The sequence below is a fragment of the Ovis aries genome, chromosome 24 (genome assembly GCF_016772045.2).
Source record: "Ovis aries strain OAR_USU_Benz2616 breed Rambouillet chromosome 24, ARS-UI_Ramb_v3.0, whole genome shotgun sequence".
Taxonomy (NCBI): domain Eukaryota; kingdom Metazoa; phylum Chordata; class Mammalia; order Artiodactyla; family Bovidae; genus Ovis; species Ovis aries.
The window spans coordinates 21,028,081-21,172,259 of record NC_056077.1 but is presented as its reverse complement, the minus strand read 5'-3'; the positions used below and the strand labels follow the sequence as shown (position 1 = coordinate 21,172,259).

General features: G+C 44.4%; 1 protein-coding gene across 1 annotated transcript; it reads right to left on the bottom strand.

The window, feature by feature from the left end:
* Positions 1 to 29,760: 29,760 nt before the first annotated feature.
* HS3ST2 (heparan sulfate-glucosamine 3-sulfotransferase 2) lies at positions 29,761 to 140,801 on the bottom strand. Its single transcript, XM_004021196.5, has 2 exons — positions 139,875 to 140,801; positions 29,761 to 31,144 (listed from the first exon to the last, which is right to left on the bottom strand). Exons 1-2 carry the CDS (start codon positions 140,357 to 140,359, stop codon positions 30,526 to 30,528), a joined length of 1,104 nt encoding a protein of 367 aa, XP_004021245.3. The 5' UTR covers positions 140,360 to 140,801; the 3' UTR covers positions 29,761 to 30,525.
* Between the last annotated feature and the right edge of the window lie 3,378 nt (positions 140,802 to 144,179).

Genomic DNA, 144,179 nt, shown 5'->3' with positions numbered 1-144,179 from the left:
GAGAGGCTGGAAGCAAGTGATGAGAGGATTTCTAATGAGGCCAGGAGTCCAGGGAATGTGTTAGAAGGGGACTGTGATTACCATCTGAATCTAACAATCTTCTTTAGAAATTACTAAGTGCACGGTGTCCTGGGAACACAGGGAGATGTGGAAACCAGCACAAGAGCAGGGTACATTGCCCTAGGAATGAGGATTGAGGTTTTGTTCCTTTTTTTCTCTCTCTCTTGGTGAAAGGAAGTGAACATAGGCTCTGAGCTTGGGAGAAGCTTGATTAATTGCCAAGTTGTGGGTAGTGAATAAAAGTTCAATTAGAATTGTGCTTGCTAATGAAATCCAAATGCTGAAGCAGGAAACTGGCAGAAGCAGCCTTGTTTTCTGAAAGTACAGACCAGGAAGCTGGAGAGGGTGGTGCTGGAGAGAGCGAACAGCTGTTCCCCGGGGCTGGAAGTGCTGTGGGCGAGAGTGCTTTCACTTTAGCCAGGGCAGAAACAAATTGCATTCAAGCCTGTGAGCTGTAAACCTTTTGGTACTTCCAAGACCTCATCTGCAAAACGAAGGTAAAACACCGTCTTCACAGAGTTATTATAAGAATGAAGTGGTATGACATAAACTTCGTTTGTTTTTCCTTTTTCTCAAGCTAATTCAACATGTCAAGCACTTGTAGAGAAAGTACCTGCAGAAGGCAGGGCATTACGTGGGTTCTGTAGGGAGCAGTAGACAGATTGTACAATATAGCACCATGTTCTTTACGTGTATAATCTCTTTTAACATCACCATGATCCCATGAGATGAACATCTTTATAATAACTTTGTTTTTAACTTTTCATTTGGAAACAATTTTAAATTCACAGAAAGTTGAAAAAAAAAAAGTGTAGAAAATTCCTATGTACCAGTTCACCTAACATTAGTTAACCAGTTCTTCATCCAGTTTCACCTAACATTAACATCCTACATAATCACAGTTTGAGTCTCAAAACCAGGAAATTAACATCAGTATGGTTCTGTCAAATTTCCCCTAATGTTAGTCAAAGTGAAAGTGAAAGTTACTCTGTCATGTCCAACTCTTTGCAACCCCATGGACTGAATTCTCCAGGACAGAATACTGGAGTGGGGTAGCCTTTCCCTTCTGCAGGGGATCTTCCCAACCCAGGGATCAAACCCAGGTCTCCCACATTGCAGGTGGATTTTTTTTACCAGCTGAGCCACAAGGGAAGCGCAGTGTTAGTCAATGTTTCTCCGAATGCCCTTTTCCTGTTTCAGAATCCAGTCCAGGAATTCCACATTGCGTGTAGTTGTTGTGTCTCTTAAATTTCTAAGTTACAGATATTCTGAGGGATTTTGGTTGTATCCATCTTGAGCAAGGAGTGAGGAAAGGTCATTTGATATGAGAAGGATCCACATAGCAAGTTTCATCTGAGATTAGATCAGTGTTGCTCAAAATGCTCCTCCTACCACTAGACATTAAGTTTACCTGTAGGGACCATGCAGATCCTAGAGGACCAGTTCAGACCTTCAAAATCAGCTTCTTTGGAGGTAGATTTCAGAAATCTGCACTGTAACTCGTTTCCCAGTGGTTTTATGCATGTTAAAATTTGTAACCTAAAAGGAGGAATGTATACGGAGGAGAGGAAGGAAATAGTGTTAACCATTTGCACGTTGGCATGCTCAGTCACTCAGCTGTGTCTGACTCTTTGAAACCCCATGGACTGCAGCCTGCCAGGCTCTTCCGTCCATGGGATTTCCCAGGCTAGAATACTGGAGTGGGTTGCCATTTCCTCCGCTAGAGGATCTTCCCAACGCAGGGATCGAACCCGTGTCTCCTGCTTGGCAGGCAGATTTCTTACCACTGAGCCACCTGAGAAACCCAGGTGGGATTCCCATTTACCTAAATCCAGTTTGTCTGAGCTCAGGGGTTATGTGCAACCTTCCCTGCAGGAGAGTTATACATGCCTGTTCTCTGAGTTCAGATAAAGCAGTATGTGCTTCTGGCAGTCAAATGTGAGCAGAAGTGACATCTGCCATTCCTCTTGATGTTAGGTACATGGTTTACCACATCTCAATAATATCCCAAGTAGAAGCTGTATTATCAGTCTGGGTCCTGGAATAAAGATAACTTGGAGCAGAGCTTCACTCAACCCAGGTTGAAAGTGTGGAGTGAGCAAGTGTGGAGTGTGCCCTTTGCTGTGTTAAGCCTCTGAGAACTGAGGGTTGTTACTGCAGCGGAACCTAACCCATTCTGATTGGTGGCAACTAATGTGAAACTAATTCACCTGGTTGCCTGTACATATAACTATCAGGAGATTTCCTTTGATTTGCCTAAGAGAATTTTTGACATAATTTTTAGTTTCTTTGAAATATTTTCTGAATGTGTATTAGTTTATTCTCATGAATATCTTTTTTCCTTCTGTCTGCTGAATAATCTTTCTTTAATGTGTATGTTTATCCCAATAAATATTTTCAGACTTGCATTATTTAATACAGGACTTACCAGATTCATCCCTTTTGATTATTTGTCTCCTTGATTTTTTTTTTTTTTTTTTTTGTGCTGTGCATGCCTGAGTGTACTCCAGGAGCTAAACCAAATTAATATGTAGCCTGCATTCTCTCCTGTTTAAGAAGGCACTGGCATTTTGACAGCAAGGATGAAGACACAAGATAGATGGGTTGAGAATTATATTGAATTCCACTCTATTTTATTTTTCAAAATACTTAATTCATAAAGGAATCCAGGGACTCTGAGACACAATGATACATATAACCTTACTACCAAATGTATGTATTACTAAATTATAAAATTTTGCAGAAAATATCATTAATGGCAAAAGTCATTAAAGGGTTTGAACATCTATTCATTTAACAAATATTTATCAAGTGCCTCAAACCTACCAGGGGGTACAGTAGGGAATGATGAGTGGCTGTCCCCATGGAGAGTTCATTAAACCTAGATGGTTAGAGGCAGGATTTGAGGCCAGTGGTATAACTGAGCCATTTATTTCACCCTCTCTTTCTAGAGCCTCAGATCTCCATTTGTGAGATAAGGCTGATCATAATTCACACGACTGTTAGAAATGGCTGAACTCATGCATGTAAAATGACACACAGCTGGCAGACAGCAAAATGCTTAAAGAGGGGTAGCCTTGTTGGCATTAGACACATTGGCTTAGAGTGAGGATACAGGGGCTTTGCACAGAGGTTACTTTTTGCGGAGAAGTGTAGCAGTGAAAAAGATGGTGGCACGGCCAAGGGTCCTTTGTTTAGCTCAGGGCACTGAATTATGCTTAGGGGCAGAGGGAGAATGAAAAAATATTGATGATTCAAGAGATGGGACCATCTGTGCAGCTAACTCTTAGAAAACCCAGGCTGGTGTGGAACCCAGGTTATAGGCAGACAAGTTAGATTCAGCCCAAGAGGAGGAGCTGCTTCTTCTAAGGACCAATCGATCTAGAACGAGAGCAGGAAGGGTTCCGCTAAGGATCACTAAGGGTCCTGAGCATCACTAAGGGTCCTGAGCGCCAGGCGGAATTTGAGGGCTCTCAGTCGAAGGGCCCCTTGGTCTCTCTGGTGGGATGACACCGATGTAGCAGCTCAAGGCGCCTGGGGAGAGGTTGGCTGAGTAAGGGCAGCCCTCCTCTGGCAGCGCTCCTTCGCTTCTCTCCCCTTTTCACTATCCGTCTGTCCTGCATAATTGCCTGTTTAAATGTCTGTCTCCCTGCTAGACTGTAAGTACCTGTGACCCGCGGCCTCCAGCCCAGTTCCGTGTTCCTGGCACAGAGCAAAAATCAATAAATGTCTGTGGAAAAACGCGCTGAATGAAAGTAAATTTCTTTTGGTGGCCCCAAAGAAACAGTGACCAACTCCACCTGCAGGTGGCGCTAGCTGAACAGGCAGAGGAGAGTGGGAAGGGCATTTAGGAGCCAACATACCTGAGAAACAGGAATAGCCTGAAATGCACTGGGGGCGGGGCTGGGGCTGGGGCTGGGGCTGGGGACGGGGTGATGTTAATGGCTCCCTACCTATAACCGAAGGTTCTTTCACTTCAGCTGCTGGTAAACCAAGTCGTCCTTATGCAGCTGGCTTTTGAGGCTGAAGTGATGGCTTTTATCACAGTGTGGGTAAGACAAAAGTCTTTAGGTGATTAAGACCATTGGCTTTGGAGGTGGACTATCCGAGTTTAAATCCAGGCTGTGAAATCCTGAGCAAGTCACTTAACTTCCTGGAGCCTCAGTTTTCCCTCTGAGAGGTGGGCATGATGATACTTGTACAGACTCCCTTCCAGAGAGGCTACAGAGGCGGAAGGGGGAGCAAGGGGCACTGGGCTGCATGGCACAGAGCAGGGCGCAGGCACCTAGCGGTGATCAGAGGGTTAGGGTCGGGCTTTGTGATCTGACTTACAAAGATCAGTGGGCATCCTGCTCTGGCCCTGCCCACTCGGGCGGCGTGCGGGGCGGTTCCCCTGGGGCCCGGCCTCGCAGCTCCTGCAGCCTCTTCCGAAGATGGGGGAGCGGGCAGAAAAGATTCTGGGGCTTTCCAGAACCTTCACACACAGACACACACACACACCCACCCCGCCCTGATTGCGGGCTCGAAAGGAGGCTTCAGGGCTTGTGGGTCCGCGGCTTCCGCTGCTTCGCTCCTCCTCCTCCGCGCTGTGGCTCACAAAGTGGCCCTTTAAATGGTTTTTATAGCAGCGTAAAAGCGCCTGTGGGCGGTTGGGCCCCTCCCGTGACCGCGTAGTTGGTGGTAAATTGCCTCTCTTGGCAGAGGCAGCTGCGGGGAGCGGGCCAGGATCAATAGCTGAGCCCTGGGTCTGGGGAGGGGAGCGCTGGCACGCTGGGCCACCAACTCCCTGACTGCTGGCGCTGCCATGATTGAGGAGGGTGGGAAGGGTAGAGGGGTACGGGGGAGTGAGCCAAGGCAAAGACATGCCCTGGACTGCTGGACTGGACTGGCAGGGCTGAAGCCAGGCATCCTCAAAGCCTGCTTGTCCTCCAGGAGGCTGGGACCCCTGTACCCAGGAGCACTGGGGTTGGCAGGAGTGTGTTGTGTTAGGGTTGGTAGGAATGGAACTTGGATCTTGGGTCTAAAGGCAGCAGTAATCCCCGTTATGCCCTGTTCCCTGAAGGCAGGCAGGGGCTGGTGTCAAGTTAGGAGACTGTCAGAATACCACAGTGGTTGCCAGCATGCGCCCTGGACTCAACAAGCTTAGGTGTAGGTGTATGATCCAAGCTTTGTCTCTCACTGCAGTTTTGGGTAAATGACTCATTTGGGTCTCAGGTTGCTCATCTGCAAAATGAAATTATTAGAGTAAGCTTCCTCAAGGTGATGTGCTCTTACAGGTTTGGCACATACAGTTCATTCCCAGTCTGCCCTGGTCTGCATACTGTGCCCCACCCCCCTCCCCACCAAATTCATTTGTTGAAACTGAATGCCCAACATGGTGATACTGGGAGATGAGACCTTGGGAAGGGTGATTAGGTCATGAGGAGGGAGCCCATGTGACTGGGATAAAAGAGATCCCAGAGAACTCTCTCATCCCTTCTGCCATGTGAGGACAGAGCGAGAAGAGGACTGGCTGTGAACTGAGAAGCTGGTCTTTAGCAGACACATAATGTGCTGGGTGCCTTGACCTTAAACTTCCCAGCCTCCAGAGCCATGAGGAATGAATTTCTATTGTTTATAAGTCACTCCGTTTATGGTATTTTTGTTATAGCAGCTAAAGGGACTAAGACAGTGACAGAGGAGCCTAGAGTCCGTTGGGTCACAAGAGTCGGAGGAGACTTAGTGACTAATCCAGCACCATAGCCATGCGGGCGTGATCACGGCAGTCTATTCTGCTAAACCTAGATAACCTCGACTATTTTTCCAAGTACCAGCTATTCAATCAAGGTTTGGTGCTCAGGATGAAACCTCCAGGCTGCCACTGACCTTGGGCCTTGCCAGAGCAAGTGCTTCAAGCTCCATCACAATTACACATTGCCTCACTTAAGAATGAATAACCCTGCAGTTATTGCAGATAAACATGTCCCAGGTTTCATTGCACTAGAGAAGTTTGCATCACCCAGCACGTTGATAAATAAACGTGCATGTCTTCTCAGCCATTATTTAGAGGAAGATAATACGTCTTGGAGACTTTTCATCTGTAGAATTTAGTAAATTAAACATTATCAGTGCGTGCTCATTCACTCAGTCATGTCCAGCTCCTTTCAACTCCGTGGACTGTAGCCCGCCAAGCTCCTCTGTCCATAGAATTCTCCAGGCAAGAATACTGGAGTCAGTTGTCATGACCTTCTCCAGGGGATCTTCCCAACCCAGGGACTGAAGCCGGGACTACTGCACTGCAGGCAGATGTGTTACCATCTGAGCCACCTGGGAAGCCCCAAACATCATCAGACATTTATTTAAATGGAAACTCTGGTGTATCATTTGCCTGTTAGTATCAATTGTGATAATGTGATAGCTCATCAGATCTTGAGAATCAGATGAGATAAACTACGGTAAGTACTTGGCACAGTACCTAGAACAATGGCATTTGCTCAGTAAAACTTAGCTCTCACTAAGCCTGCAGCACATGCACTGTGAAGGTGTATCGTCTGCCTACAGTTAGGTTGTGCTACATAAACAGAAACTACTCTGCCCGATGCCATGCCCACACTCAGACCCTTCCCTTCCCGGGCCCACATTCCTGCCTCCCACAGGGTGCTTCTGAGAGCGTCTCTGGTAAATGACTTTCATGTGAATCCTCGTTTCAAGGCCTGCTTCTAGGACACCCAGTCTAGGGCAACCACCATCACTGGCAAATCCTGGAACCAGTCAGACTCCAAGCCAATTCAGCCTTAGAACTCAGCAGTGCCCTGCTCCCTGCTGGGCACACTCTCATCAATAATAGCTACACTTGTGCCAGATACTATACCAGCTGCTTGATACATATTAAGTCAGTCCTCACAGTAACTCTATGAGGTACATACTCTTACTTGCATTTCCAGATGAAGAAACAGAGAACCAGAGAGGTCAAGCAACTTGTCCAAGGTCCCACATAGAGTAAATAGCAGAGTGAATTCAAACCTAGGCAGTTTGACCCTTGTGTGTGTGTGTGCTTAGTTGCTCGGTCATGTCTGACTCTTTGTGACCCCATGGACTGTAGCCTGCCAGGCTCCTCTGTCCATGGGGATTCACCAGGCAAGAGTGGGTTGCCATGCCCTCCTCCAGGGGATCTTCCCAACTCAGGGATCAAACTCAGATCTCCTGCATTGCAGGTGGAGAGTTTGGCTTTTAACGGTACGCTAGTAGCCTGTCACTACAAAGCACCTGGGAGAATTCAGTAACTAAAAGGCAGGAGTTATTTATTAAGCAACAAATCAGTTGGAAAGTGAATTATCCATGGCTTAGAAAATGATTTGTTTGGAGAGCAACCAAAATAGCCTTAAGAAATTTTGAATAAGATCAGGCAAAAAATAAAATACAATGAAACTTAGGGATTTTGAACAGTGAGTTTATGTATAATGTTTTTCTGGGGCCTTGCTGACCCTCGATTGGGGTCATCTCTGACCTCTGGATATCCTGGCTCTGGGATCCTGTAACCTAAATCAGAAATAATTCCTGTTAGGGCCTCCTGCCTAAAGATCCAGGTGACAGGTGGGAGGGCAAAGATGTGTATGTGTAACATCACCATCACACACACACACACACACACACACACACACACACACACACACCTGGGGGTGTCAGCTTTAGAAAACTAAAGGGGTCTGAGCTGTTTCCATGAGGCTCTGTTGTCTGCATTTCTCTTCACAGTGGCTGGGGTCATCTCATCTGGGTGATGGTCAAGAAGGATGGTGTTGTGGAGGTCACTCGGAGCTTGAGCTAAGGTGAGGTGGGCAGGCATAGAATGGGACTGGAATGTTCACGATGGCGTCTTCATTCACATGTTGATGCTAGGGTGGCTGACACATCTGGGTAGTGGGCAGCACCCCCCTCTCTGACTCTCTTTTTCCCATGTGACCTCTCTTCATGCCAGCTTTGGCTTCCTCACAGCATGGCAAATTCAGAATAATCTGACTTCTTATATGGTATCAGGCTTCCGCACAAGAGTACAAGCAGAGACTGTGCAGCCTCTTTAAAGGTTGCACTGTGAACTGGCATAGCATCACTTCTGCCAAGTTCCACTGGTCAAACGAGTCATAAGGGCCAGTTCAGATTTAAATTAAGGGGAAAATTCTCCAGCTTTCAACTGGAGGAGTGGCAAAGAATTTACCCTGCCACAATTATGTTGTAAAAAAGACATAAAGTTTTATCATTAAACTACTGGACTGTTGGGGTTGTTTGTTACAGCAGCAGGCTTATACTGACTGATACACTCTGTCATAAAGCAAGTGTAGGAGCTCACTGACATCTTTCCTCAAAAAGGAGTCCCTTCTCCAAAGATCATTTAGTAAATGAAGCAAAAATGAGAGAAAATGGAAGATACTGCACCAGGAATCATCTCTGATTCTTGTTAAGACATTTATTTTCTAAATTTCCAACTCTTTTTGCATTAAAGGAAAATACATTCAAGTGAGAGATATATAGACTCTTCTATTTGGTTTAAAGATAGTTTTCTTAGGGAAAAGTTAGTAGTCATAGTTGACTGTCCAAAGATAACCAAAATTGACTGTCTTAGAAGTAATAAATTTCTCATTACCTAGAGGGAACTGAGCAGAAGCTGGTATCACTGGGGTGCTGGGTGGGGAATCCAGTCAACACTTCCACCTCCGAGACTGGCTTTACTCAGATCCAGGGAGAATTTGGAGAGTTTGGTGGAATCTTTGCCCTCCCAAGAGACCTGTTAGAAACCTAAGCTCGAGCTCATCCTGAGAAGACAGCTAGGAAGTGTGGGCATTCATCTTTCTAGAAAGTTCCTACACCAGGCAATAGAAACTGGTGCTTGGCATTTGATAGAAATAATGCCAGTCTGCAGTGTGGTGGCTTTATTCTTTCAAGGAGTCTCTGAAATGCAAGAGAGAATGATGTGGGAAAGAAGCTGCAGGATGAGGTCAGCCCGTGAGGGTCCTGCCCAACTGTCTTGAGCTTCCAAAGAATCTACAATTTACCTCCTCCCTGGACCGCCTCACACTCCAGCACCGACAACCTGATCCAGCAGCGGGTGGGCGAGCGACCATCTTCAAGTCTTAGTTAAAACAAGCCATCAACCCTCAGAATGTCTAGGTGTGTTCCTGGAAGGAGAGACTGCCTGGGTGGATAGAACATGTAGACAGAGATTCTTAAATGGCTTTGGATGTCTTTGGATGGCTTCCCAAGAGGCAGTAGTGGTAAAGAACCTGCCTGCCAATGCAGGAGACATAAGAGACGTGGGTTTGATCCCTGGGTTGGGCGGATCCTCTGGAGGAGGGCATGACAAGCCATTCCAGTATATTTGCCTGGAGAATCCCACAGACGGGAGCCTGGCGGGCTATGGTCCAGAAAGTCGCAAAGAGTCAGACATGACTGAAGGGACTTCACACAGTGTTTGGATAATATTGTGGACAAGTATTTGCATTTTCTCCCTTTTCTTTCCTCCCAGGCAGGCAGGTAGCAAATTTGGCGTTTGGTTGCCTCTGGAGAGGAATGTGTCAGGGCTAAGGCCGAAGTATCCCCTGAGATTTCTGCCATTGTTCTGAAAACCTAAACAAGTTAAGGATGGGTTTGTGGAAGGAAGCAGAGCGGCTTGAGAGGCTCAGGAAAGACAGAGGGGGTTTTCCTCAGATTAAGAAAGAAAGATATCCCCCAGGCTGGAGTATGAGAGTGGCTAGCAGACCCGTGGAGCAGTGGGAAGACAGAATGACCCCGGGGAGAAATGGTTACATAATATGTCCAAGGAAATAAGACCAAAGGGACCTGGGCTCCCAGCATTGCCAGAGACCCCTGTGTCCTATGCCTGGGGAGAAAGCAGCAGGGCAAACTCCCTGCAGAAGGAACACACAGATGGAACAAGAGAGCTCTCGGAGGTGACTGATACCGGAAGATCCTGTGCCCCCAGCCTTGGCACTGTGTCCGACCCCAGATCCTTGACAGCATAGCCTGGGGTGAGCTGGGGGAGGGCTGAGAATCAGAGATGGAGGTCCCTTCCTGAACCATGAAGCTCAGAATGGGGAATACAGCTGAGCCTTATTAAGGGTTATTAAACCTTACTAAGGTTTTTTTAATAGGAGAAAATTAAACAAAAGTTTAATAACATGTATACATAGGAGAGATCCAGGAAAATGAATAACTCACCAACGTGGCTGAAACTCTCACCTTAAATTACTGTCTTCAGCTAAAGACAAAAGAGGATGTTGGGGGTAGTTGGGATTTTAAAGGGGAGGAAGGCAAGTCACATGAAGATGGAAAAGCAAATGTTTGGTAAACAAATGTTTCCTGGGATATGCAGAGACAGTGGAACACAGAGAACTTCTCTGTCTATCCCACCTGGTTCACACTATCGTTATCTTTGGTGACAGGATCCTTCCTGGACTAGCTCCTTCCTCTAAATTCTCTAAGGCAGTTAAGGAAAGGTCAAAGTTTCTTCCTGAGTCATCTTTTGGGCTAAAACAATCAAATGACCCACATGCCAAAGAGACTTTGGGGATGGCAAAGTTTGCTCCCCTTACAGCTTTTTCATACCCTCCTCATTAATGGATGTTAGTGAGCATGCAGCCTTCACACAAGAAGCAAACACTAGTTTCTACATTCAAGTGCTCTAAACTGTAAGAGATGTCTACTGCCCAGTTAGTGCAAAATGAAAATGCAGGATATCTTGTTAAAAAGCTATGAAGAAACATCCACAGCCACAGCAGAGTATTAAACCAACTTTCTTCTGAGCATTGGGCACTGTTGGGGCTGTACAGGTAACAGATTGATTACACTAGCCGTGCCAGTAAGGCTGGTTATTAAGAATAGAAAGGTGTGATCATTCTTGCAATCCTGACTTTTGATTCAGAGATTCGTATCAACTCTATATGTGTTATTGGTGAGTGGAGAACTTGGTGGTGGGGGTGATGATTAAGGGGGTGATGAGGGCATTTCCAGTTGACTCCGGGGCTACTGAGTCTGTGCCTGGCTTCCCTGGTGTCCTTGAGGACTTCTAGAGTGGTCGCCTCCCCCTGGGCTTCTGTATTCACAGTTAAGGAAGTAATCCATGCCTAATGATGCCATAAGCACCATCACACCTTCTTTTGTGTAAATAATGTCTGATAAAATGAGGTGTGAGCCTGCTGTTGCAAAGCACACTTAGCTGTTAAATGCTTTTCTTTCCACTCCATTGACTTTCCCTATTTATAGCTATTCCAGCAGAGCGTTTGTGTCATATTCGTTTCCTGCCAGCTGCTGGTTTCCTCATCTTAGTTCTGAAGGGAAGGACCTCCCTAGGACCACCCACTCCCCACGGCACTGACCTCTGCTTGGGTCAGAAGTCAAGAGAGAAAATGTTGGGTGAGGTCTCTTCTCTCTTCCCCTCTGGACCTGGCCCTGGAGCTTCTTTGCCAGCTGAGACAGAAACAGTTCCTTGACCTGGGTTTACCTGAAAGGAGAGTATTAAACAGCCTGGGGTGGGAGGAAGTTTTTGTCTTGCAGAGAAGACATAGGGTGAGGGGGTAACAACTGATGTAAAGATGGGTGGCTTCTAAGGAGGATGGTTACAGACTAATACTGACACTAATATTAACAGTTATAGTAACACTGGCCATTAATCTTTATTGAGTTGTTTGCTATGTACTGAGTACCATACTGAGCATCTAAATGCATTATCCATTTAACCCCAACCCCACGAGGCAGGTCTTGAGTAGGCAGTATTGATCAGAGGGGAATCTGCTTATAGGAGGAGATAAGATATTGTGGCTGTTGAGTAGAAGTAAAATGAATTATATTTTGTGCATTTGGAGTGCATTTGGGAGAAACCATAGAGGTCAGCTAAGTTCTGTCTGGATAAAGACAAAATCAAGAAATAAGACATGTGAAACTGGGATGTTTTTTGTTCTTTGACCTCAAGAGTGCTTTTTAATCAAGTGGAGAGTTTAGGTTTCAGTCAAGACTGAATCCACACTGGCAACACTTCTGGTTGCCCAGGTAATAAGACTCACGCATTAGGATATTAACATTATAATGGGGAAAGTGCAAAAGAAATAAGTAGTAATTAAGGAAGGAGCTGTATGTGGCCGAGTTAGGACCACCTTGAGGGGAAATAGACAGTAGTTGAGGGCAGCAGGGAAACATTTGTGGATGTACCAAAGTTACCTTGAGAAAACGAGACTTGGAGCATGCTTCTGGCTTCTCCCCCAGCCCTTGGTGAAAATGGACTGGATAGAAAATCATGCACTTGCTTGTCCACATTGACTTCCGTTTTGATTGTTGGGATAGCTTCCTGGAGAACCATTTTCTTGGGAAAGAGTGAAAGGCCACCTCCTGATGACCGTGGCTCTGGACACGGAGGCCATGGCTGACCTGGGATCTGAGGACAGCATAGAGTATCAGTCGTTGCCCTTGTAGGGCAGGCAGGCTCAGGGCCACCACCAGAAGTGATTTTGACAATCTGCTACTTAGAGTTTTCTTCCTGTTCTTAGTAACAGAGGGTTGGGGATGCCCCAAAGAATCAGGGGACTAGACTAAGGATCTGCAGTTCTTACTGTTGACATCACTGTGTAGATGAGGAAGCTGAGGTTCAGAAAGGCTAACACAGGAGGTAGAACCCAAATGTTTCTGACCCTAGTCCAAGCATATCATTCCTTCTAGTCTTTTATCCCCCTTCTCAAAAGCAAAGAGACTGAAGAAGGGCCAAAAGGTATAGTGGATTCATTACCAAAAGTGGTCACAGTCCTTCTCTTCTCTGGATTCTTTTCACTTGCAAGTTGGCTCTGAAGTTCCCCCTATCAAGAGGCAGAGTTTATGCCCCTGCTCTGGAAACTGGGCTGGCCTTGTTACTCACTATAGAAGTGGTCGTGTGTCAGGTCTGAGACCAGGCCTCAGGGGCTCCTGTGGGCTGCCATTCATTTCTTGCAAGCCTACCACTGCCATGTGAAGTAGCCCAGGCCAGCCTTCCAGAGGGTGAGACACCTCACAGAGTAGAACTGAGGGTCCCAGGGGACTGCAGACACGTCAGATCACGTGTTAGCTGATGACCCAGATGAACGGATGGGCTCAGCCAACCCAGGGACTCACGAGCAACAATAAATGCTTATTGCCGTACACCCCTGAAGTTTTGCGGTTGTTTGTTACGCAGCCCTGCTGTGGCATTAGATGTCTAATACAGGAAGCTATGGAGCCTCCACCCTGAAATGATGCACAGCAGAAAGCTGGGCAGCAGGATGGTGAAGCAGATTCGGTGAGTCACAAGGACTCTAGGAATCTGAAACCCTCTGAGGATTCTGCAGTCCGTGATGGATAGAACGGAAAGATATTGTCTAGTACTGGCCTCGGAGACATTGCCCCTGGAGAAAAAAAAGGAAACCGACATTCTATGCCAGGTGGTTTTTATAGTGTTGTTGTTTTTTTTTTTTTTTTCCATTTTTCCCTCACGTTATTTCACAGCAGAGTGAGGGCAAGGGACCTGCTCGCAGTCACACAGCTAAGATGTGGCAGAGTAGGCATTCTCATCCAGGTCTGATGGACTCAAAGATCACCTTCTTTTTAACTGACTCCATGTTCCATCTAGTCATTGAGCAAACATGTATTACACTGGGCCCTCTGCTGAAGTTGGGATTTCCTAGTTGAATGGTAGACAACCTCAGTCCCCAGAGAATTATGGTGTTGGGGAGCTATGAGACAAATCTATTCAGAGTACAATTCCCTTTCAGCAGAGAATTGCTAGGTCAGAGAGCTCTAGATTCAGGAATGTTTAATGGATGATGGTTTCCAGTAATGTGATGTCTTTGACTCCCCATCTTTTTCCTCATCCAGCCATGTACTTGGGATTTGGGCCCTGGTTATGGACTTCCAGCAAGACTGAATTCAGGGCTACTGTTCCAGAGGGTTTGGCAGTGCTCGAGAATGGACTATGGAGAGGGCTCTAGGGTTATCCTTGGATTAGACTTTGGTTGTGTCTGAATTGCCCTGGAAATTGTTGGGTCCTCACCTGGCTTGGATGTTGGCTAGCCTTGGAACTAAGTTTGTGCTCCGTTAGGCTCTGTACCTGGCTTTGAACACAGGGTTCTTGACTGAGCTGAATCTGAGATGGACAAGGCAGGGGGGCTCAGGGACACTCGCAGCTAGTGATATCCTGGCCCGCCCCTCCATGGTTGTCCTTTCCTTCTCTTGCTCAACCAGCCCCTAACATCTCATCTGTTGCATGGTCTTCCTCATGCTGACTAGAAGGCCATACTTCCTCCTCACCCAGGAGTAGATATAGAAAAGCCTGTTTTGAATGGTTCCTCAATCTATTTGCCACTTTCCCAAACAACTATACCACTTCCCTGACACTTGCTATTGGTGACTCCTGATTAATCTGTGTCCTCAAATCTGGAGCAGGAGAACTCTAAGGACAGATTCTGCTGGCAACATGCCAAGGTGGTCCATTCCAAGAGCCTGTGCCCTTGGGTTGAAGGAGCCAGGGACTACCCATGGTTTCCTTCTGGATGGCTAGAGCTGCCAGGCCAAGTACTGTGTGCAAAGCAAGATGAGCAAACCTGAGGACTTGGGATACTTTCTTAGATGGGTTTGTTTTATGGGGGAGGTTCCCAATCAGAAAAGTTGGCAGCTGCCCTGTTTCTGTAGGGTCCAGGCTTTCTACCCATGCTCAATATAAAGAGACAGATCCAGAAACAGGTTTAGCAGAAGGAGATGTCAAAACTGTAGGCTGGAGAAGACAGCACGAGTGAAGACAGGGCCACAGCTGGAAGCCACATTGAGAGAAGATAGAAGAGCAGGGAGATGGGAAATTTAATAATCACATTAAAAAATTAAACACCAGGCCCTAGTGGTTGTCGCTTTCCATCCACTGAGATTCACAACACTTGACATCCAATTATAATTGTGGGTTCCTATAAAACAGCCCATTAACTGCAACTATAAATTACTCTAGCTTGTGTGGAGTAGGCTGCTGGCTTAGTAGCTGATACTGAGGATTATGGAAATTATTAACAATCAACAGTGTCTCTTGGAGTCCTCCTGCTCTGGGGAAGATGTTCAAACCCTGGAGGAATGAAGACAGCTGCTGAGGAGTCTGAAATGACACATTCTGGCGCAAAGGACAGCTGCTGTTGTCTTTGATGGAGGGAGGGCGTCTCTCTCTACTGCTCAAGTTGCCATCTTATTCCCTCCTGAGGACCAGGGGTGCAAAGACAGGGATGTACACCCCCATACCCACATCCACATCCCCTCCCCACGCGCGCGCGCGCACACACACACACACACACACACACACACACATTGTGTAATTCCTGCCAACAACTCCTCCTGCTAAATGAAAAATCAACATACACTGTGGATCCAAAGAAGTACTTTAAAATTCTTCAAGAGCTTATTTCATTTCATTCTTTATTAGAGTGGGCATCCTCCCCTGCTGTCCACTCCTCCTTCTCCTCCAGGGCAGCACTACTTTCTATGACGGGCCGGCCAGCCAAGGCGCCTTGGGTGAGCTATCTGGCCTCGCCCACAAAGTGGACAGGATGTGCTCAGCCCTGGTGGAGTTCTCTGTCAGTCTGTCTGCATCCATTTACTATCTTGCAAGAACTCCCCAGAACTTCTTGCCTATTCTTTCTTTTCTAAGGTTACTACTATGATTCTGAATTTTCACCACTTCAGTGGAATTTGGGGAAGGAATAGAGAGATAAACATGTAGGTTAAATCCACCCTCTGGAAACTAGAAGTTGTTCATTGCATTTTAAAATTAGAAAAGTTGGGTTTTTTTAAAGAATATGTAATATGAGTGACTGTTTTGCCAAATGTTTGACATATATTAATCTTTGACATTAATCTTCCTGAGAATTCTGTGAGGTGAGGACTACCATTAACAGCCCTTTTTATAGATGAGGAAACTAAGTCTTTTGGCTAAAACCAATGTTTCTTTATTACCATTTTTAAAAAAATAAAATGTAATGCCTTTTACATACAACCTGGGAACGACTGAAGGCGGGAGGAGAATAGGACGACAGAGGATGAGATGTTTGGATGGCATCACCGACTCAATGGACATGAGCTCAAGTAAACTCTGGGAGTTAGTGATGGACAGGGAGGCCTGGTGTGCTGCAGTCCATGGGGTCACAAAGAGTCAGACGTGACTGAGCAGCTGATCTGAACTGAGTGAATGCCTTTTAAAATCACAAGAAAATATGAAATAAGAATAATTCTTTATTCTTGGCTTACGTCTCAGCACAATCTTGATTTAAATTCCCGAATCTTAGTTTTTTCCTTCCCCTCTGTAATTTTGTTCTCCTTTTGCATCTTTAGAGAGAGAGATCTTGTCCATTCCTGGATTTTAAACAGAATAGATTCTGGCAGTGAGCGCACAAGATCCTTGTTTGATCTATTTGTCTCAGGCAAACGGAAGATGGGGAAGCTTGTATTTTTGTAGTTTTCCTTTGCTAGTTGGGGCTTTGGTTGCCTGTGGTGAGTAGGAAGTGAATTTCTGGGAGTCAGCATTGGAGGAGAGAAGTTTCCTGCTGGGCAAAGCAGTTTCCTTTCTGAGTTTATTTTGGCAGCAGAAGTTAGTAGGGCACTGCCCTCTCCTCTAAGTGCCCTCATTAGGAGCTCAGTGCTGAAAGTGCCTCCAGTGGCTTGGCCTGCTGCCAGGAGACTCAGCTCCACAGGCCTGTGTCCTGCCCTGCCCCCATCACCCTGAGCTGGGGTTCTATGTGGACATCCCACATTATGTTTGTTGCTTGGCAAGATTCCTGTTTCCTGGGTCTGACCACCACCACCACCCACCCCAACCCACTTATTTTTATTTATTTGCCTGTGATCATTTCAGTTGAAATTTCTGAAGGAGTTAAAAGCATGTGCTTGACTAGTTATAATAAAAAATGCAAGTCTTACATTTCCTTTTGAACAAGAAAGGGAACCAAAAGGATAAACACCCAAATGTATATCTGGGCGGTGGAGTTTTGGATGATTTTTAGTTTTTCCCTTGGCAATTTTTCTGATCTCAGCTGGGAATCTATTATTTTCACTTAATAGATTTTTAATCTTTCAATTTCAAAATTTCAAACATATAAAAAAATAGCATAACAGACATTCATGCACCTGCCGTAGAAATTTAACAAATGTTAACATTTGCCCTATTTGCTGTAGATCTTTCTTTTTTACATTTCTTTATTTTATAGCCAAAGGTTTCACTTTAACACTCCGAGAAAGTTAACTCAGGCACTCTCTAAAGTTTTTCGGGAAATAACTTGTTTCTTGACAGTGGAGAGGTAGCAAACACTGTCAGTGGGAGGCCTGGTACCTGGCTGTCCAGGGACCTACATAAGATTCTGGGGTACTGCTGCTGTTGCCAGAGGCCCAAAGGGGGCAGTTGAGGGAGCAGACAGAACTTTGATGCCTGGAAAGTTTTCTTCCAGTTCCAGAGTCTAGTGGAACTAGTCTAGTCTCCATGCCTGCCTTACAGAGAGCCTCACCACTTCAGGTGGGTTCTGCAGACTAATATCCCCTCGCGGTGCTTTTGCTTTTGTTGCTGTTGTTTTGGGGAAGTGGAAAATCCTCAGTACTGTTTCTTTTTTTAAAATTGTTTTGTTGAGATATAACTGCATTTCAAAACCTGCATGTGTTTCATTTACACAATTTGATGAGTTTGGACATATGCACATACCAATCCCACCATCAAGGTGATAATCATATTCATCATCACCTCCAAAAGTTTCTTTGTGTCCCTTTGTGACCTACTATTATATTACTGTGGTATGAACACTCACCATGAGATTTATCCGTTTAACAAAAGTTGAAGTGCACAGTACCAGAGTGTTTACCAAATGCACTGCTATAGAGCACATCTCTAGACTTGTTCATCTTGCATAACTGAAACTTCATACCTGATGAGCAATAAGACCTTATTTCTCCCTTCCCCACTGGCAGATTTTTAGAAGTGAAGAAATGCACGGTACTTCTCATGTGTTCATGTACGTAGGAGTCACTTGAAGATCATGTTAACTGTGGATTCTGACCCAGCAGGTCTGAAGTGGGGCCTGAGAGTCTACATTTCTGAGAGTTCCCAGGGAATGTGATGGTTCCGGTCTGCAGAACTCACTCTGGGTAGCAGAGCCTCCAAGAAGTTGCTATAGCCCCCAGACTGAAGGAGGCCACCCTGGTTATACACAGCTGGAATCTGTTCTCCTTGGTCACAGCCAATGTTGTACAGGTCTTTTTAATCTTTTGACTATCACCCTGCTCCTGAAGAAAACATCTGACCACAAGAATACCTTAGGTTTTGCTCTCAGTTTTGAGTGCCCCAAGTATTACAAATGATTATCATTAACTCTTTGAATAGAATCTGTCAAGGTAAATGTAAAGTGTAATCTATTCTAGCTAGAAAACCAAGATTAATTTCTTTGTCTCAAATCATTGTCCATTATTAGCATATCCCAAAGTGAGACGAATGCCTCATTGTTGGTATGTGAGAGAATTGTAGGTATCACATTGATAATTTTTTTTAATTTAAAATATTTCTTAGGATTTGAGGGAGCCAATAAAGTACAACCCTACTCTTTCCCCCTGAATTCTTTTTCATTTTTCAGTTGAAGTATAGTTGGTTTATAATGATTTGTTAGTCTCAGGTATATAGCAAAGTGATTCAGTGTATATATGTATTCAAAGTGTATGTATGTATATATACACACATATATATTATTGTCCAGATTCTTTTCCCTTAGAGGTCATTATAAAATATTTAGTAGTTTCCTTCACTATACAGTAGGTCCTGGTTGGTTGTCTATTTTATATATTGTAATCTATGTATGTTAATCCCAAACTCCTAATTTATCCCTCCCCTTCTTTCCTCTCTGGTAACCATAAGTTTGTTTTCTATGTCTGTGGGTCTATTTCTGTCTTGTAAATAGGTTCATTTGCATCACTTTTATAGATTCCACATATAAGTGATATCCTATGATATTTGTCTTTCTCTGTCTGGCTTACTTCACTTAGTATAATAATGGATCCATCCGTTCACTTGAATTCTGAGCCAACTGAGAAAAAAAGATAAAGCACAAGGCAGATGAGAGATTACAATGACATTTTATTATGACAAAGGCTAAGCTGAAGCCTGGTTTTGTTAGCTTCAAGCATCCTTACTAATGCCCTCCCCACCTCGCTGGCATTGTGGGAAGCCCACCTCAGGGAATGTGAGTCTGAAGAGCAGACCCACCTACCCAGATCACTGCCTGACTCCTGTTTGGGTGGAGAGGGAAGGAGAAAGAGACAAAAACTAGGATTTCTGATAAATTAGCTCCACATACCCAATCAAGAAATGTGGACTGAACTCACCCACCAGGTAAATTCTCACCCCTCTGGGGAGAGGAGAAAGGATAGACAAGAATCTAGGAGTGTTTTGTAGAAATTCCTTCTCTTTGAAATCAGAGAATGGGGAAAAGAAAATTGCTGATAGTCATGATTGTGCTTTTGTATTTTAATTAGAATTAGTGGAGCTGATTCTCCATGTATGATAGAAATATAAGGTTTCCTTTGAAAATAAATTTAAGTGAACAAAAAGAAGATGATTAAAAGAGAAAGATTAAGATAATAATAGTACAGGTAATATGTGGCTATAGAAAAAAATGTATGGATGATGCTCAAATGTCTAAAGTTTGGGAAACAATTGGTCCAGTTGATATTCCCTGAAATCTCAGCGCCATTTCATCTTCAAAAACTGCAGATCAGGCTCTCCCATTCTAATGTTCTCCTAAGGCAGCTTTAACTTAGTTATTTGACCATTGATCACAGCTTGACTCTGTTTCACTCAATAGAGAGTGGTTAGAACAAATAAACTAAGACCCTTGATATATTATCGACTTTGATTTCATATATATAAATCATTTATGGGTCAAGTCATATGATCTTAATAGCATTGAGCCAAGGCTTTTAATTCTCTCTCCTCCTTCCTCCCTCCTTCTCTTCTCTCTCTTTCATTTTTTTTCCTAAATTCACTGTGAGATCGAATAGCAAATTCTTATTTTTTAATGGCATAAAATAAGACTGTGTCCTTCAATAATTTGATGCAGTTTCTATGTGAATTAGAAACATGGCCTATGGCCACAGGAAACAAGACCGGTCTACTTTCATCCCCCTGGATGTCCAGGTTAGTCACAAGTCCCAGGAGACAAGAGGAAGCAGTCAAACCTGTAGGCTAAATGGTAACAGGTAGAATGAGCTAAATGTGAATTATGCCAAAAAGAAAACCTGCATTTGGCAAAAAAAAAAAAAAAAAGAGAAAAATCTTGACACCCAAATGGGAAATATTAAATTATCCTACTCAAAAGGTTTATTCACTCAGTTACCTGGGAGCCATTCTGCTGCTGAATTTTCCCAAAAGATTAATTGCTATACGCTTGTACTCAAAATTGAAAGTAGTCTCCAAATATGTTTATATGAGGAGTGACAGCTCCTCCCACTAAAAAGTCTCTCTGAGAAGATGGGTCATCTTATATTTGAGTCCTTATTATGTATCCAATTTAAAGGACATTCTCTAAATTACTGTATTTTGAACCCTGAGGATACCTGAAGTGAGCTGATTCAATGCTAATTTAGGATATTGTATAGGCCATTGGATGGACTTGGTAACAGAAAAGACAAAGAAATTTAACACTGATTCAATCATTATTTCTTGAGAGGTGAACTCACAGAACAAGTGTTAGATGTAAACAAGATTATCTTAAATGAGAAGTTGAATGATCATGAGGACAGAATCATGACTCCATGTGTCCTGGGAATGGGCGCATGGGACTGGGAAACCACCATGGCAGAGAAGTGTTAGATTAATTCAAATGAGGTCTTGATGCCAACAATTAATGAGAAGAATTTAAATAATATCATTTCATGAAGATACCAGAAGGGGAACAAAGCAATATTTGGAATCCTTATAACTGTCCAGAAAATGTGATTTTAAATACATCTGAGGAAGTAAAATAATTGAGACATTACAAGTAGCTAGCTCACTATTTCCTCTAAATTTCTACAAATATCTGTTGGGAAAAACCATGTAAGACTGCCATTTTTGCAGGGGAATGTTGGCATTTTCACATGGTTCAACTTCACAAACTGAAGTTGGTAATACATATGAAAACATATTATTGGGAACATGATGGGCCACCCAAGCTGTGGGGTCACTTTATATGCAGATAAGTACCCTTCAAGGTGAAAGAGGGACTTTGGAATTTTTTTAGCTGTGAAATCTTTAAGGTTAGGGCCATGACAATATTTTGGAGATTTACTGAATTTTTAATTACTTGAGGACCATTTAGGAAGACAAATTGTTGGCTTTGTCAGTAGTTATTTCAACAACATTTCATTTTTTAGAATAATAAAAATTGTAGTTGTTTTCGTTATAAATGATCACTTTTGTCCACCATTTGCCCAATTTCTTTATTAGGAGTCTACTTTCACTTGAAGTCATAGAATACTTGTCTTGCGTAGGCTCACTAGTGACATCAGCGGTGCCTCATTTGCCTGCAGCCAATGCCAGAATCAGGCGACTGTGGCTCTAGGAAGAACGAAGTCATAATTTTTCCCTCTCAGGATTCGCAAGGCTTTATTCATCTATTCATTGAGACTAGCTATCATTTGCATCAATGGAACCTTGATCCCCCACAGAATCCTCTTAAAAGACTCATCATTCTTACTGTTTTGTGTTTATATCACTTTATGTAAGAAAGTGGCTTCCCTGGTGGCTCAGAGGGTAAAGAATATGCCTGCAATGTGGGAGACCTGGGTTCGATCCCTGGGTCAGGAAGATGCCTTGGAGAATGAAATGGCAATCCACTCCAATATTCTTGCCTGGACAGAGGAGCTTGGTGGACTACAGTCCACGGAGTCGCAAAGAGTCAGATATGACTGAGAGACTAACACATACTATTTAAGACAAATATGGGGATATTCCAGGAGTTACTGTAAAAGTGATTATCAAGAATATGTTTTATTGACCGCTAGCTCTCCCCTAGGAAATTGATTCTCTCTCCCTTGAGCTCACAGCATTAGGTCATATAAAGCACATAACCCATCCGTTGTTCTCTTTGCCTTGACTGTTCAGAAACTCAGAGCTATGTTTTAACTTAATCATCATGGAATATTTATCACAAACATTTCTTGGTATGATTCTATCTTTCTCTTGATAATTTAACGTCTGACCTGGAATTTTATGTTGATTCTTGCAGCAACTCGACTCTCCAAAGTTAGTTTAATTTTCAAGGGAAGGCTTGGGTCAAATCCCAAACCTTTGTTGCCAGAGACAAAACACTCAGGCTTTACGCTGATCTTATCTTCATTTCTCAGGTATTATTTTCCTGCACTTAAAGAATGTTAGCTAAAAGCCACTGCATGTCTTTTCTTCATTCCCAGGTCTAACAGCCTTTGTTGATGTCAAGTTCTTCCTAAAAGATGATTTAAATTTTCATACTGCAGCATAAGTCTCTTCCTCACAAAGAGGGAATTGGAGTGAGAATTGTACATTTGAGTCCTGGCTGTGAGACCCTAGACAACTAGCTTAAAAAAATCTTTGGGTGTCAATTTCTTCCCTCTGCAAAGCAGAAATACAAATCTTAGTTATTATAAAGAGAAAATTATGTAAAGTATATGAAAGGACTTTGTGCCCTTAAACAAGTTTATAAGTCAGGTTAATATCGTTCAAAGGCAGGAGAAAGATGAAGTCCTGTATAAATATCTTTTTTTCCCTGGATATTTTGCCTCTGCCATTTTATCTTCATGTCTCCATGTTACCTGGAGTTCTCTTGCTGGACCTTTGCCCAAGGGCTCTGAGTGGCTACAGCCTCTGGAAAGAGGCTTCAAGACTCTGAAGGTGGCATAAGGTGCCTTGAAAAGCCACTTGAGAAGCCTAGAATGGACCCCACTGGGACCGGTTTCATCTGTGAACCTGTAGTTCATCTGTAGTTTGTCTGAGTGAATTACAGGGCTCGTACTGGGCTCTGACAGAGCCAGATGTCCAGCGTGGAAGGACAGGCAGGCCAGGGGCTGAGGAGCTGTTGCAGCCAAGCTGCAAATGCATTCTTTGTTTCAGGCTTAGTGGGGAAAAGAGCCCCTCTCCAGAAGCCCAAGGGCAGGACTGCAGGCAAGATGCCAGCTCCACTGGAGGGCTGAGCCTGCGTTAATCAGACTGGTGCTCCTCAGACAAGCTGAGGTGTGCTGGATGGGCCATGCCCACAAAGCATGTGTCAGTCAGCCGTGATCCAATTAGCCATGTGTCATCAATCATGTTGTGGTTAGACGTGGATCAGCCTGACACGTGTCAGTCACACAGACTTGTCTCCCATCCTCCAAGGGACACAGGAGTGAAATAAGTGTCAGTCACACACATGCCCAGTGGGTGCGCTTCTGCCAAACCCTCTTCAGAGTGAGGGAGGGGCCCCAACCGTGTGGCCCCAGCAGGAGGAAGGCGGATGTAGGAATTAAATAACTGCTGGCAGCTCTCCCGTCCTGCCCTGCTTTTCTTTTGCCCCCTTTCACTCATGGTCTTGTCCCTTCTCAGGCAGCCTGTGTGTGTGTGTGTGTGTGTGTGTGTGTGTGTGTGTGTGCGCGCGCGCGCACGCGCGCACATATGCATACAAGCAGGGGTTGTATGCCAAGTGAGGAAGGCAAGTAAATGGAGTTGCCTCTTACTCAGAGAGTGGGTTCTAAAGCTAACAAAGGCAGGGAAGCCAAATTGCCTGCAGAATTTCCCCAGTCTAACACTACCACTTTTATCTTCCATCATTGCTATGAATCTGTTTATTTATCCACTTGGACAATTAAGACAGTAGTTGGCTTGTTTTTAGGGACCGTGGAGGGTGAGGAATAAATAATAATCTACATCAGCATCACAATCAGAGAGGCGAAATGCTCACACGTGGTGATGGGCGTGGAGGGGGATGGAGGGGACGGAAAATCCCAGCAGCCTCTCATGGTCTCTGTCATGGAGCAAGATGACAGATAGAATTGCTCACACTGTTTGAATCACCTCTCCTCTTCTCTCTCTGACAGAATATAATTGAATTTAGGTCAATTAAATACTTGCCTGACGTGTCTGCCTCGCATCATCAGATAAAGTGCAATCTGGCTTCTTTTAGAAGTGTTGAAAATATCACAGTCCGGTGTCCCCAGCTCAGGACTCATCCAGGCAGTGGTGCATAACAAGAATCCAGGGCTCCTCATTTTCTCGAGTGCTTCCTGGTTGGGTGGGCAGGGAATGAGAGGTTTTATGGTGGTGGTGTGCCAGAGCTAAGGAGGCAGCCTCTGGAGAGACGGTTCAGGACTGCATCGAATGATGTCACATCAGTAGCTTGTAATTGCCTCCAGTGGGTGCATTTACACCCAGGAAATTGGCAAATTCTACAAAGCAGATATTCCCCTCATTGCCCACCATGCTCCCTTCAGAGAACTGATCTACCAGCTGGAGATGCAGGCTGGGAGAAGTTGATTCTGGAGACATTTGCCTTGAGAGGTCAAGGGCAAGAGATAGGGAGACAAACAGAAGGTCTCAAAGTGGGTGGTACTGGAAGATGGTTGTGGGAGATTTTCAAGACTTGTTGGAATATATCAGTAATCTAAGAGACAGATTTTTCAAATTGTTGGAGGCTATTGTTACGAAGATTGTTAATTGCCTTCTCAGTATCCATTCTCTTATTTTTCCTTAGTGTCAAAATCCTGGGTTGTCAGGGAGGTAATATGTTTAGCTAACAGACTACATTTTTTTAGGCCATTTTTCAGCTAACAGTAGTCCATGATATGTAAGTATAAGTTACTGGGTAGAATATCTAGGAAATCTCCTCAGATGGGGTTGAATTGATTAGCAGGAGTGTTTTTCTAACTTTCTTTTTACCTTCTTTCTGACTGAAACAGAGATGTGGTGGCTGGAGCACCAGCATCCATTTTTGGACCATGAGGATGCAAGCCAATGGACTAAGGATGATGTACTAGACAGAAGGCATCTGAATCCCTGTTAACAGAGCTGCTGTACCAGCACTAGACTGTCCAACTCCAGACTTCTTTAATTTGAGAAAATAAATCCCTAACTTATTTAAGCTACCGTTGTCAATAAAAAGCAGTCAGGCATACAGTTCCTAAATGGTACAGTCATATTTCCGTTTCATTCTAAGCTGTTTTGCAGGCTGAGGTATATGTTTCCTTTCTTCCTTCCTCCTTTCCTCTCCCTTTCTTTCCTTCCTTCTTTTCTTGTTTCTCCCAAATTATAAAAGCAGTATGTTCTCCTTATTTATCAGGAAGCCAGTTTTATCAAGAACCAAATTCATTGTTCAAGTGTCAGAGGCCCCTTGAGGCATCTATTTATCCACCTGAAATGGTTCTTTGGCTCTCCAGGGCTGGGCAATGGGAGATGGAGTGAGAAATAGAGGACGTTTGTCTCCCTTAGAAGGCATCTAAGCAGACTAGTGGCTCATCTTATCCTGGAAAAAGAGTGGCTTTGCATTTCTGCCCTTAGTATTGGGTAGGCAGGTGTGGGGTCCACTCTGAATTCGTGGAAAAACTGAGACTAGCCCTTGAACTGGGATGTGGTGTGGATAGGCCTAGGGTCCAATCCAGTGACTGGAATTTAGCCCAGTGCCCTTAATCCTAGTTTTTGGTTGTCCTGACCTAGAAAATGTTCCTGCAACATTTCAGACTGGCATATAACATTCTTCTCCAAAGGAGGAATTCCTCAGCATTCTTTAAGACATGGCTCCACTGCCACTTCCTCCTCGAAAGTTCTCGTCCTCTTCCCTGTGTGCTCTTCACATAGTTGCAGCTTATTATGTTATAGAGCAATTGTTTATGTGACTCTCATCCTCATTAGTCTGGGAGCTCCTAGGAGGAAACAGGAACAAAAGTTCACACAATTGTGTATCCTCGGTGTCTGCCTAAATTGTTCAGTAAATATTTGCAGAACAAAAGAAATCCCATCGATTCCTACTTTTTCCGTATTTCATCTAGCAGGTTCTTTACCAGATTTGAGGACCAGACCCCATAATGTCCTTCTGGTTCCTGGGAGATGTAATGTCATTACAGCTGTGGTGTCTAATAAACGAGCTGAGATTTATTCAAGAGGTGGTGAGATTTTATAATTGGAGATGGAGCAGGAAGGGGATCCATGTTCTTTTTCATGAAGTCCTTGCTGACTGTGTTAATGCCACCTTCCTTTACGCCACCCTCCATCTTGCATTCTCTCCAATTACCACACTGGACTCACTTGCTCACCTATCTCTCTTGAGAGGAATGCCTGGGTTGACTCCTACTTCTGCTACTTGTGTGAACTTGACTTCTTCACTTGTTCAGCCTGTTTCCTCACCTCAAAGATAAGAATAATGTCAATATCAGTTACCACTTTTGAATGTGATTCTCAAACTTCACATGAATTGACATGTCTAATCCTCATAAAACCACTATGATTATTATTAGCACCTCTGTTTCACAGATGGGAAAACTGGCACAGTCAGCATCAAATAACTTGCCCAAGATCCCAGAGTAAGGGAGTAGTGAGTTCAAGTTAGAACTCAGACAGTCCCTGCTCTTAACCATCACGCCCATCTGTCCAGTATTTACTACACTTTGAAACAAGACTTGCTTTGTAGGGTTGATAAGACATGGAAGGCACTGCAATCACATGAGATGTTCCCTTCTAGTTAGCCTGCCTCCAGCTTCCCTGAACCAACAACCTCCAGGGCGCACCTGGAGCCTTCCCAACAAAGACTCCTTGCTACGGAAGTTTTAAAAAATATATATAACATTAAAAAAATTTTTTTTAATTGAAAGATAATTGCTTTACAGAATTTTGTGGTTTTCTGTCATATATCAATAAGAATCAGCCACTGGTGCACCCATGTCCCCTCCCTCCTGGACCTCCCTCCCAACTCCCTCCCCATCCCACCCTTCAGCCTGTCACAGAGCCCCTGTTTGAGTTCCCTCAGTCATACAGCAAATTCCCATTGGCTACCTATTTTACATATGGTATTGTAAATTTCTATGTTACTCTCTCCATACACTTCCCCTTCTCCCTCCTCCCCTCCCTCCATGTCCATAGGTCTGTTCTCTAGGTCTGTTTCTCCATTGCTGCCCTGAAAATAAATTCACTATGGTGGTTTTGTGGCAGGAGGCTCTCTGTGTGTTCTCTTTTGGGTGACCTCCAATGACTTCCACACTCCTGTCATGCTAGTGGAAGGAGCCATCGTGAATTGTGGGCTCTAGGGTGGAAGGAGCCTGATTCTCTGGTATTTTGGAATTACTGTGCACCCTGTACTGTTAGTGAGAGAGAAAAACATGCTTCAAACACACACACACACACACACACACACACACACACACACACACACACACAGAGGCCTGGAGGAGCCTTCTTTGTTTCAGATTTGAATAGCCAGACTTCATCTATTTAAACCACACTAATTTGAAGCTTGTGCAAGTTTGCCCTCAGGCAGCCTGGGTGAAAGGATATATTTGCACTGGATTAAAAATCAGAGTTTGCTGAACAGACCCATGTATACACCTGACTTCACTTGTTTAAACTAGGATTTTAAGGTACTTTCACATCTTTTATTTGCATATGATGATTGATACATTAATTACAATAGATCTTGACCTATTTATTAATACTTAGAGGCTGCTTGGTCTGGGAGGTCTGAGAATGCTTATAATGCAAAGAAATAAAGCTGCATTTGTGCATACATACAAAATTCATAAATTTCATCAATTCTAATTCCTGATCAGGATAAAAAAGCACATTTCACACTTTCTTGGGTATTTCCTCTGGGTCCCAGTGTCATTCTGTCTCCTTCTGGCTACAATCTTGGTCAGGATCACAGGACACCAAATACTTTTGCAGGGGAATGTACAAGGGCAATTCATCAATGTCCATATACAACTCGTTCTTCCTCTGGTCCCCAGAGGTTCAGTGCCCAGTTTCTGGGTGGTGGTAGCTCTCACTGGCCTCTGTCCCCCTTCTCCATGCCCATGGGGGATGCTTGGAACCATGGATTATTGGTACCATATTCTCAGTCATTTGATTTTCCTAAGTCATTTCCTAAGATGCTTGGGGTAGAAAAAGGTACTAAGACACAGAGCTAATATCTCAGGCTTTTGTAAATCTTATTAAGTCAGACTCTTATTTTCAGGAACCTTCCATGGTGCCTGACAGAGCAGACAAAGGGCAAAGGGGCCCCTGGAGGTTCGGCAATCCTTCCTGGCTACCCATGGGTCCTGTGGAGCTATCTGGCAAGTGTCCCAGGAGTCCAGTTCCATGGGACATTCCTGTCCATGTCACCAGGCTTCCAACATCCATTCATCCACTTACACATTCATCCCTCAAACATTTGCTGTGTGCCTACTAGATGCAGTCTTGACTCTCAGGGAGTTCAGGGTCTGTGGTCAAGACAGGCATTTATACAAGTAATGATAGTCTAATGTGATAAAAGCCAGAACTGAGATGTATACAAACTACCACGTGCAGAAGAGCAAGCAGATAACAGCTTGGTGGGGGACGGCTGCCCAAATATCAAGCCAGAGACACGAGTGAGGTCTTATGGGAGCAGGGGTTTCCATTAGCTGGAGATGCCTGGGGGCAGGCAAGGCATGGATACAGAAAATGTCAAGAAAAGGCACACAGTTCTGTAAGACTGGAGCAGAGGGTGAGGAGGGAGAAGAAGGTAATCCCAAAGCTGCCATTGGCATTGTCCCAAGCACCATGCTGGAGGATTCAGACTTTATTCTGAGGCCATGGTACGTACTCAAAGCAGGCCTGTGAACGCAAATGCCTTACAAGGGTCACTGTAAAGCATTACAGTGCCTTACATGATGATGAGGGGGTCCATTCGGGGTCTGAAAAATTGAGGCGTGCAGGTCCTATCTGAGGTGGCCGTCATGAAGCTGGCCAAGTCTCCATGTCACACTGAGTCAAGTAAGTTGGACAGAGAGAAGACAAATATCATTTGATATTGCTTATATGTGTAATCTAAAATATGGCGCAAATGAACTTATTTACACAACAGAAGTATAGTCATAGATATAGAAACGATCTTATGGTTACTGGGGGAAACGATAGGGGGAGGGATAAATTGTGAGATTGTGATTGACGTATATACACTGCTATACGTAAAATAAAGGACCTACTCTATAGTACAGGGAACTCTATTCAAATACTCCGTAATGACCTATATGGGGAAAAAAATCTAAAAAAAGAGTGGGCATGTATATACATATACACATATATATATATATGATTCATTTTGCTGTGGAGCAGGAATGAACACAACACTGTAAATCAACTATACTCCAATAAAAAAAAGATTTTAAGAAGCTGGAAATCCATATTTTATATGAACACTCCCAAGTTTGTAATGTGGGAAATTATTTCAAAATGTCAAGCTGGCCAAGCAAAAACGTGTCTGATGTCCTGTCAGCCTCTAGTTTGGCTTCATTGCAGATGTAAAGCTTACATGGACTCTATCAGACTATGTTTCAGGAAGAGGACGCCCTTACAGGTCTCCCCAGCCTTTGTCAGCAAGAACCTCTTCTCCTTCCCCTACCCCCTTGCTTCTCCTCTCAGTGCCCTCCCACACCATCCCCAGCACAGCCCCACCTTGCTGGGAGGAGCTGGAGGAATGGGCCATGCCCCAGGCCTGACTCACAGAGAAAGCCCAGCCATAAGGACACGAGAGAGCCATATTTATTTCACATGGACAAGCATGATTCCATTGCATGCTGAACATGAAAGCTCGCGTGAGGAAAGTACCCGTAACAGCAGAATTATGTGCTTTTGTCCACAGGGAGCAGGGAGAATCACAGGGTGGTTTTCAAAGACAGTTCCCTTTCAAGCAGAGTTGAAACCACAGGCTTTGAAATCACTGGTTTATTTCATCAGCAAAGGGTCTGTCTCCTAAGAGTGGCCAGGGGGAACACTTCCAGCTCCACAATCTCTGCAAGAGCTGCTAAGTTTAGGAGGACAAGGCTGGTCCCCCATCCATCACCCTGGGCAGCTCCAGAGAGTTAAGCTCAGAGGGGAGGTACATGCCACTTGGAATTAACAAGCCCACTCCAGGGTGGACAGTGACGGGACAGACTGCTGTGTTCATAGCAACAGAACCATCACCACTTACATGTATCAATAATCAGAAGATCTGTGCTTCCTAAAATATCTTCCCAAGGCCTCATATGGGCTGAAGGAAAACTATTAGGAACTGACCGGATGTGCCAGAAATAGATTTTGCCTGGACAGACTGGGGAGAGCTAGTGGCAGGCACCCACCCACCCTGGTCTCTTGGCCTTTAGCTGGGCTTCCCCATTCCAAGAGGATGGAACCCAAGAGGGAATAGGGGCTGGAGCCTGGATTCGCTGAGGGAAGAGGGTCAGAGGCTCTCAGGGCAAACCTCATGGAAGAGACTAGTGGAAGAGCCCTTGAATCTCAGTGGCTCATTCCCACCTGAAGTCCTGCCCAACAGTTTCATAAAATTTAATATTATATGGTCTATAAAATTCCCGGAGTTGGTCTATCACTTCAGGGTCGATCTGTACATGAGTTCTGCCTTTTGATTTGCCCAGGCATCGAGGCAGGAGGCTCGATTCTGTTTTTTTCAAGCAAGGGAATCCTTTGGTCTTGTTGAAGTAGAAGTGCTTGTCCGTGATGAGCCTCTTAATGCCCAGGAAGTCCTGGACGCGCCCCATCTCTCCGGCCGGGTCGGTGATGAGCCGCTCACCGCTGACGAAGTGGATCTGAGCCAGCGGAAAGTAACGCAGCCAGCTCTCCAGGTGCAGCGCATACATGCCGATGCGGATGGCGTTCCAGGACACGTCCACCAGGCCCAGCGTGCGGTTGCGGAACGAGAGGCCCTCGAACGTAGGGATGTCCGGCTTCTTGGAGAGCGTCTGGGTATAATCCGAGATGGCACGGGTCACGGGGTTCCGTACGACCACGATCAGCTTGGTGTCTCGGGACATGTTGAAGATCCGGCGAGGGGCCTCTTGAGTGACAAAATAGCTGGGGGTCTTTTCCAGTGTGATCTGACTCTCGAGGGTCCGAGGCATGAGGCTCCTGTGGGGCAGAAATGCACATGATCAGCCAGGGCTGTACTGGGGGCCTGCGGGAGATCACTTCCCTCCACCCAGCTTCCCAGGGGAGCCCACCCTTCTCCTCTGTGACATTTGAGCCTCGCCTGTTCTCATCTGATGAAGCACCTGTTTTAACTCTTGTTGACCCTTTTTTCAAAGTCTCCAACAGTTTAAGACAAGAACCAATCTAAATGTCCATCAGTATGGGTTAGATACATGATGGAATAGCCAATTAATACAGTTGGGTAGAGCTGTGTGTACTGTTATGGAATGATTTCCAAGATTTAGTGCTTAAATGAAAAAAGGCAAGACAGCTTGTTTATCTGGGGAAAGATACCAAGAAACCAATAAAAGTAATTGCTTCTGGGGAGGGGCCTTGAGTGGGAGCAGAGCAGGGAGGTCAGGGATAAATGAGAATTACTTTTTATTGTATAATCTTTTACGCTGCTTGAAATTTTTATTGTGTTTATTACATATTCAAAAAATACAAAGGAAGCCACTGAATATTGTTCTGGCACAAGATACCTCTCCAAATATATTAAGAAAGTCTTTTGGGGAGAGGAAAGGCATGTTTGGTAGGAATAGCATGTGTTTTTGAAATGAGTTCTGATGTCTTTTCTGGCTAAAATACATCTGAACTATATCCCCGGTAAAAGACTGAAGAAGCACAGAATATCAGGGGTGAGATGGGTCGGGGGAGGGGCTCAGTCGGAAGCCCAGTAATGCAACCTCTTGCTCTCCTCCTAATTTCCTAGTTCTGCTTGAGGTTTAAGGGAGGATGGTAGGACAAGCTGATGTCTCCTTCTCAGGTGTATCTCTTTCAGGTCCTCGTGAAGGGAAATACCTCTGGTTTCCAGTTGCTACTTCTTTCTGAAGGTTGTGTTTTACCCTTAATTAGTTTTTCTTATGTAGTGAAGGATAGAGGAGGCAGGCATGCTGCAGTTCATGCGGCTGCAAAGAGTCGGACATATGACTTAGTGACTGAACAATGATAGCAAAGTTTTTCTTAATCCTGGCTGCACATTAAATCACCCAAGAAAAAAATTTTTTAAAGGAAGATGGTTCTTTTGAGGTGCTAGCCTGCCATCTTCTCGATCAGTTGGCCCCCAAATAAAGTCTCTTTCTTACCCCTCATTTCTTAGATTCATTGGCTTGTCATGCAGCAAGCAGAGCAAGCTTGGACTCAGTATCAATTTGGCTTAGCCAGCCAGAAGACTTGCTGCTCATGGCTAGCTGATCCTGATCAAGGAATACTGGGGCAAGACCCTAGCAGCTGCTGGGACCATTTGTCCTGAGGTTCTTTCCTTCAAGATTCCCTGCAGTGGTCTGACTGCCCACAGCACTTGGCAGTTGAGAAAAGGTACAGGCAAACTTCTACTAGTTGACAGACTCGGATTTTGTTTGTAGAGATTCATTAACAACAAACCCAGCCCTGCTGAGATAGGTGTTTGTAATCTCTTCAGAAACTTGATAGCTTCCAACTCAGTTCAAAACTGAGTAAGCATCCAGGCGGAGAACAAGATGGCAGAGGGGTAGGTGGACATGGAGTACATCTGTCTCCACAGATACATCAGGAATACACCTTCGACACAGAAGTGCATGCAGAACACCAACTGAGAGCAGACAGGGGTACCTGGCCAGCAGAAAATAATAATATAGAGCCACACAAAGCTCAAGATCAAGCTCTGAGCCTTTGGAGTGGGAGCACTGACTCCAAGACCCCAGACTACAAGAGAACTAACCCTAGGGGGTATCAGATAGTGAGAACTCACGCAAAGGAAACCAGTGGAATACAAGACCCAGCATTGCCCAACCACCAGTAAGCACCCTGTGCAGGACGCTGCATCTAAACAACAAACAAAACAAAAATACAAACCCAATCATCAGCAGACCGGATTACCACCTCACTCAGCCGTGCCCATCAGAGGAAAAACAATGAAAAACTCAGCACAAATCTCACCCTATAGGAAGCTTACACAAATCATTGGACCAACCTTAGGAGGGCAGAAACCAAAAGGAAGAAAGAATTCAACCTTGAAACCTGGGAAAAGGAGACCTCAAACACAGTAAGTTACAAAAAATAATGAAAAAGTAGAGAAATGCTACACAAATGAAGGAACAAACTAGTCCAAATAAATGAAGAGGAAATAGGCAAACTACCTGAAAAAGAATTCAGAATAATGATAATAAAGATGATCAAAAACCTTACAACAAAATGGAGAAAATGCAAGAATCAATTAACAAAGACCTAGAAGAATTAAAAAATAAACATGCAGAGACAAACAACACAATTAAGGACATTAAAAATACTCTAGAAGGAATCAATAGCACAATATCTGAGGCAGAAGAACGAATCAGTGAGCTGGGAGATAAAATGGTGGAAATAACTTCTGAAGAGCAGAATAAAGTAAAAAGAATGAAAAGAACTGAGGATAGTCTCAGAGACCTCTGGGACAATATCAAATGCACCAACATTTGAATTATATGGGTCCCGGAAGAAGAAGAGAAAAAGAAAGGGTATGAGAAAAATTTTGAAGAGATTATAGTTGAAAATTTCCCCAACATGGAAAAGGAAATAGTCAATCAAGTCCAAGAGGCACAAAGAATCCCATACAGAGTAAACCCAAGGAAAAACATGCCAAGACACATACTAATCAAACTAACAAATACTGAACAGAAAGAAAGAATATTAAAGCAGCAAGGGAGAAGCAACAAGTAACATACAAGGGAAACTCCATATGCTTAACAGCTGACCTTTCAGCAGAATCTCTGCAGGCCAGAAGTGAATGGCAGGATATATTTAAAGTACTGAAAAGGAAGAATCTACAACCAAGATTACTATACCTAGCAAGGATCTTATACAAAATTGATGGAGAAATAAAAAGCTTTTTCAGACAAGCAAAAGTTAAGAGAATTCAGTACCATCAAACCAGCTTTACAACAAGCGTTAAGGAGACTTATATAGTCAAGAAATACAAGAGAAGAAAAAAGATCTACAAAATCAACCCCAAACAATTAAGAAAATGGCAATAGGAACATATGTATCAATAATTACTTTACATGTAAATGGACTAAATGTTCCAACCAAAAGACACAGACTGGCTGAATGGATATGAAAACAAGACCCAAATATATGCTGTCTACAAGAAACCCACTTCAGCTCTCAAGACACATATAGACTGAAAGTAAGAGGATTGAAAAATATATTCCATGCAAATGGGAAGCAAAGGAAAGCTGGAGTAGCAATCCTCATATCAGACAAAATAGACCTTAAAATAAAGACTATAAGAGATAAGGAAAGACATTACATAATGATCAAGGGGTCAATCCAAGAGGAAGACATAATAATTGTAAATATCTATGCACCCAACATAGGAGAACCTCAATACACAAGACACACACTAACAGACATAAAAGGAGAAATTGACAGTAACACAATAATAGTAGGAGGCTCTAACACCCCACTCACACCAACAGACAGATCATCAAATCAGAAAATTAATAAGGAAACACAAGTCTTAAATGATACATTAGATGAGATGGATCTCATTGATATCTTCAGGATATTCCATCCAATTGCAGAAGAATACTCCTTCTTCTCAAGTGTACATGGAACATTCTCCAGGATAGACCACATCTTGGGTCACAAATCAAACCTCAGTAAACTTAGGAAAATTGAAATCGTATCAAGCATCTTCTCTGACCACAACGCTATGAGACTAGATATCAATTATAAGAAAAAAACTGTAAAAAACACAAACACATGGAGATTAAACAGCACATTTCTAAATAACCAACAGGTTACTGAAGAAATCAAAAGGTAAATAAAAAAAATTTATGGAAACAAATGACAGTGAAAACATGACAACTCAAAACCCACGGGATGCAGCAAAAGCAGTCCTAAGAGGGAAGTTGATAGCAATACAATCCTATCTTAAGAAACAAGAAAAACATTGAACAGACAGCCTAACTTTACCCCTAAAACAACTGGAAAAAGAAGAACAAAACCCCCGAAAAATTAGTAGAAGGAAAGAAATCATAAAGATCTGAGCAGAAATAAATGAAAAGAAATGAAAGAAACAATAGTAAAGATTAATAAAACTAAAAGCTGGTTCTTTGAGAAGATAAAACTGACAAATCTTTAGCTAGATTCATCAAAAAAAAAAAAAAAAGAGAAGAATCAAACCAACAAAATTAGAAATGAAAAAGGAGAGGTTACAACAGACAAGGCAGAAATACAAAGGATTATAAGAGACTATTATGAACAATTGTATGGCAATAAAATGGATAACCTGAAAGAAATGGACAGACTCTTAGAAAAGTTCAATCTTTCAAGACAGAACCAGAAAGAAATAGAAATTATGAACAACCCAATTACAAGCACTGAAATTAAAGCTGTGGTCAAAAATCTCCCAAAAAACAAAAACCCAGGAACAGATGGCTTCACAGGAGAATTCTATCAAACATTTAGAGAAGAGCTAATGCCTATCCTTCTAAAACTCTTCCAAAAAATTGCAGAGGAAGGAACACTTCCAAACTCATTCTGCGAGGCCACTATCACCCTGATACCAAAACCAGACAAAGACAACACAAAAAAAGAAAACTACAGGCCAATGTCACTGATGAACATAGATGCAAAAATCCTCACAAAATTCTAGCAAACAGAATTGAGCAACACATCAAAAAGCTCATACACCATGATAAGTTGGGTTTATTTTAGGAATGCAAGGATTCTTCAACATATGCAAATCAATCAATGTGACACACTATATTAACAAATTAAAAGATAAAAACCATATGATAATCTCAATAGATGCAGAAAAAACTTTGACAAAATTCAGCACTCATTTATGATTAAAACTCTTCAAAAAATGAGCAAAGAAGGAACCTACCTCAACATAGTAAAGGCCATATATGATAAGTCTACAGCAAGCATTATTCTCAATGGCGAAAAACTTAAAGCATTCCCCCTAAGATCAGGAACAAGACAATCATGTCCACTTTCACCCCTATTATTCAACATAGCTCTGGAAGTCCTAGCTACAGCAATCAGAGAAGAAAAAGAAATAAAAGAAATCCAGATTGGGAAAGAAGAAGTAAAGCTCTCACTGTTTGCAGATGACATGATAACATACAAAGAAAACCCTAAAGATAGTATCAGAAAATTACTAGAGCTAATCAGTGAATTTAGCAAAGTTGCAGGAAACAAAATCAATACACAGAAATCACTTGCATTTCTATTTACTAACAATGAAAAAATCTGAAAGAGAAATTAAGGAATCAATCCCATTCACTATTGCAATGAAAAGAATTAAATATCTAGGAATAAACTTACCTAAGGAGACAAAAGAATTGTACACAGAAAATTATAAGACACTGATGAAAGAAATCAAAGATGACATAAACAGATGGAGAGATATTCCATGTTCCTGAGCAGAAAGAATCAATATTGTGAAAATGACTACACTACCAAATGCAATCTACAGATTCACTGCGATCCCTATCAAATTACCAATGGCATTTTCACAGAACTAGAACAAAAAATTTCACAGTTCATACGGAAATCCAGAAGACCCCAAATAGCGAAAGCAGTCTTGAGAAAGAAGAATAGAGCTGGAGGAATCAACCTTCCTGACTTCAGATTATACTACAAAGCTACAGTCATCAAGACAGTATGGTACAGGCACAAAAACGGAAATATAGACCAATGGAATAAGATAGAAAGCCCAGAAATAAACTCATGCACCTATCGGTTCCTTATTTTTGACAAAGGAGGCAAGAATATACAATGGGGCAAAGACAGCCTCTTCAATAAATGGTGCTGGGAAAACTGGACAGCTAAGTGTAAAAGAATGAAATTAGAACACCTCCTAACATCCTACACAAAGATAAACTCAAAACAGATTGAAGACCTAAATGTAAGACCAGAAACTATAAAACTCTTAGAGGAAAACATAGGCAGAATACTTAAAGACATAAATCAAAGCAAGATCCTCTATGACCCACCTCCTAGAGTAATGGAAATAAAAACCAGAATAAACAAGTGGGACCTGATTAAACTTAAAACCTTTTGCACAGCAAAGGAAACAATAAGCAAGGTGAAAACACAACCCTCAGATAGGGAGAAAATAATAGCAAATGAAACTGACAAAGGATTAATTTCCAAAATATGCAAGCAGCTCATACAACTCAATGCCAGAAAAACAAACAACCCAATCAAAAAGTGGGAAAAAGACCTAAACAGACATTTCTCCAAGGAAAACATACAGATGGCTAACAAACACATGAAAAGATGCTCAATGTTATTCATTATTAGAGAAATACAAATCAAAACCACAATGAGATATCATTTCACACCAGCTTGAATGGCCATCATCAAAAAGTCTGCAGACAATAAATGCTGGAGAGGGTGTAGAGAAAAGGGAATGTTTATGCACTGTTATTGGGAATGTAAACTGATACAGCCACTATGGAAGACTGTATGGAGATTCTTTAAAAAACTAGGAATAAAACCACCATATGACCCAGCAATCTCACCCCTAGGCATATACCCTGAGGAAACCAAAATTGAAAAAGACACATGTATCCCATTGTTTACTGCAGCACTATTTACAATAACTAGAACGTGGAATCAACCTAGATGTCCATTGACAGATGAATGGATAAAGAAGTTGTGGTACATATACACAGGGGAATATCATTCAGCCATAAAGAGGAACGCATTTGAGTCTGTTCTGATGAGGTGGATGAACCTAGAACCTGTTATACAGAGTGTAGTGAGTCAGAAAGAGAAAGATAAATATCATATTCTAATGCACATATTTGGAATCTAGAAAAATGGTACGGAAGACTTTATTTACAGGGCAGCAATAGAGAAACAGACATAGAGAACAGACTTATGGACATGGGGAGAGGGGAGGAGAGGGTGAGATGTATGGAAAGAGTAACATGGAAACTTGTATTACCATATGTCAAATAGGTAGCCAATGGGAATTTGCTGTATGGCTCAGGAAACTCAAACAGGGGCTCTGTATCAACCTAGAGGGGTGGGATGGAGAGGGAGATGGGAGGGAGGTTCAGAAGGGAGGAGATACATGTATACCTATGGCTGATTCATGTTGAGGTTTCACAGAAAACAACAAAATTCTGTAAAACAATTTTCCTTCCATAAAAAAATAAATTAAAAAAATACACAGATGTCTGAGCCCCATTCTAGACTAACCGATTAAAAATATTTGGGGGTGGATTCTTTTCTGAAGCTCCTCAGATGATTTCAATGTGAAAATAAAGGGGAGAACCACCAATACACAATCACCCTTCCCCCACTCCCTATTTATTTGTTAAAAAACTGTTAATTTTCTTTATTTATCTATTTTTGGTTGTGCTGCATGGCATGTGGGATCTTAGTTCCTTGATCAGGTATCAAACCCATGCCCCCGGCATTAGAAGTGCACAGCCTTAACCACTGGACCACCAGGGAAGTCCCACCCTTCACCTGTTCTTAACACTGTGGCTTCCCAGACCCCACAGCAGGCAGCTTCACAGTCCTATGAATAGACACCTGGTGTCTAGTCTTCTTTGTCCCAGCTGCATAGCCATCTCTTCAGTAACCTGGCCTCACAGGTCTTTGGCCGAATACCTTCATTTTCTCTTCCCTTTTAGCAAACTCTTCCTCATGGCCTTATGTTAGGTTTTGTCCTTGGAACTGCCCTAATTCTGAAAAGGTTCACCCTGAAATTCTACTCTACGGCTATGTCGTGGATTGAATGATGATCTTCCAAAAGATACGTTCACCCAGAACCTATGAATGGGACCTTATTGGAAAAAGAGTCTTTGCAGAAGGAAATAAATTAAGGCTCTTGATATGAGATCATCTTGGATTAGGGTTCCTTGTAAGGAATATCCTTAAAAGAGAAGAGAAGGAGAGAAGGGACACAGAGAGAAGAGGAGATGTGAGGACGAAGGCAGAGCATGCAGTGATACGTCTACAAGCCAAGAAATGACAAGCATTGTTGGCAGCCGGCAGAAGCCAGGAGAGAAGCATGGAATGGATTCTCCCTCAGAGCCTCCAGGATGAACCAACCCTGCTGACAATTTGGTTTTAAGGATTCTGGCTTCCAAACCTGAAAGAATAAATCTCCATTGTTTTAAGACACCTCCTTTCAGGGCATTCGTCATGGGGGCCACAGGAAATAAACACAGACCAAACCTTCTTTCTTTCTGTCTTTACCATAGTCTCAGATTCATTGTACCTGATCTTCAAATTCATCTGATTTCACTTTCTTTTTTATTTCACTTTCTTCTAAACCTTCTCTGGACCCAGGAAGCAATCATTTCCATAGCGTCATCTTGACATCACCACCACCATTAGCCTCAGAGGACAAGTTATGCAGGGGCTCACTTGCCCACATGTGCTCTCAGATCCCTCCCCCACACCCCCACCCCCAACTCCGCTGCCTTCCATACAAACCTCCCATTTTCCCCTTGAATCTTCAAGTTCTTTTTGCAACTGAGAAGCTGATGCAACTAATATTTTGCATCTAAGCCCAAAGTCTGTAACAGACCTTGATGGGTTGAAAATTTTAATAGTATTTATTAATACTGAGGATATCATTCTTAGCAAATAATCCCAGGTGCACTTGAATAGTTTTCTTTGGATTTTCTTAGAAATCTGCCTGTATTGTAATGAGGTGTTGGCCTTAATGACAGAGTAGATGAAATTACATATCAGTGACAGTGCATTTAAACTTAGGGACTTTCCAAGCCTTATGGGGGTATAAGGCCTTCAACACACAAAAAGTTGACCTGATAAGCCATTAAACATATCTCTTTGCAATATCCTTTAATACGCCAATGAATATCCAAGAGAGGAAAACAGGTTGCAGCATTTCCCAAGCTTATCTGGCTAAGAAGCTATGCACTTTTGCCAGGAGCGCCAATTAACACCTCTCTCTGCTACCAGTTTGGAAACTTCTGACCTATTCCAGTGATCTTCAGGGTGTCATGTCACTCCCCAAGCTGTGCCTTAAAGTGAAGTTCCACCCTTCCTAATTGGCATATCAGCTACAAAACCAAATTACAGTTACTAAGGAAGACACAAACACCACACTGTAAGCAATCTCATGCACAGATCATCACACCAGGAGCCAAACGTGCACTTCAAATTTTCTCTGTTCCATCAAAGGACACTTTATGTATTTCTTTCTCATTAGGTCACTGGAATAGAGGCCTATGTGATGGTAACACAGAAGGAGACCCTATGGATACACACCTCTTCGATCTGTGGTGGGGAGGGGGCATTAGTCTTTCCCTTAGGTTCATTTTTCCTTCTCATGCCATTGTTCAAATTTTGCTGATTTGTTTCCAGCTGCTAACAAACAGCTGAACTTCTCTCTCACCCGCAAAACCCTTTTAAGCTTCAGTCTTCTTTTGTTTCTGTATGGCTCTGCAAAAATGACAGAAAGTGGTCTAACACTCACCAATTGGACTTACCTCCCATCTGTTATTTGAACCTGCTCAGCAACAATTTCCACCACATCTGGTAGTAGCCCCCAGATTTCTTTCAAAGGAACCACTCCTACTTTGGATAAACTCTTAGCAGTCCAAGGAGAGGTTGTATGACTGACAAAAAATACATGATGAAGACAGAAAGTGGACTCAATCTTCCAGCCAGACACAGGAGCTTGGAGGAGCCCCCTCAGCAGTGTCTCTTACCAAATCCCTCAGCTGTCTTGGTTCTTGCCCTTTCCCAGACCTGGTTTGCCCACCTTCCTCTGTAGTTCTATAAGTTACTGCACATCCTTCTAAGAAATTTTTTTTACTGCTTGAAGTTAATCAGAGTCCATTTCTGTTGCTTGGAACCCAAGAATTCTAACATGCCTTATACAACCTGGTTTCCTCTCTGTGGAAGCTATGCTAAGCTAAGCACCCCCACTTGGTTATAACCTGCATGAGGCAGGGCAGGGGCGCCTTATTGGCATCTCCCTCAAAGGCTACCCTAGCCGTGGAACAAGCCAGGTCTCCATCAGTGTTTCTAGGGCTCACGTGAAGCCAACATTCTAATCCAGATATGCACTTCAGCCTTCACCCCCTTTCCACATTTTCAGCTCTCCCCAAATCACTGTGAACCTTCCCAGGAGTCTATCTCCCCTTTCTCTTATTCTACGTGATCTTCCTGGATGGCCCCATTCCTCCCTGGCCTTTAGCATCACCTGGGAGCTGTTACTCCTCACAGCTCTGTAGCTGCAGCTCCAAGTTTCCCACACTCTGGACTGGACTGGCCAACTGTCTATGGACTGGATACCTCATCTCGGTAACGATCTCGCCATTTTCCTCCCATGCTTACTTCTCTCTTTTGCCTGCTTCTGTAGATGGTATCACCACGAATCCACTCACAAAGCATGAAAACCTCACATCCTTCTTACGTCTAATGTCTGTCTTTAAGTTCTCAAGTCCACCCGCATCTCCTGGCCCCATTCACACACCTCAGGCTCGTGTCACTGTTCCTCTGACAACAGATTTCTCGCTGACCTCCATGCTTCTACTTTCTTCTCCCTTTCAATCCATTCTGCATTCTGTGTCCATCAAGGGAATCATACTAAAGCAAATCCACACTCTTGTGTAAATGTGACTAATGGGAACCTTCTGTATAGTTCAGGGAACCCTACTCACTGCTCTCTGGTGACCAAAAGGAGTAGAAAATCCAAAAAAAGAGGGGATATATGTATATGTAACAGCTGATTCACTTTGCTGTATAGTAGAAACTAACACAGCATTGTAAAGCAACTGTATTCCAATAAAAGTTTAAAAAATAAAGTGAATGAATGCAGTCACAGACAGTGATAAAATATTTAGATGAGTCAATACTGAGAGTTGTAAACATCTTTCTCCATAAGAAGATAGGCAAGCATCTGCCAAGAATGTTGGGCTCCACGTTTTTGGTGTTTGCATCTTTATTCATAAAATATCTACTGAGAATACAAAAAAAAAAAAAAAAAGCAAATCCAATCATCTCAACTATAAGCCATTCTTCTGAATAAAGCCCTTATTCCTTGACTTGGTACTCAAGGCTGCCGTCTACCTTTCCAGAATTAATCTCTTGCCGCCTCCTGGAAATCTGATGCTTATAACTATATTGAACACAAATTTCAGTCGCCAAACACATGCTGTCCTTTCATCTTTTTTTTTTTTTTTTTTTAAGACTCTGGACCATCTTTCTGGTCTCTTTAACCCTGACAAACATCTACTCACCTTTCCAAATCCAAAGGAAAAGTCACACCCTCTGTTAACACTTTTTAAAAAATAATTTCATGACACTTCCTGAATCCAGCTATTAAGACCTCATCCCATTGTGCAGTACTTACTAAGTACACATCCATTTATATCAAGAGATCATCAGCATTTGGGGCGTGTTTCTTATTCATTTTTGCCGTCTTAGCACAAACCTGGCACAACATAGGTGCTCAATAAATTGATCAAAGATCTAGTGTCAAAGGTAGGTGTCTATTGAGGGGTTACCTCGAATCATCAGAAGCTGGCAGAAATTATGAAGCCTGGCCTTTTCTTGGCATTCTGGACCTGGGCAGAGGAAGGTTTCAGCAGATAGTTCTGGGATGAAGGGATCACTGTGCCATTTAAAAAAGTTCATCATGGCCACACGTTTAGGTTCATGAGCTGAGGGGGGATTCAAGCTCTGCTTCAGCCCAAACTTCCCAATATTAGAAGGTAAAATGAGAATGAAAGGAACGGATCTTGTGCCATTTCTGTTTTGCCATCTACAGTGTCCTTGGCCCAGGTTCCCTCTGATGTTGAAAGAGGACAGGACTGTGGCCATCTGTAGTGGGGAAGTCAAACTAGATGCAATAAATACCCCCACACGTGCTGATGTGTGCCAAGTCACTTCAGTTGTGTCCAACTCTGTGCAATCCTATGGACTGTTGCCCGCCAACCTCTTTTGTCCATTGGATTCTCCAGGCAAGAATACGAGAGTGGGTTGCCATGCCCTCTTTCAGAGGATCTTCCTGATCCAGGGATCAAACCCTCATCTCTTACGTCTTCTGCATTGGTTCTGCATTGGCAGGTGAGTTCTTTACCACTAGTGCCACTTGGGAAGTCCCATACCACCGTATCAGAGTAATTAAGTAAGACTCTCTGGGGGCGTGCAGAGGCCTGGGCACCTGCAACTTTAAAGCTCCCCAGATGATCCCAGGGGGCCCCCAGGGCTGAGAACCATGGTTGAGGACCGCATGTTCCTTTAGCTGCATAGCCTTCAATACAGTAGCTCACAAGTGTTTTCTCCTTAGAGGAAAAGAGTCTCCGTATATTCAGCTTCAGTGGGTTTAGGGTGCAGCCTAGGAGCCTACAATTTTACCAAGCCGCCTCCTCCATGACTCATGATCAGAGAAGCTTGGAAGCATGGTCTTAATAAAATACATCCTCGTAAAGTAATGCGATCACACTCATTGTTATCTAAGACATTAAAATTTTATTTGAAGGATATCTCTGCCCTCCCCCAGCCCAACCATAGATAGGAAGTTCCAAGAGAAGAGCACTGGTGTCTGTCTTTTTCTCGGTTGTACTGGCACTTAGTAGGTGCATAGTCAATATTTGCTGAAGAGGAAAAAAAAAAAAAAAAAAAAAAGGCAAGGCTTTGGTCTGGTGGATATCTGTGCCCAAAGTCCATTTTATGTCTTCTACCCAAGGGAAAAAAATCACAGACTTCTGTGTCCCTTACCAAAAGAAGAAAGAAAAAAAAAAAATCCAAATACTGTCTTGTCAGCTTGAGACTCTCCGGAAATGGCATTTTCTGACCCACTCAGTAGAAAAGAGGCAGCTCTTGTTGCCCCACTGTCCACACAGGGACGTGGTGTTCGGGGCTGGCTTACCCCGATTATCATCGGAAGGGTTCACCAGAAGATTTCCTTTCCTGCTAAATCTGTGCACCCCATGAGTTTGCTCTAAAAGGCCTGGCTGCCTGGGGGACTTTGGTGATTTATTAGCTCCTGGCTGGGCAACCAGGCTCCTTGGGAAAAAAAAAAAAATTCATTGCTGTCTCCAGAGGGATAATTAGGAGCAGAAGAGGAGGGGAAAGTCTTTCCTGCAAGAAACGGGTTCTTCAAAAACTACACCTGCTAAACCCGCTCACCCTCCATGTGCTGGCCAGCGTAGGCACAGCACCATGAGCCCAGACCTGCAGCCCCTCCAGCATCTCAGAACCCCCTCCTTCCAAGACCTCAGCTCAAATCCTTACATTGATGTGACTTGGGAGGAAAACGGTGCGTCCACGCTGAGTCCCAGCTTGAACCCCCTCAGTAATTCTTCACTGCTCACAGAATAAAGGCCTTAACAGGATTTAGGTGGCTCTACTTGATTTAGCCCACGGCCATCTTGGGCTCTGGCCAGACTGGACTATTCAGAGTTCTCCCCCGAAACTGCATTTTTTCATGCCAAGCGACCTCTGATGTGTTGTGGCCTCTGGGGGAAGCCTCTGTAGCTGGTCAGGCAGAACTTCTTCATGCCTTAGCCCTTAGCTCATCATCACCTCCCCCAGAGAGCCTTCCCTGACTGTGCCTTTATTATCTCCCTCTTCCCAGAAGTTAGGTATTTGTTATCCCTGATTCCATGGGACTCACTACAGACATAACTCATTTTTTACACATTATCTGTCATCACCCTAGAGTGTTAGGTCACAAAGGCAGGGCTCACCACCATCAAGTCTCTGGCAACAGTGCCTATCCTGGGCCTGGTAAGCAGTCACATGCTCATTCATTAGACACACATTTATTGAGCACCTGCTGTATGCCAGGATACAAAGACAGGCATGATCCTCAAGGAGGTGACAGCCTTGTAAACCCGAGGGGTGAAGGGGGCTCTCCTTTTCCCAGTGTGAGGGGCTGATGGAACTTGGCCTCCCACTAGGGCTGGTGGCTTCCTCTTCTGCTAGGAGGGGCCAGGCCTGAACCCCATCTCTGACAGTCATCAAGGTCCCCATGGCCTGGGCAGTTGGCTTTCCCCACTAACTCATGTAAACAGCTGGCACCTCAGTCCAGCCTGTCTGGTGTCCTAGCAGTTTGGCTGTCTCCCAGCTGACAAGGCTGTTCTCACCTCTGCTCCATAAGAAGGGAAGCTGATGTAAGTGTCTGGGCACAGTCTCGTTCCTGGAGCATTAACCCCCAAGTGGTTCGGGCTCTGGCATGTTCCCCAAGGTGATGGCGAGAAGACAGTGTAACCCTGCCTGCCTCTTCTACTGCGTGATAGCTATTCTTTCACCTCTACTTTGTGAATTATTGAATTTGTCTTGAGTCCCACCAGGTGCCAGATGGAAACCAGATAGAATCCTCCTTGCCTCATACATCCACATGGAGATGTTTGGAGGGCAGTAGGCTACTCTGGCGGCTGGTTGTGAGTGTGGGATTTGAAATCAGAGAGCTGAGTGTGAGTTTTGCCACTTGTTTTTCCTGTGGTCATGTATGGATGTGAGAGTTGGACTGTGAAGAAAGCTGAGCACTGAAGAATTGATGCTTTTGAATTGTGGTGTTGGAGAAGACTCTTGAGTCCCTTGGACTGCAAGGAGATCTAACCAGTCCATTCTGAAGGAGATCAGCCCTGGGATTTCTTTAGAAGGAATGATGCTAAAGCTGAAGCTCCAGTACTTTGGCCACCTCATGTGAAGAGCTGACTCATTGGAAAAGACTCTGATGCTGGGAGGGATTGGGGGCAGGAGGAGAAGGGGACGACAGAGGATGAGATGGCTGGATGGCATCACGGACTCGATGGACGTGAGTCTGAATGAACTCCGGGAGTTGGTGATGGACAGGGAGGCCTGGCGTGCTGCAATTCATGGGGTTGCAAAGAGTCGGACACGACTGAGCGACCGAACTGAACTGAGCTGAACCAGAAGAAATGGGCATGTAGGTCACTTCACATAATATCCTACACGTTCACCCATGCCATCCCAAACGGCAGGTCTTCCTTCTGTTTTTATGATTGAGTAAAATAAACCAAGCACAGAAAGACAGATCCTATATGATTTCAATTACAGTTGCGATCTGTGTGTTGAACTCACAGAACCAGAGAGTAGCATGGTGGTTGCTGGGGGCTGGAGATGGGCAGAGGGAAATGGGGAGATAAAGGTCAAAGGGTACAAACTTTCAGTTGAAGATGAATAAGATCTGGGGATCTAATGAACAGCCTGGTGACAAGAGTTCACATTCTGGTGTTACATACTTGAAATCTGCTGAGAGAGCAGGTCTTAAGTGTTCTCACTACACACATACAAAAATGGTGACTCTGGGAGGTGATGAATATGTTCATTAACCCAATTGTGATAATCACTTCACAATCACTTAGCATGCATGTGTGCTAAGTTGCTTCAGTTGGTCTGACTCTTTGCAATCCTATAGACCATAGCCCACCAGTCTGCTCTGTCCATGGGACCTTCCAGGCAAGAATACTGGAGAGGGTTGCCATTTCCTCCACCAGAGGCTCTTCCTGACCCAGGGGTCAAACCCCCATCTCTTATGTCCTCTGCATTGGCAGGTGGGTTCTTTACCACCAGTACCCTCTGTGTCTACCATGATGATTTATACCAAAATCCTTATTATGTTGTACACCTTGAAAAAAAGGGCACCCAGCCTATATCAGCCAATACACACGGTCTGCTATGGACTGGATGCTTGTGTCCCCCGTCATCTTCATCTCAAATTTATATGTTGATGCCCTAACTCCCAATGTGATGGTATTTGGAGGCAGGGCTTATAGTAATTAGTTCACAAGAGAGGGGGCCTTAATGCTCTTATAAGAAGTGACAAGGACCTACTGTACAGCACAGGGAACTCTGCTCAATATTCTGTAACAACCTAATTGGGAAAAGAATAGATACATGTATACATATAAATTAATAACTTTGCTGTATATATGAAACTAACACAACATTGTTACTCAACTATGAAAGTGAAAGTTGCTCAGTCACATCCAACTCTTTATGACCCCATGGACTGTACAGTCCATGGAATTCTCCAGGCCAGAATACTGGAGTGGGTAGCCATTCCCTTTGCCAGGGGATCTTCCCAACCCAGGGATTGAACCCTGGTCTCCCGCATTGCAGGTGGATTCTTTACCAGTTGAGCCACAAGGGAAGCCCAAGAATACTGGAGTGGGTAGCCTATCCTTCTCCAGTGGATCTTCCTGACCCAAGAATCGAACTGGGGTCTCCTGCATTGTAGGCAGATTCTTTACCAGCTGAGCTACTCAACTATATTCCAATGCAAAATTAAAAGTTACATTAATTTTTTTTTAAAGGGAGAGATGATCTCTCCCTCTCTGCCATGTGAGGACACAGTAAGAAGATGTCTCTCTGTAAACCAGAAGGAGAGTCCTCACCAGGAACCAAATTGGCTGGCACGTTGATCTTGGACTTCCAGCCTCCAGGCTGTGAGAAATAGCTTTCTGTTATGGAAGCTTCCCAGCCTATGGCATTTTTGTGATAGTAGCCCAAGCTGAGAGAGATGGGGTCACTGATGCCCTGGAAATCATGAACAAGCTAATAGCTAAGATTTCTCATTCAGGGACCAGTGGTCAGATGCGCTGCTCTGTGTATGAGCCACCTCCCTTGGTCCTCACATTAACTCCACGAGCCCAGCACTCTCAGTATTCCTCTTTATGAGCTGAGGAAACTGGGACATGGAGAACTGAAGTCAGTCACCGAATCAACACAGCAAGTTGCAAAATCCGGATTCAAGCAAGTGTGACTCTAGCACTAGAAGAAAACGTGAGAATATAAAATTAATCTTGGCACGAGGACAGCCTTTCTAAGCACGAGACAAAACTCATGGAGGAAAAGCCTGCAAAGTTAGATACATAAAAAATGTAAGTCTCTGGGATAGAAAAATACCATAAATAAAATAATGGGAAAATGACTCACTGGAAAAACATTTGCATCATATGAGATAGGGAAACAAAGGATGATTTCATATATTTTTAATATCTATATATGCATTTATATTAGAGAAGGAAATGGCAACCCACTCCAGTATTCTTGCCTACAGAATCCTATGGACAGAGGAGCCTGGTGGGCTGCCATCCATAGGGTCGCACAGAGTCAGACACGACTGAAGTGACTTAGCAGCAGGAGCAGCATGCATTTATATATTTTATAAATTTTTCAAAGTCCTTGCAAATTAATAAGAAAAAGAACCAGCTGGTGGAGTAAAGGAACACAGGCTGTGAGAAGTTAATATCTAAAGAGTTACCGATGGGAAATAAAGTTAAGCAAAGATACTCCATCTCTGTTAAAATTAAAGACATGCAAATTAAAACTGAGATGAGATCATATTACTCACCTGTATGACTGAAAAATATACTTTTTAAAATTACAACAGTTGTTAAGACTTCCCTGGTGGTCCAGTGATTAAGAATATGCCTTCCAATAAAGAGGATGTGGGTTCGATCCTGGTCAGGGAACTAAGATCCCACGTGCTGTGGAGCAGCTCAGCCCACGTGCCACAGCTACTGTGCCACAATGAAAGATCCCGTGTGTCCCAGTGAAGACCTGACGCAGCCAAATAAATCAATAAATTATAACAAGTATTGCTGGCAAGAGTGTGTAGAACAAAGTTCTTGCCAATACTTTGAGGGAGTGTAAATCAATACATCTTTAGAAGGACAATTAGATATTATCTGTGCATGTGTGCATGCTAAGTCACTTCAGTCATGTCCAACTTTTTGCAGCCCCATGGACTATAGCCCGCAAGGCTCCTCTGTCTATGGGATTCTCCAGGCAAGAATACTGGAGTGTGTTGCTGTGAAGATCCCTCCAGGGGATCTTCCCAACCCACCTAATAAACCTGCGTCTCTCATGTCTCCTGCATTGGCAGGCGGTTTCTTTACTACTAGCACCACTTGGGAAGCCCTAGATATTATCTGCTGCTGCTGCTAAGTCGCTTCAGTCATGTCTGACTCTGTGCAGCCCCATAGACGGCAGCCCACCAGGCTCCCTCATCCCTGGGATTCTCCAGGCATGAACCCTGGGGTGGGTTGCCATTTCCTTCTCCAATGCATGAAAGTGAAAAGTGAAAGGGAAGTCACTCAGTCATGTCCAACTCCTAGCGACCCCATGGACATCAGCCTACCAGGCTCCTCCATCCATGGGATTTTCCAGGCAAGAGTACTGGAGTGGGGTGCCATTGCCTCTTCTCTAAGATATTATCTACCCAAAGGTAAAACACACATACCCTTTAACCCAGCAATTCGACTTCTGGAAATTTAACTTCACAAGTGTGTGAAGACCTGTGTGCAAGAATGTTTGTCGCAGTATGTGTGGCAGAGATGGGGAGGCATCCACCAAAGATCCCTGCCTCTCACTCCGTTGTATAGCGCTGTCTCTAGAGGGTGGTGGCCCAGCCGAGGACTACATCTCCCAGCACCCCCTGCAGTGGGGCCTTGTGGCTGGTTCTAACTCTGTGACCTCCAGGCCCAGGTGTTTACAAAGTAGGTGCGTCCTTTTCATTTTGTTTTACATCTACAAGCTAAATGCCAAGAACTCTGAAGCCTTGGAAGGTTTAAAAGGGAGAAGGGGCATGAAGTCCACCCCTTTGGACTATTGTGAGCAAGACACACACTTTTCTCTTGGGGTTTGTTTGTTACAGAAGCTGGCATTGACCTAATAGCTGACTGTAACAGGAAGAGACCAGAAACAATCTACATGTCCATTGGTAGCAAGCTGGTTAAATAAGCTCTGGTGAAGTCAGACAATAGCTTGTTTTATGGCTGTGAAAAAATAAAATGGATCTATAGCTATTGACACAGAAAGGAGTCCAAGATGTATTATTAAGTGAACAAGAAGCAAGACCCAGAACAGCGAGTTCAGTGTGTGCCTATTTACCTACAAAATGTACACGCAGATCCCACCATTGACATGCATACACCATCTCTAAAAAGATACACTGTCAGCTGCTAACCGTGATTACCTTGGGGGACCCGGATGGCCTGTGGTGTAGAACGGGCTTAATTTTCACCTTGATCTCTCTGTACTCATTGGATTTTTTTCCCGTTCGTAGTTTTAAAAAACTAGCTAATAAATGTTAAGTTAAAAAGTCTCCATTGATCTTATTTAGGGAGAAGATAGCCAGCACGGAAGCAGTTTTGAGAAGCGAGGGGGAAGAAACATGTCTGGAGAAGCCGTGTCTGGAGGAGCCTGGGTGTGGGTTGAAAACACGGATCTGTTAGGCTGGGAATGCACAGCTCTGCTCTCCAGAATCTGGGCTTGGAAAGGAGGAAGGATAACCGTGGGTGTTGAATGAATGGATTTTGCTGCTGCACCTACAGCTCCAATAAGTTTCCGGGCAACTGGCCTTCAATTTCTCAGGTGCCATCTGCGGGCTAGCCTGGCCTGACCATGGGGACACTATCAGGGCACCTGCTGGGGGTAACTCTGAGACTCTCACTTTCTCTCTCGGTCTGGGCTTAGCTCCTTCTCCACACCTAAGCCTACTTTCCCTTTGCCCTGGGAGTGGATCCCTAGTCAGCCCTTCCCACACTTGAATGTGCATTTGCGTTGCCTCAGATTCTGATTCTATAAGTCTAGGAGGGGGCCGAGATTCTGCATTTCTAAAATGCTCTGCAGTGAGGCTGATAGGCTGGTCCGTGACCCACAGTATGAGTAGCCAGGTGCTGGCCATCCTGGCACAAATTACATAGTTAGTGAATGTTTATGCATGAAATGGGACTGGCTAATAGATGTTGGGGGACTTCCCAGGTGGCTCCAGTGACAAAGAACCTGCCTGCCAATGCAGGAGACGTCAGAGGTGCAGGTTTGCTCCTGGGTTGGGAAGATCCCCTGGAGGAGGGCACGGCAACCCACTCCAGTATTCTTGCCTGGAGAATCCCATGGGCTGAGGAGCCTGCCAGACTATAGTCCATAGGGTTGCAAAAAGTCAGACACGACTGAAGCGACTTAGCACACAGGCAATGGATCGTGAACTGTAGATGACGTGAATTCAGAAAACCAGATTGGAGGCCCAGCTTTCCCATCTCCTGGCCTTGTGACTTTCATAGCCGTTTCCCCAGCTCAATGTACAGGTGATAATAAGGTGGACTTCCCCTGGCTGTTGTGAGGGCTAAGCTGGATGAACATGGAAGGGGCCCATGTAAACCACAAAGTGCTGTACCCGCCCATCAAAGGGCTCCTCTTTCTCTAATTTCTCCCCATTAGTTTAAGTCTCTTTTTTTTGTTCTTTTATTTATTTAGTTATTTTTAAAGTTGAGATATAATTGACATATAACAGTACATTAGTTCCAAGTGTGCAACATAATGATTCAACATATGAATGGATATTTTGTGAAATCACCATGATAAGTCTCGTGAACATCCCATTACCAACGCATAATTTTCTTTTCTTCTGATGAGAACGTGTGAGAGCTACTCTCTTGTGCTGTGTGAGTGCTCAGTTGCTCAGTCATGTCCAGCTCTTTGCGACCCCATGGACTGTAGTTCACCAGCTCCTCTGTCCATGGGATTCTCCAGGCAAGAATACTGGAGTGGGTTGCCATTTCCTCCTCCAGGGAATCTTTCTGACAACCACGTGGGATGGAACCCACATCTCCTGTGTTTCCTGCATTGGGCGGATTCTTTACCTCTGAGCCCCCTGGGAACTCTCTTAGCAACTTTCAAATATGCAATACAGTGTTATTAACTATAGCTACTGTGCTGTAAGAGTTGTCTTTCTGATTTTCAAAAAGCGAATCATCTGTTTCCTCATGAACTCCCAATACAGCCCTATAGGGCTCCTTTTCTTCCTCAAATTCTTGAGAGAAATCTCAACAGCTCTGCTTCCTCCCCTCGTATTCATCCCCAACTTGTCACATCTGCCTTCTGCCTCCTCACCCTCTGAAGCAGCTCTCTCTGAGCAGTCCCATTTTGTCCTGGCCTTGTTTTGCCCTCTGTGGTATCTGAGGCATTAGCCCAATCCCTACTTCTTGAGGAACATGTTCTTTCTTGGCTTTGAGAACACAATGCCTTGGTTTCCCCTTTACCCCGCTTTCCAGTCCTTCTCCTGACATTTCAGTTATTTTTCCTGTCCTTACCATTTATCTCTTTATGTCTCACTTAATGGCCCCAACAGCCACTAGTAACCCAGCAACACTCACATCTAATCTATGGTGGGGGTTTAGTTGCTCAGTCATGTCCGACTCTTGCGACCCCATGGACTGTAGCCTGGCAGGCTTCTCTGTCCATGAGATTCTCCAGGCAGGAATACCGGAGTAGGTTGTCATTTCCTTCTCCAGGGGACCTCCCTGATCCGGGAATTGAACCAGGGTCTCCTGCATTGCAGGCAGATTCTTTACCAACTGAGCTATCAGAGAAGCCCCATCTAATCTATAACTGAATCCAACTGGTAATCTCCCATTCAGTCTGTTCTGACATTGGTCCCTGCCAGCTTAGGGCCCATCACAGCTTCCTTTTTCATGGTCGGAGCTGCAAGGAGGAGCAGCTCAGCATCTTTCTTTCTGTAGACCCTGCTTGCCAGCATCCATTCTGAGCCAGTTTGCTCCACCAAGTGGCAGGGGTGGTGCCAAGGGGGTGGCTTAGGGGACCTTCATCCTCCTTGCAGCCTCTGGAAGTCAATCTAAGTGAACACAGATAGAGGGGAAGAAGGGAAAGTACTGCTGGAGAATGTTTGAAACCGGCAGGATGGCTCCATTACAAATACCTGATTCCTGACACTGGGGGCCTCAGCACAGCCAGCAATTCTGACATGTTCCTCTGGCCAACTCGCTCTCCCATTCTGCAAACAGCTTTTTCAGACCCTTTCCATACTCTGCCAGTGATCAAAGCCTGCCCTTTGCTGCCTCTCTCAGCAGATGAGTTTGCAACATACAGAATATAGAAACTGTTAGAATGAAACATCTTCACTATCCTGCTGCCAAAAACATAAGATTTTTCACACTGACCAGCCCCAGGTGGAGGATGGAGCTGGTCAACCCAGTGGCCTTCTGATGCCAACTTCACCGCCCTTCCCGCCCCCCAGCCTGTGCATCTTCACCTCCATCTTCACCTCCCAGTGCTCCCTGCCTGCAGTGTCCATGGAGGCCCCACCTTCCACCCGTGCCTGGATCCATGCTAAGGACCTGTCTGCTGTCCCCAGCAGGTCTGAATGCATTCCAGGCATCTATACATGTCCCAGCCAAAGGCTTCATGAGTCAGTGAGTTTATCTTCTTTTTTAACAGCAAGCCTTACAATCTCACTCCAGAGCCTTCATGGGGTACTAAAATTTTCAGGGTTGACAGCTGCAAGCCTGCCCCCACTTCCTGCAGCATAGCAGTGCCCCCTCGTGGGAGGTGATCCAACTGCAGCTGTTGGAAGCAACACCTCCTGCCTGGCCTCAGTTCCCTGTTGTCTCCCTGGGAGAAGTTAGCCACCATCAGGAGTCCTTTTCATTTTGTCTCCCAAAGAGACAGGTGTTTCAGAATACACGAATCCTAGGAGTTCCAAGGGTGAGCAGGGGCTGGCTTTCTGATCCTTCAGGGAGTAAGGAGAGCAATGTTGCTGTTGGCATTCAGTTATGTCCAACTCTTTTCGATCCCAAGGACTGCAGCATGCCAGACCTCCTTGTCCCTTACTATCCCCCAGAGTTTGCCCAAGTTCATGTCCACTGATGCTATACAACCATCTCATCCTCTGCTGACCTTTTCTCCCCCTGCCCTCAATCTTTTCCAGCATCAGGGTCTTTTCCAATGAGTCTGTTCTTTGTATCAAGTGGCCAAAGTATTGGCGCCTCAGCTTCAGCATCAGTCCTTCTAATGAGTATTCAGGGTTGATTTCCTTTAGGATTGACTGGTTTGATCTTCTTGTTCAAGGGACTCTCAAGAGTCTTCTCTAGCACCACAATTTGAAAGTATCAATTCTTCAGAGCTTAGCCTTTTTTATGGTCCACCTGAAAAAGGTCTTAATAACCTGGATAACCACAATGGTGTGGTCACTCACCTAGAGCCAGACATCCTGGAGTGTGACATCAAGTGGGCCTTAGAAAGCATCACTACCAACAAAGCTAGTGGAGGTGATGGAATTCCTTCTTTCTTCTTCTTCTATTCACCTAGTTGTGTCCGACCCTTTGCAACCCCATGGACTGTAGGGTTAGGAATTTCCTGGAATTCCCAAGGCCAGAATACTGGAGTGGGTAGCCTTTCCCTTCTCCAGGGGATCTTCCCAGCCCAGGGATTGAACCCAGGTCTCCCGCATTGCAGGTGGATTCTTTACCAGCTGAGCCACAAGGAAAGCCCAAGAAAACTGGAGTGGGTAGCCTATCCCTTCTCCAGAGGATCTTCCCAACCCAGGAATGAGTTGAGCTATTTAAAATCATGAAAGACGAAGCTGTTAAAGTGCTGCATTCAATATGGCAGCAAATTTGGAAAACCCAGCAGTGGCCACAGAACTGGAAAAGTCAGTTTTCATCCCAGTTCCAAAGAAGGAAAGCAATGCTCTTGGGCAAAAGCCCTGGGGACTTTTATATCCAATGCTTAGATATCATCCAGGTCAAAGATGCACTTGTATGGTTACTGAGTCAATAATACTTCTATAGGCCTCGCCCAAACTGTGCAAATCTGGGTTCGTGTGCAGGCAGTGGTGTAGAATGGTGTACATTTCAGTTCTGGAGGGTGTTCAGGACACCCCGCAGGATGAGCTAGCTGACATTCTCAAATCCATCAGCCCTACCCTCTCCTGCCTCCAGGCCTTTTCTGCCTAGCACAGTTTCCCCTGACTCGTCCATGGCTCAGTCCTTCTCATCCTCAGGTCTCTGTTCAAATGTCACCAGTCTCAAATGTCACTCTATAAACCCCATGGCTCATTTCCCTCATTGCACTGAGCATGATCTGTAATTCTCTCGCATATCTGTTTATCTATTGCCTTTCCTCCTAGTCAGTCTGCACACCCCATCAGGAAGGGATGCTGTTTCCTTGCTAAGTGTGGAGTCTCAGTCCTTGTCACTGGGACACACCACCACAGGCAGCCAAAAAGCATGTGACGCATGCTTGTCAAATGAATAACAGGAGAAGAAGCAAAGCCTAAAGCAAGAAGACCTGGGCACCGTGAAGAAATGGAGCAGCCCAAGCTCTTTAGAAAGCGTTTCCCAGTGTTCCATCACACATCATCTCTGGTGTGCAAGTGATTCGTGGATGAAAACTGTATTTTTAAAAACACTTTTGTGTTTGTTTTAATGCATTTTAGAAAATTAGAACTAGAACATCTAGAACATTTAAACATCTAGTTTAAACTAGAACTAAAACTTTAATTTTCTTACTTAGGATGAGGCTTAAATATGTAGTGAGCATAGAAAACGTGACTTGATCTGAAGACAAACACTAAGTAAATAATAGTACAAATGGTATACGACTATTGGGGGGAAAGGTGATACTAACAATGACAGAAGTTTGGGAACCTCTGGCTCAGACAATGTTATTTTGGCCAAAGGGAGTCCAAGCCAGAGTAATGTAGACAGACTCATTCAACAAATAATGATTAAGTACCCATATTTGCCAGCCATTGTGCCAGGCGCTGAGGCCATGGCTCTAAGTAAGATAGATATAGCCCTTGCCCTCATGGAGCCTCTGGTCTGGTGGAGGACATAAGGAACAAATGGGCAAATATACAATTACAATCCAGGGTGGGGGGAATAAACAGCACGCATAACAAGGGACTGAGAGGTCCAAGAAACCCCAGAGTGGACATTTGAGCAGAAGATCAACAGATGAGCCTTGGCTTGGAGAGAAAGACCATAGGATGGAATGAAAAGACAATAGGGTAAGACAGAAACAGGTATAGATGAGGTCAGATGGTACCGCGGATAAATCTAAAAATGCGTTAGCAAACCACACTGACAGCAGTCAAGAGGACGCCTAACAACGTAGAAAATAAAAAATCAGAACAAACTTGAGCCTGATCTTGGGCTTCTCAAGTTAAGATCCACAAGACTGAATGGATGAGAGAGGCGACGTGGAAGAGGAGAGGTGATAGAGTAGTCATTAGCAAAGAATAGTTTGGGATGTTATTGAAGAGGAAGCCAGAAACAAATTGAATAGAGCTACAGACAAAAGATTTCACTAAAGAGGCATTTCCAGAGGTAAAAGAATGGGCAACGTGGACATACCAAAAGGTCAGCTTAGTCCACACAAAATAAAACTTACATCCGTGAATCCATCCATCCATTCATCTATCCATCAATCTACCCTTCAGCTATCTGTACAAACATGCATCAGGGCAAACATTTAAAATTATATGGAAAATGCAGAAGTTCTATAAGTATTATTGATATCCAAGCTAGATAAAGCAAATGAAACAGCTTTTCTACAAATTTAAGCCAGAGAAGGACTTTAAAGCAGCATTAAATGCTAGAAAACACAGATCATCATCCATAGTTTTTAAGAATATTTATTCACTAATTTATTTATTTGACTGCACCAGGTCTTAGCTGTGGCATGTAGGGTTTTCTTTTTCAGTTGTGGCATGCAAGCTCTTAGTTGAGGCATGTTGGATCCAGCTCCCTAACAGGGACTGAACCCAGGCCTCCTGCATTGGGAGTGTGGAGTCTTAGTCACCGTACCACCAAGGCAGTCCCCTCTATAGAGTTTTGTGGAAAAAAATGTGACTCCAAATACTTAATATTTAGACAATTCACTTGTGAAGGCGAAAGAAAAGCATTATAAGTTTGAAAAGCATTCCACCTCATTCTCCAAAACGTTTTCTTAAAAGCAGTGATCTGAGAGATGGTGTGAAGAAACTGGGAACAGGGGAAGCTGTACATAAAAGGGCAGACTAGGATTGAACAGACTATGGGGTCCAAACAACTAATGCATTTAGCACTGTTTCTTTCTTTCTTTTTTGGCCATCCTATCGGCATGTGGGATCTTAGTTTCCCAACAAGCTATCAAACCTGTGCTCTCTGAAGTGGAAATGGGGACGCAACCAGTGAACCACCAGGGAAGTCCCTGTTATCTCTTAATAGCAATATTTTTCTTTAAAAATTAGATGTAAAAAGTAATAATCTATACCTCGATAGAGTTAAAATATTAATAAATAATTTGATCAATCAAATTCAAAATCCAGGGTTAAATCACCGCAGACTAAGAGATTGGCAACAGAGGAAGAGAGGGAGGGAAGGGGCAGAGAGTCTCCCCTACTCATTTGCTCTATTAGAGAAACATACAATGAAGAATTACAAACAGGACATGCATCTTTCAAGGCACTAGAAAATAAAAAAGCAAATTAAGTGCAGCTCATATTAAGAAAAGAGACAGGGAAGGAAAGCAAGGAGAAAACAGTCAAAATTGTACAGCAGATGACAGAAGTGCAGAAGTAGGACTGATTGTGTTAATATTAAAAATCACTGGAAATAGGCTAAACCCCATAATTTTACAAAATGACAAGAATTTCTCATTTCAACATAAAACCTAGTCAGTCAAATTTGTGTTTACAAGACCACCCCAGAACACAAGGATGGAAATATTTTGTATGAAAGTGGAGAGGTTCAGATACAACAGGAGAATGCCAGTCTAAAGAAAGCGAAGTCAGGTTATTAACATCAGAAAGAGTAGAATCCAAGGCAGAAGACTTTAAATGAGACAAGGGGCAGCATTTCATATTGAGAAAGGTTCCCATTCATGGTAGTACTTCCATAGTCATGGGAGCTCAAACACAGTGCTATCTCTCCTCCTCTGTCACTGCTAAATCGATCATGAAGAGATAGAATGCATAAGGTCAAAATATCGAGAGAATGGGTGAAGAGTTGGTGGCAGACAATGAAGAGAGGCTCGCTTGTGGAAGAAGGGAGGCTGACTGGCGAGGGGTGTTGGTTTTGGAAGAGAAAGCTGAAACTTCAGTGGCTGCAGGGAGAAGGGGCATCACTAATGACAAGAGAGTGGAATCTTCCCACAGCTCTGGAACTGGAGGCACCAGGGACCCAGGTGGGGTGATAGGTGTGGGCAGAAGCACAGTCAATGTTAGAACTCTCTAGAAACAGTAACTAGACTTGCGGAGCTCCTCTCCCCCAGCCCTACAGCCAGGTTGGAGCCACTTCTACAGCAGGGCAGAGATGGAGAGATGATCCTTCTTCTGAAACAGGCAGCCTCCAGACATTGTCAAGGTGAAGCGGGGGGGAGGGGGAGGGGGAGATACCTGCCAGAATGGTGACAGGCAGCTTATCTACCTCAAGCTGACAAGTGGAAGCTCCCCCTTAAGAGAAACTGACCAGTCAAGATTCCAAGTAATATTTACCAAAGCACAATTTATTAAGAGTAAAGCTGCCATATCCTGCTGAGATCCATATCATTACATGTAATACAGAATCATAACTCAGTATAGAAATAGGTCATAAGAAAAAAAAAAGATCCTCTCAACAGATTCTGAAAAGGCACTTAGTAAATTCAAGATCCATCACTAATTAAGAAAAAAATTACCTAAGAAACCAGGAAGGCTGTATCTTCAACAAGAGACAGAATATACATCTTAAACCCACAGGGACTTAAAGGATTAAATAGTATCAATAGCTAGCTTTTAAAAAGAAGTTTTATTGACATATAGTTGATTTACAATGTTGTGATTTCTGCTGAACAGCAAAGTGACTCAGTTATACATATACTCCTTTTCCATATTCTTTTTCCATTATGGTTTATCATAGGATATTGAATAGAGTTCCCTGTTCTATACGGTGTATGCCTGCTAAGTCGCTTCAGTCATGTCCAACTCTTTGCAGCCCTTTGAACTACAGTAGCCAGGTTCCTCTCTCCATGGGATTGTCCAGGCAAGAATACTGAAGTGGGTTGCCATGCCCTCCTCCAGGGGGATCTTCCTGACCCAGGGATTGAACCCCCGTCTCTTATATCTACCTACCCTGGCAGGTGGGTTCTTTACCACTAGCGCCAACCTGGGAAGCCCACTCATTCTATTCAGTAGGATCAGGACCTTGCTGTTTGTTCATCCTATATATAATAATTTGCATTTGGTGTTCAAACCCAATATTTCCCTGTCCTCCCCTTCTTCTTGGCAACCACAAATCTGTCCTCTTCAATAGCTAACTTTGATTGAGAGCCATGTGGCAGCCATAGTTCTAACTATTTTCGTATCTGTTATCTCATTTAAACCTCATCACAGTATCACTAGGTAGGTATTTGTATTAACCTTACAAGGAAAGGAAATTTGAGGAAATTTGGCACAAAAGAATAATCTGCCAAAGACCCAAAGCACTGATCAGTGAAGCCAGGATATAAACCCAAGTGTTTTGACTCTAGTGCCTGTGCTGGAACCTCCGGGCTATGAATCTCATTAAAGTCAGGCAAGACAAAGATGCCTGCTAACACAATTAATATTTAATATTGTTCCATAATTTATAGACAGTTCAATTAAAAGTTTAATAAATGGAGAGATGGGAAATCGTAATATTAGAAAGACATCCATACTTCTCAAATTAATCTATAAATCAAGTGTAATACCAATCCAAATCCCAAGAGGATTTTAAAAATTGAATTTGACATTACAATTATAAAGTTTCTTTTGGATGAATAAATTAAAAATAAGAGCCAATGCATTGTGTTAGAGGAAGAATCATGGGGAGGAAGCTACAGTGTCATACAATATATATTATAAAGCCGCAGTAATTAAAACGGTGTGGTTCTCAGAAATAGGCAAATGGATTTATAGAACAGAATACAAAATCAGAAATAAGCACAGCTATATAAGAAACGCATGATAAAGGTAGTATTTCAAGTCAGTTGGGAAATTATGCATTACTGGGACTTTGTTAGGACAGAGTCCCAACATAGCTGGAAACAAAGCTTAATTGATTAAGCCAGATTTCCTCATTTACATGTACACCAATATTAATTCAAGATAAATGAAACATTTCAATGTTGAAAAGAAAACAATGGAGTAAGAGATTAAAATTTCAGTAAGAATGTATATATTCTTGAGACTTGGAGAGACTATTACCATGATATCAAAGAAGAAAGCAGAAGTTAAAGTTCTGGGGAATTCCCTGGCGGTACTCAGTGATCTCACTGCTGGGGCACTGGGTTTGATCCTTGGTTGGGAAATCAAGATCCCACAAGCTTTGAGATGTGACCAAAAAAAAACTTAAAGTTTTAGAAGACAAAGAAGGTAACCACAAGGGGAAATAAAATGACAAAAAAAAAAAAAAGCAAATGGTATTCCAAATAGGATAGACAAATATTTAATATATTTAATAAATATAGTTTTATAAATCAGTAAGGAAGACATCCCAACAGAAAACTGAGAAAAAGACAACGGATTCTCGAAAGAAGGTATACAACTAGTAAAATATAAAATACTAGTGGTAAAGAAGCTTCCTACTAATGCAAGAGACAGAAGAGATGAGGGTTTGATCGCTGGGTCTGGAAGATCCCCTGGAGGAGGAAATGGCAACCCACTCCAGTATTCTTGCCTGGAGAATTCCATGGACAGAGGAGCCTGGCAGGCTACAATCTATGGGGTCACAGAGTTGGACATGACTGAAGCGACTCAGCAAGCAAAATAATAAAATTCATTAGATAGCAAAGAAACACAAATTCAATCTAAATAAGATAGCGTTTTGAAACTACCACAAAGTTAAGAATTATTTAAAGTTATCCATGGTGCATAGAAATATGCACCCTTATACAATTCTAGGGTTTCAAATAACTTTAAGTTTAATGGAAGACACTTGTTAGAACTCAGCCTGTTGAAATGTTAAGATATTTACTGAAAGATTTATATTATAAGCATACTCAACACATTCTTCTTTAGTTAAAGTGGTAAAATAATGGAAAGAACTTATATGCACACAATACAATATTGATTAAAAAGTGATGGTATATGCATTTTATGAAACGCTATGCTGCAATTATGAGCAAAGTTTCAGAAAATGTTTAAGATAATGGGAAAATGCTGGTGTTAAACTGGTAGGCAAAAAAAAGAAGTTAGAACTTATCATATTACACATGGTAAGTGGTCTTTGTGTGTGGGTGTGTGGATATCAAAAGGGAGGACATAGTTAGTTAGATACCCCTGGATAGTCTGTTGTTCTCTAAGTCTCCCAACTATGTATAAAAATATGATTTGCTGTTCTTAATGATTTTTCCTGAAAGATGTGTAGATAGAATAGCCTGCTCTTCATTTGATAGTCATACAAGTTAAGTTCAGTTACTTAGCCATGTCTGACTCTTTGCGACCCCATGGATCACAGCACACCTGGCTTCCCTGTCCACCACCACTCTTGGAGCCTGCTCAAACATGTCCATTGAGTTGGTGATGCCATCCAACCATCTCATCCTCTGCTGCCCGCTTCTCCTCTTGCCGGCAATCTTTCCCAGCATTAAGTTCTTTTCCTAGGAGTCAGTTCTTCACATCAAGTGGCCAATGTATTGGAGTTTCAGCTTCAGCATCAGTTTTGCTGCTGCTGCTGCTGCTGCTAAGTCGCCTCAGTCGTGTCTGACTCTGTGCAACACCATAGATGGCAGCCCACCAGGCTCCCCCGTCCCTGGGACTCTCCAGGCAAGAACACTGGAGTGGGTTGCCATTTCCTTCTCCAATGCATGAAAGTGAAAAGTGAAAGTGAAGTCGCCCAGCTGTGCCTGACTCTTAGTGACCCCATGGACTGCAGCCCACCAGGCTCCTCCATCCGCAGGATTTTCCAGGCAAGAGTACTGGAGTGGGGTGCCATTGCCTTCTCTGAGCATCAGTTCTTCCAGTGAATATTCAGGACTGATTTCCCTTAGGATTGACTGGTTTGATCTCCTTGGCTCTCAAGAGTCTTCTCCAACATCACAGTTCAAAAGCATCAATTCTTTGGCACTCAGCTTTCTTTATAATCTAGCTCTCACATCCATATGTGACTACTGGAAAAACCATAGCTTTGATTAGATGGACTTTTGTTAGTAAAGTAATATCTCTGCTTTTTAATATGCTGTCTAGGTTTGTCATACTTTTTCTTCCAAGGAGCAAGCGTCCTTTAATTTCATGGCTGCAGTCACCATCTGCAGTGATTTTGGAACCCAACAAAATCAAATCTGTTAGTGTTTCCATTGTTTCCCCATCTATTTGCCATGATGGGACCAGACACCATAATCTTCATTTTCTGAATGTTGAGTTTTAAGCCAACTTTTTCACTCTCCTCTTTCTTTTAAAAAAATTTCTTTTATTTTATTATAATTTTTTAAAGTTTTACTTTACAATACTGTATTGGTTTTGCCATACATCAACATGAATCCGCCGCAGGTGTACATGAGTTCCCAATCCTGAACCCCCCTCCCACCTCCCTCCCCATACCATCTCTCTCACTCTCCTCTTTCACTTTCATCAAGAGGCTCTTTAGTTCTTTGCTTTCTGCCATAAGGGTGGTGTCATCTGCATATCTGAGGTTATTGATATTTCTCTGGGCAATCTTGATTCCAGCTTGTGCTTCATCCAGTCTGGCATTTTGCATGATGTACTCTGCATGTAAGTTAAATAAGCAAGGTGACAATATACAGCCTTGATGTACTCCTTTCCCAATTTGAAACCAGTCTGTTGTTACATGTCTGGTTCTAACTGTTGCTTCTTGACCCAGATCTCTCAGGAGGCAGGTGAGGTGATCTGGTGATCCACAGAGTCAAAGGCTTTAGTGTAGTCAATGAAGCAGATGTTTTTCTGGAATTCTCTTGCTTTTCCTACGATCCAATGGATGTTGGTGATTTGATCTCTGGTTCCTCTGCCTTTTTAAAATCCCTCTTGAACATCTGGAAGTTATTGGTTCACATACTGTTGAAGCTTGGCTTGGAGAATGTTGGGCATTATTTTGCTAGTGTGTGAGATGAGTGCAATTGTGCGGTAGTTTGAACATTCTTTGGCATTGCTTTTCTTTGGGACTGGAATGAAAACTGACCTTTTCCAGTCCTATAGCCACTGCTGAGTTTCCCAAATTTGCTGGTATATTGAGTACAGTACTTTCACAGTATCATCTTTTAGGATTTGAAATAGCTCAGCTGGAATTCCATCATCTCCATAGGTTTGTTCATAGTGATGCTTCCTAAGGCCCACTTGACTTCACACTCCAGGATGTCTGGCTCTAAGTGAATGATCACACCATCATGGTTATCTGGGTCATTAAGCTCGTTATTTTGTATAGTCTTTCTGTGTATTCTTGCCACCTCTTTTTAATATCATCTGCTTCTGTTAGGTCCATACCATTTCTGTTCTTTATCGTGCCCATTTTTGCGTGAAATGTTTCATTGGTATTTAATTTTCTTGAAGAGATCTTTAGTCTTTCCCATTCTATTGTTTCCCTCTTTCTTTGCATTGCTCACTTAGGAAGGCTTTCTTATCTCTCCTTGCTATTCTTTGCAACTCTGCATTCAGACAGATAATTTTCCTTTTCTCCTTTGCCTTTCATGTCTCTTGTTTTCTCACCTATTTATAAGGCCTCCTTAGACAACCATTTTGCCTTTTTGCAATTCTTCTTCTTGGGGGATGGTTTTGATCACTACCTCCTGTACAATGTTACAAACTTCCGTCCATAGTTCTTCACGCACTCTGTCTATCAGATCTAATCCCTTGAATCTATTTCTCACTTCCACTGTATATTCATAAGGCATTTGATTTAGGTCATACCCAAATGGTCTAGTGATTTTCCCTACTTTCTTCAATTTAAGTCTGAATTTGGCAATAAGGAGTTCATGATTGGAGTTAGTCAACTCCCGGTCTTGTTTTGTTGACTGTGTAGAGCTTCTCCATCTTTGGCTGCAAAGAATATAATCAAATTGATTTTGGTGTTGACCATCTGGTGACATCCATGGTGACGTCCATGTGTAGAGTTGTCTCTTGTGTTGTTGGAAGAGGGTGTTTGCTGTGACCAGTGTGTTCTCTTGGCAAAACTCTGTTAGACTTTGCCCTGCTTCATTTTGCATTCCAAGGCCAAACTTGCCTGTTACTCTAGGTATCTCTTGACTTCCTGCTTTTGCATTTCAGTCCCCTATGATGAAAAGGGCATCTTTTTCTGGTGTTAATACAAAACCCTTTCCAATTTTGCTCCCAAAGCATTTATAAATTCTAAGTAGGAAACTTTAGTAGAGGCATATGGTCCATTTCAGTGAAACAACTTATAACAGCAATTGCAAAGAAAAAAATGTATACATGCATAGGTTTATGAGATGATGTGGAAGAGCCTAGGAGGGGGACCTCCGAGAAGAGAAACCTGAGGGTGAAGGGCTGGGAGGAAACTCCATTTTCCTTTGTGTATCCTATGATTTTTTGTCAAGTGTATTTTTGTTTTGTTTTGTTTTCAATGGAAAGTGCAGAAGGGGAAAAATAGGCATTGGAACCAGACATGTCTGAGTCTGAGTCTCTGTTTTCCCACTTACTTGTGTACAGCCTTGAGCAAGTCACTGACCTCTCTCTGAGCCTCAGTTTCCCTATTAAAGGGTAGAAAATAAGCCTTACTCTGCAAAATTGTGGAAGGGATTGATGGTTATGCATGAATTTCCCTGTGTGTTGGCTGGTGCATAGTAGGCACTTGTTAGCCATGGTTATTATGATTAATCTTGTATCTGCCTGAGATTGTATGCAGAGCTGAAGCAGAATGCAATTATCCAGGTTGGAACAAAGCCAGGATACCTGAGTCTTGCAAAACATGCTGTTGAATGTTCAATCAAGATATGTAAGTACATACAGCCGCAGAACATACCCAGTGCTTTCCCCCAGGGTTTGGGAAGTAAAATGCATTTTACCATGGCACATCTGCTCGTTTTTTTAAATTCCACAACTAATTAACCAGAATCCTCATCAGCTATCTCCATGTGGATTAACTAAACATGTCAGCAAACCCTGACCCTTTCCTGTTAAATACAGGCGATTTCTTCTTCCCACCAGTGCCTCCAGCAAGATGCTGAGTGCCTGGAGAGTTGAACTGCAAAATCTAATGCTCATTTAACCCACTATAAGGCATTTCTCAGGTGGTGCTAGTGGTAAAGAACCTGCCTGCCAATGCAGGAGATCTAAGAGACACAGGTTTGATCACTGGGTCAGGAAGATCCCCTGGAGGAGGGCATGGCAACCCACTTCAGTATTCCTGCCTGGAAAATCTCATAGACAGAGGAGCCTGGCAGGCTACAGTCCATAGGTCCCAAAGATTCAGACATGACTGAAACGACTTAGCATGCATGCAGGCACTTCTCACACAGTAGGTCAGTTTGATAGTTCTTCAACAGTAGGAAGGCACCATATCTTAGTGGTTAAACCCACATAGTCTCTGGAGTTGGTCTGACATGGCTTCTATTCTGCTTGATCACCTCTTAATTGAGAAATCATGGGTAAGTTATTTAACCTCTGTAAACCTCAGTTTTTTCATCTGTTAAGTGGGGCTAATTATGGTCCCTACCTCTTAGGATTATGGTAATAAATAAGGGTGAGGACAGATGAGCATTAAAGGTATTTCGCACAATGTCTGGCACAGCCCCCGAAAAAATTTTAAAAAGGACAAACAAAGAAGTATGTGCTTTTGCATTATGAGATTCCAAGGAAGAATCCTGTCCTCACACAAGCAACAGGGAAGTCACCCACTGAAGGAAGATGTATGAGGCTGAGTTCTCTGTTAGGAGCCCTGTAATGACCAGAAAAAGCATCACAAAGAACATGTATATTGTCCACTGTGTTGTTTATAAATAATTTGCTTATTAAATATCCTCAAAGGAAAATGTGAGAAAAACTGTTTAAAAGTATGATTGCATTATGGTTGAAAACATTTTCTTGGTTTTCAATGAAAAAGAAATAAAGCAATGTTCCTTTAAGAAGGAAATCCTTTTAGAAAATCCTGAAGTCTGGTTATTACTACAATTATCTAATGTTGCTGTTATTGAGTCGCTAGGTCATGTCCATCTCTTTGAGACCCCGTGGACTGTAGCCCACCAGGATCCTCTCTCCATGGGATTTCCCAGACATACTGGAGTGGGTTGCCATTTCCTTCTCCAGCAAATTTCTTCACCCAGGGATCTAACCCACGTCTCCTGCTTTGGGAGGAGGACTCTTTACCACTGAGCCACCAGGGATCTCTCATACATCAACGTTTTTTAAAGGGGTGGGCTATCATATAAATGTAACTAATTATTATTTAATTCCAAGCACTTATGTGAAAAGTAGTTTTCTGATTAGCAAGGTGGTAAAAGGAGAGATGTCAGAAGTTTTTTTTTTTTTTTTTTCTGATTGTACAAGATAGTTATGGAGAAGACATGGATTTTTCCTTATTATATCTTGACACGGAGTCAGGCAGTCATTATTTAACTGCTATTAAACCTAAGAATCAGGGCTTCTCAGGTGGTGCTATTGGTAAAGGTTTGATCCCTGGGTGGGGAAGATTCCCTGGAGGAGAAAACGGCAACCACTCCAGTATTCTTGTCCGGAGAATCCCATGGAGAGAGAGGAGCCTGGCAGCCTATGGTCCATGGGGTCACACAGAGTTGGACACAACTGAAGCTACTTAGCAGAATCTTGACACGGGAGAAGGCAGTCACTATGTAACTGCTATCAAACCTAAGAATCAAAAAATCAAACCTAAGAAAAGCCATGGCTTCAAAGGTAGCTCTTTAGTCTGTCTTATTTTTAAAGAAATATTTTTTGTCAAAAGTCCATTATTTCCCAGAAAAAATTTACAAGTTATTCCCCAAATCTCAGATCGCATCCCACCTCCTAGCTGTTTTAAAAACCCGCGGAATGCATCCAGCACGACCCCAAAGGAAACAATTTCAGTGCAATGATGAAAGTTCAGGCCTGAATTCTGATCCAGTCTCCATCACTCACAATCAGGGCACATTGAACAAAGCACTCCAACTCTGAGTCATTTTCTACATATAAGGAAGGGAGAAAGCAACATATTTGTAAAATGGATAATTTAAAATGTAACATTAATGTTAAGTGTCAGCTTGACTGGGCTAAGAGATGCCGAGATAGCTGGTAAAATGTGATATCTGGGTGTGTCTGTGAGGGTGTTTCTGGAGGAGATTCGCATTTGAATCCGTGGACTCAGCAAAGAGAGTAAATTGTTCTTTGCCGCCAAAGTGCTAGGGCATCATCCCATGCGTTGAGAGTGCAGATGAACAAAAAGATGAGGAAGGGCAAATTCATTCTCTTCTCGAGCTGGGACATCCCTCTTTTCCTGACCCTGGAAGTCAGGGCTTCTGGTTCTCAGACCTTCAGGCTCAGACTGGGATTCACACCATTGGCTCCCCTGGTTCTCAGGCCTTCAGACGTGGACTGGATTCCACCACCTCTCCCAGGCCTCCAGCTTGCAGACAGCAGATGGTGGGACTTTTGAGCCTCTGCAACCACGTGAGACAATTCCTATAATAAAACTCCTTTTATACATAATCTATAAATATCCTATTGGTTCTGTGTCTCTGGAGAAGCCTGGCTGATACAGTCTCTCATGGGGCCTCTGTGAGGGTTAAATAAAGTGTATTACAACGTGGCTGCACAGTGCCCTACATGTGACCATTGGAGGATTTGAGGGAGCAAGGCCACCAGCTGCAGGGCTGGGCAGGGCAGGCAGAAGACTGAAGGTAGAATGAAAAGTTTGAGGTCACCACTGGGGGACAGAGAGAGGGGATCACAAGGCTCACAAACCGCTCGGAAGTGCTCAGGGCTTTCCGGAAGTGTGGGATCCATAACTCAACACTGGCATCAGCACCAGTGGAACATATTTCAAAAGTGAGGAATAAACCAGCAAAGGAGAGCGGAGCAAATGTCTACCTGCCTTCTTGCGTGCGCGCCCAGTTGCTCAGTCATGTTCGACTCCTTGCAGCCCCCTGGACTACGCCCACCAGGTTCCTCTGTCCATGGGATTCTTCAGGCTAGAATACTGGAGTGGGTTGCCGTTTCCTCCTCCAGGGAATCTTCCCAATCCAGGGATCAAACCCATGTCTTCTGTGGCTCCTGCATTGGCAGGAGGATTCTTTACCACTGAGCCACCTGGGAAGCCCTTGAATTCCTGAGTTTTTATTTTTTCTTAAATTTTATGAAGCAGAGGTCACATTCTGGGCATAAAAGTGCCTGCATCAAGTCCATGACCCAAAGTTGTGCAAACTGTCTCTTTCCCCAGGGGTTCCAGTCAAGGGAGAAACAGGGTGGAATCCAGTTGCCACCAGGTTTACTAAGTGTGTCCTGTGCAGCTGGTTGACCGGGAGTGATGCCTGTTTTGCAGGAGGTGGGTGGTGACCCAGGGCTTCATACAGGGGGTCCCCTTGACCATGGTTTGAACCAAATGTGGCTCCTCAAAGGCAGGCTATCCAGGCCCCATGTCCAAGGGAGGGATATGAACTCCCTTACCTTATAGCTCCCTTCCCCTGTATTTTCCCAGAAAGGGTTTCGCCTATTAGTATCAGAGAGGGTGGGGCGGTGGGGGGAGAAAGAGAAGCTCTATTTCAGTTTGTTTATTGCTCTAAAGCATCTGTTACTTTGCTATGTTGTGCAGGGAAACTTGGCATCTCATATTCATAAACCAGGCTGTTTTGGGTTTAATTGTGTAGCTGCTGCTGCTAAGTCGCTTCAGTCATGTCCGACTCTGTGCAACCCCATAGACGGCAGCCCACCACGCTCCCCCGTCCCTGGGATTCTCCAGGCAAGAACACTGGAGTGGGTTGCCATTTCCTTCTCCAATGCATGAAAGTGAAAAGTGAAAGGGAAGTTGCTCAGTCGTGTCCAACCCTTAGCATGGACTGCAGCTTACCAGGCTCCTCCATCCATGGGATTTTCCAGGCAAGAGTAGTGGAGTGGGGTGCCATTGCCTTCTCCATGGACTGAGTTAGCCTCTGAAAATTTTTCTTGTATTTGAGGCTTAGAGGAAAAAGGGTAGAGAGGCTTTCTTCAAGCTATTTCTCACAGACCCTTAAATTTAAAAGGCAAAAAATGGAGAAGCGATTGGTACTGTGTCCTATAAGAGTGAAAAAACACAACTGTCTATGTCTGAAGGTGTATCTAGCAATAAAGAATGGCAATCAAGGTAGATGTAGAGATGGGTCAAATCCTGCCTAACTTCTCACAAGGGATAAAGCTGAGAGTAGATACTTTCCCCTCCATTTTACAGATGGAAAAACGGAGGTAAGGGAAGTTACCTGAGGTCATCCAGCTCAAAAGTGGCAGAGGTTTGACCTCAGCTCTGTCCAACCCAGTGCCTGCCTTGGAGGGTGAAGCTGCAGGACCTGGGATCCAGGGAGGAGACATGAGATGCGAAGCCCCTTCTACTACAGAGTGCTGGCCAATGGACCAGGGAGACTTCTTGTGTCCTCTTGGAGAAGCATCATGAATAAAGCCTCTACATTTCCTTCCGTCTTGGCAGGAGCTTCAATTTAGAGTCAGATGAACTTGGATTTGAAGCTCAGCTCAACATTTTACTAGTATGTTCTTAGGCAAGTTACTGAACTTCTCTGTTCTTCTGATTTCTTATCTCCAAAATGGAGATGATAATAGTAATAGTTCAGAGGGGGGTTGTTGCAAGGATTAAGTGAGATAATATAATGAGATAGATCACATGAAGCCCTTAAGATGGTCCCTGACATGTAATAAGCACTTTGTGTTAGATGTCAAGATTAATTACATGATGACATTTGGGCCAAACATGGCTCAGCTTCCTTCCTGACCCTGTGTTTCTTCCTCTCCCCGTCTCTGTGATTTGCTCAGAATTGGAGCCCTTATCCCACCTGGTGCAGGTCCCACCTGTTGCTTCAGGAAGCAGGTCTGGAAACCACTCTCTGGCAGATCCAGAACCTCTCTGTGGGGTGCTCCAACTTTTCCTGCAGGTTCAAGGACTGGTGGGAACTTTTGGAGTGCCTGCTTTTGGTTTTGTGTTCAGGATGCATTTTTCAAGCTAGCTTCATCAGGAATACAAGTAGAAATTATATTTTCATTTCTACCTATATCTGTTTTTAAAATTTAGTTTAGAATCAGGAAGTAAACAGGGATGTGATGAAATGCTAACCTCTAATCTCAACAAAAGGGAAGCATACAATTCAACTATCATCTGATGTTTAATCCTTAAGCGAAAAAAAAAAGGGGGGGGGGGAACCCAGTTAAGTGGTTATTCCAGCCATTCTAGTGACTTCCGAAGATAGCTCACTTCCTTATTATTATTATTTTATTATTTTTTTTGACGGTGTTAATTGTGATGCCTTGAACTTCCCATCTATCATCTATGACACAGGCAGGCCTTTCAGGAACAGCTCTTCTGGAATAGCTTTTCAATTACTTCCTTGACCTCCACAGAACTCCTGAACTCAGGGAATATTAATCAGTGAGAACTCCCACGAAGGCCTCTGTCTGAATCCAACACCTGGCCCCACACAACGGCCTTCAGCACCCAGTGCTGGATGCTATACCCAAACAACAAGCAAGACAGGAACACAAGCCCATCAGCAGACAGGCTACCCACGGACACTCCAAAATGCACCAACTCACATAGCCCTGCCCATCAGAGGGGAAAAAACTCACCTCCACCCATCAGAATGGAGGCACAAGTCCTTTCCAACAGGAAGCCTACCCAAGCCACTGGACCAACTTCACCCACCGAGGGCAGAGACCAGAAGCAAGAAGAGCTATGTCCCCACAGCCTGGGAAAAGGAGACCTCAAACACAGTAAGTTAGATAAAATGAAAAGACAGAGAAATACCATGCAGATGAGGAAACAAGCTTAAAAACCCGTAAGACCAAATAAACAAAGAAGAAATAGGCAAGCTGCCTGAAAAAGCATTCAGAGTAATGACAGCAAAAATGATCCAAACACTTCTATCTTAGAACTCTTGGGTCCAGGTAAAACTGTTCTTTTCCCTCAACCCTTGTCCACTAAACCAGTTTTTTAAAAGTTTCCTCCGGCTTCTCTGACATATCTGACTCTCTTTTAGAGAGTATGAAACCCTCTGCCTTGCTGGGCTGATGTGCTGGGCAGCAGCTGCCTGATGCAGGAAGGCTGGGGAGCATCCACTAAGTGTCTTCTGCCACTTTCTCTCAGCCTGTGACTCTCAGAGAAGGAAGCATAAATGGTCAATGTGTTTAGGAACTGGCATCTTTTTGCAGTTTATCATATTCTGCAAATGCTATAAAGTGATCTGAATTTGCCCAAAACGGAGCATATGGTTAGCAGGATTGTTGCTATGGTCTGGGAATCTTAATGCAGCTGAGTTCACCTCCCTCACTGATCCCTAAGACTCTCTTTGGAAATCCCACATATGCTATTTTTTAAGTGAAGTCAGAGACAAAGATTTTCATGTGAATGTTCTCAATTATAAAATTTTGGCACGTGTTTTTAAACAACATCAACAGCTACTGAAAATACAAGAAGAACCAAATCAAATGTGTTCCCTGACACTGCAGCCTACTGACGGCCAGTTTACAACCTGTGTACCTTAGGCCACTGGCATCTTCTTGCTTTGACCAGATGTTTATGAAAGACCAATTAAGGGCCAAGAACTTGAGAAGATGTTTCAAGAAAAGAAGCGTGCATAAGACCCACAGTTCTTGCTACTGCAGATGCTGCAAATAAGTACATTAAGGCAAGAACCTAAGGCATCAGTTTCTGAGATGCTATGAAGTGTCTTCAGCTTCACAAGGTCACTGAGAACTTTCTGTCCTCATTTTGCTGAGTGGTTACGATTTTACCACGGAAGTCAGCTGCCCCTATGCAAATGTTTGTTCCTACTCCTGTGGGCTTCCTGAAAGCTGTCCTTTCTCTCAGCTTGGTGTGACTTGATACTTTCCACTCTGACATGGGTGGACATGCATTCTGGTATCCTCTTTAGAGCACAGAGAGGGCTAGTAACTGAGGGACACAGAGGAAAGGGATAGAGAGAGTGCAAGGGCAGAGCCTGAGAGCAGGCCTTAGAGCCTGCGGAGTTCATGTGGTTCCTGACATCTGCCCTCCTGACAGCACCGATGTCTGCACTGCCCACCAAGAGTAGAGCACCCGTGAGGGAAGGGGCCCAGAATGGCGCTGAGCACCTGTTAAGGTCACAGAATCACCAGGAGCCCTCATGTCTGCTCCTCCCAGCAGCCCTACAGAGGCCATGTTTTGCTATTCATATTTTGCAGGTGAGCACACTGAGCATAGATGAGGTGACCAACTCTTTGCAACCCCAGGGACTGTATAGTCCATGGAAGTCTCCAGGCCAGAATACTGGAGAGGGTAGCCGTTCCCTTCTCCAGCAGATCTTCTTAACCCAGGGATCAACTCAGGGTCTCCTGAATTGCAGCCGGATTCTTTACCAACTGAGCTATTGGGGAAGCCCAAATTCTTTCCTGAGATCATAGAATTAGCAGATGGCAGAGCTAGGATTGAACTGAGGTCTGTCCCTTTGTTGCAAGTTACAGAAGCTCAGCTCAAACAATAAGGGAACTTACGGCCACATACACTTTGGAAGTTCAGTGACTCAACAGGTTTTAGGCGCATCCAGATCTAGAGATTCAAATGTGCCATTGGGATTCTATCTCCATCACTTGGCTCTGTTGTCCTTGGTATGCTGGCCTCGTGTTGCAGACCGCTCCCTCCATGTGACTGGCACAGATGTCCACTGGCACAGCCTGAGATCCCAGAGGAAGAGAGACTGATTTCTACTGGAGTCCATATCATATCATAGGGATGTTCTGATTGGATCAGTTTGAGTCACATGTCACCCCTGAACAAACCACAATGGCCCAGGGATAGAGTTGCCTGATTGGCCAGCTCAAGTCATGTGCCCAATCAGCTGACAGGGTCCGATCTACTCCTCATCAGTATCACATGGCACAAGGTGAAATCAAGGTCTCCTACCAGCCAAAGAGGGGAGTGGATGCTGGGTAAGCAAAACCAGTAGAGATTGTCTATACTTCTCATCACTTCATGGCAAATAGATGGGGAAACAGTGACAGACTTTATTTTCTTGGGCTCCAAACCCACTGCAGATGGTGACTGCAGCCATGAAATTAAAAGACGCTTTCTCCTTGGAAGAAAAGTTATGACCAACCTAGACAGCATATTAAAAAGCAGAGACACTACTTTGCCAACAAAGGTCCATCTAGTCAAGACTATGGCTTTTCCAGTAGTCATGTATGGATGTGAGAATTGGACTATAAAGAAAGCTGAGTGCTGAAGAATTTATGCTTTTGAACTGTGGTGTTGGAAGACTCTTGAGAGTCCCTTGGACTGCAAAGAGATCCAACCAGTCCATCCTAAAGGAAGTCAGTCCTGACTATTCATTGGAAGGACTGATGCTAGAGCTGAAACTCCAATACTTTGGCCACCTGATGAGAAGAATTGACTGATTTGAAAAGACACTGATGCTGGGAAAGATTGAAGGCAGGAGGAGAAGGGGATGACAGGATGAGATGGTTGGATGGCATCACGAACTCAACGGACATGAGTTTGAGTTAACTCCGAGTTGGTGATGGATTGGGAGGCCTGGCTTGCTGTAGTCCATGGGGTTGCAAAGAGTTGGACACAACTGAGTGACTGAACTGAACTGAGCTGATACTTCTCAGATGGCAACCCACTCCACTATTTCTCCTGGGGAAATCCCATGGACAGAGCAGTCTGGAGGGCTACAGTCCTTGGGGTTGCAAAGAATCAGACACAGCTTAGCAACTAACAACAGCAACAACAACACTTTTTAATATCAAAGCTTTCCCCACACATTTTTATTGGAAGGAAGACAAATCAAGTTAGGAGACTCAGCAAATCTGAGCCTTTTCTCATTCATTTGATTACTCTTTAATATCTAGGTTGGCAGAATGTCCTTAAATAATCCTGGAGGCTGGACTCTATGATGTATGGAGCTTTGTGGGAGCTTAAAAGTGGGGGTGGGTTTCCTTGTTCTCTCTCACCATGACCCATCCAGTCCACGACTGGCAATCAGGAACCGTCTCCCAGATCAACAGCCCCTAAACCTGTCTGGGATGCTTGGCCCTGGAAGATTCCCCGACCTTGATGGCCAAGATGAAAGTGGTTACCTTACCCACTCTGGGAGCCCAGAGAAAGATTTCAGACTCAGACATATTTGGAGGAAGGATTCAGCACTGGAGCTGCTACCTCCAGATTAATTTACACTCTACCGGCCCCCAGAGAGGCTGACAGACTGATGGATGGCAATGCCTGCTGGGTGTGCAGCCGCATTAATGCTGCCACAAACTCAGCTCATTAGCTTCGAGTTCTTCTCCTTCCTCACCACACCTTGGACACAGTTAATCTCACGTAAAATGGGGCCGGCTCCTAGGGGCCACGTGTACTCCACAGCGGATCCCTGGGGTGGACGCCCAGCTCGGCTACCAACACAGCAGAGGGTGCTCAGTGCCCTGCCTCCATCCACCACTGCCTTCATCCTTCCCAGGGTATGGTGTGGGTCACACAGGACGCCTGGCAAGAACACACTCCACACAAGGAACTCAATTACCACAGTGACAGTTCCGAGGACAAAACTCAGCATCACAGTCCCTCCCTGCAGGGGATTAGGCACATAATGGCTTCTAAGTCTACCAGACGCTAAAACTCTTGCTCAATTGTGTTGGAATCCAAAGAAATAATCAGTCAAACTGGTCATTTGCTCAGAAAGCAGAGCCCGAGAGTGTAGGCAGAGCCCAGGTAATCTGCGTCAATGGTGCCAGGACTGTCTACACAGATAACATTGGCTCTGGCTGAGGAAGGCTGGTGCTCAGCTTGTGAAAACAGAGCACAAAGTGGCCAGCTGGATTTTTCACCTATTCTCCCCAAAGACTGTGGCAGGAATATATAGATAGGGCTTTGGGCAAATGCCAGGAGAACTTCTGCACCCTCCCCCCTCCCTTCTCTGACTTTCTCTCTCACCATTTCTCCTCTCACTCTGCTCCAGGTTCACCGGCCATTTGCAGTGAAACATGCCGGGCACATTCCCACCTCAGGGCCTTTGCACATGCCGTTCTCTGCATGGAAAGCTCTTTCCTCAGAGCTCTACGCCTCCCCCACCTTCTTTAAGTATGTACTCAGAGCACCTTCTCAGGGAAGACCACCCTAAGCACAGTTGAAGCACCTTCCCCCAGCACTCCTTACCTGCATGTATTTATTTTCCTCTGCCTCGCCACTCTCTAACATTCTCTATAATCTACTTATTTCTGTTGTTTGGATCATGTTATCCCCCTACTTGATATCCTCCAGCAGTTCTCCACGGCTCATGGGTCACTCACAGGTGATGCAGATGGTCCTTAGGCTCAGCATTAATTAACATCGAATTGTAGACCAAAAAGTTTAACTCCTGCCACTCTCCCCTGCTTAGTCAAGGACAGAGCCTCAGTCGATATCAGCATGTCTCCAACATGTTCTCCATCTTTAACAAAGACAGAGCAAGTCTCAGGCTCTAAGCTTTCAGCAGGTGACAGAATTAAAGAACATCATTTTGTTTTATTTATTTATTTGACAAATGATACCAGTTTTCCATGCACCAGTGATAAAAAGTTTACTTTCCAAATAAATTTAAGTAGAAAACCCAAGTACCTGATATAAAGAAAACCATGAAGGGGCTACATGACAGAGGTTTAAGAAATTGTAATATATACAACAGATTTGAAATATCCTTCAACAGTACACTCAGTCTTCCATGATCTGGCCCTTGGTTCATTTTTAGTTTCTTAGATACTCTCCTCATGGACTTGACCCTGGAAATGCAGGAGCATTCACGATGCCCCTGGCATTCTGTGCAGTTTCACACATCTGGATGCTGAATGGGCCTCCCAGCACTGTCTCTTGGGTGAATTCTAACCATTCAGAAGTCAGCACCAGCATCACCACCTCTGAGAAGCCCCTTGCTATCCCTCTTTTCAACACAGAAGTTATCCTTCGCTCCACTCTTGCCTGCCTAACTTGTATACCTGTACTGTTGCATGAATGTTACATGGCAATGTTATACTGTTACATGGCACTTGTTTAGACAAGAGTTCCTTGAGACAGCAGAGACTGCCCTCTTCATATCTACTATGTACAGTGGCCAGTACACATTGGATGCCAAATAAATGTTGCATGAAATACCATCTCATGGATACTCCACAAGATACCCTGACTGCCTGGCACTTGGGGTTAGGGATAAGTCTGGAAGGCAATCCAAGCTGATCCTGGCCTGCACCCTCCTCAGGGTAAGTCATGACCTTAGGACTTCCCCAGATTCCACTCCTCTGTCCAGGTGAGACTCTCCCAGCCCAGTGCATCCTCCCTGGTACACTGAGTCCCCTGGCCAGCTGGCTGTGTCAGAGGGACCTCCATTTCCCTGCCCACTTATAACCATGTGCAAAGTCTTCAGAGAGAATCACACTCTTGATTTCTCTCACCACCCTGTAGTCATTCTTCATGTTGATTTAATTAGCTGGCAAGTTTGGAAGAAATAACCAGCCATACTGTGGTCAGCAACCTTCCCCAAGCCCTGCCAGAACTAGCTATCCCCCCTAAAGGGCACTGCCACTCCTCTGGGCCATCAACACCAAGGGACAGTCTCTAGGCGATGCCCAGAGCTACAGCCTCAGCTCAGCAGTGACCAGGTGTGAGTCTAAGTCACCAGGGCCAGTGGCACGCTCTCGTGACCACACTCTCAGCCACCTTCATCAGTGACACAGCTGACCTTCTGATCACCATCTGTCTGCCTCTCGACTCAGCTGGTTCTGAACTTTGGGAAGGGAAGAGAAGAATGCAGTATTGTTCTCCTCCCCATCAGTTCAGTTCAGTTGCTCAGTCGTGTCTGACTCTTTGTGACCCCATGGACTGCAGCATGTCAGGCTTCCCTGTCCATCACCAACTCCCAGAGCTTGCTCAAACTCATGTCCATCAAGTGACAACGGTCAGTGGGGTAAAAAGTAAGTCTACAGAAGCCAGAAGTCACTGGCTTAGGCAGAGGACCTGGGCTTGAGTTGTCAGGGAATCTGGAGCCAGGACCCCTCTGGGGGCACTGTTGGAAGACTGAAGTGTTTACCTAAACACTCATGCCAAAGCCCCAGAGTCCCAGCCCCTTGGAAGAGATCTGATTCACATGAGAATCCTGCCATGGCAAGAACCCACGCTTCTGGGTTCCCTTGTCCCCCTTTTCTGCTTTCATCCTTCTGAGCCCCAATTCCAGGCACTCATGGCCACCTCATCCTCCCTGTCTTTGGCATCCAGGGATAGCAATTATGGCCATGAGTCCCAGGGTCAGACCAACAGGCTAGGGTTTCCTCAGCACCCCTTCCACTTACCACTGGCTGGACCAGCAGAGTGACAGTATCTCTTGGGGTCTCAGTTTCCCCTTCTTTAAAACAGTGATAACAATGATACCGACCTGCAGGGTACATGCTCAGCAAGGTGCCTGGCACACAGCAAATTCTCTGCCATTGTTGGCTGCTGTCATGATGGTCCCACTAGGGCATGTTTCTGCAGCCTTGGGCCTCCCTCATCACTTCTTGTTCATGTTTGGTATTGACCCTCCTACTGCAGCCATAGAGCCCTGCCCACTGCCTCCACCAGCCCTGGGGGAGCCACCCCACATGGTACAAGGATCAGGCAGTTCCCAGATTGTCCAGATACTGGGAAAGTTCTGGGTGTAAACCCTGGTGAGTATCTTTGGAAGACCTGAGGGACTCAAGACACGGCCTCTTTGGTGCCAGTGGCCTGGGGATATAGGACCTCAAGATCTGAGGAGAACCAGGAGAGCTGTCATTAGTCCCACTGGTTCAGCTTTCCAGGACCTGTGGGTACAGCAGGTTCCAGTTCTTGTCCTGACTGCGACAGCTTCCAGCCCCAGCAGCTGCCTCTGCCAGTTCTCAGCAGTGATGTTCACAGTGAATAATGCCCTTTCCCAGACAGCATATGGCCTTGGCAGAGTCTGGGATTCAAGAGGCACCGACTCGCAGCCATCTGGGCTCACTGCCCAAACTACTCTGGCCAAGTTAGGTCACCCAGGGCAGCATGGGTTGGGGGACCTGAATGAGTGAACCAGGCTTGAGGGGAGCAGAGCACGGGCCCCACTGGAAGGCTGGCTGGTGCAGTCATCAAGGAATAAATTCTCCCAAGTCCAGGAACATAGAGACTGGGAGTGAGAGAGGAACACTCCCCTTCCAGATTTTTCCACCGACTAGAAATCAAGGGAGTAGCTTTCCAGGTTGGCTTACAGTCATTGTGAGATTGACTGTTTGCAAAAATGGCTACAGTAACTCCTCTTCCTGTATGAACCCCTACGGTAGAGCCCCGCCCACAGTGAGTCTCAACTTAGCCATGTGACTTCCTTTGGCCAATAGGAGAGCAACAAACATGAAACGCAGATACTTGAAAATCACTGGTACACGGAAGCTTTCCCTCTTGCTGCTTCCGGATCCCTGTGGCCACCATTCAGTGCTCCCAGGTTCATCTGCTGGAGGATGGAAGACCATGTGGAGATGGGACACCTATCATCTCAGCTGTCCCGGACCAAGACACCAGGCAGCCCGGTCAACCCACTAGTTGACCACAGATGCATGAGTGAGTCCAGCCAAGTTCAGGTGAGCCGGTCCCAGACCAGAAGGACTGTTCAGGCTAGCTCAGGCCAAATCGCCAACCTGCAGAATCACTGAGCTTAATAAATGGCTGTTGTATAAGTCACGATGTTTTGGAGTGGTTTGTTACACAACAAATGGAGACACATGGATTTTGTGTTGTCAGAGATAGCTAGATAACTGTGGCTTAATCCAGCTAGACTCTGGCACTTCTGTTCAGAACAATCCAGAATGACTGTTTAAAACATTCAAAGAACTAGGGAGCGATTATGGATTCAAAATGACCTGTACCAGAAAGAAAAAACCGTCTCCCATCGCTCCATCGCTTCCAGTCTAGTTGATCTGGCTCCCAAAAGTTTTAGTTTACTGTAAATTACAATAAGTAAAAATGGTCCAAGAAACTTGCCATTAAAGTAACATAGGATTTAATGGACACTGACATGCCTACCATGTGCCAGGCTTTGAACCTGGTGTTTTAAACATTCTCAGTTTCATTTGCTACCCTCCTTCCGTGCCCACTTAATAACCTATGAGACAGATTCCGCTTCTGCAAGTTATGAAGCCAGGGCTCAGAGAAGAGGCGTGTTTTCCCTGGGAGTGGAGGAGCCAGGGTTTGAAATCTGCTCTGCCAATTCAAACTTTGAGGGTTTTTCTGATAGCACAGAATCCCCATTCCAGTGAACCTTTGTTGACCACTACTTAGGTGCCAGGTCCTTTTCGGAGTGCTTTACATAAAAAATTTAATCCTCAACTCTAACCCAATGGGGTAGGAATACTGTCACCACCACAGTATAGATAATGAAACTGAGGCATGGAGAGCTTAAGAAACATGTGCACAGTTACACATCTGATGAGTGGTCGACTTGAAGCCAGGTATCCTGCCTCAAGAGCTCATTTTAGCCAGGTTGTTCCATGTTAATGACTGAAAGTCTGGAAGTCATTATATAAATAATGCCTTCTAATTTTGCCTCTCAGAAACTAACCAACACCAGGCAGGGAAGCAGATTGCTTTGCAAGTCCATGTTGTAGATTCTTTGGGATGAAGTTTGGGAGAATCTTATACTCTGGGGTCCAGAGCTGCCCCCTCCTCCATCCTCAACCCCCTGCCCAGTGGAGGGTGCTAGAGTTGCCAGTTCAGGCATTTCCATGGATCAGGCCAATAACTGGTGAGTCGCTGGGCTGGGTAGGCTGGTGGGAACCCTTGGCTGCACATCTCATGTAAAAAGGAAATCATTTTTCCCAGCTGATTGTTAGCAAGCAGGAATATGGGTCTACTCTTCCTTAACTTTCCCATTTTTCAAGACAAGCCAGAGATTTAATTTTTTTTTATGTGTTTTCATTTTTTAAGCTGGAACCCAATAAACATTTTTTTCCTCCCAAAACATGTGAGCCAAACAAAATTTCTTTGAGCCAAATATTGCCCAAGAGTAGCATTTGCTATATTTGGTAGAAGAGATAAAACTCAGGGTAAATGACAATAAAAACCAGAATGAGTTTAAGGGGGAACTTATCTCCTGGAAAATAAGTCTGGAATAATCATTTTTAGGGTCGATAAGTGAAGTGAAGGGTGGATTATTAAATAGTCTTTCACTTGGGTTTATCTCCAGGGCTGCCACTTGACATCCTAATACTCAGTTGACAAATCACAAGACTGTCCCATTTGTGTGCAGAGAGCAGATTTACAAGCAACATTCTGAAATTTTCATCTCAGAGAGTCTGGTGTGCTACCGGCTCTTTGGGTATCTACAATAGTCTACAGATCTCGTTTCCATCAACAATAAACACACTGTCTGGGGAAGTACAGGCACTATCTGCAATCATTCCACTGGTGCCCAACAAAATGTCTATATGCCTGGTCAGTTCCCTGCAGGGCTATTCGAGGCCTCTCTGCACCTCCCAGGTGAGCCTAGTCTGGATCTGAAAGTGAATCCTTGTCCCTGCCAGCATCAGAGTCTGAGCCACACAGATTTCTAGCCCATGAGTATTGCTGATAGTGGCTGCTCTCAATGTAAGAGTCTTGCTGGCCTCCTTGGGGGACTTTGCCTCCAAAACCCAGCCCCCTATGGGTGGAAGGATGTTGGACTAGGTTCATTTATTCACCAAGTGTTTAGCGAGCACCTACTGTGTGCAGGGCACTGTTCCAGAGTCCAAAGGTAGACTGAACAAAAGAGACACAAATCCTTGCCTTCACAGAGCTTGTATTATGGTGGGGAGGTGGACAACAGACAAGATGAACAAGCAAAATAGCATGTTAGAGAAGATAAGTTAGGAGAAAAAACAAAGCAGAGACATGGATGATGAAGGGTCAAAGAGGTTAAAATTTTACAAAGAGTGTCTGGGGATGGCTTTACTCAGAAGAGGAGAGTTTTACAGCAAGTGACAGAGGGGGCATGAGGCTCTTGAGGAGAAAGCTTTGCAGGTGGGGCCAACACAGGTGAATGATCCCGGAGGTGGCCCTGCATCTGGAACAGTGAGGAAGCCATGCTGCTGGAACAGAATAGCAGGGGAGGAGGCCAGAGGGACGAAGAAGAAAAGGCTGGATGTAGGACATGGGATGCCATAGCAGGGCTTTGAGAAGCAGAGCAGTAACCTAACCTGACTTATGTTCAAGCAGATCTCACAGGCTACAGTGCTAGAAACAGACAGAAGCGAGCAAAGGGCAAAAGCATGAATCAGTTGAGGCTACTGACAGTCATTCACAAAAGAGATGATGGTGGCTTAGCAAGAGAGTGTGAGAAGTGGTCAGACTGGATACATCCAGATCCCCAAAGTCTCGATTATTACTGCCATTGGAAGTTTATTGGGCATTCCTGGTGGGCTTTGCTGGACCCCATGGATCCCCTGAAACTCTACAGAAGGCTGTTCTGTGTATTGTATATATCTGGGAGGGTCAGCACAGGACAGTACATTCCAGGGATTGCAAACTGCAGTCAGATGGCCTGAACTCAAATTCTACATGACCTCCTTACTCTCTCTGTAACCCCACACAAGCTTTTAAACCTTAGTATCCTCCCCTGTGGGCTTCCATTGTGGCTCAGCTGGTAAAGAATCCACCTGGAATACAAGAGACCTGGGTTCAATCTTTGGGTTGGGAAGATCCCCTGGAGAAGGGAAAGGCTACCCGCTCCAGTATTCTGGCCTGGAGAATTCCATGGACTGTATAGTCCATGGGGTCACAAAGAGTCGGACACGACTGAGTGACTTTCACTTTCCTCACCTGTAAACTCAGGGATATTAATAACCATGCCTACCTTGGTTTCAAGAATTGAAGGCTATATTTGTAAAACACTTTGTAGTAAGTATTCAATATACATTAGCTAATTTTATCCAGTTTTTTTTCAAATGTCAGGAACCCAAATAAGGTTGAGTCTAAGGCCTTGCCTTCAACCTGATCCAGATCACATCTGGTATAAAAGAGCTCCTTTTGTTCCTCTGGCTTCAATTTTTAAAAGGTTGAAGATCTTGGGGTTTTAGCTTAGGCGTGCCCTATAATCTTGTATCAGGAAACTGAGTCTCAGGTAGGCTAAAGTAATTTGCCATAACCTCCCAAGATTACAGAGCTAGAAAGCGGCAGAGCTGGGTTTGAATCCACAGCTCTCTAATGCTAATCTTTCTTTATAATACCATGCTGCTTCCTGAATGTGATGAAGACTTTCTCCTCAAAGATTTGTCCAGCAAGGCTGATGAGGGAGGTCTCTGATGGAAGGCAAAGTCAGAATCAGCCCTGCCTTAGAGGGCTAGTTCTACAGAGACCCCCTTCTCCAGCTTCATTGGGCTTCTCTGTGCTCTTCAATTCAGTTCAGTCACTCAGTCCTGTCTGACACTTTGCGACCCCATGAATTGCAGCAAGCCAGGCCTCCCTGTCCATCACCATCTCCCGGAGTTCACCCAAACTCATGTCCATCGAGTCGGTGATGCCATCCAGCCATCTCATCCTCTGTTGTCCCCTTCTCCTCCTGCCCCCAACCCCTCCCAGCATCAGAGTCTTTTCCAATGAGTCAACTCTTCTCATGAGGTGGCCAAAGTATTGGAGTTTCAGCTTTAGCATCAGTCCTTCCAAAGTCTCTGCTCTTACAACAACATAAATCTCAGCTACAGGTCTTGCTGTGTAATACCTGTCAGGACAATGTTAATTTCACTGTGAATCCCACTGCTGTTCAGATGATCACAAACAAGTCCATCAAAAATCCTCAGGGGACAGCATTTATAAGTGATTCCCCCTGTAGACTGTACCAGTGGAGCCTCCTAAAACTGCTGTTTCATTAATGGGCCATCTTCATACTTGTTAATGTCTAATTACTGACACTAATGGGCTCATGTATTTTAAAAATGAAATTATGGGTTTTATTCAATTAGGAAAAGCACTAGATAAACTGCTGAATAAATCTAGCAAGGGACACAAAGGACTGCTAGTTAAATAGGCACCTCCAGCTCATGAGACCTCAGAATGCTGCAGCAGCAAAATTAAATCCAAAAAGAAACAAATCAATGCCCGGGATTGTAAGACAGAGCACAGTCGTGGATGAATTCATCTTTAGATTAACAACAGTCCTGGGTATGGCCCAGGCTCAGAAATGGATCTGAAACTTAACTGCTGCTGACTGTAAAATATATCCTGACTTGGCATTGTCTGGCTGATTTACATGGAAATAACATATCAGATACGTAAGAAGGAAAAAACAAAGGTCCTGTAAAATCCCACCATGCAGAAATAAACATTATTAACAATGTGTTACACATTCTTCACACTTTCTACGTTTCTATTTGTATGATTTTGTGTGTATATTTTCAAAAAGTAAACAGAATTACACTAAATTAATGTGATGTTCTATAACTTTCCAGAACTTGTTAATAAATGAAGGACAGGGAAGCCTGGTGTGCTGCCATCCATGGGGTCACAAAGAGTCAGACACAACTTAGCAACTGAACAACAGCAATACAATGGATAATATTCCATGATAATAGCTTACACTTATATACTTCACTTCTTGGTTGTATAGTACTCCATACCCATCTCCAATATTGGCTATTTGTTTGTTTGCATTTTAAAATATTCAAAAAAACTATATTAAATATCTTTGAAGTTAAATATGCATCTACCCTTTATTTCCTTGAATTTGTTTTCTAAAAAGCAGTTTCTGAATGTGGATGAATCTAAGACTTTTCAGCAAATGGCCGAGTTTTCTTCCAGAACAATTAGACCAATTGACAGTCATAATACTACCTCAGGAGGATATTTTCACATTTCCTAATTTCATCAGTGAAAAAGTACTATCACTATTTTACTTCATTTTTTTTCCCACAAAATGCTACTGAGTTGAACACTTTTCTTTCATTTGTAGATTGTCCATTTGAATTTCTGCTTTACACATTCTTTTTTCATGCTCACTGCCCAATTTGTTATTAGAGCCTCTATCTCTTCATTATTTATATGTTATAGATCTTTACCAATTAAGGACAGTTAGTGCTGGACTATTTGTGTTGCACATATCATAATCTACTTTAACTTCTGCTTCACTTTTATAAATTTTTTAGTGTACAAATGCTCTTACATTTTTATATAGTCCAGTTTCTTAATACTTTCCTGTATGTTTTCTGTCTTGGTGTCATGCCAAGAAAATTCCGACCATTCCATAGCCATAAAGTGGTTTTATTTTTAGCCCTTAACTCTGTAAGCATGTTGAGACATTTTGATATACATGAGGGAAGAACTATCTTCCAAATGGCTACCCAGTTATCCCAATACAATTTCTTAAATAAGTTTTTCCCACTGATTCAAGTGTCACATTATTATATAACAAGCTCAAATATTTTATGGATTTTTTATTCCACTTCATTGATCTTTCTTATAGCAGTACTATACTTTTAATTATTATAAACTTACATTATATTTTAATACAATCTTATTCTCCAATTCAAACTTTTCTCCAGTGTTCTCATCAATCTCCAGATGAACCTTAAAAGTCAAGATTTTTCTTTATATTGGTGTTTCCATTTAATTGAGTGAAAGGAAGAGATTAATTTGAGGAGAGTTGACAGCCAGGTATTTGCCATGCCCTCCATCATTCAGGTCTTGGCTTACATTATCTAGTAAAGTTTGATACTTCATACACATTCTTTCTGGGTGTTTATTTAAGTATTTAGCATTTTATTTCTGTCATAAACAACCTTCCTCCCTGTGTAATATGTGGAACAATACACAATATTCCTAACTGGTTATTGTGTGTGTGTGCATGTGTGTAGGTATCTTCCCCTCAGCCAACCTCTTTGAAACCTTCTTATTAGTTTCTAGACTATCGACTGATTCTCTGGTTTTGTGGGCAGACAATACCACCATGAAAAAAAGGTGACTTCTTTTCAGAATCTGTGTCTAGTTTCACTTTTTTCTTGTCTTATTGCATTGGCTACACCTGCCAGAATGATAGTAAATAACTGCAGTGGGCTTTAAATGCCACTTAATCATAATGTAGAAATCTAGTCAGATAAATAAAAAACACTATCCACTAGTCCTAATTTAGAATTTTGTTTTCAGAAATGACACTGATTTCCATCAAAGCCTAATTTAAAAGCCATCCAACTGATTGTGAATTTTTCTTTCTTTTTACCCACTAGAGTGCTTTAATCATATTATGAAGCCATTCCTAATAAACCATTCCTGGAATTCTTGGAAGAAATTCTATTTGGCTACAATAAGCACTCCCTAACAAATTCTCTAGGTATATATTTCTTTGTGTTAATTTAGCTGGATATTATTTGTTCCTTTATCATTCAGGTTTTCTGCATTTGTGCTCAGAATTTGGTATCAGCGAAATCCAGTTGCTTGTTAGTAAAATAAACATTATATTTTTATACATCTAGAATAGCATAAATTTTCAAGTTCCTTGAAGATTTGATTTAATTCATACATGGAATCTCTTTGGTCTAGAAGCTATTGGGGAGACATTATTTTCAAATACATTCCATGGTTGTTAGTGTTTTCAGTTTTTCTCCAATCTTCCTGAGTTAATTTTCTTCCCTAGAAAACAATTTGCTCAAACTAGGTTTTACCTTTTAATAAGTAAAACATATATTTTTTAAATATAATATTTTTAAATCTGCTGTTTTGTCTTTCTGATATTGGGCATTCAAGTTTTCTCCCCCTACCCCCAACTTACCTATCCAGAGATCTATTTCACACTTCTTTAAAAAGCAGCACTTGGGTTTACTTATTAAGCACAGTGTATTGAGGGCCATGCTCCTAGAAGAAGTAGTAAATGTGTATGTACTCAGTCACTGGAATGGATATGCCCAGGGCTGTCTGCTCATCTACATCTCCCTTTCTGCAAGCAACCCCTTCACTTACAGCAGTGGCCCCTGCAGCCATGTTTGTACTGAATAGCCTGACCTCCTAATCTGGACTGGACCAGGTACAGGGACACTTGTCTCAAACTACAGCTAAAGTTAAGCAATCCTGGGAACTTGAAACTGAGAATCACACATACTAGTTAACATCTGCCATTTGCTCGAGTAGGTAATTACTGCCTTAGTTTCTGGCTACAGTTCTTGAGGTCCTGTCATCTTGCCTATATTTGGTTCTATGAAATATCCCTATAACTTTATAATAAATCACTCTTTTCTGCTTGCTTTTTTCAACTGGATGATACTTGATTCAGATGATCACTGAGTCCAACAACCATCACATCACCACCTCTAGAAGTAGAGAAATCATATGCTGGGCATGTTGGTGTGGCCTTGACTGAAGGGACAGTGTGAATCAGATGATGGGCAGTCCCTCTATATTCTTACTTTGGGGGGTAATATTTACTTATTACTTATTTATTTGGCTGCACAAAGTCTTAGTTCCAGCACGCAGGATCTTCGATCTTCCTGGAGGTGTGCAGGATCTCTAGTTGTGGCAGGCAACCTCTTAGTTGTAGCATGCGGGATCTAGTTCCTTGAACAGGGATCAAACCTGGGCCCCCTGCATTGGAAGCATGGACTCTTAGCCAGCGAATAACCAGGGAAGCCCCTTATCATCTTACTTTTTAAGTTTAGGGGTTATCTTGAGACTTCAGCTTCCACCTGATTTACTAAAAGAACGTTTGTGCTATATATTTATAGTCACTCGGGTATTGAGAGTTTAGTTAAGCTACTCCATGGTATTGCTGCCTTGGTTGACATTCATTTTGTTTGGTCAAGTGACCAGTGGGGGCCTTAATCTGACATTAGACTCCACATGCAAGCATGCGTCCCAGATAAAAGCTCATAGAGTCATAAGCAAATGTAGGCTCCTCGTATGACTTCACCAGCAGCCCCTCACCCTTCCCAAGGCCTTTCCTTGTATGCCCCTTAGATAAGACACATGTGGAACTTTTCAAAATCTTACTCTTTCTACTTCACATTGACCGTCCGGCCTTAGCCTGAGTTCAGTTCAGTTCAGTTCAGTCGCTCAGTCGTGTCCGACTCTTTGCGACCCCAAGAATCGCAGCACGCCAGGCCTCCCTGTCCATCACCATCTCCCGGAGTTCACTCAGACTCACGTCCATCGAGTCAGTGATGCCATCCAGCCATCTCATCCTCTGTCAACCCCCTCTCCTCCTGCCCCCAATCCCTCCCAGCATCAGAGTCTTTTCCAATGAGTCAACTCTTCGCATGAGGTGGCCAAAGTACTGGAGTTTCAGCTTTAGCATCATTCCTTCCAAAGAAATCCCAAGGCTGATCTCCTTAGCCTAGGAATCCCAAATTACTCCATACATGGCCCCTAAAAGAGGCGTATTTCCCAGGTCCTATCTCTCTCTCTGCCTGAACCCTACCTTGACTTCCCCATGTGGCCCTTGGAGGTGTGTCACTACTTCCTCCAGGACTGATGAGTCATTAACTTCCATTTCAGTTTCTCTTGTGGCCTTCTGTTGACCCTCCTCACTGTCCAGCACCCTGTGCTCCAGGTAACAAATGTGTATTTGTAACAAAGTCTTAAAACCTGGTCACATGAGCTCTGATGAGGGGGGCTTTCTGATGAGTGAGGAACCCTACCAAGCTCAACAGAAACCAAAACCAAAAGGGTTTAAATGAAGAGAGAATTTTTTTGCCACAAAATGGAAACACACAGACCCTACTGGATCTGAGGGTTCGGATGATGTCCCGAGTTTGCCCCCTCTCTGCTCCTCCCAGTCACGACTCCCTGAAAGTCTTATCCACGTGCCAGGGCCCAGCATCCTATTAGCCCAGTAAGTTCAGTAGAAAAATGAAGTTGTCCTGATGACTCTGGCAGGAAAGTCCTGCCACAGACAGTAATGGTTCAGCTGGTACCCTGAACTAATCACCGCGGGGAAGGGGGCTGGACATGCAAAGATGTGTGAGACCTGGAAGTGGACGTGGGGACCGAGATGCAAAGAGCACACCCATGACTGACAAAGCCAGATGGCGGCACAGAGATCTTGGGATTCCTGCGGTGGGGCGGAGTGGTTAATACATTGCAGAAGGCTTGACAACACACCTTCATCTTGAGGGCCCAAAGGCCTTCTGCCCAAGTGAGTTGTCACCTGTCAACTTCAAGTTGATGAGAGTAGGAAGCTTGCACCAGGAAATTCTCAGGATACACTGGTATTGGCAGGTATGTTGAATTTTTTATTTGGCCACCCACACACTGTTACTTTTGTCCCACTGTATCTTTTAAGGCATCCCAGGACACAGAAATCAGCATCATCTGCTTTCTCTGCTTTTCTTACCAAGCTGATGGGGAAAGTAATAAAACCTAGCTAAATGGGGATACTGTAAATTCAAAAGGAAGCACTGTCATTTTAGCCAGGGCCATTTAAAAAATTGTACTTGAGTATTTCCTCAGCATCCACTGTTTTCCAAGCTGCGCTAGGTGCAGAGGATATTGCTGCTAAGTCACTTCAGTCGTGTTCCACTCTGTGTGACCCCATAGATGGCAGCCCACCAGGCTCCCCCGTCCCTGGGATGCTCCAGGCAATAACACTGGAGTGGGTTGCCATTTCCTTCTCCAATGCATGAAAGTGAAAAGTGAAAGTGAAGTTGCTCAGTCGTGTCTGACTCTCAGCGACCCCATGGACTGCAACCTACCAGGCTCCTCTGTCCATGGGAGTTTCCAGGCAAGAGTATGGGAGTGGGTTGCCATTGCCTTCTCCGGCAGAGGATATTAGTATGGAACAAAACAGACCCATTTCCTGCTCTCATGAGCTGCCTCTTGCATCCCCATAAGAGATGTTCCAAACCTTTACTCTCTTTACTTCTCGGCTGTCAGCCTTGCTTAACTCCTTTAAAGATGAAAGCCAGCAGCTATACCTTGCTATCCCCTGAACCCCAAGCCCAAGAACATCAGAGACACGTAAGAAGACTGGTTCCCCAGCCAGCTTCCTGAGAACAGACTCAGATACATGAGGACAACTGTAGAAACCAGAATAGGTGTCTTGAGTTCTTTGTCCAAAATGATCCAACAGTCTAGGGCAGGTAAGCTCAAATGCTGCAGGAGCCAGGCAGGTAGCAGAGATGTGTGAGATGGGGAGTATAAGACAATTGGTGCTAAACAGCTGGGATTACAAGAATAACAGGTGCCTGGGTAGTCTGCCTTTTAAACACTGCAGGAGGCTAATCAACCCCCTTCAACAAATCCACAGGCTGCATCTAGCTCCACATCCTACCAGTCTGCAACTGTTGCTGCTGACTCTCTTCAAAGAAACTAAGGAGAATCCTGCCTCATGAATGAGAAACATAGCCACACCAGTTACCTTCAGATCCTAAGACAAGAATGCCTAGTAGGCCTGCTGGTGCATTCATTCATTTATTCATCTGATGAATGTTTCGGTTCAGTTCAGTCACTCAGTCGTGTCCGACTCTTTGTGACCCCATGAACCGCAGCATGCCAGGCCTCCCTGTCCATCACCAACTCTTGGAGTTTACCCAAACTCATGTCCATTGAGTTGCCATCCAACCATCTCATCCTCTGTTGTCCCCTTCTCCTCCTGCCTTCAATCTTTCCCAACATCAGGGTCTTTCCAAATGAGTCAGCTCTTTGCATCAGGTGGCCAAAGTATTGGAATTTCAGCTTCAGTATCAGTCCTACCAATGAACACCCAGGACTGATCTCCTTTAGGATGGACTGGTTGTTTACTGAGGACCAATTAAGTGCAGGGTGCTGTGGTAGGATTGAAGCTACAGTCATAATTGAACTCCCCCATCTCCCAGCCCATTTCATAGAGCTCACATTCCCAAGGTAGGGATGGAGAGAGAAGTCATGGAAATTAAACAAGTAAGTGAAATATATCATGAAGAAAACACATAGATGGGAGAGTCTACTTTAGAAAGGTCTCTCCAATGGATATACTGACCTCTGGTCTGAATGATGGGAGGGAATCAGGACTGGGGAGCAGAGAGCTCACTCTAGGAGTCAAGTGCAAAGGCCCTGAAGCAGGAAAGGAGCTCAGGGGGTTCAGGAAGCAGAGGGGACCCCTGTGGCTCTAGTGAGGGCTGTGTGAGCCAGGGGCCACAGAAGTCAACAATAACCAAGATCTTGGAGGCCATGGTAGGAGTTTCGTGTTTTATTAAGTTCCATTGACCCACGATTCCAGGAAGGAGGCTCCCTCCTCAGCTCTGGACTAAAAACAAACTCGTATTCGGATGATGGTGCAGATGCCTATCTACCACCAAGAGAGAGGACCGAGGCTGCTCTGAGGATCCCAGTTTCGCTGCCACCTCACCTCACAGACATCCCAGGGCACAACCCAGGCCCCTCTGAAACAAAAACCACCTGCCCAGCAGGTACAGGTGTCAACATGTTCAGCAGCAGCAGTCAACTGGGTTCAGCCACAAGCTGAGACAAAGGTAAGGAGGAGGGTGCCTGCAAGCCTCGTGTCACTGATGGGGTCCCAGAGTGGGCTGGAGTTCTGGGGGCCAGAAAAGCAACATGCACATCCAAAGCCCAGGGCAAAACTAGGGCTGTTTCATCCATTCCTTCCACAAATATTTACTGGGAGCCTACAATGTGCCAGGGGTGGTTCTAGGTGCTGAGGACAGCAGTGAACAAAACTGATGGTAATTCCTGCCTAAAGGGAGAAAGAGACTCCCTCAGAGTAAATTATATAGAGAGTGGGAGGGGGGTTCAGGATTGGGAACATGTGTACACCTGTGGTGGATTCATGTTGATGTATGGCAAAACCAATACAGTATTGTAAAGTAAAATAAATAAATAAAACAAAAAATAAAATAAAAATAAAGATGGATGGGGGCAAAAAAAGAAAATAAAGTGTGGAATCAGGATGGGGAGTTCTGATGTGCTTGGGGTCGGGGAGGATGTAATTTTAAGTAACATTCAGGGGGAGTCTCGCTCACAGTGAAACAGAGATTTGAGTGAAAGAGGGAAGCAAGTCACGTGGCTAACCGGGCAGAGCATTCCAGTACAAATAGCAAGTGTGAAGGGCTTGAGGCAGGTGTGCTGGATGTTTAAGGACGAGCCCTGTGGTGGGCTGTCGGGGTGGGGAGGAGGCTGGAAAGATCTGGGGCACATCATCAAAACTCTCCGGGTCTGCAATCACTTGGAGGCTCACTCTCCTCCTGCCCACCTTAGGTCAACCACCCCTCCCCCAAGAAACCTTCCGACTAGTAGAAAGTCAGTCTCCTTCCTTGGAAATAAAGCATTTGGTTCCTGCCATTTCACTTGGGACTGCTCAGTTTCTGCCAGAGATTAATGTTTGTAGGTTTAATGTAGCCATAAATCACAGGCTACAGATTGCTGGAGTTTTCCATCAAGACTGGCAGTGGGAATTTTGAAGGGAAGTAGAGACTTCCTCTAAGTTGGACTAAGCCAATTCTGCAGTTGTAGCGAGGTGGATGAACCTAGAGCCTGTTACACAGACTGTAGTAAGTCAGAAAGAGAAAACAAATATCATATATTAACACATATTTACAGAATCTAGAAAGATGGTGCTGCAAGGCATTTGCAAGGCAGGAATAGAGATGCAGACGTAGGCAATAGACTTGTGGACACAACAGAGGAAGGAGAGAGTGGGATGAATTGAGAGAGTAGCACTGAAACATATACATTACCATATGTATAACACACTGCTAATGGGAAGTTGCTATATGACACAGGGAGCTCAGCCCAGTGCTCTGTGCTGCCCTAGAGGGGTGGGGGGTGGGGGAGAGGTTCAGGAGGGAGGGGACATATGTGTACTTATGGCTGATTCACGTTGTTGTATGGCAGAGACCAACACAACATCGTAAAACAATTATCCTCCAATAAAAAAAAAGGAAGTCAGCTTTGACAGGAGAAGACCACTTTGGCCCCAACAAGGAAGTCTCTGAAGCAGGAGGGCAGGCAGCCCAGAAAGGCTGCCAGGAGATCTGGCAGCTGGAACACCGACCATAAGAATGAGCAGTAAATTACTGATTCAATTACATTTTCAGTAAAGAATCACAGAACATGTACTAAATTCAGTTATCTAGCCTTCTGCAAATTTACGAGTTCCCAATGTCTTTCCCCACATATCCCTTTTGTGCTAAGAATTATTAGAGGCAGCCTGCATTGTTTGCAAACAAGAACGTGTACCGCGAATGTTACAAAACACTCTGTACTAGGGGGTGTGAAGGGTCAGGAAGGGTCTTCCCTGACTGTGGGTAAATTTGACTGGGATCATTAGGTAGAGAGGCAAAATCGGAAACCAAGAACAGAGTGGGTTTATCATATTTCTGATCGGCAAGATTTGGGGTTCTCTTTATTATACTGAAATAGCCCTTTACAAGGAGAAGGCAATGGCACCCCACTCCAGTACTCTTGCCTGGAAAATCCCATGGATGGAGGAGCCTAGTGGGTTGCAGTCCATGGGGTCACTAAGAGTCAGACACGGCTGAGCAACTTCACTTTCACTTTTCACGTTCATGCATTGGAAAAAGAAATGGCAACCCACTCCAGTGTTCTTGCCTGGAGAATCCCAGGGATGGGAGAGCCTGATGGGCTGCTGTCTATGCTGTCGCACAGAGTCAGACACAATTGAAGTGACTTAGCAGTAGCAGCAGCCCTTTACAATCCATCCAACGAATTCATGTACGTCATTGCAGAGAAGCCCAGCAAGGAGGGCATTTCCCTCTTTGTGCAATGCAGAAACGGGCTCAGAGAGGGAAAGGAGCTTGTCTAAGGTCACACAGTACAAAGCAGGGACTTGAACCCCGGTTGTCTGAGGGCGACTTTAAAGCTCTTTAAAGGTACTCTAGCCTCCTCACTAAACTGACTGCCTCCCCAGAACAGCTCACTCCCCCTGAAACAAGAAATTGATTCCAAAATAGGCCTTCTTAGAATTACATTTATAATAATATAGTAATCTAATTATCCTATACTTCATAATTTGAGAACAAAGAATTTCGTTGTCTCAGCAGCTGAATTTTCTGGTGGAAAAATAAGCACAATCCACACCACGAATGCAGGTGCTTACACACCCTCCTTGACAGCCCACTCGTGCTCGAGAGGGCCCAGCGCATGTTATTCTTCTAACTTTGGTGTCTAGCCCCATGCCCAGCACGCTGGAGATGTCAGGAAAGGTTTGTATTTTATTTTATTTTTATCTTTTTAAATATAAATTTATTTATTTTAATTGGAGGTTAATTACTTTACAATATGGAACACGTGATTTTTTATTTTATTTTATTTTATTTTTTGGTGATCAAGCTTGCTTTCATTTATTTTTTTTTAGGAAAGGTTTGTAAAATGAATGAATGAACGACAATGGAAAAAGCTATCCTACCTACTTACGAATCGCTCACATCTCTCCTTCAGCTCCCCTCCAATGCACCGAGTGGCTTATTAATTATGGATGGAAATGGAAGCTCTGAAACAGAAACCGACGTGGGTATAATCACACCCTGTGTTTGCATGATCATAAGTAGATTATTAAAAATGGATAAGGCAGCCATAATTGGGCTTCAGCCCACCAGAAATCTTAGAGGAAGCAGATGGAGCATTTGGGCATTTTCTGTGCTTTAATCTAAACCAGCAGAAAAAAAAAAATTGATTAGAAGATTGTCTTTCACATTCCATTATTGATGTCCGGGCTATCATTAGCAAATGGGTCGCTGTAAGAGCTTTCCCCAGTGCAGAATCAGAGACATGGGGATTTTATTTAGAGAGAGTTAAACTTTGCTCTGTTTGTCAGGCCCTTTTGAGAGTTTGGGCATCTGGCCAAAGTTGTAAGTGAATTTTTCCCCAAACACATTTTCCTTTCATTTGAAACGGGGCTGGAAAGGAAATGATATTAACGCATTTTCCACTGTTTATGCTTTAAAATCATCTCAAATACTCATCTAGAGGCTCCAGTGGAAATAACAAGAAGGCTTTCTTAAAGGGAAATCATGCAAAGGCTGGGAGAAAGAAAACGGTGGCTGGATAACACACATGCAGAAAGATGCCAGAAATGTGGAACAAGCAGACTTCCTACTCATTTGTGTGAAAAATCACAACTGTGGAAACCCAAGTTAAAAGTAAATAACACGTACATAATCAAGGAGGAGCAGTTCTTGAGAGCTTATATCATTGCCAAGTGGTCATATCGACTCATTTTATCCTCCTGAGCGTGAGGCAAGTGTTACCATCTCCACTTTACAGAAGAGAAAATAAGAGCTGACGGTTGGAGGAATTAAGGAACAAAGGCCAATCTGAACACAGCCCTGTCTGATCCATGTCTCACGCGCATCCACTTTTGCTGTACAGATGTCAGTCATTAAAATCAATATTATTTTTATCACTGTACTCAGGAAATCTCACATAAAGTCATGGGTATGAGGGCAAACTGAATTTTTATTATACAAACAGGTATCATTCAATCTCTCTAACTTTCCTCACTTACAAAATGGGGTTGAGGGATTTCCCTCGTGGTCCAGTGGTTAAGAATCTGCCTTGCAATCCAGGGGACATGGGTTCGATCCCTGGTCAGGGAACTAGGGTCCCACATGCTGTGGAGCAACTGAGCGCAGGAGCCACAACTAGAGAGTCCACGTGCTGCAATGAAAGATGCTGCATGTGGCAACTAAGACCCGAGGCAGCCAAATAAAGAAGTATAACATGGAAGTGATGGTAATATATACCTGCAGAGTTGTACGGATTAACTGATGTAGCTAATGCTGCTGCTGCTGCTGCTGCTAAGTCATTTCAGTCATGTCCTACTCTGTGCGACCCCATAGATGGCAGCCCACCAGGCTCTCCAGTCCCTGGAATTCTCCAGGCAAGAACACTGGAGTGGGTTGCCATTTCCTTCTCCAACGCATGAAAGTGAAGAGTGAAAGTGAAGTCGCTCAGCTGTGTCTGACTCTTAGCGACCCCATGGACTGCAGCCTACCAGGCTCCTCCGTCCATGGGATTTTCCAGGCAAGAATACTGGAGTGGGGTGCCATTGCCTTCTCTGGATGTAGTTAATTCTAGGGTATAAAATACCTAGGGCAGTGCCTCATATACAGAATCACTGAATAAAGGGTTGTTATTGAGACTATGTAGCATCTGTTGAAATGTTTCTACTCTTCCATTTGAATGACATCCTGAGGCATCAGCTGAAAGCTGCAAAAACCTTCAGAAATGACCCAGCCCTGCTCCCTCATGTAAAGGCCCAGAGGAGAGACTTGACATGCCCAAGGCAGAGAACAATCAGGGCTACTGCTTTCTGGGGCACTTTAAGGTCACTACTGATTTGATGACACGTCAGCTACCAGATGGAAGCAGATATGAACCTCTCCTTTTCTTCCAGAGCCTAATCCATCCACCCCAGAATGGACTTCCCACCACTCTTTACCACCAGAAGTGCTCAACAACTAAGAAGAAAGAGAAGCTTCCCTGGTGACTCAGACAGTAAAGAATCTGCCTGCAGTGCAGGAGATCTGGGTTCAATCCCTGAATCAGGAAGATCCCTGGAGAAGGGTATGGCAACCCACTCCAGTATTCTTGCCTCAAGAATCCCATGGACAGAGGAGCCTGGCGGGCTACAGTCCCTGGGGGTCACAAAGAGTAGGACATGACTGAGCGACTAATTTTTTTTTTTTTTTAAGGGATGGGAAAAGCTTTGGTTTCCTAGGGAAGGTATATGTTTCAGGGCCAGGCAACAAGAATAATCCTTTATCAGCAATGGGATTTCTATTTCTGGAAATGACACAGGATTGAGGATTTACATACTTAAACATGCAAAAATAAGCTAGAGAAACTGCACCGGGACTAGTAGCTTCAGAAAAGCAATTACAGCTTGTAGAAAGAACCGCTGAGTAAACTATACCTCTCGACGCCTACCATTTGCTGTCAGCCTGTAAGGTACCTTTGGGCTTCCCAGGTGGCACAGTGGTAAAGAATCTGCCTGCCATTGCAGCAGATGCAGGAGATGTGGGTTTGATCCCTGGGTCAGGAGGCTCCCTTGGAGTGGGAAATGGTAACCCACTTTAGTATTCTTGCCCCAAGAATATCATGGGCAGAGGAGCCTGGTGGGCTACAATCCATGGGGTTGCAGAGACACAGCTGAGCATGCATTCCTAACCAATAAGGTATCTTTATGCAACAATACTTCTATCTGTTGGGAAACCGTTAAAGTTACACAGGTCTATGTCTATGATATGACTTGGGATCCTTTAAAGGTGGCATGGTTGTACAGTACACGATCTACCCAATTGTACATCACCTTCTTGCTGGGCCAGTTCACTGCTTGCCACTCTGAGGAAGGAGAGTGGTTTCACAGAATTAAGTGGAAAAGTCTTCTACAGTCGGCATCTATTATTTGTGCCACTACCCTTCATTCACTGTTTTTTATAGTAACACTAACCCAACGTTTCTTTTGCAGGATTCGCAGGGGCAGATTCCAAACCCTGCTTGAGAAATGGGAATATCCCGCCTCTTAGATGTGATGAGTGGTTCAAAGGTGAGCATGTGATCCAACTGAAGCCAATGAATCTACAACCAGACATTTCCTGGGAATGCTGGGAGAGAAGAAAACATTCTTTTCGGTGTATTCAGAATTGTGAGATATGAGGGCTGAAGCTGCAGCAAGCATCATGCCTCTGCAGGGAGCCTGAGAGTGAAGTCAGCACACAGAGAAGAGGAAAGACAGAGGCTTGATGCATTTTCCTTGTACCAGCCAGATCTGAAGCCCAAATGACCCTTGAACTTTTCAGTGATATGAGATAAAAAGTTCTCTTTTGCTCAAGCTAGCCTGAGTTTGTTTTAATGTCACTCGCACACAAAAAAGTCCTGAGCCTTATAACCCTCACTGGTTTTGAGAGGTCTGGACTTCTAGAGTGTTTGAAGCCTGTGCTGGTGGCCTGGTTAATTGTGGAGAAGTCACAGCGCAGTGCTAGGACCATCGTGGCCTCACCTTCCTTCTCTGCCCCTCAGGGTACTCAATCCAGGAACCTGCAAAATCTTCCAGCTCAGGATCCACGTGGAGGAAAATCATAAGGAGAAATCACTGCTTTCTACTTGGGAGGAAATGCCAGACCTGGATGGAACCCTCATGAATTACAAATGATCAAAAGGTGAAAGTATTGAAGCCTACGAAAACTGCATCATAAATGGACAGAGCACAATTACGTTTCTGAAAGTGATTTAGGGAATAGAAGTAAATTCCAATAGCATTTGTTCTGTGCTTTTAATAAAATTGAAGACAAATGCAGACCTCATGAAATAAAAACATAGACAAGATGAAAATGAAAAGATATGAAAATGATTCTGGTGTAGAGGCAGAGAGAAATCAAACCATTTAAAAATGCATTAGATATAAAATAAAATTTAAAAAATGCATTAGATTAGTGTCCATTGACGAATGAATGGATAAAGAAGATGTGATACATACACATGATGGAATATTGCTCAGCCCTTAAAAAGGATGAAATAATACCATTTGCAGCAACATGCATGGACCTAGAGATGATCGTACTAAGTGAAGTCAGACGAAGACAAATTACATATGATATTACTTATATGCGGAATCCAAAAAAACGATGCAGGCGAACTTGTCTACAGAAGAGAAAGGACTCAGAGATTTAGAGGTGGGCTTGTGGCTGTCAAGGGGGGAAGGTGGGGAGGAGGGATGTATTGGGAGTTGCGATTGGTATAGCCACACTGCTGTATATAAAACAGATCGTCAACAAGGACCTCCTGTATAACACAGAGAACTATACTTAATATTCTGTAGTAATCTATATGGGAACAGAACCTGAAAAAGAATATATATATGAATATATATATATATGCGCTTTAAGTCACTTTGCTGTACACTTGAAACTGGCTTCCCAGGTGGCACAGTGGTAAAGAATCCCCCTGCCAATGCAGGAGATGTAGGTTCAATCCCTGGGTCAGGAAGGTCCCCTGGAGAAGGAAATGACACCCCACTCCAGCATTCTTGCCTGGAAAATTCCATGGCTGGAGGAGCCTGGCAGGCTACAGTCCATGGGGTCACGGAATCAGACACGACTGAGTAACTGAGCATATATGCACGCCCGAAACTGACACAACATTGTGAATCAACCATCAGTTGAGTTCAGTTCAGTTCAGTCGCTCAGTCGTGTCTGACTCTGCGACGCCATGAATCGCAGCACGCCAGGCCTCCCTGTCCATCACCAACTCCCAGAGTTCACCCAGACTCGCGTCCATCGAGTCAGTGATGCCATCCAGCCATCTCATCCTGGGTCGTCCCCTTCTCCTCCTGCCTCCAATCTCTCCCAGCATCAAAGTCTTTTCCAATGAGTCAACTCTTCGCATGAAGTGGCCAAAGTACTGGAGCTTCAGCTTTAGCATCATTCCTTCCAAAGAAATCCCAGGGTTGATCTCCTTCAGAATGGACTGGTTGGATCTCCTTGCAGTCCAAGGGACTCTCAAGAGTCTTCTCCCACACCACAGTTCAAAAGCATCAATTCTTCGGTGCTCAGCCTTCTTCACAGTCCAACTCTCACATCCATACATGGCTACTGGAAAAACCATAGCCTTGACTAGACGGACCTTAGTAGGTAAAGTAATTCCAATATAAACAAAGTTTAAGTGCACCTGATACAGCAGCAGCTAAATGAGCAATGCAGAAAAGCAACTTAGCGACAATAGGGCAAGTGTGAAAACATTGCCAAGGATTCAGAGGAAGAGGATCGAGATGAAAACTGTGAAAGGTGGTAGATAGCAAAGACAGGCACAGTGATACAGCACCAAGAAAACTCGTATTTGTGAGCGAAGTGAAAGTCGCTCAGTCATGTCTGACTCTTTGCGACCCCACGGACTACATAGTCCATGGAATTCTCCAGGCCAGAGTACTGGAGTGGGTAAGCCCTTCCCTTCTCCAGGGGATCTTCCCAACCCAGGGATCAAACAAGATGCCAAAGCAAACATAACAGAAGCAATGCTCAATACGAGAAAATGTTTCTTGAGTTAAAGAAAAACCAAATCTGTGCTTCAAAAGAATGCAAAAATCATATGAGGAAAAAAAATCATAAAACACAGAAAAACCCTGATGTATATTCCAAAGTTCTAACTTTAAGGAAAATGACCTTACAAATATTCAGGGGAAAAGCTTATCTATAAAGGACGAGTCAGCCTGGCCTCAGACTTCACCTCTGCAACATCCGACAGAAGACAATGTCGAGTTTTGGGGGTTCTGAAAGCCTGCAACCCCAGGTTTCTATAAACACAGCCAAGCTGCTGTCCCCATGTGTGGCAAAAGGGAAGCTATTTTCAGCTATTTCAGGCTCTGAGGGTTCAATAGCCACATTCTATTGAAATAATACTCCAGCCAACCATTGGCTGAGTTAAAATACAATTGTGAGACCATATGCGTCTGTGCTTATAAACTGAAAGGTTGGATGCAATGGAAGTTTTTCTAGGAAAAGATAAATTACCAAAATTGACTCAAGAACAGTCAACCTGCTTAGACCAATTAGGGTGCCAGGCTTCTTGCTCAACCAGACAGGAGGCCTTGGAGGTTGCCCCGTCTCAGTGGATTTTTATCTGCTTTGGCTGCCAGCAGCAGGGAGATGCCCTGTATAGAACTTTGCTGTGCAAGGCAGCCTTCCAGTCTTGGAGGAAAGTCAACCACCACATGGGCTTTGGCTTTAGGGATCTCTGCTTTCCCATGGCGCCTTCCCTCCTCTCAGGATGGGGAAAGTGAGGCTGCCTTCCAAGGCACCTTCAGACCAGCTTTATCAGTAACCCATCTGGTAGGAAACCCATGAAGTTTCTACAAATAGGTGAAGCTATTCTTAAGATTCCGAAGAATAGCAAGGAGAGACAAGAATGTCTTCTTCAATTAACAGTGCATAAAACTAGAAGAAAACAACAGAAAGGGAAAGACTAGAGATCTCTTCAGGAAAATCATAAATATCAAGGGAAATTTCATCCAAAGATGGGCACAATAAAGGACAGAGCAGTAGAGACCTACTAGACGCTGAAGAGATCAAGAAGACATGGAAAGGATACATGGAAGAACTGTATAAAAAAGATCTTAATGAAAAGGATTATGATGATGGTGTTCTCAGTAAACCAGAGCCAGTAAACCACTCCAGAATTGGAGTCTGAAGTCAAGTGGGCCTCAGGAAGCACTGCTGTTAATAAAGCTGTGGTTGCGATGGATTTCCAGAGGAGCTATTCAAAACTCTAAAGGATGATGCTATCAAAGTGTTGCACTCAATATGTCAGCTAATCTGAAAGACCCACCAGTGGCCACAGGACTGGAAAAGGTCAACCCTCATTTCAGTTCCCAAGAAGGGTAGTACTAAAGAATGTTCTAATCATTGGACAATTGCACTCATCTCCCATGCTTAAAATCTTGCATACTAGGCTTCAGCATTATGTAAACCAAGAATTTCTAGATGTCCAAGCTGAGTTTAAAAAAGGCAGAGGAATCAGATATCAGATTGCCAACATTTGCTGGATCACAGAGAAAGCAAGAGAATTCAAAAAAACATCTACCTCTGTTTCATTGACTATGCAAAAACCATTGACTGGGGATCATAACAAATTGTGGAAAGCTCTTAGAGAGATGGGAATACCCGACCATCTTACCTGTCTCCTAAGAAACCTGTATGCGAACCAAGAAGCACCAGTTAGAACCCCATTTGGAACAACAGATTGGTTCAAGATTGAGAAAGGAGTCCAACAGGCTGTCTGCTGTCACCCTGTTTATTTAACCTATACGTTGAGCACATCATGGGAAATGCCAGGCTAGATGAATTACAAGGTGGAATTAAGATAGGTGGGAGAAACATCAACAGCCTCAGATATGTGGATGATACCACTCTAATGGCAGAAAGCAAATAGGAATTAAAGAGCCTCTTGATGAGGGTGAAGGAGGAGGGTGAAAAAGCCAGCTTTAAACTCAATATTAAAAATAAAACTAAGATCATGGCATCCGGCCCCTTTATTAATGGCAAACAGAAGGGGAAAAGTGGAAGTAGTGACAGATTTCCTCTTCTTGGGCTCTAAAGTCACTGTGGATGGTGACTGCAGCCATGAAATCAGAAGATAATTGCTTCTTGGCAGGAAAGTTATGATAAACCTAGACAATGTGTTGAAAAGCAGAGACATTACTCTGCCACCAAAATCCCTATAGTCAAGGCTATGGTCTTCCCAGTGGTCATGTATGGTTGTGAGAACTGGACCATAAAGAAGGCAGAATGCCAAAGAATTGATGTCTTCAAACTGTGGTGCTGGAGAAGACTCCTGAAAGTCCCTTGGACAGCAAGGAGATCAAGGCAGTCAATCTTAAGGGAAATCAACCCTGAAAACTCATTGAAAGGACTGATGCTGATGCTGAAGCTCTAGTATTTTGGTCATCTGATGCAAACAGACAACTCACTTGAAAAGTCCCTGATGGTTGGAAAGAGTGAGGGCAGAAAGAAAAGAGGGCATCAGAGGATGAGACGGCTGGATGGCATCACTGATGCAGTGGACATGTACTTGGGCTTCAGGAGATGGTGAGGGACAAGGAGGCCTAGAGTGCTGCATTTCACAGGGTCACAAACAGTTGGACATGACTGGGCAACTGAACAACAAAATTCTTAATATCTCAAACCAATGCCTTGGCATTAACAGACACACACTACTATATATAAAATAGATTAAAAGGACCTACTACAGAGTACTTTGGCTACTTCATGCAAAGAGCTGACTCATTGGAAAAGACTCTGATGCTGGGAGGGATTGGGGACAGGAGGAAAAGGGGACAACGGAGGATGAGATGGCTGGATGCCATCACCTACTCGATGGACGTGAGTTTGAATGAACTCTGGGGGTTGGTGATGGACAGGGAGGCCTGGTGTGCTGCGATTCATGGGGTCGCAAAGAGTTGGACACAACTGAGCGACTGAACTGAACTGAACTGAACATAGCACAGGGAACTATATTCAATATTCTACAACCTATAATGGAAAAAATTTAGAAAAGAATAAATATATGTATATGTGTATATATATATATATATATACATACACACACACACACACAACTGAATTACTTCGCTGCACACCTGAAACACTATAAATCAACTATACTTCAATAAAAAATAAAAATTATAAAGAGATAAAACCTATGCAGATTTCCCTCCTATTGTGTTGATCGTCCTGACAGGCATGGAGGGAAAGAGGAGGACTTAGATGTCCATCTTCTTCAGAAGCCCTTAACCTTCTCTTTTACACATTCAAGGACTCCTGAAATAATAGTGGTAGAAATGCTACCAAATCTTTCCTCTTCCCTGTGGATGAAGCTATTTAAAATCCTCTAAGTAATATACTCAACCACATGTAAAAGAATATTATGAACGGAAAGAGGCCAGACACCAGTGAATAAATATTGCATGTCACACTGTATGATTCCACCTCTATGAAGTTCAAGAACAGATAAAATTAATCGTTGATGATGGAAGGCAGAATAGCCATGGCCTCTGTGGGGTAGTGATTGCCTGGAACGGGGCACAAGGGTACTGATATTTTGTTTTCTCTTTCTCTCTCTTTTTGCCACACAGCATGGCATGCAGGATCTTAGTTCCCTGACCAAGGATTGAACCCTCATCCCCTGCAGTGGAAGCGTAGAGTACTAACCACTGGACTTCCAGGAAAGTCCATAGGGGACATTCTGAGGGGACAGAATGTTCTAGATCTTGATCAGGGTAGTGGTTACACTGGTGTATATAGATATAAAAATGGATCAAGCTGTACCCTTCAGATCTGTGCATCTTACTGCATGAAAATTATACATTAACTTAAAAAAAAAACCCTTTCAAGTAGGTGAGGAAGATGAACTGGTATAAAACAGAACTGCATGTTCGATGGGTTAAAATGCTTCTGTAATTTCTTTTTTAAAATTTTGTTTATTATTGTACTAGGTCTTCTGTGTATGGGCTTTCTCTAGTTGCAGCCAGCGGCAGCTTCTCTTGTTGCAGAGCATAGGCTCTAGGCACGCGGCTCAGTAGTTGCGGAGCACAGGCTTAGTTGCTCTGAGGCATGTGGAATCTCCCTGGGCCAGGGATTGAACCCGTGTCCCTTGCATTGGAGGGGAGATTCTTATCTACCGCGCCACCAGGGAAGTCCATTTCTATAATTTCTTTTGTGCACATTAGTCAGAACCTGATTCTTTTCTCAGTCTGAAAACCAAGATTACATAAAAAGATCCTGAAGGATATAGGGACCAAAAGAACACTTTTAGTGTTTTCTGAAAAAGTACAGAATGTATTAAGTTTCTTGGGGATACGAGTCACCATCGAATGCACGTATTCATCAGGACTGGAGAGTCTAGCCTGGACTGATGGGAGAAAAGGCAAGTTTTTCTGCAAGAGAAAACAAGCATTAATAACCAGCTGGAGAAAATTCTTCAGACAAATTGAATGTGACAGAGAGGGGAAGGGGCAGGCCTTGTGAGGCAGAGAGTCATTAAGGGCTTCAGGAGGCAAGAAAGAGGATGACATGAAGCTTGAGGGAGGCATCTTATGAGCCGGAGGTGGTGCCTTTCTTCCCAGGAGGTAAAATTCCAGGCTGATCTGCTGGACTGCCCTTTGTCAGGGCAAATGCCCGGGAATCAGACCCAGCAAGGAGATTACAAAGCCTAGCTGGGAGGAACCGTTCATGAGCTTGCCCCATAAAACATGCTTTTCTCATTTGCCATCGTATCTGTCATTTATTACCTATAATAGAGTAATAGTGTTGCTCAGTCGTGTCCAACTCTTTACCACCCTCTGGACTGTAGCCCGCCAGACTCCACTGTCCATGGAATTTTCCAGGCAAGAATACCTGAGTGGGTTGCCATTTCCTACTCCAGGGAATCTTCCTGACCCAGGGATTGAACATGCATCTCCTGTGGCTCCTTCATTGGCAGGTATATTTTTTTATCACCACACCACCTGGGAAGCCCTGTAATGCTGTATTAAAAACCTCCACCTAAACTCAGAGGTTTCAAATAGCAATCACTTATTTTTGCTCATGTCTACAGATAGGTTAGGAGTCAAGGTTTCTCAATCTCAGCACTGCTGACATTTTGGGCCACATAATTCTTTGTCATGGGAGCCTGTCCTAGGCTTTTATGGGACATTAGCAACATCCCTGGCCACTAGCCGCTAAACGCCCATAGCACCTTCCTCTTAGCTGTGTCTCCAGTCATTACCAAATGTTACCTGAGGGGCAAAATCACTTTTAGTTGAAAACCACTGGTCCAGGTTGAGCTTGGGCTGGACTCACCTGGGCAGGAGTCTAAGTCCAGGTGTCTCCCCTCCTTCAAGGACTGTTGGTTATAGAAGCACAAGGGAGCAAGCCCAATGACACAAGCACATTCGAACCTCTGATCATGTTATTGGGTTGGCCGTAAAGTTCATTTGGATTTTTCTATAACATCTTATGGAAAAACCTGAACACACTTTTTGGCCAATTCAATACCTCCACTAACATCCTTTTGAGCAAAGCAAGTCACAGGCCACCCAACACTGATAGAGGGGACACAGGAGTAAGGATTTAGGGAATAATAATCCAAACTAATCCAGCCATCAACACCATCATTGGCTGATAATTGTTAGTCTATTAAGTTCTCTGGGCTTTCCTAGTGGTTCCATGGTAAAGAATCCGTCTGCCAAGAAGGAGACTCAGGTTCAGTCCCTGGTTTGGAAAGATTCCCTGGAGAAGGAAAGGGATACCCACTCCAGTGTTCTTACCTGGGAAATTCCATGGACAGAGGAGCCTGGCAGGCTACAGTCCACGGGGTTGCAAAGAGTCAAATATGACTTAGTGACTCAACTATAACAACAAATAAGTTCTTTACCTTTTATCTTAAGTTATCCTAGAGGACACCCAGGGAATGTGATATAAGAAGCAGGGAGTGGAAAATTCTCATGAGTCAGGGGAATATGATTACATCCTCCTTTAGGATGGGTTTTCATTTTTTTCTTCAATCTATGTACAAAGGCTATCTCACTCCAAAGAAGAGAGAGCTGGGCTGCAATGGCGAAAAAACTCACTTTGACTTGGAATTGGAAGACCTGAGTTCTAGTCCTTGTTTTGCACTCACTAGCAGTTTGATTTGGGGCAAGTGTTTTGACTCTAGTGAGACTTTAGTTTGCTCAGCTATAAAATGAAGCTACTAACAGTTTTTACCCAATAGGGTCAATATAAGGGTTAACTTACATAATGTAAGTAAAATGCACATGGTTGAAGGCCCCCAAGATGACTCCATCAGTTCCTTCCTCCTATGTACATGCTGCTCCTCTAGAGTGAATTGAGGCCTAATTCCTTTTTGCCCTTGTGTCGAGACCAGCCTCAGTGACATGCTCAACTACCAGAAGCCAGCAAAAGTGAAATTCTAAAACTTCTGAAGCTAAGTTATAGGAAGTCCTGCAGCTTCTGCCTGGACCTCTCAGAACACTTGCTGTTGAGATGCTTCTTCTCAGAACCCGGTTGTCATGCGGCTAGAAGCCCTAGCCAGGTGGAGGGGTCACACATCATCCCTCTGGTTGACGACTCCAGCTGAGCTCATGGCCAACAGCCAGCATCACCTGCCAGCATTGTGAGTGACCCCTCTTGGACACGCATCCCAGGAGAACCCTCAGATGGTAATGGCCCCAGCTGACATCTGACCACAACTGCATGAGAAATGCTGTGTAAGAGCTGCTTGGCTGAGCCCAGTCATTGCATGGAACCATGAGAGATAGTAATACATTATTGGTTTAAGTGACTAAGGCGTTGTTTGTTACCCAGTGTCATGCCATTGTAAGGTATTATTTCAGAGCTATATCACACTGTATCACTCCTAGGGGAAACACCACACCCATTCAGCTCAAGCATAGTTATTATGGTGAACAAGAGCTTATGACACTCAGAAGCCTCTTACTCTGATAATACAGCATCCACTCTTTGCTTTGAAGGAACCACTGGTTTGGGAAGGGGGTGCCTATATGGGGGTGACAGTTTTAAAAAATAAAATACAGGATATCCAGTTAAATTTGAATTTCAGATAAACAATGAATCTTTTTGTTTGTTTGTTTGTTTAGTTTAAGTATATCTCTTGAAATTGTTGGGATTTACTTATACTAAAAACAAAATTCTGTGTTTACCTGAAATCTAAATGTAACTGGGTATCCTATATTATATTTTATGTGAGCAAAACGCTACTCCCAAACCTAGCCCTAAAATGGGGGGACGACTACGCTAAGTTAATAATGCATTGTATTGCCATGGCCATGGTTATCACTTCAGGATGGCTGTATTATTCAATCCAGGACAATCGGCAAGGGACTTTTCAGAGGGTTTGTGGGAACTATTTGAGGGGACCCTGTTTCTTTTGTTGAAATGGGATCTGTGTTGACGTGAAGCCCTGAACTGCCACAATCTGAGGGTAGATATAACCCAGAGGAAGCAGGCCCAAAAGACAGGGCATAATGGCCTTGTCTGTGCCCTAGATCAAGCCTTTCCTGAAGCTGCTGCCAGGTAGAAATGTTAGGAGGCAGTGCACACTTTTTGCCACATTCCCTTTCTACTTCTGTGGTGACCTTGGAAGCCCACGTTAAGATGAAGTCTCCATGAGCTGGGCCCTCAGTGACACTAGGAGATGGTGCCCTCTGCTGAGACTTTAAGGACAGGTAGCATGAGCAAGAAACAAACCTTTGTTGTGCAAAGTTTAATGATTATGTTGGGGTTGTTTGTTATGCAACACAGCACCTAGCCTATTTAGTCTGTCTAAGTCAAGTTAGAATGAGAATTAGACAAAAAAATGGTTGGTATTCCCACACACTGAAGTTGAGCTGTAACGTTTCCATATGGTAAACATTTTAGTAAAAGGGTTTGTTTTTTTTCTCCCTCTTAATTTATGGTCTTAGTATCTGAGTGGGCTGGCTTATTTTAAAGAGACAGAGGACTCAATTATTTCAAAGAGGTAAGTGTACATGTCTGTGAGCTCCTGCTGACTGGTAGTGATGAAATAACACAAATCGGGGAATGGTAACTGCCAGAAAGTGAGGATCTCTGCTCAGCCTGCTATTTAGGGCATGTTGCATGGTTCACATCCCTCTCTGTGCAATCATTCCCGTTTTCTAGATGAGAAAAGCAAGGCATAGAACAGTTAAAAAAAGAAACCCACCCAAATCACAGTGAGTCAGTTGCATTGTCCAAAAATCTGCTGGATTTAAAAATGTTCAAAATGTGAAAGCTTTTAAAGACTTTCAGGTTGAATGCAAGATTTTAGAAAGCAGCTGGATAATTTTATAGTGTGTGAAACCTGCTGCTAAGATGAATGCAATCAATCTAAAGGCCTCGGAAAATCACCACAGTCCACAGTAGAGTGTCAGGGTTTCTCGACGCTGCGGCAGGCGTGGGGATAATCATCTGGCCTCATGTTAAGTTATGGTCTCTCTAACAGACAGCAGAGAACAAAAGGGAGAGAGAAATCAACTTGAACACACAGAGTACTTCTCCCCAAGACCAGCGGGGAGGAAGGTGAGTGAGAAGTCACAGAGTCCTCAAGCCTGAAACAGAGCTGGGAAGTGGGATGGCGGAGGCGTGTGTAAGAGCAGAGACTTCCCTTCTAAAGGTGCTCAAAGGAGACTATTACAACCATGCTCAGAAGCAACCGGATGCTTTAAAACAATGCTGTGCAGAAGCTACACTGAAAGCCACTATCTTTTGCCCCAGTCTATGTGAACATCAGTCCATTTCTATTCCAAAAATCTTGCTAGAACCTCTAGGATATGCTGGAGACTATAGCAAATATAATCAAGTAGAGGAGGCTAGGATTTACTGAATATCACAGGTTCTGTACTGGGACAATGGTTCAAATTTCCTCATTTAGTCCTGGTAATAATCCTCAAAGGTCTTTTTGTCCCTGTTTTCCAAATAAGGAGACTGGGGCGCAAAAAGATGACATGACCTTGCCCAAGGTCACACAGTCAAGGGCAGAGGCTCACGTGACCCCTAGTTCATCCTCTTTCAACTCCATCTTGCGGCAGCCATGTAACCACAGGTGAAACACACCTCCTGCAACTGAAGAGCTTATCAGTGATTTGGAAGGAAAGGACGCATATTAAGATCATAATGACAAGATTCCAGAAAACACACAAGGCTGGCCTGAGCGGGCAAGAATTCAAGAAGAAAATGAGACTCCCAACTGAACAAATGTTTCCTTCTTATTTATTCTTCCGAACATCATGTGTTGAGAGTTAATCACACCTATCCTCTGTGGCTTGTCACCATCATTGGTCTGTGACAGCCCCTTTCCTATGTATTTATTAATTAATGTACTCGCTTTTCTCCTCGTTCCCTTCTCCCAGAAGCAATCAATCCTCATATATTTCTTGGGCATCTTTTTGCTTGAGTATGTTCTTGCAAAATGTATATTGTTTGGCATGCGGGTTTAAAAGATTTACATAAATGATATTATGCAGAATACCTCATTCCTTTTCCTCACTCTGGGCTCGACTGTTAGGGTGTATCCACGGAGCTTCATGTCTATCTAATCTGCTGATGCCAAGAGCTGCGGCAGACTCCGGCTATGCCTCCCCATGCCTGCTCACCCGCTTTCCCAGTGATGGACACTGAGACTGTGCCCAGCTCCCCATCTCTAGGGCTACACTGCAGTATCTTTCCTTGCACATGTCTTTTTACGGAGCTTTGTGAGGCTGTCTTTGGTCTATCTGCCCAGGAGTGGAACTCTGGAGTTTGATATGTTTAATTTGACAGTCATGTCAGATTGCTGTTCAGAATTAAACCAGTCTGCCTTTCCCCTTCCCTGAGAGTTCTTATAACCTCTTATCCACTCTGACACATGGCATGTATCTAATTTTTCCTAGTTTAATAGGTGTGAAATGACATCTCAAATTACTTTAATTTTAATATCTCTAATTACAGATGAGTTTATACAAAGCATACAGTCTTTTTTTAACTGCCTACTGTGTGCTTGGCACTGTGGGTGATATGGAACAAGCAGGTGACATGGTTGAGGATCTCACTAAGATTTCACAAGGGTACAAAGTAAGACCAAGGTTACAACGGAGGCATTAAAGGTGAGAAGACAGAAGGGTTTGCAATGAGATTGAGAACATCACTGTCCAACACTGATAATATATTGGCAAGCGCTGATTGAACCTCTTGGACCAACGCAGCAACACATCTGAAGGACCAATTTACGTCTGACCATCCTGAGATGAAATCAGACAATTAGAATCTTCTGTTAAAGAGAGGAAAACTCAATTTGAAAAGACTGGGACTTTACCAAAAGGTGAATTTGCTTTATCAAAAAGCCTTATCTTCAGCATCCTACTAAGTTGCTAATTATGTTGCTAAAGAAATACAGCCATAATTAAAGAGACATCATAAGGCCCCACAGCAAAGTAGCCTGAGTTAACATGGACTCTCCTATCAGTAGAAATTGTGGATAAACTATTACAGTAATAATACATAGTTGAGTTCACAAAAAAGAAAGGGAAATCTCTGAATGTAGACATGAAGAGAACACATAGAATGGTGCCACAGTGGCCCATAAGGGATAACAAACCACGTATAGGCCTTAGCCGACGCAGGTGTTATGCCCCAGAAGACTGGAGTTGTGACCCTAAGCTCATGGGAGGTGGTTACCTGGACTCAAGATCCATGTTTAGAGCTGTGAGACTTGCAAGGGTTGTCATGGTTAGGAAGGAAGATGAGAAATTCTTTCCAATGGCTCAGGGGACCCGTAAGGAACTTTGTCTTTATTCAGGGTCTGGGGAGAAAAACTGAAACCCTGAGCTTGTGTCAAGCATGGTGCAGGAGTTTCAAAGCAAGAAATTAACACAAATTCTGTCCCAGTGCAACAGAAGTAAATGTAAAGCCACTCAGTAGAAACATTTCCAACCTGGGATACGTGGTACTCATACAGCAGAAACGATCCCCACTAAGATGAGCTCAAAACTTTAAAATTAAAAAAAAACACATTAAAAAAATCATCCATCATAAATAATGGAGAGTCAGATGATATGACAAAAAGAGATGATTAAAATGCATTGAGATGACTGAAATGCATCTCTTTGAGAGATGAGAGAAATGCATTAGAAGGTGTAACATGTGTCTAACAGAAGGACCTAGTGGGGAGAAGAGAGAACAGGAATGAAAAGAAAACACTCAGAGATGTTGGCTTGAGAATTTCTCAGATTTGCTGGAAAGCATTAATCTTCAGGTTTAGGAAACAAAGTATGTTCTGATCAAAAGGAAGCAAATCCATACTTGAGATACATTGTAGTGAAATTATAGAATATCAAAGAGATAGTGAAAAGCAACCAGAGATGAGACATACTTGCCTGTAAAGGAATCACAACTAGATTCAGAGATTTCTCAACAATGCCATGAAAGTTCAGAAGATGCTGGAATTATATCTTACAAGATCTGAGGGAGAATCACTGCCAACCTAGAATTCTGTAGCGAATTAACTATTAATCAAGGGTGAAGGCAAATGAAGACATTTTTAGAAAAAAAAGATATTTTTTCCTCAATCTCAATTCTTTAATAAGTCCTACTATTGGTAACATAAGCAAGAACAACATTTTAATTAAGTACACACTAATTACACTAGCATAATGCATGTCTGTTACAGAAAGAAGAGTAATAGGGGATATTATGAGATTCAATCAATCACCACTGTAAATAATTCGAATAGTAAGTTTCCAAGCAGAGGAAACCAATAACTAGTAGGTTACTACCACAGTATAATTTTCAAGGAAATATTTTTAGAAAAATAGTTATTGACAAAATTTACTAGTGAAAACTACCGAAGGGTGGGCATACTTGAGTAAATAGCAAGAAAACACAGGAGGAAGAGGACCCTATGGATAGATCTACAGAGAAGTTTCCTGGTTTTTTTTTTTTTTTTTTTTTTAAAGAAGGTAATAATGGTAACAGGATGTAGGCTGGTAAAATAGTGATAGGTCCTAGACTGTCAAATTAAAATTGTGTTAGTCCCTTAGTCGTGTCTGCCTCTGCGATCCCACGGACTGTATCCCGCCAGGCTCCTCTGCCCATGGAATTCTCCAAGCAAGAATACTGGACTGGGTTGCCATTCCCTTCTCCAGGGAGTCTTCCCGACACAGGGATTGTACCCGGGTCTCCTGCACTGCAGGCAATTCTTTACTGTCTCAGCCACCAGTGGAAGGATAACTTCTAAAAGAGTATGTGTTACAGATAATGTCCAAAGTAGTTGAAGGAGAAGAGTCAGCATGGCTGTGAGCTGGCTGACGGCCTGGAGCCAAGGAAGAAATGTGAGACGTGCCCCCATAGGGTGTCCTCATCTACTCCAGAACCACAGACATCTCTCCTAACAGAGCGAGGCAGGTTATGAGGGGAATGATAACTGCCCCGTTCTTTCTGGCTTGGCAGCTGGACAAACTCACTGCTCTTTTCCCTGGGGAGCCAGAAGCCCGTTTTCACCTCTTATATGCACTCTGACACCATCAAAGAATTCCTATTTTGTGAGCTCCTCTGGGTAATTGCAAAAGCAGGCCACATCTCTGAAATAATAAAGTTTCTTTGCCAAGCAAAGAATATGTAGACCAGGCTAGAGGTGACCTCCTTGACACGAGTACAAAGGAAATGATGCGGGTTGAATGCAACTTAAGAAGCCTTGGGGAAATCTTGTGTTCCTAGACACCAGGCCACTCTCACTGGGCAAAGTGACCTGCAGAATCTCTGATTCCACTCGGTTCCACTTACCTTTGTAAGTCAGGTGTCCATCGCCATCAAAACCAAAAGCCGGAATTGATTTGGTGTCAAAGATGGCACACGCGCTGGCCCACAATCTCAGCTGCTTATACCAGCTAAAGGCTGGCAGCAACAGCATTGAAATTTCCTTTTGAGTAAGTGAAAGGCTACTTTCCCATCTTATTTTGCACAACTCTGAGCATCTAGAAGCATTTTGCTTCTAGAAAATGATCATTTATTTTACATTAAAAAGCTGAGGCAAAAAGACATAACCTTTTGCAAGGATCACATTCATAAGCGCATGGCGTTGAAGGCAGTCACTTTCCACTGCAATAAGATGAATTCTGCAAAACATTGCATGTACATATTTATAAATTTGAGGGGAATGGAAATATAGTTTTCATCATGCTCTTAGAGACATTTATGAGCAAAATGAAGTTAGAAGCACCTAAGATATGAATTCTAACTAACAGGAGGGACAGGTGGGAGCATATTGGGATCTTTGGGTGAAAGGGGGCAAACTGCGTATCACCTTTAAAAAGCATATTAATATGCTACCTTGAGTTGGAGAAAAGAGTGGAATGACTTCCACCCTGGAAAGAAAATTTCACATAACTCATAAAAGTTACCTATACAACAGCTTTTGTGCGGAGAAGAAAACAACATTGAGAAATACTGCTCTAAGGTGTGATTTAACTTATCAAATGTGATTGACAGGCCATGCACAATTACAACTCTTCTAAAGCTATAGGCAGGAAGAAATATTGTTCCTTTCCTCCTTCCACTTTTGTTCTTTTCAAGAGCTCCTTCCAGGTTTTCTGAGAAGCTTTTCATTCCCTCATGAGTCAATAGTGCAGTGTGGTTTCAGTGGGTGCCCTGTGAGCGAGGCTGAGTCCTGCCCTGCTCAGGTGGTACAAACACTCATTGATTCATTCAACAAACAGGTATCCATGTCATACGGTGCCAGGCCCATTCCAGGCACAGAGGAGATGGCCAAGGACATGGTTTACAGTAACGCACAGGTGTTTAACGACATTCAGCGCAGTGAGGGAGAGCCACACAGGATTGCTAAGGGACGCATTGTGACATTACAGTTCAGTGCAGCTCACAGATGGGGTGGCAGGGCTGCCTGGTGTTGTGCAGGGATGTGCCTGGTGTTGTGCAGGGATGTGTGGTGCTGGGAGCTCCTGGTTGGACAGTGAAGAGCAGCATCACATGGGGCTGGGCAGTGCTGGGACTGCGTGTGGTGGAAACGGTAGGTCAGCATCATCGTGCCTGAGCCCCAGGGTAACGAGACCAAGGCAGGTTCTTATAGGAAGAAAAAGCACTTCTTGGGCTCTTTCCGAGGCTGCGAATGGCAGCAGAGCACACATCCCAGCAGACCCTGAACCACCCACCCCGCCACCTGGAACAAGGAAGAGCTGGATCTGCAGCAGTGGCTGCCTGCCTGCACACGCCATTGTCCTTTCAACAAATTATCTCCTCTCAATCCTGCTCTTACTCTTCTCGATGACCCTTGCCCTTCCATAAATGCAGCTCCAGGAGCCTCCGCTGCTGAGTTTCAGCAGCCGTGGACACATAGTAGATAGCTTTTCATAACGACTGTTTTCCCCAGCAAGCCCAAAACTCTTCTGCTACAACACACCTGGACTGAACTAAACAAGGATGTCAAAGCAACCAAAGAGGCAATTTATTGTTTATGATTTTTAAGGATTCATCCCACAGCTGCCATAAGAGATAGGAGCCTCTGCCAATGGTCAAAAAAGCCTCTTTGATCCAACGTTACAGACGATATTGAATATGAAGGTTGGTGCCTGGTAGGTCTGCTGGGAACATATTCCAGCGGAATCCAACATGGACCATTCAAAAATCCCAGGCCATGGGATTTTGCATCCCGAGCCCCAGCTGCATGATGGACTCTCCCCGCTTGCATCTGTGCCTCTGTCCACTGTCGTTCCTGCTTTCAGGAGTCATCTCCAAAATAGATCACCCATCTACTTCTGTAGTGAAAGGAGAAAGGCCACCAGGTGCATGAAAGGATAAAGTAGCTCACAGATCGGTGTGAGAAATAAGAGTAGACATTAAGAAAGCAAGACAGTTGCTACAAGAAACAAAAGCAATATTAGAAAACCACTGGCTGCATTCTCAAAAAGACTCAAAACACACTACATCTGTTCAGCTGTGGAGAGGGAATAATCTGAAGTCAAAAAGGAAAAGAATGGAAAAAAGGAAGCAATTGGTAAAATGAATGCAAAAAAAGGAGATGGGATTCCACATTTCTAGCTACATATCAGTGACTAAAACAACTCAAGAGACATCCTAGAATTCAGAGACAAAGGGAAAGTGATAGAGAAAAGCGCTTTAGAGGACAAATCTGTAAAGTTTATTAAGAATTTAATGGGAAATCCAGATGAAAGGTATTGATCAGAAAAGAAGTGCTAGTAAGCAGTGAGTTAAAACTCAGATAAATCACACCTAAACATATCCTGATTCAATGTTTTAACTTAAACGACAGAGAAAAATCACAAAGCATTGAGATAGGGAAAAACACCAGCCTACCAAAGGGCTCAAATTAAAACACTAACTGAAAAAAAAATTATTGATAAAAGTTTTCCAACTGGTTGAGAGACAAATAAAAACAAACAACTAGTGAAAGGTAAAAATTCATGGAGAAAGGAAGGTGAAGACACGGAGCCAGTAAACAGAGACTTACGCTACGAATGGTAATGAAGCTTATGGACACTATCAAACGTAATATTTGGAATAGGAGGTACATCATATGAGATGATTTAGTAATAATTAGAAGTAAAGTCCTTGGCAACAGTAGTTGCCATTCTGCTCTCACCCTCCATGGCCCCTGGGGATGTTCCTTTCTATAGTTCACAGGTAAGATTTTATTTTTAGTTGTTACACTTTAACTCATTTATCAATTATTTATGCTGAACCTAGCACTTCTGTGATTCATCAGCAGAGTTTGGGGAATGATACTCACATAAGCTCAAGATATCATGGTGAAAGTTATTTTTAAAGTAATGGTAAAAAGTATATTTAAGATACACTAAGTGCTCCAGTACTCTTGCCTGGAAAATCCCATGGACAGAGGAGCCTGGTAGGCTGCAGTCCATGGGGTCACTAAGAGTCAGACACGACTGAGTGAATTCACTTTCACTTTTCACTTTCATGCATTGGAGAAGGAAATGGCAACCCACTCCAGTGTTCTTGCCTGGAGAATCCCAGGGACGGGGGAGCCTGGTGGGCTGCCGTCTCTGGGGTCGCACAGAGTCGGACACGACTGAAGTAACTTAGCAGCAGCAGCAGCAGCAAGTGCTTTATATGGGGCTTCCCAGGTGGCTCAATGGTAAAGAATCCCCCTGCCAATGCAGGAGACGTGAGTTATATCCCTGGATTGGGAAGATCCCCTAGAGGAAGAAATGACAACCCACTCCAATATTCCTGATGGGATGATCCCATGGACAGAGGAGCCTGGCAGGCTACAGCTGATGGGGTTGCAAAGAGTTGGACGTGACTGAGCACACAGGTATGCAAGCGTTTCATGAGGATTAAATACAAATTCACTTTTATCCAGTTCTTTTTAAGCATTACAAAGATGCTTGAGCCCTGTACAGATTTTCTTAAACCTTCTGGATCTACTCTCTTTGTTTCATTTCTAGCTTTGCCTATTTTTGCTCTTTTTTGTTCTTGATTAAATACCACAGATGTTTGTCTATTTTATCGATGTTTTTAGAGACAAAGTTCTTGGGGTTTTTCTGTTTGTTTGTTTAAACCAATGTTACTGTTTTCCTAGATTCATGTTCTGTTTTTATCATTTCAAAAGATTTCTTCCTTATTTCTTTACATTTGTTTTATCATTTTTCTAACCTTAGAAGTGGGATCCTTAGCCAATTCATCTTCTTCATTTAAAAGAACTTCTATACAAGGAAGAAAGAGAGATGCAAATATAGAGAACAGTATTGTGGATACAGCGGGGGAAGGAGAAGGTGGGACAAATTGAGAAGGTAGCATTGACGCATATACACAATCATGTGTGAAATAGAGAGCTGGTGGGAAGTGATGATATACAGCACAGAGAGCCCAGCCTGGTGCTCTGTGACCAGGGGGGTGGGATGGATGGGGGTCGGCAGAGGGAGGCTCAAGACATGTATATAATTATGACTGATTCGCGTTGTTGTGTGCCAGAAACCAATACAACACTGTAAAGCAATTTTCCTGCAATTAAAAAATAAATTTTTAAAAAAGAAGCTTGGTTGCTGTGGAGTAGGGCTTTGGCTATATCTGACTGGTTTCTGAGTGTACACATTATCATTATTTCCTACATATTGCAAATTGTAGTCTTGAAATTCTTCATTTACCTGAGTAATTTAGAGGTACAGTTGTAACTCCCAAGGTTATCCTGTTGTGATGTACAAGACACAGCAATAGAAATGTAGCATTTAGTAACACAGAGGGACAAAGAGAGGGACTCAAAGGAATCAATGTCAGGCGCCTCCACGAAGTGGAGATCAGAATGTGGGGAGTCAGGCAGTGGGCTGCTGTTTTTGTGCAGAGCCTTGTGAGATCATTTAAGTGTTTAGACGAGGCTGACCTACGACTTTGACAAACATTAAAACCACAAAAGTAAGTGCAGTAAAATACAAGGGAATCATAACATGACCAGTTGGGGCAGGGAAGGTGGGAGTCATGGTGTTCTAAATTATTCTTTGTTAAGGCTTTGTTTGGTCAGATATAAAGCTAACTATTAAACACAGAATTAGCTTGTATAACTTCCAGCCCAGTGGAAGGAAGAAAAAGAGGAATAAAGAAAGCGCCAGTAATTCGAATGGCAGAGAGTCGGAAAAGGAAGGAAAAAAGAAACTGAAAAATGAACAAAATAAATGACAGTAAAATCCAGATAGATCAATAATCAGAGCACACGTGAAAACGTAAACTTTCTTACTGAGAGATGATTTTAAAAAGGGAGCCCTCCTTCATTGTTGGTGGAAATGTAAATTAGTGCAGCCACTATGGAAAATAGTACAGAGTTTCCTCAAGAAACTAAAAACAGAGTTGCCATGTAATCTGGCAATTCCACTTCTGGGTATGTATCTGAAGAAAACAATCATTCAGAAACATACGTGCACCCCTATGTTCATAGCAGCACTATTCACAATAGCCAAGGCAAGGGAACAACCTAAATGCTCATCAACAGAGGAGCGGATAAAGATGCAGTGCTCACAAATAATGGAACACCACAGAAAATTCCATGGATGGAGGAGCCTGGTGGGCTGCAGTCCAAGGGGTCGCCAAGAGTCGGACACGATTGAGTGACTTCCCTTTCACTTTTCACTTTCATGCATTGGAGAAGGAAATGGCAACCCACTCCGGTGTTCTTGCCTGGAGAATCCCAGGGACGGGGGAGCCTGGTGGGCTGCTGTCTATGGGGTCGCACAGAGTCGGACACGACTGAAGCGACTTAGCAGCAGCAGCAGCAGCACTCAGCCATCAAAAAGAGTGAAACCATGCCACCTGCAGCAACACGGATGGGCCTAGAGACTGTCTTCCTGAGAGGTCAGAGAAAGACAAACACCACATGCTGCCACTCATATGTGGAATCTAGAACACGACTCAAATGAACTTACAAAGCAGAAACAGAGTCACAGACACAGAGAAGAGACTTGTCGATGCCAAGGCAGGAGAGGGAGGAGGCAGGAATGGACCACGTATTTGGGATGAACAGATGCAAACCATTATATATAAAATGGATAAACAACAAAGTCCTACTGTATGGCACAGGGAACCTGTGACATATATCCTGTGATAAGCCATAATGGAAAAGAATATGAAAAAGAATGTACGTATGCGTAGCTGAGGGGCTTCCCCGGTAGCTCAGTGGTAAAAGAATCTGCCTGCAATGCAGGAGCTGCAGGAGATGTGGGTTTGATCCCTGGGTCGGAAAGCTCCCCTGGAGGAGGGCATGGCAACCCACTCTAATATCTTGTCTGGAGAATCCTAGAATCCCACGAACAGAGGAGCCTGGTGAGCTATAGCCCGTGGGGCCTCAAAGAGTCAAACACAACTCAGCGACTAAGCACAGCACAGCAGCATGGATAAATAAATCTCTTTGCTATACAGCAGAAATTAACAGAACATTGTAAATCAACTACACTTCAATAAAATAAAAAAATTTTTTTAAGATGATTATCAAACTAGATGAAAATATAGAAGCTGGCCAGATTCTATTCCCCCACCAGAAACATGTCTGAAATAATATGACACGACAGGTATGATGGACCCAGAGTAAGCATCATCAGTCACTTGCATCCTCTGTTAAAAAGAAAAAAAAAGAAATCCAACAGGAAAAATAATCAACAAAATAATTGAACAAGTATATACGAATCTATAGTAAGCATTTTAAAATAAATATCAAAGTATTCACATTAAAAGGAGAATGCTTTCATCTGAAAAAGATCAAATAGATTGTTAATAGGGTTGACAAGATTGTGGGGGAAAGCCCTTTTAGTCTCTGCTAGTGGAGTATATGGAGAAGGCGATGGCACCCCACTCCAGTACTCTTGCCTGGAAAATCCCATGGACGGAAGAGCCTGGTGGGCTGCAGTCCATGGGGTCGCTAAGAGTCGGACATGACTGAGCGACTTCCCTTTCACTTTTCACTTTCATGCATTGGAGAAGGAAATGGCAACCCACTCCAGAGCTCTTGCCTGGAGAATCCCAGGGATGGGGGAGCCTGGTGGGCTGCCGTCTATGGGGTCACACAGAGTCGGACACGACTGAAGCAACTTAGCAGCAGCAGCAGCAGTGGAATATAAATGCCTCACCTATACAATAATAAGGGTAGAGCAAAGTTGGCAACTGGTATGAAAAACTTTCCCTTTATTAAGCAAGCCTATTTTCAAACCCCAAATTCCTCTACAAAAGTTTTCTCCTGAGGGGGGAAAGATTAACAAACTTTTGCTCCTACATTTTTTTATTATCAAATACTAAAACGTGGGGACAATCTAAATGTCCATCCATAGATTTGGTTAATAAACAATGGCATATCTATACAGCTAAATGCTATATAAGCATTTAATTTATTTTTATTCATATAAGCATTTTAAATGATTCTATGAATCCACACTTATTGTCATGGAAAGATACTCATGTCAAATTGCTAGAGCAATTGGTAAATGTGGTAAAAGGCAAAATTCTAATAGTAGCTATAACCAGCAGTACAATTTTAGGTGACTTCTGAATTATTTTACCAGTTTCCTAAGTTTTCCACAATGCACAACTTTTAATTTTTCAAAGAATGTATTCACATAGCTCAGAAAGTAAGAACAAAAGATGTGTAGTGAAAAGTCTCTCCCCTCCCTCTGTCCCCATCTACCTAATTTCACCCCCAGGAAACTCCTGTTATTAGTTTCAGTGTATTCTTTCAGAATTTATTTATGTATAAATAATAAAATTTGAATATGTATTATTCCTCTCTTCCGATTACACAAAAGATAATATATGGTTTTCACCTTGCTATTTTTTAACTGAATAATAATATAGCTTGAGAACGTTGCTTATTAGTTTCATTTTTCTTTAACTACTATGCTGAATTCTACGACAGGGATGTATCTTTGTTTGCTTACTTATTTACTTACAGATGAATTGCAATCAGCAACAATAAAAGCATTTATATGTGTGGACAATGAAAACAGTAGCCGATGTCAGATATCTTCATGTGTGCTATGATCATCATCATATTTGAAACTGGTTAATATGAATATCCAGAGCTGACCATGGAAACATCCAAACAGGCCAATAACCATGGGATAATGGTAAGGCTGCTGCCGCTAAGTCGCTTCAGTCCTGTGCGACCCCATAGACGGCAGCCCACCAGGCTCCCCCGTCCCTGGCTAGGAAACACAAATCATCTTTTCCTCAGGGGCCAGCACAGAGTAAGAGAAGCTGGAGGGGTGGATACCTCAGACACGTCTGGTGCACACACCGCCGGCTCCACTGTGATTCGCCCCCCATCACTGCATCAGTTTACTTCCTGGCCACACCCCACCTTGCGACCACCCTCTCCAGCTCACAGTTCCTGAGTTACTGCAGCTACTTCCATGAATTCAATTCACACTTGCTAGAATGCACAGGCTGGCAGAACTCACATTTCTGCCTTCAGCCCGGGTGGTTTCAGCATAACTGCCCAAGCAATGTCTTCCTCCCCTAATGAAAAGACCCCCGTTCAAACTAACAAGGGAAAACTGGGGTTTGTGAAAGGATGCTGGGGTGGGCTCAGCCAGAATTTAATGGCTTCTCTCTTCTCTACACATGATCTCTGTGTGCACTTTCAGATGCCATGTTAAGAGAGAACACGACTGGAGGCCCATCTGTGGCTGGGGAGTGAAGTCTTGTGGGGCCTCTGGGAAGCATGGCTTCTTCCCCAGGTACTGAGAAGAGGGAGCTGGGGACATCTTCAGTCCAGGGCAGTTCTGGGGGTGCTCTGGTGGGAGAAGGTGCTTTGGGAGCTTTTTGTCCCTGCTGCCTTGGCTGGGGTGGAGGGAATGGGGAGCAGGGGTTGCTTCTGGCTCCATCCTCAGGCGGTCTGGTGCTCAGGTCAGACCTGCTGTTGGTAGATTGTGAACTGTTTTGTTTTGGATGCCTCTTCCTTTGTGGCTTGTGATCCATTTTTCTCCATCCTATATGCCCCCCCCCCCAACTCTTCCCAGGACCTCAGCCAGACCTTCTGATCCACCAACAGGCACTCTAATTATGAGATGCATTTGCCACTGCTACCTTCTCCATGTTCTGACCTCAGACCTTTAGGTAGAAGCCTGGTTGCACCTCTGTGCTGGCCACCAAGGCTCCAGACCACAGTGGAAACTTCCGAAACTTAGTGTCAGCCTCCAGCATCATTCAGAAGTGTGGGTGCAGGATGAGGAAGATTTAAAGGCTACCCACTTTCTTGATTCTGCTGCTGCTGCTGCTGCTGCTGCTAAGTCTTGATTCTAACTCATAACAAAGATGGAAGTTACGGAAGTTAGGCTCCCAAACACAAGGGAGCAGGTTCTATTTGATAATTAGGAACCAGGGCTAAAGGATGTCCTCCAGGAGCTAAGTTCTATAATCATGGATATTTTAAAGATAAAGTTTTATTTTTAAATTTAGTCTTTCATGCTCCCAGCGCAGGGGGCATGGGTTCAGTCCATAGACAGATGAATGGATAAAGAAGTTCTGGTACACATAGACAATGGAATATTACCCAGCTATAAAAAGGAACAAATGTGAAACAGTTGAGCTGAGGTAGATAAACCTAGAAAGAAGTAAGTCAGAAAGAGAAAGAAAATATCATATATTAACTTATATGCAGAGTACATCATGAGAAATGCTGGGCTGGAAGAAGCACAAGCTGGAATCAAGATTGCTGGGAGAAATATCAATAACCTCAGATATGCAGATGACATCACCCTTAAGGCAGAAAGCAAAAAGGAACTAAAAAGCCTCTTGATGAAAGTGAAAGAGGAGAGTGGAAAAGCTGGCTTCAAGCTCAACATTCAGAAAACGAAGATCATGGAATCTGGTCCCATCACTTCATGGGAAGTAGATAGGGAAACAGTGGAAACAGTGTCAGACTTTATTTTGGGGGGCTCCAAAATCACTGCAGATGGTGATTGCAGCCATGAAATTAAAAGACACTTACTCCTTGGAAGGAAAGTTATGACCAACCTAGATAGCATATTGAAAAGCAGAGACATTACTTTGCCAACTAAGGTCCATCTAGTCAAGGCTATGGTTTTTTCATTGGTCATGTATGGATGTGAGAGTTGGACTATGAAGAAAGCTGAGTGCCGAAGAATTGATGCTTTTGAACTGTGGTGTTGGAGAAGACTCTTGAGAGTCCCTTGGACTGCAAGGAGATCCAACCAGTCCATTCTAAAGGAGATCAGTCCTGGGTGTTCATTGGAAGGACTGATGCTGAAGCTGAAACTCCAGTACTTTGGCCACCTCATGTGAAGAGTTGATTCATTGGAAAAGCCTCTGATGCTGGGAGGGATTGGGGGCAGGAGGGGAAGGGGACGACCAAGGATGAGATGGCTGGATGGCATCACTGACTCAATGGACATGAGTTTGAGTGAACTCGCGGAGTTGGTGATGGACAGGGAGGCCTGGTGTGCTGCAATTCATGGGGTCGCAAAGAGTCGGACATGACTGAGCGACTGAACTGAACATATATGTAAAGAATCTAGAAAAATGTTACTGATGAACCTATTTGCAAGGCAGGAATAGAGATGAAAACATATAGAGAATGGACTCATGGACACAGTGAGGAAAGGAGAGGGTGGGACGAATGAGAAAGTGGTGCTGACATATATACATTATCTTGTGTAAAATAGACAGCCAGTGGGAAGCTTCTGTATGCCACAAGGAGCCCAGCTTGGCACTCTGTGATGACCTAGGGGGTGGGATACAGGGTGGGGCATGGGAGGGAGGCTCAAGAGGGAGAGGATATACACATAATTATGACTGATTCATGTGGTACAACAGAAACAACATTGTAAAGCAATTATCCTCCAACTTAAAAAATTAATTAATAGAAAACATCACACAAAAATAAATTTTATCTTTAAAAATATTACACTTTAAAGTATACCTTCTATCAGTGTTAAGCTCTATGGATTTCAACACATGTATTGATTCACGTGACAACCACCACAATCAGGACACAGAAGGGTTCCAGTCCCTGCCCCTGGGCAATTCCCTTCTCTTCCTCTTTATAGCCACCCTCTCACCCTGTCCTAAACCCTGGCAAAGACTGATTTGTTCTCCAGCATTTTAGTTTCATCCGTTTAAAAGAGTCATATAAATGCAATCATACAGTATGTAACCTTTCTTTCAATTGGCATAATGCCTTTGGGCTTTATTCAAGTCACAGCTTTTTTTTTTTTTTTTTTAAGAACAATAAATAAAGTATTTACATAGGCGATTTAGATTGGAATTCTAAAGAAACTTTGGGTAGCCCTCAGATAGTTGGTCTTATCAAACCCAAAGTCCAGAAAAAAAAAAAAAAGATACAAAATTGGTCCAGAGAAAAAGATCTAAAAATACTGCATAGCTGGATCTTTTCCTTCAGTTCTTCACGTCTGCATTTGCTTCTCCCATGATGCCCCATCAATTTGCAATTTAAATTGAAATCACAGCTTTTTCAACCACCCAGACTTTGTAATGTCAGCCAGCCCCTCCCAAGCTGTTGATGGACGACGACAGCCAAGTGATAAAGTAATACAGTGACATCAAAGCAAGAGGGATCCAGGTGGGAAGGGCAGCATTTCCCAAAGTGTGAGATGTGTAGCACTAGTGGTTAAAAAAATGCTTTGGTGGCACATAGACCTGACTTTAAATGCCACCTAATCACCTCACTACAAAATAATCATCTTTCCCTTTTCGTTCTATTCAAATCTTCTGATTACAACATGGAAAAAGTCTTAGGTGCTAAGATATTGTTAACACCTCCTGAATAGGTTTTGATATCTCTCTTTAACAGAAAAAAAAGAGGCTGCCACAGGCAGAACGTTTCATAGGCAATAGAATCCGGCTGGAATCTATCTGCATTGTTTGGCTTTTACTGCATTGGTTTTTATGACCACTTTCTGTTTCTGGCAAGTGATGATTCTCACTTAAGATGAGATACAAAGTTTCATATTTAAGTAAATGGTTAGAGCAAAAATTATGAGTGGACCTTAACACCATGTAAAGGATATAAGACTCTGACATGACTGAGCGACTGAACTGAACTGAAAGGATATAAAAGTATTTGTATATGGCACCTACATGACTGAAGATTGGGAAACGACACACCAGATTTTAGACAGAACTTTGCTGACTCTATGATTGGAGAGGCTCATTGACAGATCACTCCAGAGGCAGGACAAACCTGGACGATTGATTACACGGCTATTCCATCAATGGTTCATATGCACAGGCTGCCAATACTGATCATACAACCAATCCCAACGGAGTTCCCTCCACATCAAAGCTCTGCTTGGCTTTAAAGGGAATTGTGTCAGAGATGATGCAATTCATCCTTCTGAAGGGTGGCTACATTCTCCTCTCCATCATACTCATCTCCCTCCAGCCTCCTCTGCACCAGCGTCCCAATGTTTTCCTGCTATTCTACAGGTGCCAGCGACTGATTAAGGCTGGAGAGCAGTCCTTCTAGGCTGATCTTTATGGTCCACCCCTGCCCATCCATTAGCCTCTCCCCAAAACCAAGACCTCACTCTCCAGGTTGGGCTTCTACCTGCACCAAACCACCCAGTCTTAGAGGCACTCACCTGTGCGAGCTAGGTAGCTAGGTCATCTCTAAAACATGAATCTCGCAGCATCTCCATTCTATCCAGGTTCCTAAAAGCCAAAAGAAGTGTGTAGAGGAATTGAGAGGTCTGAGCTGTTCTGAGTATGGCACCGTGAGCTGGGGACAGTGACCCAGCTGCCAAAAATGTCTATCCCCTGAAGAAACAGTTTGGAGCAGTGACAACATCACAGACTCAAAATCCTCAGGGGTTCTGTGGGTGTGTACAAGAATGACAAAAAGAAGCAGTTGGGGGACTTCCCTGGTGGTTCAGCGGATGTGAAACCAATTGTCAAGGCAGGGGACATGGTTCGATCCCTGGTCCGGGAAGATCCCACATGCCTTGGAGCAACTAAGCCCGTGTACATAGAGCCCACGCTCTGAAACAAGAGAAGCCACTACAATGAGAAACCCTTGCACCACAACTAGAGAGAATAGCCCCCGCTTGCCTCAACTAGAGGAAGACTGCACAGCAACGACCAGTAACCAAGATAAATAAATTTAAGGAATACTTAACTTGCAACTTTAAAACATATTTAAAGAAAAGAAGCAGTGGGGGTTGCTGGCTCCCTCCCTGGGGGTTAGTTCTACAACCAGATGGGTTTCTGCAGCCTTGGGTAATCCTGGCTCCAGATTCTTCTCCTCCCCATTGGCCCAACAGGTAAGACCCCAGCTTTCCTCACCTTGACAAAGGTCCACATTATGCATTTTGTCTTCCAGTCACGCCCATCGGCTTAGTGACGGTCATACCTCCCCCAAGCACAATCCAGGAAGGGGGACCCTCAACAGTATGACACATGACAATGAATCATGGCAACAACACAGCAGGTAGGAATGCTTGACATCCTCATCTTACGGGGGGAAACCGAAGCTCAAGAAGGTAGCAGCTAACCCCACAGCTCACCCATGGCCGAAGAAGGATTGCAAAGTGGTACAGCCTGCCTCTAAGGCCCACCCTGCCAGGATGGTGAGAGGACAGCTTCTGGGTAGCATCCAGCCCATGAATGTGTTCTGTTTGTTCCTCAAGGGTTCAATAAAAGTTCTGAATCAGTAAGACACAATTATAAATTGAGAGTTCACATTTTTAAAAAACGAATATCACTTTTCATAATAGGTTAGAGGTATCTTTTTAAATATTTATTTATTGCCTGCATCAGATCTTCATTGTATCATGTGGGATCTTTCATTTGGGGCACAGATTCTCGCAGTGGCGTGAAGGCTCCAGTAGTTGCCGCACATGGGCTTAGTTGCTCCTCAGCATGTGGGATCCCAGATCTTCAACCAGGGGTTGATCCCATGTCCCCCACATTGCAAGGTGGATTCTTAACCACTGGACCACCAGAGAAGTCCCTCACATTTTTTTTTTAATGCTATATTTCAAGTTTTGTTTTGTTTTTCAAAAAAGAAAAAACCTTGAAGATCTTGCAATATTGGGATGGCAAAAAGTCTTCTGGGATGGATTAACTGGACAATTGTCCTCCCCCACTTCTCCTCCCCGACTGTTCCACACACACGCTCAGTTGTCTCGACTCTTTGCAATCCCATGGACTGTAGCATGTTGGGTTCCTCTGTCCGTGGGATTTCCCAGGCAAGAATACTGGAGTAGGTTGTCATTTCCTACTCCAGGAGATCTTTCTTGCCCATGGATAGAACCTGAATCTCTTGCACTGGCAGGCAGATTCTTTACCACTGAGCCACCTGGGAAGCCTATTGTCCTTGGTAGCAAAGAAGAACTGAATTAAGTCAAGCCCTTTACCTCCTGGCAAAATGACTGCCAGACAGAGACTTGGCCAAGATGACCAAGAATTTCTGGTTAACAGAGATCTTCTTGCTAGAGAAAATAGCCTTAAAGAGGACTTAAAGTGGGAATTTTGCCACCACAGAACTTTGCAATGACTTAACTCATTTTTCACAGAATTAATAATTCAGATCCCACACTGTTTCAGCCAGAAGTGGCCATAAACTGCAGAGAGTTTAACCAACCACTTCTAAAAATGGGGATTAATCCTGGGAAATGCTACCTCCACTTTAAGCCATCTCACTTGAGGCAAATGAAAGCTGTTAGATGATTTCATATCTTCATTAAAACCATCAAAGCAGAAACACACTGCATAGAGGTTGCCAAGGCAGAGAACATTTCCCCATGCTCCAGCAGCTTTGGGGAAGTTGGGGAGATACAGATCCCGATTATCTTGTGGGAAGGCATTACGGTGTTCAGTTCTGTTTGAAAGAAACCACCCAGAAGCCCCCCAAATCGAGCAACGCCATCAAGGCAGCTCCCTTGCCAGGCATGTTGATGAGGCTGGAACAAGAATGAGAAGCTGGGTGATACCCACACTAAGTGACACGTGCCTTTTCTGGGTTGGAACAAAGCTAGTTCAATCTTCAAAACTCTCAAGAGGTTACCTAAGAACACTGCATTTATAAATAGGGCTTCCAAGACCTCTAGAAAGAGGGACTGCCATCTCTCACCAATTCGGGGGTGACCCTGCAGCCTCCAAGCTACAGTAGAACATGGCATTCCTTTCTTTGCTTAGCTCAAGGACACCTACAGGTAGACATTTGACTTGTCAAGCCAGGAGCTGTACTGGGAAGTACGTTAGGTTCAGAATCAGCCTGCTGTCCATTGTAAGGGTCTGAAAGAGAGCAAACGCTTAAGAGGTGTCATCACCACCACCATCATCACACTGCCATCTTCCCTGACTCCTCTCTCACACCGAGCCTCCGTGAACCCATCAGCAAAACCTGCAACCACACCTTCAGAAGATACCCAGCACCTGTCCACATCGCACAGCTCCACCATTACCACGGCAAAAGCCTCTGCTAAACAGCCCAAGAGATCGTTTCAAAATGTAAGTCAGATCATAAGACTCCTTCACTCCAAACCCTCCAATATATCTCCCCATTTGCTCGGAGTAGAAGCCAAAATTCTTGCAATGTTTTGGAGAGCATTTTGGCAGTACATATCTCCAGCCTTTAAAAAAGTTCTTCACTTGGACCTAGTAATTTCGCTTCTAGGACTCTGTGCTAAAGAAAGAATTAGAGACCTAGGCAATGGAGCATTACTTATTAATATATAGGAAAAAAAAATTGGGGATCAGCAACTAACAGTCCAACAAGAGGGGACTGTGTAAACCCTCCGTGGGACCACATGACAGAATGAAACCCAGATGCTGAAATCAAGGTTTGGAAACATTTAATTGTGTGGGAACATCTTAATTGATGGAATGTTAGACAAAGAATGCAGGACCAAAAAATTGTGTTTATATATCTATGTGTGTTTGTGTGCTAAGTCACTTCAGTCATGTCTGACTCTTTGCGACCCTATAGACTGTAGCCTGCCAGGCTCCTCTGTCCATGGAATTCTCCAGGGAAGAATAGTTGCCATTTTCTCCTCCAGGAGACCTTTCTGACCCAGGGATCGAACCCACGTCTCTTACGGTTCTTGCATTGGCAGGCGGGTTCTTTACCGTGAGTGCCACCTGGAAAGCCCTTTATGTATCTGTACTATGGTCTCAGTTTTGTTTGAAACAAACAAAAGTCCCAGTTCTGCTGCTCCTTGGCCAGGCAGCTGGGGTCAAATCTTTGAGTCTCTGAGAATACCAGTTCATTCAGCTCTCAAAGTGAGAGGGGGAACATTTGGATCCCGCAGTTTTCACTGTTGCATGGCACAGTGTATTTTTTTTTAAAAGTAATAAATATATCATATTAATAAAAATTTTGTGCAATGCCCTGTAAGGCCCCAAATGGGGGCCTGGCCATCTTTTGAGTTTATTTCCCATCACTCCCCTCCTGGTGTGGCCAGTCCAGCCGCTTGGCCCCTAGATTTCCCTCAGTCATACCAGCTCCCTGCTGTCCTCAGAGCCTCTTCATTTCTTGTGCCTCTGCCAAGAGTGCTCTTCGCTCAGATCACATATGCTTTGCCCCTTAACCTCCTCCAGGTCTTTGCTCCAACATCACCTTCTCAGTGAGGCCTTTCCTAGCCTCCCTGTCCTGAACCGCAGTGTCCCCTCCTGGCCACTGAGAACTCGCCATCCTCTACCCCTCAAACTGTCCCACAACCCTTATTACCATCAGACAGAGATGCAACTTGCTTATTTCTTTTGCTTAATGAATGATATTTCTTTTTTGCTTATTTGTTTAATGAATGATAAGCATGCTTGTATTAATTTTTTAATTAATTTTTATTGGAATATAGATGCTTTACAATGTTTCTACTGTACAGCAAAATGAATTAGCCATACACATACATGTATCCCCTTCATTTCGGCCTTCCCTTTCAGGTCACCACAGTGCATTAAGTATAGAGTTCCAGTAAAGAATCTGCCTGTAATGCAGGAGACTTGGGTTTGATCCCTGGGTTGGGACGATCCCCTGGAGAATGGAATGGCTACCCACTTCAGTATCCTGGCCTGGAGAATGCCATGGACAGAGGATCTTGGCAGGCTATACAGTCCATGGGGTTGCAAAGAGTCAGATAGGACTGAGCAACTTTCACACTCCCGGTGCTCTACAGTAGGCTCTCAGTGTTACTATCTTCTACATAGTATCAATAGTGTATATGCGTCAGTCCCCGTCTCCCAGTTCTTCCCTCCCCCTTTCCCCCTTGGTGTCCATACATTTGTTCTCTACCTCTGTTTCTCAGTTTCTGCTTTGTAGATAAGATCATCGATACCATTTTTCTAGATTCTGCATACACATGTTAATATATGATATTTGTCTTTCTGTCTTACGTCATTCTGTCTGACACTCTCATGTGGTACATATATATGATGGAATATTACTCAGCCATAAAAAGGAACAAAATTGGGTCATTGGGAGAGATGTGAATGGACAGTTCACTTATTTCTTTACTGACCATTTCCCTCTTACCCCACAGAAAGTAAGCACCACGGGGCAGGGATTTTTGTCTGTTTTTTTCTTTTCACCACTCCCTCCCCAGGGACTGTAAGTGTCAGGCACTGCAGATGCTCACTAAATATCTGTTGAAGAGGTGGCTGAGTTCTCAGCACCATATCCTGCACTCTCTCAACCAGCCTCCCAAGACCCACGTGTGAAAAGCCTAATGAAGGGCTGGGACCAGTCTCTGGCCTTGGAACAGGCTCACCCATTCCTGAGCATAGTCACTCAACAACTATTTATGGAGCCTCTACTACGTGCCACTCTGGGGATACACAGCCATGTACAAGACAGACAAGATTCCTGCTGTCCTGGAGTTTTGGGTCTGGTCGGGGAGATAGCTAGTAAAAAGGAAAAGGAACAAGACCATTTTGGATTGCAATACAAGGAGTATTGTAATGTAAGGAGTAAACAAAACAAAGTGGGGAAAAGAGATAAAGGGTGATGGGGAAGGTAAGTCAGCTAAGACTGGGTAACAAAGGAAGGCGTTACTGTCTTGTAAGTGACATTTGAGCTGGAACCTGCACGATGAGAAGCAGCCAGATCTAGGATGCTCTGGAGGGAGAGTGATTCAGGTGGAGGAAAGCCAATGCAAATGTCTTAAAGCTTAGGCCTCAGCTCCCCAGAAAGTCTCTGACCCACCCTGAGTGATACCACACGCCAAGAGCACTTTCTCTCCCAGCACATCTGGCTATTGGATTTGTCTGCCCCTTAATCAAGGCTATGGTTTTTCCAGTGGTCATGTATGGATGTGAGAGTTGGACTTTGAAGAAGGCTGAGTGACGGAGAATTGATGCTTTTGAACTGTGGTGTTGGAGAAGACTCTTAGAGTCCCTTGGACTGCAAAGAGATCCAACCAGTCCATTCTGAAGGAGATCAGCCCTGGGATTTCTTTGGAAGGAATGATGCTAAAGCTGAAACTCCAGTACTTTGGCCACCTCATGAGAAGAGTTGACTCATTGGAAAAGACTCTGATGCTGGGAGGGATTGGGGACAGGAGGAGAAGGGGATGACAGAGGATGAGATGGCTGGATGGCATCACTGACTCAATGGACGTGAGTCTGAGTGAACTCCGGGAGTTGGTGATGGACAGGGAGGCCTGGCGTGCTGTGATTCATTGGGCTGCAAGGAGTCAGACACAACTGAGCAACTGAACTGAACTGAACTGAACTCTTTAAAGGACAGTTCTTTCTTCCTTTTTTCTAGGATTTACCAGTGCCTGGTGTGTGTGTGTGTGTGTGTGTCGCTCAGTCATGTCAGACTCTTTGTGACCCCATGGACTGCAGTCAGCCAGGCCCTTCCATCTGGGCACAAATACTGGAGTGGGTTGCCATTTCCTTCTCTAGGACGTCTTCTGGACCCTGATATCAAACCTGCATCTCTTGCATCTCCTGCACTGGCAGGTGGATTCTTTAACACAAGCGCCACCTGGGAAGCCTGGTATATAGTAGGTAGTCAATAAATACACATAGAACTAAAGTAATTTGAAAAAAAAACACTTTATTTTTTGATTTGACTGTAATCAGAGGTAAAATCGTGGGATGACTGTATTTAGAAATAGCGTCTCTATAGGGCCAGCCCCTTTACTGCCCCCTGCAAAGATCCCATCTGCCCATTGAGACCCAAATAACATACCACCTCCTTCAGAAATCCTTCCAAAATTCCCCCAATTGGATCTTATCTCCTTCCTGTGCTATTATAGCTCTGTTTGCATCTCTCTAATGGTTCCTACCATCAGCTGACTTGAGTAAAAATCTTCCATGAACATTTCATAACCCATCAAACTGGGAGGAGCCCAGTCTTGTCCGCCTCTGGGTCCTTAGAACTCAGATCAATGAAGGAATGATGAGAAAACCAATGCCCAGTAATGACAGCCAATACTTGGACCCCTTCCACATGCCAGAAATTTTCTGAGCACTTTTTTACATGATATCACTCATTCAGACCTCACTGCAACCCTATGAGTAGATGAGAGGATTGGTTCCTACATGGAGATAGAACCAGGGCACAGAGGACCCACTGGTTAGTGGACCCATACTCAGTGGTAGAACCGAGATTCCAATTCAGTCATTCTGATTCAAGAGCCCGAGTTTTTAATCACTGAATTAAAAATGTCTTCTGATTTCCATTTTAAGTTCTTCTCATCCATGTACTCAGGGCTGCCCTCCTTCCCTTTTCCTGTGTGCCACGAGGCACTGCTTCAATGCCAGCTCATTTGTCCACCAGCCTTAGGATGGATCCAGAATTCCTTCACCAGGCAGTGAGCTAGCTCCTGGACCTGCAAGCCCTGAGTGAGCAGGAAGCCCTCTCCTCATCAGAGTTGATGACTATCTGCCCATCTGAAGGCAAGCTTGGGGAGCCCTGCTATCACAGACACTCTAAATGGCTTCTGTTGACAACATATGGGAAATTCTAGGGGCAACTGTCCCCAGTGGAGCTCCTTTTGTGCAGCTAAAAAAGTATGCAGAAAGATACGACACTGTCTTCCCCTCTTTATTCAGCGAGATCAAACTATCTGAGAAAGAAGAGTGACACCCTGCCCGACCATTATTTTTAAGTCTCACATCATGCGTCACAGAGGGAGAGAAAAAGAACTTTGCATCCTGAGATTTCAAAAAGACATCCTGTTCCACATGAGCCTCTAAATTGAAGAAACAAAAAAAGCTCTGAACCCCTTTTACATACATTGGCAAGTCCCTAGTGGAAACAACTTTGACTTTTGCAACACTGATGCCTGCAGGTATGTAATCACCATGGAGATTCCACCAGTGAGGGCAGCGATGAAACCAATAGTAAACTGGTGAGATATTGTTTTTTCCAGGCATGCTGCATCAGACATAGACTGATTCAATTCACACATGTTAGAATGACTGAGGTCCGTTATACACAGCATACATCATTGCCATCTTCCTAAATTCCATATATATGTGTTAGTATACTGTATGGCTATAATCGGCTCCAGTTTCATCCATCTCATCAGAACTGATGGAAATGCCCCAGTGGGGATTGCTAGTTCTAGAAGCACTGGTGGCTGCTAGCCAACAGTGTAGGGGTCGCCAGCATTTAAGAGATCAGCCACTGACGTACTGAGCGCATCTTTCACATTTCATGTCTATTTTAGTTCTTTTCAATCTGGAGTTGAAGGAGAAGTTGGTCAGTTGCTCCAGTGTTGCTATAGTTTCCTGCAGAGATCCCCAGGGAACTGGGAGGTGGGGCCTCAGGACTGAGGTGCATTGAAATCTCCAGTGTTCTTGCCTGCAGAATCCCAGGGACGGGGGAGCCTGGTGGGTGCCGTCTATGGGGTCACAGAGTCAGACACGACTGAAGCAACTTAGCAGCAGCAGCATACCCTTTATTCAGGGAATCCTGTTCCTCTGAAGGCTAGGCTACTTTGTAAATACTGCAAGCCGCAATACTTTTCTGAAAGCTCATATTTGTTCTGAGTTTTCCTTTGGCTTGTCTCTTTCAATCATTAACACATCAAAGGAATCTGAAAGCTAGAAACATCTCTGGATTTACTTACACCGGATTTTCTGCAAACTCCGGCAGTGTTTCCTATGATGTCAGGGCATACCCCATCTCAGTAATTTTAGATACTACACAGACTGACTAAATGTCACTCAGTCGCATAGACAGAAAACTTATGATCTTGTCCACTTCGCTTTCATTCATTCTGATTACATCAAGGAGAAACGTTTCACATTGATATTAGTATTTATTTAACTGCTCTTTTTAGTATCCCCCTTCTCTTTTGAACAAAGATAAAGCATGCTGCAGGCTTGGAACATTTTAACCACTTTCACTAGCAAAAATTCAATTGAAAATAAATAAATTGTTTTAAAAATGAAAAAAAAATCAATAGCATTTTTATGTTTTCAATCTACTTATTTTTACAATTACTTCCTAATTACGGCAAGTGATTCTGGCTTTTATTTAAGGTGGTTTTCAAATAAATTTGTGTTTTAAAATGATGTATTTCAATTATATTTGCATAATGGATGTTAGGTTTACAAATGCAAGCACCTCTTTTGAAGGATACACAAAAACCGATCTCGTGATTGTTTCTGGGAGGAGGAACTGCGTGGAAGGGGAGATGGGGTATGAAGGAGGAGAATGGTTTTCAGGGAAAATCCTCTGTCACTTTTTGAAGTCTGTATTATGGAAAGATATTATCTATTCTATAAATGTACACATGGCAGAAAATAAAGCCAGTTCTTTATGAAAAGTCAAAAATTTTTAAAGTGCTAACTTTAAAGTATTACGAAAATAATAGAGGTCATGCCAGGTTTGGGCAACTATGAGGCAGTACAAAAATGTCTGAAGCCTGGAAAATGCTACCCTAAGAGGGCATGGACTTGATGCTGCCCCTCCAAGGATGTCAATGAGAGGTCCTTGGGCCTTCACCCAGAGTGGACACCTTGGTTATTTTTACTTGTGGGAGCTAGTGACCACAGACCCTGAGAAGAAACCACGACTAGTGCCGTTGATTTCAAAGCTTAGGAAGACACTCCCAATGGACTTGTGTCCAGGAGATCCCGTGATCCTCAAGCCTCAGGTAACCCAACCAGTCTATCTAACCCATGATCCTTGGAAGCACATGCTCAATAGTAATCCCTTGCCCCCGTCTCTGCACCATTATCCTCTGAGGAAGCTGGGTGAGTATAGCATTGGACCAACAGCCCAGCTGTGTAGCTTGACAGGCAGCAATTACCTCTGAAATGCTAAGTTATTTCCATCACTGGTGGCTTTTACCCACCTCATCAAGCTGCCCATGGACCACAAAGCATTCCAGCCCACCAGTGCAGCCCATTAAGAGAACAAAGTGGCAGCAGAGCCGGCCTACAGCAGCTTGGCACTGATTCTGGCAAATTGTAGGCATCTGACAAATAAATGGATTAACCCGCCCTGGGGTCAGCTCACAGGGCAAAGAGTCTCACAGGTTTAGGCAGACTGCATGACCTTGCAGATGCTTCCACCCTGACTCACTGCCAGCAAGCCTATCTACCTCCCCAACTTTCCACCCCCACTGCTGAGCCCTCGCTCATAGAAACAGCCCCCACTCCAAGCCCGCAGAGGATTCTGATCAATGGGAAGCTGTGTGCTTCTGTCCCCGCCCCACCCACTCGGTCACCCAATCATTCAGGAGGAAGGCAGTGGAGGTCTAACCGATGAGAAGAAAATTATTCTACTGTCCTGCACACCAGATGCAATGGAATATAGGCAAGCACACCTGTTGAGCATCAACCCTGCCCTGACTTTTCAGGGACCCTTGGGATGTGACTCCAAATATCTGGGCAGAACAGCAGCCAGTGAAGAACATGCCCGCCAAAGCATCTTGTTCTCTCCTGGTGGCCATCAACTTGCACATTCCCTCATTTCAGGACAGGCAGAAGAGAGCATAGGTAGCAATCAAAAGTCTAAAATGACTACAGCTCAGGCATTCCCTGGTGGTCCAGTGGTTAGGACTCCATGTTTTCACTGCCAAGGGCATGGGTTCAATTCCTGGTCAGGTAACTGGATCCCACATGCCACAATTAAGAGTTCACAGGCTGCAATGAAGATCAAAGATAGAACATGCCCCAACTAAGACCTGGCACAGCCAAATAAATAAAGAAATATTTTAAAAATAAAAAAATCAAGTGGGTACAGCTCCTTCACAAATCAGAAGGCACCCCTGCTGGCTGCAGACAAGCAGGGTCTCAGGGGCTCACTGATGGGTCAGGCGTTTGTCACCTAGTTGCTGGTCCTTTGTAAATTTCAATGGACACCAGAGCAGAGGGCACCTCTGGGAAAGTGAGTTTCCATCCAATATGGAAGCATCATATCTCATGGAATCTAGACCCCATCAATCATTAGACTCATCCTAATTTCAGAGGTGTTAAAAGGTGAAAAAAAAATGTGTTTCTTAGGCTCTACGTAATATTTTAATATCCAAACAGACTTTACAAAGTGTGCCGGTAGAATAGCACTAGGACCTGTCGGGGTCTTTCCCCCTTTAGCCACATACCAAAGGCCATGAGGAAAGCCCAGTCTTCATTCCAAGCTCTTCCACTGTCCCTTCAAGCTCCAGGGGGATGCAAAGCCAGCTCTTCAAAAAGCCTCCTTGAGCGATGACAGTTCTGTTTGCTCAACCCAAATGTCCCCCAGTGCCTGACAAGAGCTGTACATGTGCTGGAACTAACTACTATATCTCTGGCTGCAGCGAGGCTGACAGAGAGCTACAAGGCGGACGAAGGATTTATGAACTCAGCGGGTTCATTTAATCAGCGTGTGTGACATCCTCCTGGACCAAGGCAGGAAAACCCCTTATGAAGACGTGTCTGCAGACACTGGAGTTGTACATGTGGGTGCCCACGTGAGAGCTCTGCATGCCCACACATCTGCGCACACTGGACAAACACAGGTCATCTGTGCCCAGTGTCCATCTGTCTGTTTCAGGTGGTAAAGCCTCCCGCGTTCACTGCTTCTCTTGCCTGCTGCCTCTGGTTTTATTTCTTCTTAAAGTTTGCCTTTCTGGAGTTTGGCTTTGCTGCTGAAACTTGATTCCCTGATTAACATCAGCTAGATAAGGTGATAGACCTTACTCTGGGCTTTTAATTCTCTGTTTCACTTATCTGTTGCCTCCAGGGCAAATGCCCTGTCTTCTTTGCCTCACACTGTCCCCCGAACACCACTGCTGCTGAACAAATAAATAACCAGACTTGTAGAGTCTAAAATTTACAGAACAGGCTCATCTATCACAATTTTGACACCAGAGCACAGAGTCAATTATCACACATTAACTTGCTCTTGTTGGCATTTCAATGCATTTAGAGAAGATTCACTTCCTCTTCAGACTGCCTCTCCCACCCCCATCACTGAAAACTAGCAAAACAAACACTTTACACGAAACTCAGCTTCCCCTAAGACCATAAAAACTACTGGACAATGCACAGCTTACATCTCTTTATGAAAGATGAAGGCTGCGAATATTTGTGAATTCTGTCTCATACTCAACCTCTGATGCATTCCCAAATATAATCTTAGATTGAGAGACACATTTTCACATACATCATCAGACATCACTCTCTTTTTAAAGGTGAGCAAACTGACACCCAGAAATGAGGAGTGACTTTTTACCAATGCAGAAGGAAGGAGAGAAGGAAGAGAGGGAGGAGAAAAAGGGCAAAGCAGAGCTAAAAGTCGAACTTAGGGCCAGGACCCTTCCCAGTCTTTCACAACTACTTTTCCAGCAATTAATTCCTCAGTCCCAGGTAGCAGTAGTGGTAGGGAAAGAAGCTGATAGTTTTAATACTCATAGTACCGACGATGCTAAAAGGAGTGTTGGTAGTGAAACCGTCATAGTAATAGTGGTGATAGTGATAACATTACTGCCTTATCTTTATATAGCAGGAAATTTTCCAGGACACTTTCATATACAATGTTCCATTCATTCTTCAAAACCACCTTCTATGATAATGGTTACAACAGGCATCATCCTATGACAAGGAAGCCAAGATTCAGGAAGATGACTCTGCTTCCAATTACCCAGCTTAGGGGACCATCTCCTGCTTCCTGACAGCAGGTGCTATCCTGGGTCCCTTGTCAGTGTGGTCTCACTCTGCCTCCCTGTCCAAGCAGCTGGTTGACCCCACCCAGCATACCGAGCTGCTACCTGGAGGAGCCAAGTGGGAGGGGGAAGCTGGCCAGGTGCAGAGAGGAGGGAAGCTTCAGGGATGGAATCTCAGAAAAGTATCTCAGGGGAGGGATCCTGCCACAGAATGCTGGCCTCTCCTAGGGTGGCTGGAACCCAGCCAGTTCCAAGGGGGGGTTCAGGCCAGGGGTCAGGAAGGTGCAGATTCTGTCTCCTGGTCTCTGGCCGATGGTGTCTCTCTGGTTGTATCATTCTGTCTTCAGGCACTGTTTGTCAGCTCCACTTACCCACAAAAAGAAGTCTGTCCTTTGATTCTTCCATTGTCTGTCTGATTGGGGCCTCCAGACCCCAGAAGTTATCCCCAGGGGCTTTGAGGAGATCCACTGCCTGCCACTCTGCAACTCCATCTTTGGAAAACATGGGCTGCCACAACAGGCATAAGGGCTCTTTGGCCATGTCTACCTATTGGATGCTGGCTTTTTGGTGGCAAGCTGTGCAGAACAGTGGTTAGAGTACTTGGCTGGAAGTGCACATACACACACAGTGTACATGTATAAATCTTTGTGGGACAGGGCATGCTAATGACTTTTGGTCCCAAATTTCATCTGCTCGCTTTGGATCCCATTCTAGATGCTCTCTTTTCGGGTTGCAGTTTTCCCATCTGTGAAATTATAAAGGCAATGGGCAGAGACAGAAGCATCTTATCACCTGCCATCCTAACTCATGGACTTCAGGAATAAAGTGAGAACATGAGTTTTAAAAGAAACCAGGTAATTCCATCATTTCTGCAATTAATGCGTATTACTCGAGTGATAATGAAGAATAGGACACATACAGAGAAATGTTCTGGAAATTACAGAAATAACATCCAAATGGGGCAGTATGACTTTATATACAGAAATGACAATCTGTACCCAAAACCCTGGTCTCTGGGGGTGCAGATTTGCAGCCCCAAGAAGCACAAATCACATAGCCCCTCCTGAAGCTGTAGGCTTCCAGCCTTCCTGGGGAGGTGACGGGGGTGAGGCAGTTAGTACCAGACATGCAGGCTAAATGCTCTTTTAGAAATATAAAGGGGGAAAGGGATGGTAAGACAGACCCTGGGAAGTAGGGGGGAGCAGAGGGAGAAGTGGAGCTGTCAGCATGCTTGATGTTAAATAAAACCTACCAAGACTCAGCCGAGAATTTTAGCAGAATCCAAATGTGCTATATTAAAAAAAAAAGGCACGGCTCCCATCTCTAAGGTTCACAGCTAAGCTGGCTTAGAATCACACATGCCAAGGTTAAAAATAAAAAGCAGCCATCCCTGAATGACACGGGCTTGGAGAAGGAAGGTAGGGTGTTTGGTGGTGGAGCACAAGAGAGGGCGTGCAGAGGCTGGGTGCAGGGAATAGGTGTTTACTGGAGGGCTCAACAAAAGCCAGTGCTCAGAATTGTGCTATTTTGCACTTAAGAGGCACTTCACTTTGGCAAAGGGTTTCATAATGATCCTTAGATTTTCAATCGAGGAAACCCTGCCGTGTAAGAGTGTGGCCACGGCTGACCCACGTCACACTCTGCTGCCATTTGATGTGTTTGCCTCTCCGACTCTGGGGTCTGGCTCTGACGCTGTCCTCGTGTACTTCGTACCTCCAGGTGGGATGCCTGGGGCGGGGGGTGGGGGGCGGTCACAGCTTGGAAAGCAGCGACGTGCCATTCTGTGCCACTCTCTCTATTCCAGTGAGCCAACATAACAGTGCTGGGGCCACCCACAGGCCAGCCGTCCCCTGCTGCTCGCCACTGGAGATGGGCTGTGTGTCTGCCTCCTGAAGACAGGGCATGTCCCACCCTGGCCCCTTAAACCATGACCAAGGCTCCCAAGCAAAGGCGACAAGTTGGCCCTGTTGCCCCAATTCTTACAAATCCAGGGTTCCATAAGTGAGGCCAGTGGGGTCCTCCTTTTAATGAAGTTGTCCTTTATCCAATATGGTTATGACTTTCTACCCCCTAAAGTGTTTACTTTAACATAATTATCTTAAAGAACAGCCTCAGCTACTGTGTCAGCTACCACATTACCCACCCACCCAGTTTCATTACTAGGCAGACATTTCTAGCAAGTCTTCAAGGGGTCAGGTGAATGGTGAGAATTCTGTAACCCAGGTGTTATGGGGAGCCCATACATTACAGCACTCCCAGGGATGCCCTGCTCAGCTCACACATGGGCCAGCCCTACACCTCAACACCATACAGGGCTTGGGAAGTAGATAGGCATTTAATAGTGGAGGCTGCTACCTTCCAGAAGCTTCAGGCTATCCCCAGATATCACCAGCCTGGGTGACTGTCTTCCCTGACAGTGCAGTGGGGGAGTGGACAGTCTGCTATGACGGGCTGCCCCCTGTGAACCTAGATAGCTTCCATCTGAGGTGCCCACCAGTATTTCGAATTCTATATCCTGGCTGCTGGCTTAGAAACACCGCCCAGTGCAAAGTGTCCCTGTTACACTTTTCAAGCACTTAGAAAGCCCTTGCGAGGCCGAAGGGTCAGGGACCTTTCCTGCTAGTTGGGATGGACCAGAAAACCAAGGCTCAGTGAGTTTTAGGAATTTTCTCAAGCTAAGCGGCAGAGCCAAGACTCACATCCAGGGTCGTTTGCACTATTTGAAAACATGAATTCAGGGTCAGAGCGCCTGGGAGTCTCAGACCAGATACAGCAGCAAATACCTGGAGCTGAGACCGAGGCTCCAAAAGAGACCTTTCTCCTGCGGACACCTCAGGGGCCTTCCCGTCATTTGGCCTGAACTCCGGGGACCTCGCCCAAGCGCAGGACCCTGCCGCGAGGGGGCGCTGTTCGGACTGTCCCTTCCCTGGGTGGGTCAAGATGCCTGGAAAGTTGAGGCCAGGCTCAGGAGATGGCTGCGTTGAGGCAGCTCCTGTCCTGGCTGCCCCTTCCCCTGGCACCCAGCTTTACCCCAGCGTCTAGACACCGAGCCAGCCCTCCAAACTGGCCCGGAGGTCAGGTCAGCGATCTCCCTTCCCCTCTGGCGATTCCAGAGTCAACTGCCCTTTGCGCTTCAGGAAACCGGAGCGGGTCTACACCATCACTGGGAAGTTCTGGGTAAATCCTTCGGTTAGAGTTCCCCCACGTGTCAGTCGGAACCCACATAGCCAGCCGAGTTAAGGGGATGCGAGGGCGCAGGAAATGGCCCAGAAGACGGGGCCGGATGGAGCCCGGGCGCACGCGGTGGGGCTCCCCTCCTTACCTGTACCAGTCCAGCCCGCGGCCGTAGTTCCTGTCGAAGAAGTGGGGCTCGGTGCCCAAGGCCCGCACGTCCGGGTGCACGCGGATAAACTCCAGCACGGCGCGGGTGCCCCCCTTCTTCACGCCCACGATGAGGGCTTGGGGCAGCCGCTTGGTACCCAGCTTCGGAGAGCCGGAGTGGTTGGACCCAGAGAGGCGAGGGGAGGGCGCGCCGGCGGCGGGCGCGCTGGGAGCGCCGGGCTCGCCGGGCGTCGGGCCCGAGGGATCGCAGGGGCGGGACTCCTGGAGAAGTTTCTGGCCGCCCGCGCCGGGGCTGCGGAGGCAGCGAGGGGCGCCGAGGAGGCGGCTCTGGCCGAGGTCGTCGCAGCAGCACAGGAGGCTGTAACACAGGTAAGTGCAGGAGAGCGAGAGCGTGAAAGCGAAGAGCAGCCTGCGCGCCCTCCGCGGCTGAGGTGGCCCCGCGCGGCCCAGGACCCTATAGGCCATGGCTCCATGGGCCCGCGCCGGGGGTCATGGTTTCCGAGGGGGCGCCGGCGGCGGAGCTGCTGGGGCCCTGCGGCCGCCTAGAAGGCTCGTGCGGCGCGGCCCGGGCCACGCGGGTCTGGCGTAGGGGGCGCCGTCTTCTCCAGGCGCTGCCGGCCCGGGCGCGCACCGTGCCCCGGGATCCCCGGGGCGGCGGCTCCTCTGGGAACCGGCGGCGGCGCCTCCGACATCCCCGCGTCCTGGGCGACGGGGCTCCGGCTAGCGGGGAGGCTCCCGGCGCTCCTCGGCTCTCACGTGCGCCGGGCTCGGAGCGCGCCCAGCGCCGGAAGCCCCATCCCGGATCCTCCCGGCTCGGCGCCCCGAACGCTCGGCGGCGGTGCGGGCCGGCGCGCGGGCCGGACGGTGGCGCTGGCGCCGGCCGCGTTCTGACTCCTCGAGAAATGCCGAGCGGAGCGAGCTGCCGGCTCTATTTAAGGAGTCGCCTGACGTCAGCCGCGCGGGTCCCCCGAGCCCGCGCCCCGCCCGGGGACCCGGCCCGCCCCCTGCGCCCCTACTCTTTACCCCTTCCAGGGACACACCACCCCGGGGCCTCCCCACGCAGGCCTCTCCCTAAGGAGCCCGGGCCAGCTGGGGTGGTGAGGGTGTCGAGGCTTTTTTGCTCCTCCGGGAGGCTGGACACCCTGGCCACGCGGGCTTCCCGACACCCGTGGGTGGGAGCCCAGGTCGAGATTGCGCCAACATCTAGACCCAAACAGAGACCCTGGCGCACACGCAGGCACCCCGCGCTGATAAAAGGTCCCACCACACTGACATACGCATGCACGCACCAACACAGGTACACACGTACCTGAGCGGGACACACCCCCCCACAGCCCTCATGGGGCAGGGCGGGAGAAATCTAACCTGGGCATAGAAACACCCACAGGGACACTCCCTCTTCCGCCCACCCCCTTTTCCCCCAACGGACACCCAGAACCCCGAATCGGACGTCGTGTCGGGTGCGCACGCAGGCGAGGGACTGGACACACGCTCTAGACGGGAAGGTGGAGGAGCCGAGCGTGAGTGAGATTCCGTGACTATTCGGGGAGCTCCTTAGCCCCCCGCGCGCTGACTCACGCCAGGCGGCTCGCTCTGTCTCACACCCATGAAGCGTGCACCCCCACCCACTGTCACTCCACCTCCCTCTGGGCCTGGCTGGAAAGCGAGTCCCAAAGGAGCGGACTCCGCGCGGGCGGCGGGCGGGTCCTCTCAGCAGCCGCCCCCTAGCGGCAGGCCGCTCCCGGGGGAAACTGACCGGGGTCCCAGAGCATCCCTGAGACCCAGGACGTCCCCCAGTGGCCCAGGGAGGAGATCCAGGAGCGGTTCCTCTTCCAGTGAGTTCTGCGTGACTGCCACAGGACAGTTCTCATGGATTGTGCCCAAAACAGGCCTGAGTGAGCAACCCCATTACTGCCCTGAATGACCGCACTAGTTGCAGCGGAACTGTTCATCAGTCCTCAATGACCATACCCAAGAATGAAGCTAGGCTGTCACTCCACTGCAATGCCATGTCATCCTGTCCAGGTGTTCACCAGGTGAGTACCCCATGAAATGTATGCGTGACGACTATCGCTCCCACTGCACCCCTCTGAACTTTTTTCAGGGTTCATTCTTCAGAAAATAATCGGGTCAAGTTCTGTGGACCTTAGCCCAAGCCAGGGAATATTTTGACACCAAGCCAGTCCCACCCCTAAAAACCTTAAGCCAATCCCTCCACTACTACCGTTTTCTTCAAGCACTGGGCATGTGTTAGCTCATTTAATATTCACCACGACGTACGAGATTGTTGCCATTATCCTCACATCATGTCACTTCCTTAATCCTAACATTTATTGAGTGCTTTTTTGTGCCAGTAACATACAAATCATTTGGCATTTGCTACCTCATCTATCTTCAGAGATAGGTACTGTTATAATTCCTAACTTACAGACAGTGAGATTAAGGCTTAATGAACACATATTCAGTAATTGACAGAGCTGCGATGAAACCCAGGCAGTCAGATTCCAAGATTCAGGCACTTAGATACAGTGCTTTGCAGTTTCCTTACTTCCTTTGACCCGTTCCCCACATAATTCCATCCTAGATCTGAACTAATTTGTCGGTATCACTTCTGAAGTCTGACACCTGGGACTGTATTCCAGGTGTAGATTGAAAAGCTCAACAGACTGAAAAGTTCAACAGGACACCCCCTTCCTTTTGTAAACTCTGTTTCTAGGAATGCCACCCATGGCTCCATTATCTTTTCCTTGTAGCCGCATCACAGTGCTGACAGCTCAAGCTTGCAGCCAAGTAACATCTCTAAGTGTTTCTTACAAGTGCTGCTGATTAAGGCACATCTGCCCCATACTGTGCTTGTACAGTAGACTTTTTTGGACTTAGATCCTTACACATTTGGCCTGATTAAATAGTATCTTGATCTCATCATTTCACTCCTCCATTTAGAAAAAGAATGTCTACTTGAATCTTGAATCATGACATTGCTTTCATTTATTCAAAAAGAAAAAGTAGAAAGAATATATGTCAACAGCTTTACCCTTGATTCCAGGTATACCTTGGGCAAGTGAGTTGACAGTTCTGAGCCTCAGTTTTGTCAGCTGTAAAATGGGGAGTTATGATAACTTGAACTTCTTGGAGTTCTGATGTTGTGTAATTCTGATTCCATTATTCAAGGCATGAACTGTTCTATTGACATCATGTCGTCTCTGTGTTTGATTACAATTTAATTAATTCCTCACTCAAATTCTTAATAAAAATGTCAAAACAAATATGTTGAAAGAAATTCTAATATGTACTTTCAGCAGTTTTCCACATTGCAAACCTGCTATTTCAACACTTCATTGTTAAAGTTACAAGGTTAAATGTGGCTTAATCCACTCTGACAAGTGTGTTTCCCTCCCAACCCGCCCGGGTGGAAAAAAACATGGATATAGCCATTTCTGATAATTCTGTGGTTGATTCAACTTTCAGATTAATTTTGTCTTTAAACTAATAAACTCAGAAATTTCTGGATATTCAGCTTCATCAGAGCCAGACAGATTTCCCTCTTCAGACTTCCAACCAGAGTAATGACCGTGACCGAGACAAAATTTTTCAGGGAGTGAGACAATGGACATACCTGTGCTTCATCCCTACCCCTATCTTTCTCCAGACGTGCCAAGATTTTCCTCTGGGGAGTTCAGGTAGGATTATGTTGGGTTGTGTGGTTTGTTAAATAGCACTCAGCTAAACAAGATATCAGTTTACTTTTCTATCACAGAAAGAAGATGATTCAGGGTTGACTTGTCTCCACAGTGTTAGGGACCCAGGCTCCATCATAGATTTCCTCCATCCCCAAATCACTATATATTCAAAGATGAATTATTCATCTCCAGCCATACTGTCCACATTCTGGACATAGGAAAAGCAGAAAAGACAGATAATCCTGACATATCCCTTTGAGGACATTTCCTGGAATTGATCTCATCACTTCTACTTGTATTCAGTGGATCTGAACATTGTCGTCCAGCTTTTTAGCTTCAAGAGATCCTTTGAAATGTAATCTCGATTCCGGATGGTTATATTCCTGGCTAATACATGAGTGTTTCATGACCCAGAAAGAACCTGAACAAAATTTATGGAAGGCAACTCATAATCTCTACTGGTCTTGTAAAGTTTTCCCTCATTCTGTTCCAATGTGATTTGTGTGAGCTGAGCCTAGTTCAAGGGTAGGCGTTATGACCAAGCCTAGCCAATCACAATTTTCTAATCACAGTTCATTGAAAGCAACTCAGTGCTTTCCAGTGAG

Bases quoted from the DNA above. Each gene is read 5' to 3' on its own strand.
- HS3ST2 (XM_004021196.5), bottom strand. From the start codon at position 140,359: ATGGCCTATAGGGTCCTGGGCCGCGCGGGGCCACCTCAGCCGCGGAGG. The intron at 31,145-139,874 runs GTAAGGAGGGGA...TCTGCCCCACAG, and splicing joins CGCGGGCTGGACTGGTACAG to GAGCCTCATGCCTCGGACCC.